The sequence below is a fragment of the Babylonia areolata genome, chromosome 6, assembly GCF_041734735.1.
Source record: "Babylonia areolata isolate BAREFJ2019XMU chromosome 6, ASM4173473v1, whole genome shotgun sequence".
Lineage (NCBI taxonomy): Eukaryota > Metazoa > Mollusca > Gastropoda > Neogastropoda > Buccinidae > Babylonia > Babylonia areolata.
The window spans coordinates 45082034-45189817 of NC_134881.1; the positions used below are offsets into that span (position 1 = coordinate 45082034).

Sequence of the window (107784 nt, forward strand, 5' to 3'; positions counted from 1 at the left end):
AGTTTCCATGATTATTTCACTGACGTGTTTTATTGTGCCAGTCTCTCTCACCAACAGTCAGTGTTCATACAGATCTGTCTCACCAACAGTCAGTGTTCATACAGGTCTGTCTCACCAACAGACAGTGTTCATACAGGTCTCTCTCACCAACAGTCAGTGTTCATACAGGTCTCTCACCAACAGTCAGTGTTCATACAAGTCTGTCTCAGCAACTGTCAATGTTCATACAGGTCTGTCTCACCAATAGTATATGTTCATACAGGTCTCTCTCAACAACAGTAAGTGTTCATACAGGTCTGTCTCACCTATAGTCAGTGTCCATACAGGCCCCTCTCACCAACAGTCAGTGTTCATACAGGTCTGTCTCACCAATATCAGTGTTCATACAAGTCTGTCTCACCAACAGTCAGTGTTCATAAAGGTCTCTCTCACCAACAGTCCGTGTTCATACAGGTTTTCACCAACAGTCAGTGTTCATACAGGTCTCTCACCAACAGTCAGTGTTCATACAGGTCTGTCTCACCAATATCAGTGTTCATACAAGTCTGTCTCACCAACAGTCAGTGTTAATACAGGTCTCTCTCACCAACAGTCCGTGTTCATACAGGTCTCTCACCAACAGTCAGTGTTCATACAGGTCTGTCTCACCAACAGTCAGTGTTCATACAGGTCTCTCACCAACAGTCAGTGTTCATACAAGTCTGTCTCAGCAACTGTCAATGTTCATACAGCTCTGTCTCACCAACAGTCAGTGTTCATACAGGTCTCTCTCACCAACAGTCCGTGTTCATACAGGTCTGTCACCAACAGTCAGTGTTCATACAGGTCTGTCTCACCAACAGTCTGTTCATACAGGTCTGTCTCACTAATATCAGTGTTCATACAAGTCTGTCTCACCAACAGTCAGTGTTCATACAGGTCTCTCTCACCAACAGTCCGTGTTCATACAGGTCTCTCACCAACAGTCAGTGTTCATACAGGTCTGTCTCACCAACAGTCAGTGTTCATACAGGTCTCTCACCAACAGTCAGTGTTCATACAAGTCTGTCTCAGCAACTGGCAATGTTCATACAGGTCTGTCTCACCAATAGTATATGTTCATACAGGTCTGTCTCACCAACAGTCAGTGTTCATACAGGTCTGTCTCACCAATAGTCAGTGTTCATACAGGTCTGTCTCACCAATAGTGTCCATACAGGTCCCTCTCACCAACAGTCAGTGTTCATACAGGTCTGTCTCACCAATAGTCAGTGTCCATACAGGTCTGTCTCACCAACAGTCAGTGTTCATACAGGTCTGTCTCACCAACAGTCTGTTCATACAGGTCTTCACCAACAGTCAGTGTTCATACAAGTCTGTCTCAGCAACTGTCAATGTTCATACAGGTCTGTCTCACCAGTAGTATATGTTCATACAGGTCTGTCTCACCAACAGTCAGTGTTCATACAGGTCTCTCTCACCAACTGTCAGTGTTTATACAAGTCTGTCTCACCAACAGTCAGTGTTCATACAGGTCTGTCTCACCAGTAGTCGGTGTTCATGCCGATCTCTCTCACCAACAATCAGTATTCATGCAGGTTTGTCTCACCAATAGTCAGTATTCATACAGGTCTGTCTCACCAACTATCAGTGTTCATACACGTCTCTCTCACCAGCAATCAGTATTCATACAGGTCTGTCTCACCAATAGTCTGTCTGTCTCACAGTGTTCATGCCGGTTTCTCGCACCAACTGTCAATGTTCATGCAGGTCTTCCTCACCAACTGTCAATGTTCATGCCGGTCTGTCTCACCGACAGTCAGTGTTCATACAGGTCTCTCTCACCAACAATCATTGTTCATACTGGTCTGTCTCACCAACAGACAGTGTTCATACAGTTTCACAAGCTCATCTTCATTCCCTGCCAATCCATCATTCTCATCGGCAAAACGCAAGTTGATGATCGTCCTGCCACCCGTGCTGACTGTTCCTTCATGGTGTTCAAGTGTGTCAGTCATGATCTTTTCCAGGAAGATATTGAAGAGAGTGGGACATATAAACAGCCTTGTGTAACTCCAACAGTTATTTTGAACCAGTCTCCAATGCTGTCATTGAAGTAGACTGCACTGCTGGCCTTTTCAAACAGACGCTGTATCACCTTGATCAGGTTGGCGTTGATGTTGCACTACTTCATAGTTGCCCACAAGGCTTCGCGCCATACCCTGTCAAATGCCTTCTTAAAATCCACGAAGACGTGGTAGAGGCCTTGCTGTTGTAGGTATCTCTCACATATCCTGAGGTTGAAGATTTGTTCTGTTGTGCTGCGCCCTGGTCTGAATCCAGCCTGTTCTTCTGCGATGATCCTATCCGCTTCTGGTTTCAGTCTATTCAGAAAGATCTTCAACACGACCTTGCTCGGGTGACATGTATATGCACGCAGATCAAATACACACGTTAAAGATCCTGTGATCCATGGTAGCGTTCGGTGGGTTTTGTAAACAAGAACATACCCAGCATGCACACCCACGAAAACGGAGTATGTCTGCCTACATGGCGGGGCATAGAAAACGGTCCTACATGCAAAATGTTACATGTCTATCTGAGCGTGTTCGTGTGCATGCCTGAAATCTGATTGAATGACACAGGAAACGAATGATGAGCGCCCAGTGGCAGCCGTCAGTCGGCTCTACCCAGGTAGGCAACCTATTGTGCAAATGACCCCGTGTTTGCAAAGCGCTTAGAGCTTGGTCTCCGACGGAGGATAGGCGCTATATAAGTATCCATATCAATCAAACATAAAGGGGTGGGGATTACTTTGTGAACACGAGAGAGAGAGAGAGTGACCATGTCATAATAACTCCAAGCAATCGAGTAAGTCTCAGTACAGGGCATCTGTTTTTGCATTCTTTCGTTCGCTCTCTTTTGAGTTTTCGCTTTCTACCATTGTCGTGTAAAACTCGACCATAAAATCAACCGTTAATAAATATATGCTAAGAATTTTCCAACATTCAACATTACAGCCACATACTGGAATAAAATTAGTGTGTGAAATAATGGACTCCTGTCAATGACATCACAGTCTTCTGTCTCTTTTGAGGGTCTACGTTCAGTTCAGTTACTCAAGGAGGCGTCACTGCGTTCGGACAAACTCATAAACACTACACTACATCTGCCAGAGCAGGTGCCTAACCAGCAGCGTAACCCAATGTACTTAGTCAGGCCTTGAGGGAAAATAAAAATGAAAAGTAAGATAAACAGATAAGTAATTGAGGGTCTATAAGAAACAGTTAATGACTGCACCCCTCCGAGCCCCCCACCTCCCCCTTCCCCCACTTTCACAAAGTACACACCGCCAATTCCACATTCATATAACACACAAACATCAGAAACCACCGAGTTGTCACAGTTTACTTGGTCAAAAAGCAGATATTGATTTTAACAGTAAATAATTACTTTTCAAGCAGCCTACACAGAAGACTATTACATCAACATCCATTTATATATACATATATGTAGATACTGCAGGCACAAGTACATAACAAACGAGTAGGAAAATATCACATCAGTCAATGCAGTCTGACACTGGTTTATACAGGAAGGTTAGGGAGGAGAGAAGCAGAAGCACAGAGGTAGTGTGCTCACCATGTCCATGTCCACCGAGCACAGGTTAAAACAAAATCTTTTGTGTGCAGTCTCCAGCCATGCACTACAGCGGGGAGACCTGCATCTTGTCAGAAACATTAACTCTGCGTTCTTCAAAAAGATCAACCGTTCAGTTTAGTGGGTTCGTCCTTGTTTCTTCAGCTGTTGAAAAGATAAACTGTTCAGTTTAACGGATTTGTCCTTTTTTCTTCAGCTGCTAAAAATACAAACTTCTCAGATTTATGAGTTCGTCCTGGTTCTTCGGCTGTTAAAAAGATAAACTGTTTAGTTTAATAGATTTGTCCTTTTTTCTTCAGCTGCTAAAAAGATCACTTGTTCAGTTTAACGGATTTCTCTTGTGTGAATTTTTTTTACTGTGGAGAGGAAGGAAACTTCCTTTTCCTTCTTGTGGGAACTATGGGGTTAAACTACTGTCTTTTCTTTGTGAGAGTTATGGGGTTAAAGTTAGTCTTTTCTTCTTGTGGGAGGCATGGGGTTAACGTTACTGTCTTTTCTTTCTTGTGGGAGCTATGGGGTTACATTCATTGTCTTTTCTATCTTGTGGAAGCTCTGGAGTTAACGTTAGTCGTTAGTCTTTTCTTTCATGTGGATGGTATGGGGTTACATTTACTGTCTTTTCGTTCTTGTGGAACCTATGGGGTTAAAATTAGTCTTTCCGTTCTTGTGGAAGCTATGGGATTAAACTAGTCATCTCTTTCTTGTGGAAGCTGTGGGGTTAAAGTTACTGGCTTTTCTTTCTTGTGGATGGTATGGGGTTAAAAGTCTGTCTTTTCTTTCTTGTGGGAACTATGGAGTTAAAGGTTTGTCTTTTCTTTCTTGTGGGAGCTATGTGGTTAAAGATCATCTTTTCTTTCTTGAAGGAACTATGGGGTTAAAGATACTGTCTTTTCTTTCTTGTGGGAGCTATGGGGTTACAGTTAGTCTTTTCTTTCTTGTAGGAGCTATGGTGTTAAAGATACTGCCTTTTCTTTCTTGTGGGAGCTATGTGGTTAAAGTTACTGTCTTTCATTTTCTTATGGGAGCTATGGGGTTAAAGATACCGTCTTTTCTTTTTTGTGGGAGCTATGGGTTTACAGTTACTGTCTTTCCTTTCTTGTGGGAGCTAACGGTTTACAATTACTGTCTTTTCTTTTTTGTGGGTGTTATGGGGTTATAGTTACTGTCTTTCTTGTGGGAGCTATGAGGTTAACATTACTGTCTTTTCTTTCTTGTGGGAGTTGTGGGGTTAACATTACTGTCTTTTCTTTCTTGTGGGAGCTATGATGCCAAAGTTACTGTCTTTTCTTTCCCTATTTTGCCCTTTCATTCAGCATATAATTGTTTAGTCATCACAAAAATAAACATGCAAAAAGACTGTGTTGGGCAATGAACACGTAATTCCTGTGCAGTGATTTTTTTTCCTGTGTAGTAATTTCACAGGCACCAAACCAAGTTCATCCTCACAGCAGATTTCTGAGCTGAGGTCTCACATTTTCTGAGCAATGCCACTTTCATGAGCTTAGGGCTGAGGTCTTAAATTTTCTGAGCATTGCCACTTTAATGAGTTTAGGTGCTGTGCCATGTGAGATGTTTGCCAGAACGCAAATCATTCCCAGAGGTCAAGGTAAGTGTCACTGGTCCTGAAATCTTGTTTGGTTGTGGGGGCACTGCCCTACTGACCTCGTGGCAAACATTCTCCATTTCATGGGGTGTGGCCAGAATTTGGAACCAGATACCACTTAAAAAATAACAACAAAATATGCTTGTGGCGTTCAGATTAAATATGGTTCGTCTCGAATGTGGTATTTCTCTCTCTTTTTTTTTTTTTTTTTTTTTTTTTTTTTTTTGTTTGCTCTTGTTGAAAAGACTTATAACGGGTAACGGAAGTTATAATAGCAACCCTGTAATCCTGCTCTTCTGGAATTAAGATCAATGAAATGGTGATACCAGGAAGTGTATTTATCATTCTGGTCTCCTATTGGGTCTTTTCAGCTTTAGTGAATCTCAATAAAACTCCACTTGTTTTTTGTTGTTGTTGTGGTTTTTTTTAAGAAAAGTAAACTAGACATTCCTACATATAGAAGTTAATCAACAAGAACGTAAGACCATTACAAGGGCAGCTTTAAAAAAAAGGAAAGAATAAAAAGCTTGCCCATGAAAATTATACTTTTATGTTTGTAGTTTTATGCACAGAATATGAATTCAAATGTTGTCATTTAATATCAAAACAGGCTGCATCAGCATACACTGCCCATCAATCTTTGAGTTTATCAAAGTCAGTCAAAGTAGAAGGCTATGACTGTCAATCTTTTTCTTTAGTTTATCAAAGTCAGTCACAGTAGAAGGCTATGACCGTCAATCTTTTTTGAGTTCATCAAAGTCTGTCACAGTAGAAGGCTATGACCGTCAAATACTGCTTCAACAAAAATGAAACAAACTGATCAAAATTAAAGAAATAAGCAATATCAATACAATGTCTAGTGACTGCTTTTTAATTAACTAAACAACAAATAAAAATACCACAAACATCTTTCTAACTAAATGATATATGAACAAAATAATCTAACTAATAAAAACATATAACCAGCTGTGAACTGAAAAGAAAAACTCATAACACATTCATTGTCAAAGTACTTCATAGCGAACAAAGTACTCACATTTTATCCAGTTCTTCTCTGTGAGAGAGAAAAAAAGGGGGTGGAGTGGGGGGGGGGGGGGGGGGGGCATAACAAACATGTACACACACACACACACATATACAGTTTTACTTTGTACTACTTTTTTTACATAATTATAAAAACAACAACATCATACCTGATCACAAATTTTGCCACAAAATCCTGGCACTTCATATATATTAAACAATTATCATGGAACAAATTACAGATCAAACTGTGACTTAAAAAACAAATGAACTTTGAAAAGAAAAAAAAAACAAGTCACTTTTGATTTTGAAGTGGAGGAAAATTATATCTTTCTTTGTATTTTGACTTTGCTCATTTTGGGGAAGGGGGGATGCAGGGAGGGTGGGGCCTTGTGTCTGTGTGTGTGTGTGTGCATGCGCGCGCAATACTTGTGTGAGAGTGTTTGCTTTCAGAAGCATGTGTATTTGCATGAAACAAGTAATGATGTACAGCATGACACCTGTTTATAAGCTTGTAATGAATGTGCAGAAATACAAATATGTGTACATGGTTTCATATATTTGTGCACATGCACAGATACTGTAATATATATATATATATATTATTACACATTACATAACATGCATATCATTATATTTACAAACAGCCTAATAAACCTGTAAATATGAAAATCATCTTTGGTAAAGAGCTTAAGAAAGTAAGCCAGAGAGAAGAGAGAGAAAGAATTGTTGCAGAGTCACACTCTATCATGACTGGATACTTCTTGCGACTAGCGGCAAATGCTGAAGGTTGTATCTGGTTTAGTATATGTTGTAAATGGACCTTAATTGTTCTTGTTCTTGTTGCTTATAGTCCGGCCTACCACACAGGGCCATATCAGGACTGTCAAACCATTCAAATGCTCAACCGCATCAACACAAAACTGTCACATATACAAAAAACAACAACACTGAAACAAACCCACAAAACACAGTTCATGACACAGTATCCTAATCATTTAGTTCCTAAGGGCAAGTAAGACTAGGCCACCCAGAGTACAAAAAAATGTTAAAAAAGGAGAAACCAATACTTCAAAGAAATAAAATACATAATAAAAATACATTAAAAAAAAGGCCAGATCGGCTAATAACACTGCAAAATGGGCAGCTAGTGCCCATCCCAGTGTTAATAATCTCACTACCTAATCGCCAGAGTAAAACAGCACAGAAAGTACATTATAGACTGTGTAAAAGAGAAAAAAGTGTCAAGGCTTGCTTGAAAAAAGAAAGGGGAATGGACTGGGAAGACAGAAAAAGGAGACAACAGTAAGGAAGAAAAAAAGGCAGAAACAAAGAGAGTGATAGAAAAGACGAAATTTCTAGCACAGAATTTTCAGAAGGCGGGGATGCCATTTATATTGAAAGACCCCCACAAGGGAAAAATGGACCTTCATAAACTTAAACAAACAGACTAATAACAAATAATCTCCCCCAAAAATACAAATCTTGTGGATGGACCTTCATAAACTGAAACAAACATTTTTCTTTTAAATAATAGAATTTAAACAAACAAACAAAATAATAATAATAATAATGTCCCCCAAAATACAAATTTGTAAATGGACCTTCATAAATCGAAACAGACAGACTGATAACAAACAATCTCCCCACAATACAAATCTTGTAAAAGGATTTTCATCAACTGAAACAGACCAATAACAAACAAATCTCCCCACAATACAAATCTTGACTCTCAGGCTCCTTCAACCACACCCCTATCCTTCTTCCCAAAAAAAGAGAGAGAGAGAGAGATGGCCAACTGCACAGCACAGACATAAATACATCTCCACCACTTGAACAACAGACATTAATGGTCTCTTTCACACACACACACACACACACTTTTTTTTTTTTTTTTTTTTTTTTTTTTGTGATGCACATACACTTATACATATATCAATGTTCCCTTTCACACACACACACACACACACACACACACATATATAGAGAGAGATGAGATACACAGGAATATTATTTATTATCACCATTATTGTTGCTAGTTACAGACCAGATGACCACACAGGGCCTTATCATGACTGCCCAACTACACAAATGTCCAACTGCGTTTTCCACAAAACTGTCACATTCACAACAACAAAAAAAGAAGAAAAAAAGCCATTAAGACAAACTACAAAACACAGTTCATGATCCTAACATAACATAACATATAATATATTATCCTAACCATTTAGCTCCTTAGGACAAATAAGATTAGGCTGTGCTGATGACTTCTCCCGTTCTGTTTAATTTATCATCCCCAGATTATAAAAAATCGAAAAAGGAAAACACAATACTTCAAAACCAAACAAAAAATACATGAAAAAGGTAATATAGGCAAATAACTCTGAAGAATGGACAGCTAGTGTCAATCCTAGTGTTTACAATTTCACTACATGTATCGAATTGCCAGAGCAAAACAGCATAGACAGTACATTATAGACTGTGAAAAAGAGAAAAAAGGTGTCAAGGCTTGCTCGAAAAAAGACAGTGATATGGACTGTGAAGACTGAAAAAGAAGACAACAGTGAAGGAAGGAAAAGGGAGAAATAAAGAGAGCAACAGAAAAGAGGAAATTTCTAGCACAGAATTTCCAGAAGGCAGGGATGCTATTTATACTGAAAGACCCTAGGCATCCCCATGGGAGGAGATATATATATATATGCACATAGACTCATACTGATATTAGTGTCCTACTTAACAAACAGCTCAAAACATCTCTTTTTTTTTTTTTAAACACCAAAGGCAATTAAAACACTACATGCACTTGTAACTGAACTGGTTCATTCTAACAATATACACGGGGAAGACTTGGAAAGGCAAAAAGCATGATTAGTAAACTCTCAAAAGAATGTTAAAAAAATGAATCAAAGGATGGACCATACTGAGTATAAGGCAACAAATCAAATCAAGGAAACAAAAACATGTTTATGAATATGTACTGACAACAATCAATCAAGAAAATGATGTGAAAATACCACTTAGTTTCACAAAAAGCAAGTAACTGCACTGATATTAACAGGCAAACAACACAATACACATCCCCCAGTATTGTATGATTGAACAACCCTCTAAATTTAACCAAGTACTGTAAAAACAAAAAAACAAACAAAAAAAACAACAACAAAAACCAACACTTAACTCGATGGGTTTGACTGGAAAGACATTAAAGGCTACACCATAACACATCAACACACAATGTACACTGTTCACAATGCACTGATGATACATGATTCACCAGTTCCTGGTAACTGGACATGTGAACAGACTGAGGAAACTGATTCTGGGAAGACCTGCCACTTGGAACAAGGCACACTCACTGCAATGCTAGGACCTGACAATGCACACAACAGTCAGGAAAAAACACTTACAGATTTTCCACAAACATACAAATAATAAAGGATAATTTCAAAAGATCCTTTGGAAATGGAATGAAAGGGCTGTAACTATGACGAAAATCATTTGTAAAATATTGGGGGGGGGTTATGTTTGTTGAGCAAGAGCATTGTTCAATCATTAGTTTGCTGGTTTCTCTTATTCTTTTTTTAAATACCTCTCTTTAGCACACACACAAAAAAAAAGAATATATATATATATGTATGTATCAACTGATATCTTTAAAAATTGTAAATATGTTTCCACAAAAAAGTCATAATATTTCATTAAATACCCACACACAAAAATGTTAGATTACTGTGCATCAAGTCAACTTAATCTCATAAATTCAAAACAGATTTTTCTTCTCTTTTTTTTCTTCTTTTTTTTCTTTCACTGCACAAATATACAATAAAATAATATGATTTCACATAAACAATAATTCATACAAAAATAGAGCATGATAATTAAGTTCCCTTTCATTCAATAACATCCTTATTTGTGGATATTATTACTGAATTTTTCAAACAAAAAAGTAAAATACTTCAGTGACCAATTTATAATCCTTTATGAACTGATTATCTGTAAGAATGGAAAGAGAAACTCAAACTAGGTATTCTTTTTAACAGGAATGTTTATCATGTCTCGGTACAATTATGGTCAATCTTGAACTTGCATAACAAAGTCAATAACCCTTCAGGTTTTAAAACCACCAAGACTAAGCAGCTCACTTTTCCAGTCATGTGTTAAAAAACCAGAATTAACCAAACTTCTACATCACCATAATTCACTAATACAGATTTCCTCCAGGTACTTAGGGCATATACCTGTTGCCATAGTTTAAGATTTAAACCAAAACAAAATTTCTGCATCACCATCATTCACTAGCACAGATTCTTCTCCAGGTACTTAAGACATATACCTGTTTCCATAATTTAAAACTGAAACCCTATGGTGCCTTTGACCAGTGTGCTTATTTCAATACCTGACCATCAGAAGGCTTTTAATCATTGAAGCAAATAATGCTCCTGAGTTTGTGGTTAATGTTTTGAGCAAATCACAGTGTTGACAAGCAAAGAAAAACAATGTATGTTGTTTCCCTCATCCAAAGTTTGAATGACATCATTTTCCCACGAATAACAATAACCCTACAGTGCAAGTGCAAATATTTACCGAGCTTTTGAATCATAAGTGATAGAGCAATAAACTCCAATTTAGAATGAAATGCTGAATACAGGATGCTCATCATTTTTGGTCATATGAAGTAAAACCAATAACATGTGACTCCAGTGCTCTCAAGCATATCAAACATCTAATTACTTCCAAACAAATTACGTAAATGTGCCCAGTAGAGTGTGTGTGTGTGTGTTTGTTTCTTAGAGCTAAGCTGCAAAGTGCTTGCAAGCAAAGTCTTGTCAGAAGTGAAGGAGGCCAGTTTCATATTTAGCCTGCCCCCGAAAACAGAGTATGGCTGCCTACATGGTGGGGTAAAAACGGTCATACACGTAAAAGCCCACTCATGAACATATGAGAGAACATGGGAGTTGCAGCCCAAGAACGAAGAAGAACATTTAGCCTGATGGGCTCTCTCTGCTTTGGCTGGTGTGTCAAACAATAAATGTCAATGATTTTCATACTACCAATTTTCTCCTTCCCAAATATCTCTGGTCTGGTTAAAAATATATATTTAGACATTTCACAGCCTTGCTTCTCTCCTGTTCTCTGAACTGACATTTGCCTGTTGACCCATAATTTACCTACTGACCCACTATTTGCATCCTGAGTAACACTTTGCTTGCACTGGGAAAAAAAAATCAAACCAACAAACACATGGAAAGTCTCTCAGTTGCTGTTTGAACTGCAATATGAGTTGCAAGTCTGTTGGCCACTACATATACCAACTGTGGTCTGAACAATTAGTGCCCTCCATCATCAGAAATAATTAACTCCTTTCCTGCCAAGAAGACAGACAAGGGAAATAAATATTAAAAGGAGGAAAAAGAAATTCCTGCTCAACAGATATATTTCTGATATCACTAACCACTCACCAACTGTAAACTAATGGAAGTGTGGGACAATAGAAGTGTGATACAACAGAAGTGAGGGATCATGGAAATGGGGGACAATGGAAGTAAGGGAAATCAAAGTGACGGACAGTAGAAGTGGGGGACAACAGAAATGAGGGACAATGGAAGTTAGGGGCATTAGAAGTGGGGGACAATAGAAATGAGGAACAATGGAAGTGAGCGGCATTAGAAGTGGGGGACAATAGAAATGAGGGACAATGGAAGTGAGCGGCATTAGAAGTGGGGGACAATAGAAATGAGGAACAATGGAAGTGAGCGGCATTAGAAGTGGGGGACAATAGAAATGAGGAACAATGGAAGTGAGCGGCATTAGAAGTGGGGGACAATAGAAATGAGGGACAATGGAAGTGAGAGGCATTAGAAGTGGGGGACAAAGGAAGTTAGGGGCATTAGAAGTGGGGGACAATAGAAATGAGGGACAATGGAAGTGAGAGGCATTAGAAGTGGGGGACAATGGAAGTTAGGGGCATTAGAAGTGGGGGACAATGGAAGTTAGGGGCATTAGAAGTGGGGGACAATGGAAGTTAGGGGCATTAGAAGTGGGGGACAATAGAAATGAGGAACAATGGAAGTGGGAGACAATGGAAGGGAGGGACAAAAGAATTGGGGGACAATGGAAGGGAGGGACAACAGAATTGAGGACAATGGAAGTGGGGGAGAATAGAAGTGGGGGACAATAGAAGGGAGGGACAATGGAAGGGAGGGAAAATAGTAGTGATGGACAATTGAAGTGGGAGACAATAGAAGTGAGAGCCAACAGAAGTGGAGGACAATGGGATATTGGGAGTGGGGGACACTGGGACTGAGGACAATAGAAGTGAGGGACATCAGATGTGGGGGACAATGGAAGTGAGGGACATCAGAAGTGGGGACAATAAAAGTGAGGGACATTGGAAGAAAATGCACTGCCTAGTGATCTACCCAAGAATTTTCCCTTTCTGGCTGAATCCATAAAGAATATATTATGAGCTAATTCCAGCAAGGGGGATGCTCTTTTTTCCTTTTCTTTTTTTTTCTAAAAAGGAGACAGCTCATATTGTCTGATAGTGGTTGGGGATTTGTTCTCTCAGCTGCAACAGACAACAGATTCCAAGCTTCCATAAATTGCTGATTTAAAACACCTATTTTCTCATCAGTGACACTGGAACAAACAAAATAGCCAGCAATCTAACCGAATCTGTCTTTGTCGTTGACTGACTTTTGTAGCAGGGAACAGAAGACGACCACCACTGAGTATCATTCAGGATAATGTAGATGGTATATTTCAAGCATATGGGAAAACACTATTACGTGTGAAAACATTATGGAACTCAACATTAACCATTCAAAGACTTAGGTGACAAACAGTGGCCACTGCAGCAAGCAAAAAGCGTTATCTGTTGGCTTTCATTCCCCTCACTCAAGAAAGCAGGACAGTTTACAAATGACTTGGAACATACCTGCACGAAGAGAAACTCCAACAAAAGGAAGACAGCAAACATGAAATGTCATTCCAATCATCTCTGCAAGAAAAGCAAATACACAGTACTTTGATATTTTGTACCAAAGGCAGCTCTAGCGTCTACCTCAACAGAAGCCAGCTACACACATTTCTTCCAGGATATATGTACACACAAGGTTTTACTTTTAGCAACATGTGCTCAGCATGGATAAGTCAGACTTCAAGTTTTTGTTTTGATATTTACAGGACATTTTCTGCTTTGAACAAAGTTTGACTGAGTTTCTGTGAGCTACCAACACATCAGTGAAGCCATCTACAGACATATCAATATGGACTCTTACTGTCCACAATTTTACATATATGTTTCTAACTGATCAAAAAGTTTCTGGGTTTTTTTTTGGGGGGGGGGTTTGTTGCTGTTGTTGTTGTTTTAATTTACAAGGTTTTCAATTATTTACATTACTATAAAAATAATATTGTACTTTGTAAGTTTCAGTTTGGGATATTAACATTAGCAAGACTATCCAATTCAGAACAGAAATGTTGACAAGCTACTTGGAGCTCAGCGACTGCCGTAATTTGTTTCATTTTATATTTGCAGACTGACAGAGAACAACAAATCAAGACTGTCATGATTTCAGATTGCTGGGGATCTCCGTATTATCAACACATCCCCACGGGTTTGTTTGTGCTAAAGTTAGCTGAATAATAGATGGTTAGAAAAAAGGTAACTGGCTTCAACATTCCTGACAAACAACAATTGTCACACTCTGTAGTATCTGGCATTGATTAACACTATGCACAACTTAAGCTTCCTAAAAGCAGTGGCAATATGTCAGTGCAAACATACTATGTCTGGCCTCAAAGTGTTAAGTTATAATGAAGGACATGACTAAGGATGACCACCTGTGCGTAAATTTCAGGGCTGCAGTACATACGAAGCCACTAATGCATGAAGAATAGCTTTGGAAACAACATTTTACCACCAATTTTACTGCTAAAGTGGCTTTGGACAATTACTGACCCATTGATGCAAACAACGGCATACAATATAATTAATCACAGAACTTTTAACAATTTCTTACCCATTCATACGGACACAATGACATGTGATATAATTAATCATATAGCTTGTGACAGTTTCTGACCGATTGATGTGGACACACAGTGACATCTAATAAAACAAATCATTTAACGTTTACAATTTCTATTCAAACTTACAGAAATACTGTGACATGTAATACTATTCATCACACAACTTTAGACTATCACTGAGCCCGATGCACAATATCATGTATTGCTAATCACTGATATCCATTTGGTTTTGAACAAAGTCTCACCAAGACAGGATTCAACACCATTCTAGAAGCAAACAGAAAATAAAAGAAAAACGTAAAACATCACAAGACTCTAAGGATGGAGCGAAGGCAAATATTTGATATTCTGTTGTCAAAGAGTCTGGCTACAGGTAACAAACCAATCCTTTCCATCACAAACACATCATCAGTAACATCTTGGGTCAGTGTCAAGCTAAAACTGGATTTCAGATAAGTCTGTCTCAAAGTGACATTTCAAACCCAGATAGTGCAGAATGGAAAGGAATTAATTTTTCTTTAATTAATGTAAACAAAAGCAGAATAACTTCTTCAATTTTTGTTGAGAAGAAACATCATACACATAACATTTCTGAACCATTCAAATGAATCTAAAAGGCATGAGACAGAACCTGCGTGTGAAGTCCCAAGCACTTTTCGGTACATTATATGTTTCCTGGCTAACAGAATTTGCAAAGACCATCTTGCAAGGGACAGTCAGAGGAGGCTGCAGATGAGGAAGATAAAAGAAGAGTTGGGAAGATAATATCCAAGAATGGTCAGGCATGAACCAGAGAGCAGTGGAGGTCAGAGACAGGTGGAGGAGAGTTGTGGTGATGTCTTCACTGGTGCCCAATGACATCAGCAGATGTCAAGGGATAGGTGATGGTGAAGGTATTGCCAGAAGATTGAACAGTCTGTCTCTGCCCCCCCCATCCCCCTCTTCCTCTGTTCTTTCCTATCCACTGCTGATGAATTTCCCTGGTGGTAATCATTGATGACCTTTCTCCTCCCCTTATCCACTGCTGATGAATTTCCCTGGTGGTCATCATTCATGACCTTTCTCCTCCCCTTATCCACTGCTGATGAATTTCCCTGGTGGTCATCATTCATGACCTTTCTCCTCCCCTTATCCACTGCTGATGAATTTCCCTGGTGGAAATCACTGATGACCTTTCTCCTCCCCTTATCCACTGCTGATGAATTTCCCTGGTGGTCATCATTCATGACCTTTCTCCTCCCCTTATCCACTGCTGATGAATTTCCCTGGTGGAAATCACTGATGACCATTCTCCTCCCCTTATCCACTGCTGATGAATTTCCCTGGTGGTAATCATTCATGACCTTTCTCCTCCCCTTATCCACTGCTGATGATTTTCCCTGATGGTAATCATAAATGACCGTTCTCCTCCCTTCCCAATCCACCTTTCTGAAGGTGATGATTCCCCTTTTATCTACTGGTGATTTTTCTCCTTCCCCACCCTGTCTCTTTTCATAATAATTGTAAAGAATGAATATATGTGCTTATGTTTGAAGGGATTGTTTTGAGCAATGAAAACCACAAAGTAGTGGTGTGCTGTATAAGTCATTTTCACACAACCTTTGTGGAAAAAACTAAAGAAAGGTGAACAGTGCAAGATTTGTATATTTGTACCTACATTTAAAGATGAATGGTACAAGATTTGTATACTTGTGCCTGAAATGAAAGATGAATGGTGAAAGATTTGTATATTTGTGCCTGCAATGAAAGATGAATGGTGCAAGATTTGTATATTTGTGCCTGAAATGAAAAATGAATTGTGCAAGATTTGTATATTTATGCCTGCAATGAAAGATGAATGGTGCAAGATTTGTATACTTGTGCATGCAATGAAAGATGAACGGTGCAAGCTTTGTATATTTGTGCCTGCAATGAAAAATGAATGGTGCAAGATTTGTATACTTGTGCATGCAATGAAAGATGAATGGTGCAAGATTTGTATACTTGTGCCGGCAATGATTGCATAGAGTTCTATGCCAGAATATTTGCTAATTAATATGTTTTCTTCACCATACCATTTTTCAAAGAAACATTCGAATTCATCATCACATGAATCAGAAACACACATTAGACCACTGTTAAGACTGAAGTTATCTTCTGACATAAAAAAAACTCCTTTTGATTTTATCCAAAATAAAAAATATGACAGACCAGAAATGTTTCCTATGAAGACAAAATTATATGATTATATCAATGTAGTTCAGTTGAACACAACTCTGGTTTAAGGCAAGATTTAAGTCATATATTTTTCTTCAGCTGAAGTTAAAGAAGGTGATGGTTTATGAAGCTGAGAGAATGCTCTATACTCTTGGAACAATTATTCTGTTAAAGGAAAGAAAACACTGGAAAGAAAATGTTTGCCTTCACAGTTCATGTTGCAATAGAAGAATGATGCAGATTACTATCAAAAGTTCAGAAACAACCAGTCAAACTACCAGAGGTCATTTATGAGTAGGCTATTAAGCCTAAGGATGTCTTTCTTGTCACATACCTTAATGATGTCTTTCTTGTCACATACTTTAATGATGTCTTTCTTGTCACATATCTAGGGGGTGTTTTTCTTATCACATACCTTGGGAGTGTCTTTCTTGTCACATACCTTAATGATGTCTTTCTTGTCATATACCTAGGGAGTGCCTTTCTTATCACATACCTTAATGATGTCTTTCTTGTCATATACCTAGGGGGTGTTTTTCTTATCACATACCTTGGGAGTGTCTTTCTTGTCACATACCTTAATGATGTCTTTGTCACATACCTAGGGGGTGTCTTTCTTGTCACATACCTAGGGAGTGTCTTTCTTGTCACATACCTTAATGATGTCTTTCTTGTCACATACCTAGGGAGTGTCTTTCATGTCACATACCTAGGGAGTGTCTTTCTTGTCACATACCTATGGAGTGTCTTTCTTGTCACATACCTTAATGATGTCTTTCTTGTCACATACCTTGGGAGTGTCTTTCTTGTCACATAGCTTAATGATGTCTTTCTTGTCACACACCTTAAGGATGTCTTTCTTGTCACATACCTTGGGAGTGTCTTTCTTGTCACATACCTTAACGATGTCTTTCTTGTCACATACCTTAATGATGTCTTTCTTGTCACATACCTTGGGAGTGTCTTTCTTGTCACTTACCTTAAGGATGTCTTTCTTGTCACATACCTTAATGTTGTCTTTCTTGTCACGTACCTTGGGAGTGTCTTTCTTGTCACATACCTAGGGAGTGTCTTTCTTGTCACATACATAGGGAGTGTCTTTCTTGTCACATACCTTAATGATGTCTTTCTTGTCACATACCTTGGGAGTGTCTTTCTTGTCACATACCTAGGGAGTGTCTTTCTTGTCACATACCTTAATAATGTCTTTCTTGTAACATACCTAGGGGGTGTCTTTCTTGTCACATACCTAGGGAGTGTTTTTCTTGTCACATACTTTAAGTATGTATTTCTTGTCACATACCTTATGAGTGTCTTTCTTGCCACATACCTTAATGATGTCTTTCTTGTCATATACCTAGGGAGTGTCTTTCTTGACACATACCTAGGGAGTGTCTTTATTGTCACATTCCTTGGGAGTGTCTTTCTTGTCACATACCTTTAGGATGTCTTTCTTATCACATACCTTAAGGATGTCTTTCTTGTCACATACATAGGGGGTGTCTTTCTTGTCACATACCTTAGGGATGTCTTTCTTGTCACATACATAGGGGGTGTCTTTCTTGTCACAAACCTAGGGAGTGTCTTTCTTGTCACATACCTTAAGGATGTCCATCTTGTCACGTACCTAGGGGGTGTCTTTCTTGTCACATACCTTGGGAGTGTCTTTCTTGTCACATACCTTAATGATGTCTTTCTTGTCACATACCTTGAGGATGTTCATCTTGTCACATACCTTGGGAGTGTCTTTCTTGTCACATAGCTTAATGATGTCTTTCTTGTCACACACCTTAAGGATGTCTTTCTTGTCACATACCTTGGGAGTGTCTTTCTTGTCACATACCTTAATGATGTCTTTCTTGTCACATACCTTAATGATGTCTTTCTTGTCACGTACCTTGGGAGTGTCTTTCTTGTCACATACCTAGGGAGTGTCTTTCTTGTCACATACCTTAATGATGTCTTTCTTGTAACATACCTAGGGGGTGTCTTTCTTGTCACATACCTTAATGATGTCTTTCTTGTCACATACCTTGGGAGTGTCTTTCTTGTCACATACCTAGGGAGTGTCTTTCTTGTCACATACCTTAATGATGTCTTTCTTGTAACATACCTAGGGGGTGTCTTTCTTGTCACATACCTAGGGGGTGTCTTTCTTGTCACATACCTTGGGAATGTCTTTCTTGTCACATACCTTGGGAGTGTCTTTCTTGTCACATACCTTAATGATGTCTTTCTTGTCACATACCAAGGGCGTGTCTTTCTTGTCACATACCTTAAGGATGTCTTTCTTGTCACATACCTTAAGGATGTCTTTCTTGTCACATACCTAGGGAGTGTCTTTCATGTCACATACCTTAATGATGTCTTTCTTGTCACATTCCTTGGGAGTGTCTTTCTTGTCACATACCTTGGGAGTGTCTTTCTTGTCACATACCTTAATGATGTCTTTGTCACATACCTTGGGGATGTCTTTCTTGTCATATGCCCTGGGAGTGTCTTTCTTGTGACACCACAGTATCCAAGGATGTCTACAACCATCACAACAAAGCCAGTAGTTATTTTGGTCTTCTGCAGAAATGCATCTGAAGCAACCACTCTTTGTGCTTGTCAACAAAAATCTGTGTGTACAGAGCTGCAGTTTGCACTACTCTCCTCTACTGATCTGAAACCTGGGTTCTGTACCAAAAACCAGTACAACCCCAAGAGCACTTTCATCAGCCAGACAACTTCCCAACACTGAGGCTATGCTACTGACCGGACAATGTCAATGGGCAAGATATCTGGCATGCATGGAGGACAAATAAATGCCAAAAGCCATTTTCTGGGGTGAGATTTACCAGGACAAACACGACAGAAGCTGAAGAAGGCTAGCTGCAGAGGAAAAGTGTGGGCTGAAGAAAACATCAGCTACCCAGAGTCCTGCTACCCACAGATTTCCTTGCCCTCTGTCTGCTGCTCAAGAATCAACCTGCCCAGCCACCAAAGGGGTTGTCACCAAGGACATTCTCCTCAATGATCCTCAGATCTGAGGAACCTGCCATTGTACTGTAAGTTGAGTCAGAATGCAGACATGACAATATGGATATGATTGCTGTTCTTAAAAAACAATGAACATGTCATCAATATTTTTGGAGACGTTTGTTAAAATCAGGGCTTTATAATGTTTAGACACCAATACCATGATTTTTTTTTAAAAGAAAAGACACATATGTATATCCAGACATAAGTAATAAGAAATTTAAATTGCAAGGAATTTTCAAACACCTTCGGGCAAGAGTTTAATTTCAAAAACTTCCAAGGCTTTTAACATGGGTGTCTCAAGAGACAAATCATGACTTTACAAGGAAAATCAATATGTTCAAGGACTATGAATCTTGTCACAAGAAAAGTGAAGTTAGCATCAATCAATATTTGACTTTCAAGAATGATGTAAAATTGTGACATGTAAGATGCAATTTCTATCAAATGTTCTGCAATCAAGTTTCAGAACTGAATCCACTTGTGTGAAATGCATGAAGACAACCAGAGAGCACAATCTGCCTGAGCCTGTGGAACCACAGAAGCAAAACTATTGTTATTTATGATTATAAAGTTTCAGGTCCAAAGCAATCCTTAACCACAAAACAACATTTCAAACTGTACTTGGCAGTGTGCAAGAGAAGAAAAAACTTGTGGTTATGATAGACTGGCAGGTACATGTATAAATTTGGACAGGACATGTACTCTTTCAATAACTGTTCCTTCTTCCTAAACATCATTTGATGTCTAAAAACACACGTATGCAAGCATAAACAAACCACACTATTCTGTGAAACTGTACGAGAACACAATGTTAACATTACCATTCCTAAAATGGGCAAGATTTGCTGACATACTTCCTTTCACATCACTAGATCTTACTCAGTAACTAGCCTCAGACATAGGTCTTACTCAGTAACTAGCCTCAGACATAGGTCTTACTCAGTAACTAGCCTCAGACAAGGATGTAAGATAGACATGGATCTTACTCAGTAACTAGCCTCAGACAAGGATGTAACATAGACAAGGATCGTACTCAGTAACTAGCCTCAGACAAGGATGTAACATAGACATGGATCATACTCAGTAACTAGCCTCAGACATGTATGTAACACAGACATGGATTGTACTCAGTAACTAGCCTCAGACATGTATGTAAGATAGACATGGATTGTACTCAGTAACCAGCCTCAGACAAGGATGTAACATAGACATGGATCTTACTCAGTAACAAGCCTCAGACATGGATGTAACATAGAAAAAGGTTGTGATCACCAAAAATTTCAATACAGAGTTTGCAGATGAATCCCTCACATACGTTATAATGGTAAACTGAACACCAAAACAAAGTTAAGTTATAATGGTAAAATGAACACCAAAACAGTCACCAGTTTCCCAGCTACCATTTAATACAAACATTCAAATACAAAGCGGCATAGAAGAGTGAACTGAATACTGTGCTGACAACAGTCTGACAGCAATCACAAAACAAAACAACAACAGCTGACAACAGTCTGACAGCAATCACAAAGCAAAACAACAACAGCTGACAACCAGCTTTGACAAATGTCCCATGTCAATGGTTCTCACAACAATCACTGATACTTGGAATGATAACAAATGACAATGGTTCTCACAACAATCACTGATCCTTGGAATGATAATAAGTGACAATGGTCCTCACAAAAAATCAGATACTTGGAACGATAACAAATGACAATGGTTCTCACAACAATGACTGAAGATACCTGGAATAACAAATGACAATGGTTCTCACAACAATGACTGAAGACTGAGTGAGCAGCAAATCACAGTGATCTCTCTAGCAACCACTGAAGTTCAGACTTTCAGTCAGCTCCATGGTTCTCTCAACAGTCACTGACACAGGACTGGTCCTTGCCAAATCAAAGCAGACAGGACTGACAACCAGCCACAACATTTCTCACAACAAACAGTACAGGAGAGAGACCTATTGAGTAGTAAAACCTACATGTTTTACTGACTTCACATCAAGCACACGCACAGCACGAAATACAGACATCTTTTTTTATGACAACAATGATCTCAAATGATTCCAAACAACTGCCAACTCATCAAATCATCAGCCAAACTCTAAACTCCACAGTTAAACACTGATACTCACATGTACAACAAAGAGCAGTACCAGTTTCAATGTTTGTAAACTAAGAGACACAGGGAAAACCTGAGCCAATCAGGAATAAAGGAGGCTTTGGTCCTGCTGTCTGCTGCACATGTTTGTATCAGAATTAACAGTGTCACCTGTGTCAGTCTCTTCACAGTGTCAACACACAACTAATGCAGAAAAGTCTTTCCCAACAACTGATCTCTTCATAGTGTCAACAAACAACTAACGTAGAAAATCCCAACAACTGATCAATGTCTGGAACAGCGGTTCTAGTAAGTGTAGTGTGGGCTGCGGCTGGCACCAGGCAGCCACACCATGTTCTCTGTCTCCTTCTTGTACACATCTGGAATCATGCCAATGGAAGAGTGCACCATCTTGACGGTGTTGGAGCCAAACAGGCGGCGCTCATAATCCACCAGCTGCTTCCAGAAACCCACGTTGGGGTGGACCACGGGGCGCTGCCGCTTGCAGTGCTTGTAGGCCTTCTCCAGAGTCATGTGCTGGTACTTCATCAGGTAGGCCATGCAGATGCTGGCCGAGCGACTCACCCCTGCCACACAGTGCACCAACGTCTTGCCTCGTGACCGCGCCACCTGCACCCAGACACAGAAAGGCCTTCAACTAACACTACTGCACCCACACACAGCAAAGCCTTCACCTTACTCATCAAAAAAAAAGAAAAGGTAGTTTCTGTAAGTGATGTAACAAAACTTACTCAAGGATTTTAGAGATGGATGAAAGATCAGACATGAGTCTAAAGTTCTTTAGTTGATTCATGCCCAGATTGTGCTCTTTCAAGAGAGGGGTGACAATGACCAATTTGAGAGAATCATCAACAGTGCCTGACTCTGGAGAGTGGTTTATAATACTGGTAATCAAGGGAAGAAAATTAGCAAGACATATTTTTAAAAGGTTAGTTGGTAATGTATCCAGATCACAGTTTGTATAAATATAATGTCATTAAAGTTCCTTTTAATTTTCAATTTTATCAGAAAAATATGTATAGAAAGCATCAGGAAGATCCTAAGGATCTTAGCTTTTGCCAGTGAGCTAGTTTGAAACAGCATATAGCTGTTCGGACGAGGAGAACTGTCTGATGAAAGCACTAAAATATACATGCTTTGCAGCAGTCTTCATGGTGTTCAGTGTGTTGTGCTCCTTGACACACATCTTAAAAAATTCAAGGTTAATCATTTTGGTGTTTCTTGATATTGCAAGATGTTTTTCTCATTTTGGTCTCTTAAAAGGGATGTTGTAAATGACTGCTATGTGGTCAGCAAGGGCAACATCTATGACCTGAAACTGGGCAGGGGTATGTTCTCCCAAACCACAACCCAATCACTGTGACCATGTGTGTGGGCTGGTTCACTAATCAGTTGTTTTAATCTATGGTCATGGAGCGGAGTGTGCAAATGTAAGATATCTGAATTACTGGTCTGTTCTTAATGAAGGTTAAAACCACCTTTAAAACTGAGTCCCCAGTGTGTCATGAATGATTCGTCTCCCTGTTTACACAATCACATTTCAGTCAGTATAACAATATCAAAAGCACTGTCAACAATTACATCATGAATAGAAGATGCCCTCTGTCTACATGACTGAACATTGACACACATCAGTTTCAGATGTTCTACATGACTGAACATTGACACACATCAGTTTCAGATGTTCTACATGACTGAACATTGACACATATTACACGTAAGTTTCAGATGTTCTACATGACTGAACATTGACACACATTAGTTTCAGATGTTCTACACGACTGAACATTGACACACATTAGTTTCATATGTGATGGGTGGAAAGGTGTCTAAATCGCTTGTACATTCCTCTTGGGGTGGATAAAAATTAGGTTTGAAAAGCTTACTCTCACCTTTTGCATCTTTTGTGACTTGGGTTTTGAAATGTTGGCACTGCCTAGAATGGTGTGTATCACGTTCCTTTTCTGTATTCTCCCCTCCCCCTTCCCCTCCAGACGAGATTGTTTTCTACAGGGAAGGTTGTAGCCAATGTTCAAGTCCTTGAGAAATAACCCAGCTGTTTTCCATAATTGTCTTATTGTCCTGCTTCCGCACATCACTCATGTTATTAATAATTCACGTCTGTCTGGTTGCTTTCCGTCTGTTTTTAAACATGCTGTTGTGCGTCCACTCATAAAAGAGCCTTCCTTAGTTCAGAATAATCTGAAAAATTACAGACCTGTCTCAAATGTGTCCTTCCTTTCCAAAATTTTAGAAAAAGCCATCCTCTCCCAGCTTCTTAAACACCTAAAGCAGAATGATCTTTTCAACAATCATCAATCTGCTTACCAACATGGGCATAGTACCGAAACAGCACTGCTGAAGATTGTAAACGACACTCCCTGTGGTTTTGACAAAGAAAAAATTTCAGTTTTTGCGCTTTTAGATCTTACCACAGCATTTGATACAACTGATCATACACTTCTCATTGAAAGACTCAAACATTCTTTGGCACTCAAGATCTTGTTCTTTCCTGGATTCAGTCCTACTTAACATAAAAAAAACATCACTGGAAAAACTTCAGAGTTCAGAACAATGCTGCTTGACTTATTTTCTGATCCTCCAAATTTGAACACGTTACTCCTCTCTTCCACTCTCTTCACTGGCTACCAGTTTAACACACAAAAAAAATGAATATAAGCTTTCTGCTCTGACATTTTCTGCCCTCTTTTTTTTGGTCCTTGCTACCTCTCTGACCTTGAAGTGCACATTCCAGCTCGTCACCTTCGTTCTGCTTCTGATACCAGGCTTTTAAAACTCCCTACTGACAGTATTGTATAGAAGAAGCAACAGGGTTAAGTCTGCTCTGAAAACACATCTTTTGCAACAGCAGTAACAGTGTTTCTTTTTTGTTTTGGAGGTGGTTTTTTTGTTTTGTTTTTTTTTCCTGATCTTGGTGTGATCTAGTTTTGGGTGCATATTTTGTTGTGGAGAGGCTGTTTGTCGTGTGTGTAGCTGGGTGCTGGTGACTGTCTGTGCGTTAGTGTGTGTGCGTGCCTGTGTGCGTGTGCCACAGTGTGTGTGCACTGATCCAACTCCCGCAGCTGATGTGGAGTGTACCTGCATGACAAGTCACGTGCAGTGTTGATGTTTACCACTGTACACTCTGCTTGATGACCCTACTCCAGCAATGGCAGACGGTGATTAAGATTCGACGCGTAGAGAAAAATGTCCAAATGAACAGTTTGAAAGCACATGAAGCAGATAAAAAACACCACATAAAAGATAGGTCCATTGAAAATAGTCTGTCAGAGACTGACTCCATTAAAAAGTCAGGAATGAAACAACTGACCAAAAATTAATAATAATAATGGATACTTATATAGCACACTATCCAGAAATCTGCTCTAGTTGGTTTACAAAAATGCTTTTGTTAACATAAAACATTACATCTATGTTACAAACACACACTAAAATGTGACTACACACACACACACACACACACACACACACACACACACACACACACACACACTGCATACATACATTTTAACATTCATGTGTATCTAACAGCTACCCTAACACATACGCACACATAGGCAGGCACAAACTAACATAAACACACGCACACCCAATACACATTCAAAAACATGCATGTAGTTATGTACACATACATTTGTATACACAGTCAAGCACAGCCAACACAAAGGAAGTGGACCTGCCACAACTGAACTTATTGCTGAGGGAAAAGGTGAGTTTTGAGACGAGATTTAAAAGACGCGAGGGAATCAGAATGACGGAGGTTATCAGGGAGCTTGTTCCACATCTTTGGCAATTGAAAAGAAAACGATCTGTGTCCATAGGTCTTACTTCTGACATGAGGTATCCTGAGAAGTCAAGTATCAGAGGAAGAACGGAGATGGCGATAAATATGGAGGAGTTCAGAAAGATACTCGGGGCCAGATCCGTTGACTGCAGAAAATGTCAGAGTGGATAGCTTATAGTCTGTTTGATCAGAAACAGGCAACCAGTGGAGAGACTGAAGGAGAGGAGAAACATGGTCAAATTTAGAAGCTCTGCAAATGAGTCTGGCAGCGTTATTCTGAATTCGCTGAAGTCTGTCTAACAGATATTTGGGAAGGCTGGCCAAAAGAGAGTAGCAGTAATCCAATCTTGAGAGAACCAGAGAGCATACAAGTGTCTTGGTTGCATTGGTTGAGAGATAGTGGCGGATAGAGTTGATTCTATGCAGTTCCAAATAGGCAACTTTACAGATATTCGAAATGTACTGTTGGAAGGAAAGAGACTGGTCTAGGATTACACCAAGACTGCGAACAGAAGGAGAAAGTGAAACAGGTGTGCTATTGATCAGAACAGAGTCAGGAAAGGAAGGATGTTGATGAACCTTCTTTGGACAGGTTATCATAAATTCAGTCTTATAATCATTTAGTTGCAGCTTGTTGAGAGTCATCCAGTCCTTTAGGCCAGCAATGCACTCCTGTATTTGAGTCACCAGTGCATCAAATTCAGCTATGGAAGCCGACTGATAAAGTTGTGTGTCATCAGCAAAGCTCTCATGCGACATTGCATGACTGATGACATCCGACACAGGAGCTGCATACAGCACGAAAAGAACAGGACCTAGGACGTTCAAGAGGATAGAGTGGTCGATAGTGTCAAAAGCTGCTGACAAGTCTAAGAGAGCGAGAACAGATATCTTATCCTCATCAAATCCCGAAAGCAAATCATTCACTATTCTAAGAAGGGCTGTTTCGCAACTATGACTATGTCTATCAGCTGACTGGTGGGAATTAAGTAAACCATTTTGTTCCAGATGAGCTAAGAGTTGAGACAATATGATCTTTTCTAGCAGTTTTGATAAAAATGACAGATTAGAGACAGGTCGATAATTTTTCAAACAATTATGATCCAAAGATGGTTTCTTGATGAGTGGACATACAACAGCAGATTTGAAGCTTTCAGGGAAGCAACCAGACAGTAAGAAAGAATTGATGATATGAGTAATATGTAGCAGTAGAACATCAATACATTCAACCAACAAAGAAGAAAGGACAGGGTCAAGCTCACAGGATTTCGGACATGCACTCAGACACACTTTCTTCACAAAATCTTCAGTAACTGGTTGGAAACAATGTAAAACAGGACCAATGTACACGCGTTCTTTAACGGGTGAAGAAGGAGACACAACAGAGTCAAGCTTCTCACGAATGCATGATATTTTGCCGGTGAAGAAGTCAGAAAACTTTTGAGGGAGTTCCTGCGCCGAAAATGTTGTAGGGAGAGGAGTGTTTTTCATTTTACCTAGTAGACTGTTCGTAGATGAAGAGCCTGCCTGTCAGGCAACTGGTCTGCAATCCACACACACACACACACACACACACACACTCCCCCCACCTGGTAAATCCTGTCGGTGCAGTGGTGAAAGTAGAGGTTGATGCTGGTAGAGGGGAGTTTAGGACTACTGTTATGGGAATCTCTCTCTCTCTCTCTCTCTCACACACACACACACACACACACACACACACACACACTGCCCCCACCTGGTGAATCTTGTCAGCGCAGCGGTCAAAGTAGAGGTTGATGCGGGCAGAGGGGAGGTCGTCAACGTGGATCTGCAGGGTTTCCACGTTGGCCATCTTGATGTTGGGGAGGTCCATGGTGGCATTGATCACCAACGTGATCCCCAGGCTGCGCAGCTTCTCCTTCTTCACTGCCGCTGCGCTGCTGAGGTACAGGCTGTCCGTCAGTTCCGCGATCTGGGAGAACATGGTGGCAAAGTTGATGGTGGTGCTGCTACCTCCCATTCATCTGCAACATGATCATTGAAGTGTGATGGTGATCAGCAACATGATCATTAACGTGTGATGGTGATCAGCAGCATGATCACTGATGTGTGATGGTGATCAGCAACATGTTGATCATTGAAGTGTGATGGTGATCAGCAACATGATCATTGATGTGTGATGGTGATCAACATGTTGATCATTGAAGTGTGATGGTGATCAGCAACATGATCATTAACGTGTGATGGTGATCAGCAGCATGATCACTGATGTGTGATGGTGATCAGCAACATGATCATTGAAGTGTGATGGTGATCAGCAACATGATCATTGATGTGTGATGGTGATCAGCAACATGATCACTGATGTGTGATGGTGATCAGCAGTGTGATGGTGATCAGCAACATGATCATTGATGTGTGATGGTGATCAATCAACAACATGATCACTGATGTGTGATGGTGATCAGCAGAATGATCATTGATGTGTGATGGTGATCTGCAACATGATCACTGATGTGTGATGGTGATCAATCAGCAACATGATCATTGATGTATGATGGTGATCAGCAGCATGACCATTGATGTGTGATGGTGATCAGCAACATGATCATTGATGTGTGATGGTGATCAGCAGCATGATCATTGATGTGTGATGGTGATCAGCAGCATGATCATTGATGTGTGATGGTGATCAGCAACATGATCATTGGTGTGTGTTGGTGATCTGCAACACGATGATTGCTGTGTGATGCTGATCAGGGAAGGGTGTGCCAGTTACTCACTTTTTTTTCACGTTGATATTTGTTGATGAGCATTTGACTGAACCAAAAGAAAAATTTTCTGTTTTAATTGCTTGAAGCAGACTAAATATTTTCAATTTTAAATTGAAGTGAACCATTCACGACCCTAGGTAAATCAGGTCAGTGAACCAAACAGGACAATATTTAATTTTTCCCCAGTATTGAGATCATCATTTGGGAACAAAATCAAGAAAGGAAAACACAAGAGAAACAAGAGAGGCAAGGCCTTCAAGACTCACTTGTGATACACTTTTTTTTTTTAAATCTAATCGTTAAAATGTGTTCTGTATTTGTTACTATAAAGCTTCGGGTTTTAAAAAAAAAACGAAAGAAAAAAAAAGCCCTGAAGGCAGATCTGAACCACGCGTGTGGGTGAGAAGAAACTGTCTTACTCAATACACTATCATGGCTCCTTAACTGATGTTCAAAAATTTAACATTTAAACAAGTTTTTAAAGGGCGATGAATCAACTGCGGTATTCGCAGTGAGAGTGCTGTTTAAATCATATTATTCTGGTGTATCTTGGGCATTCCAAAAATCTTTAAGGACAATTAAGAATTCTTTTTAAGTCCATGGTAAAAAAGACGTGGCTATCACCACAATCACATAGCAACATTTAGCCATTTTCTCTGGATCTAGATAGATGTACAATTTTAGTAACACCCGCCGGGAATGTATGTACGACATGGTTGATTCAATTTCTCTTTTATGTTCATTCTAATTTTATAGTTTTAAAGTTGATATGAAAATTGAGTATTTTGTTAAACTAATAACATGTAGAGCCAAGTACAAATGCTTCTAAACGTTGTATGAAGTGAAAAAGGGCTTAATTTTGAGAAAAGTCAAGACTGGAAATTTTTACGGTTCACCAAGGGTATTAACTCTCATGGTTTATTATTTTTAACTGTGAATTCCTACTGATATTGTTGATATTTTTATGGCCGTTTGGGGCATAATCCAGTAAGTGATGAGGCATTCACAAATCTCTCTGAATAAATATTTAACAGTCTCCTTCTCCAACTTTCCATCACATGTTATCATGTATTGTTGATTGAATATAGGATTGAACGGGCAGGTCAACAACCTGAAACAAAATGGCGTCCTTCACGTTCGCAAGGAATATGAGCACATGCTTTGAATATGTATAAATATGTGTACGCAATTGTTTTTTGCCCATGGCCTTCAAGGCTCAGCCAATAGATCTATAAAGTCCACTCATAGTATTGATTTTAATATTTTCCGAAAAGACTACTTGGGCGAATGAACATAGAGAAAGCCCTGTACAGTGAGAGTAACACACACAAGCTTTTTATGATTGAGTATAATTTCAAAATGTAATGTTTAAGATGAGAAAGATCAGTTTAAAGGAAATTAACTCCCACAGCATTAATTACAGATTAATTTCCCTTTTTTACTATCTGCACCACAGACATGCACCAGAAATATAACTTCCATGCTTAGCAAAAGAAGTTCCTGTTTGAACAAAAAATGACTGCTCTTTATGCTGTCAGAATGTCAGATCAAAAAGCCAAGTTTAGAGAATTAAAAAAATAAAAATAAATATAACAGTGAATTCATCTTGCATATAATTTTGCTTTTTTTTTCTTTTTTTGTGCCATCCCAGAGATGCAATATTGTTTTAAACAAGATGACTGGAAAGAACTAAATTTTTCCTATTTTTATGTCAAATTTGGTGTCAACTTACAAAACATTTGCAGAGAAGATGGTAATGTTAAAGTTCAGCCAGGACTTCACCCCCACTTCAGACAGCCTGGACTTCACCCCCACTTCAGACAGCCAGCACTTCACCCCCAATTCAACCAGGACATCACCCCCACTTCAGACAGCCAGGACTTCACCCCCAATTCAACCAGGACATCACCCCCACTTCAGACAGTCTGGACTTCATCTCCACTTCAGACAGCCAGGACTTCACACCACGTTCAGCCAAGACTTCACCCCCACTTCAGACAGCCTGGACTTCACACCAGGTTCAGCCAAGACTTCACCTCCACTTCAGACAGCCAGGACTTCACACCAGGTTCAGCCAAGACTTTACCACCACTTCAGACAGTCTAGACTTCACCCCCACTTCAGACAGCCAGGACTTCACCCCCAGTTCAGCCAGGACTTCACCACCACTTCAGACAGCCAGCTCTTCACCCCCACTTCAGACAGTCTGGACTTCACCCCCACTTCAGACAGCCAGGACTTCACCTCCACATCAGATAGCCAGGACATCACCCCCACTTTAGACAGCCAGTACATCACCCCACTTTTGACAGCCAGGACTTCACCCCCACTTCACACAGCCATGACTTCACCTCCACTTCACACAGCCAGGACTTCACCCCCACTTCACACAGCCAGGACTTCACCTCCACTTCACACAGCCAGGACTTCACCCCCACTTCACACAGCCAGGACTTCACCTCCACTTCACACAGCCAGGACTTCACACCCATATCAGACAACCATGACTTCAACCCCACTTCAGACAGCCATGACTTCAACCCCACTTCAGCCATGACCACTCCCACTTCAGACAGGCAGGGCTTCACCTCACTTTATACAGACATGACTCCCCCCCCCCCCCCCCCCTTCTAAAAGACATGAATTCAACCCCACTTCAGACAGCCACTACTTCACCCCACTTCAGACAGCCACAACCAACCCCACTTCAGCCAGGACTTCTCCCCCTTGAGAGTGGACAGTTCTCCCCCTTTAGAGTGGGCAGTTCTCCCCCCTATAGAATGGACAATTCTTCCCCTTTAGAGTGGACAGTCATCCCTTTAGAGTGGACACTTCTCCCTTAAGATTTGACAGTCCTGCCCCCTTTAGAGTAGACAGTTGTTGCCCCTTTAAAAAGGACAGAATTCCCCCCTTTAGAGTGGACAGTTCTCCCACCTTTGGAGTGGGCAGTTCTCCCATAAGAGTGGACAGTCCCACATTTAGAGTGGACAGTTCTCCTTTTAGAGTGGACAGTCCTCCCCCCTTTGGAGCAGACAGTCCTCCCTTTAGAGTGGGGAGTCCTCCCCTTTTAGAGTGGACAGTTCTCCCTCCTTCTGAGTGGACAGTTCTCCCTTTGCAGTGGACAGTTCTCCCCCCCCACCCCCCCTCTATAGAGTGGACAGTTCTCCCGCTTTTAGAGTGGACAGTTCTACCTTTAAAGTGGACAATTCTCCATTTACAGTGGACACTCTTCCCCCCTTTAGAGTGGTGTGTCCCATTTAGAGTGGGCAGTTCTACCCCCTTTAGACTGGAGAGTTCTCCCTTTAGAGTGAACGGTTCCCCCTCGCCACCCTTTGGAGTGGACAGTCCTCCACCCTTTAGAGTGGACAGTCCCCCCTTTAATGGACAATCCTCCCTTGAGAGTGGACAGTTCTTGCTTTAGAGTGGATAGTTCTCACTTTAGGGTGGACTGTCTCCCCCCTTTAGAGTGGACAGTTCTCCCCCCTTTAGAGTGGACAGTTCCCCCCCCCCCCCCCTTTAGCTTTAGAGTGGACAGTCCCCCATTTAGATTGGACAGGCCTCCCTTCAGAGTGGACAGTCCCCCCTTTAGAGTGGACAGTTCCCCCCTCCCCCTTTAGAGTGGACAGTATTCCCTTTAGAGTGGACAGTTCTGCCCCCTTTAGAGTGGATAGTTCTCCGTTCAGAGTGGACAGTTCTCCCTCTAGAGTGGACAGTTCTCCCTCCTTTAGAGTGGACAGTCCCCCCATTAGATTGGTCAGTTCTCCCCCTTTTAGAGAGGACAGTCCTCCCTTTAGAGTGGACAGTCCTCCCTTCAGAGTGGACAGTCACCCCTTTAGGGTGATCAGTTCTCCCCCTTTTAGAGTGGACAGTTCTCCCCCTTTTAGAGAGGACAGTCCTTCCTTTAGAGTGGGCAGTCCCCTCTTTAGAGTGGACTTTCCTTCACCCTTGAGAGTGGACACTTCTCCCCCTTTAGTGTGGACAGTTCTCCCTCTTTTAGAGTGGACAGTCCCCCCCTTTAGAGTGGACAGTCCTCTCCCAGAGTGGACAGTTTTCCCTTTACAGTGGACAGCTCTCCCGACTTCAGAGTGGAAGCCAGAACAATGGAAAGCATGTCAGGACTGCTAAGTACAACAGGAACAACAAGTCAAGACTGCCAAGTACAACAGGAACAGCATGTCAAGATCACCAGGTACAACAGGAACAACATGTCAAAACTGCCAAGTACAACAGGAACAACATGTCAGGACTGCCAGGTACCACAGGAAGTTCCAAATGAAATCAAACCATGTCAGGACTGCCAAGTACAACAGGAACATGTCAGGACTGCCAAGTACCACAGGAACAACATGTCAGGACTGCAAAGTATGACAGGAAGATACAAATGAAATCAGACCATGTCAGGACTGCCAAGTACAACAGGAACATGTCTGGACTCTGCCAAGTACAACAGGAACAACATGTCAGGATACCAGGTACAACAGGAACAACATGTCAGGATGCCACGTACAAGAGGAAGTTCCAAATGAAATCAGACCACGTCAGGACTGCCAAGTACAACAGGATCAACAAGTCAGGACTACCAGGTACATGAGGAAGTTCTAAATGAAATCAAACCATGTCAGGACTGCTAAGTATAACAGGAAGTTCCAAATGAAATCAGGCCATGTCTGGACTGCCAGGTACAACAGGAAGTTCCAAATGAAATCAAACTATGTCAGGACTGCCAGGTACAACAGGAAGTTCCAAATGAAATCAAACCATGTCAGGACTGCCAAGTACAACAGGAAGTTCCAAATTAAATCAGACCATGCCTGGACTGCCAAATACAACAGGAAATTCCAAATGAAATCAAACCATGCTGCTTAAGTTACAGCCCAGCTGACTGCAGAAGGCCATGAAAGAGCAGATCACATCCAGTCAACTCAGATCAATTATGCGCAGAAGGCCATAAAATAATTGATCACATCCACTCACCTCAGATCAATTAGCTGCAGAAGGCCATGAAAGAATAGATCACATCCTGTTACCTCAAATCAATTAACTGTAGAAAGCCAAGAAAATATTTTTTTCTGACTGAAAATAAATTCTCATCTTTGGAGTAGATGACAGTCTGTTCAAGGGGCATAATGGCCACTCAAAACACTGTGCCTTACATGTTTTTCTGACACCAGTTTCAGATTTTTGGACTGTGGTAGTTTAAAAGGTTTTCAATCTGTATTAAATTTTGTGATTAAAACCCCGTATAAACCCTGAATTGAGTGAAAGAGAAGATAAATTGTGGAAGGAAACTTTAACTGGGAAGAAAACCAAACTGTAATTAGATTGTGGCATTAGCAAAATGCATACTTGCCAGCACACACACACACACACACACACACACACACACACACAGAGTAAATGCACAGCAAATGTACAAATTTATAATGATATGCACACAAAATGAATACAAACAGTTATTCAAAAAAATTTACAACTCCAGACATACTAACAAACAGATACAAAGAAATGTTCAGTATATCACAGAAATATGCAGTGAAAATTTTACATATATGTATATATATACACACACAAACAAGTACATGCTTTCTGGTTTTTAGTATAACACTGAAGATATGTTAAGCACGATATGTAGACACAAATCCTCTAATTTCACAGAAATACACAGTGAACTGGGTACACTTTAAAGCCTATATTTTCTGGTTCCCTGGGTATAACACTATACATATGTAATGCATTTTATTTAGACATTACAAATTCTGAGTAAACAGCCACATACAACCAACAACAACAACAAAATCAATTTTAAATTGTCAGTTTCTCACTGATAAACTGACAATCCTTGACGATTAACATCAGGTGTACACTGCAAAGGTAGCAAAATTATGTACAATCATCTGGTGGCTAGGCATACAACTATTACAAGTATCTTGGATCTTCCACACAATTCCAGATAAGAAAATAAACTGACCACAAAACTGTGAAGGTGTCATTTTTTTTATGACTGTCATCTGTGATTGTCTGCATTCAAGTTAACCAACAATAATTTTATCTGTGACTGCAGTCAAGTTAAACAGTTAATCAACAGATAACTTTATCTGTGACTGCAGACAACAGTCAAGTCAAACAGTTAATCAGATAACTTTATCTGTGACTGTTTGCAGTCAGGTTAAACAGAGTTCATCAACAGATAACTTTATCTGTGACTGTTTGCAGAAAGTAAATCAACAGATAACTTCATCTTTGACTGTCTGCAGTCAGGTTAAACAGATTTAATCGAGAGATAACTTTATCTGTGACTGTTTGCAGACAGGTTAAACATTTAATCAACAGATGCGCTGGAGGAAGAGCACTATAATCAGAGTGTGCTTGCGTGAGTGTGAGAGATGCTGTCTGCATCATGAAAGATCAAATATGTTTCAACAGCATTATATTTTCACACAGCAGCTATATGTATCATGAATGGTCAAATATGTTTCAACAGCATTATATATTCACATAGTAGCTGTCTGCATCATGAAAGATCAAACATGTTTTAACAACATTATATATTCTTAAAACAAATATCATAATTTTACAATAAGAACAAGGAAAGTAGATCGTACAACAAATTAAAGAAAACAGCAACATAGCATTATTACATATCTTGATCACAATTATTTTATCTAACACTACCGCAGAAAGACAATATACAATTCCAATATACATACTAAAAAATAAAAAGGAAAAAGTATAAGTATGTTAACAAAACACTGACATAGTGTAACCATTTATCAGAAGCAAAGTTTGACACAAGATTCAAGGGGTTTGATTCAATTTGTCAGCACCACTAACTTAGGAAATCGTGTCAAACAGAGAATCAAGAACAATCACATAAATATTTGACAGTAAACAAATACCTGTTAACAATTATTAGGAGCAGCAAAACATTGGTAATTTGTGAAGAAAATAAAACAGTGCACTCTGCAATTATGTTTCATCATCATAATGTGATAAATTAAACTTAATCATCGTAACATCAAACCAAAACCAGCCAAACTAAACAACAATAACAAGACCCCACCAAAATGATACACAAACATAAGAAAAATAATCATTTTAAAAAATAAATAAATAACTAAAAATAAAAACATATTACCAGACCAGACCACACCCAAATACTGCTGTGACCATTTCTTTTCACAATCTTCAATAAGCCAGCAGTTGTGTTTTTGATTAAGAAGTCTAAAAACAGAACATGTCGAATATCTTATGGTTTTGGTAAAGAAGCCTAAAACTGATGTTGTTCTATTTTCCTATAGTTTTTAGTAAAGGAGACTAAAACAGATGTCATTCTCTATTCCTATGGATTTTGGTAAAGAAGCCTAAAATAGAACATGACTTTCCTATGGCTTTTGGTAAAGAAGCCTAAAACAGATGTCTTTCTATTTTCCTATAGTTTTTAAGAAGCCTAAAAATTAATAGATATCTTTCTGTTTCCCAATGGTGTTTGGTAAAGAAGTCTAAAACAGAACATGTCAATTTTCCTCTGGTTACTGGTAAAGAAGCCTAAAACAGATGTCTTTCTATATTCCTATGGCTTTTGGTAAAGAAGCCTTGAATGTTGGTTTTTTTTGTTTGTTTGTTTTTTGTTTTGTTTTTTGGCACAGAAGCCTAAAACAGATGTCTTTCTATATTCCTATGGTTTTGGGTAAAGAAGCCTAAAACAGAACATGCCGATTTTCCTATGGTTTTCGGTAAATAAGCCTAAAGCAGATGCCATTCTCTATTCCTATGGTTTTTGGTAAAGAAGCCTAAAACAGAACATGTCAAATTTCCTATGCTTTTTGGTAAAGAAGCCTAAAACAGATGTCTTTCTGTTTCCCTTTGGTTTTTGGTAAAGATGCCTAAAGCAGCAAAAATCTTTCTATTTTCCCCTTCTTTTCAAAATACAGAAAGCGTCTGCACAACTGAAAATATCATTTGCACACATTTGCATACATATGCGTACAGGTTTGTTTGTTGTTGTTTTTCTGTTCAGACAGCAGCCTGAGACAAATTGTGCGACACCGACTTTGGCAATTGCTATGCATAGGGGAAGCTCAACCGAATCTGTTTATTTGTCATGTGTCAACAATATGCACAGGCAGAGGCAGAAATAGATGAGGTTTTCTGAAACAGCTTGTTGATACACTCACACCACTTACTGGCTCTGTGATCTATTTGACTGGAAGCAGGAAAATAATGCTGATCGAGTGGTTGTTTCTGGCAAGCAGGATAATAATACTCAGTGGTTATTTCTGGCATAACATCATTCAGACACAGTGAGGATGGTAATTGTGAATGAAATTAGCACAGCAATCAATGAATCTGGCTATAGATGTTGTGAAAATATGTGGCATTTGCTGTGCTGGACTTTTTTTTCCATGAAAAGTTGAGCCAAGTGTGTCAGACTGATTTTCTGTATGCACTTCTAACAAAAGCTTGCACACACATGTGCATGCATCCATGCATGTGTACTAACACAGACTGACAGAGTGAGAGAGAGACACGCACAAATAGAAAGAGAGACAGAGACAGACAGACACAGGAAAACTACTGGTGACTAACTCCACCTGTTTCAACGTTATTTCAAAGATCTGGCAAACCTGAACACACACACACACACACACACACACACACAAATATCAAAATTGAAATATTTTCTGGGTTTGTTCCATCAATCCAAGGAATTCACCCCCCCTCCTCTAACCCACCCCCTCATAATTCCCCTGCTAGTTCCTTCACCTTCCATTTGTTTGAATATGTATATATATGTTTATATCTATATTTAAATTTCTTCATTTATTCTGTAATGGTGGTGGTCTCCTCCATATTTCATGCATTACAAACCATGAACTTTTAACAAGCTAACCAGAACATTGGACAGCATTGGGCTTGTTTCTCTTTATCTTTTTATTTTTTTAACGAAACAATGGAAACTCAAATAAATCAATAAAAAGATCTACTGAAATGAAAAAGAACCCACTTTGTTGAAGCTTTAAAAAAAAAAAAAAATCTATCACTATAAGTCGTGAAGTACAAGTTCAATTTGCAAATTAAGAATAGAGAATTTCAAGAATACATTACATGAAGAAACATAAGGACAATTACAGTATCATCATCAACACTGACAACACAAGCATTACTAACAATCTACAATAATATTTTGCCACTCATAACAACCAGTCAGTGAAGCAATGGCTTCATGGAACTTGGAAGTGTTTGTGTGACTAAAATTGTACTGGAAGGACAGAACCATGGACTCAGCATTTCTTAGTGTGTGTGTGACTGTAAAAAATGTACTGGAAGGATTTCTCAGGATTTCTTAGTGTACGTGACTGTAAAAAATGTACTGGAAGGATTTCTCAGGATTTCTTAGTGTACGTGACTGTAAAAAATGTACTGGAAGGATTTCTCAGGATTTCTTAGTGTACGTGACTGTAAAAAATGTACTGGAAGGACTGAGCCATGGACTCAGCATTTCTCAGCATTTGTGACTGTAAAAATGTACTGGAAGGATTGAGCCATGGACTCAGCATTTCTTAGGGTGTGTGACTGCAAAAATGTACTGGAAGGATTTCTCAGGATTTCTTAGTGTGTGAGACTGTAAAAATGAACTGGAAGGATAGAGCCATGGACTAAAAAATGTACTAGAAGGATTGGGCCATGGACTCAGCATTCCTTAATGCATGTGACTGTAAAAATGTACTGGAAGGATAGAGGCATGGACTCAGCATTTCCTAGTGTGTGTGACTGTAAAAATGTACTGGAAGGATAGAGCCATGGACTCAGCATTTCTTAGTATTACTGTAAAAATGTGCTAGAAGAATGGAGCCATGGACTCAGAATTTCTTAGTGTGTGTGACTGTAAAAATGTACTAGAAGGATTGAGCCATGGACTCAGCATTTCTTAGTGTGTGTGACTGTAAAAATGTACTAGAAGGATTGAGCCATGGATTCAGCATTTCCTAGTGTGTGTGACTGTAAAAATGTACTGGAAGGATAGAGCTATGGAGTCAGCATTTCTTAGTGTGTGTGAATGTAAAAATATACTAGAGGGACTGAGCCAGGGACTCAACATTTCATAGTGTGTGTGAGACTGTAAAAATGTACTGGAAGTGGAAGGATAGAGCCATGGACTCAGCATTTCCTGTTCTTGTTGCTTATAGTCTTGCAAACAGCACACAGCCATATCAGGACTGTCAAACCACACAAATGCTCAACTGTGTCAACACAAAACTGTCGCATTTTCAAAAAAGCGCTAAGACAAACTCACAAAACACAGTTCATGACACAGTATCCCAACCAATTAGCTTCTTAAGGCAAATAAGACTAGGCCATGCTGAGGACACCCACCATTCCGATTAATTTATCATCCCCAGATCACAAAAAATCGTAAAAAATGAAAAAAAACAATACTTCAAAGCCAAACAAAATATACACGAAAAGGCCATATTGGCAAATAACACTGCAGAAAGGGAAGCTAGTGCCCATCCCAGTGTTTATATCTCAATACCTGATCACCAGAACAAAACAGCACTTATAGTACATCAAAGACTGCAGAAAAGAGAAAAAAAAGTGTCATGGCTTGCTTGAAAAAAGACAGTGAAATGGACTGTGAAGACCGAAAAAGAAGACAATAGTGAAGAAAGAAAAAGGCAGAAACAAATATGAGTGATAGAATAGAGGAAATTTCTAGTGCAGAATTTCCAGAAGGCTGGGATGCTATTTATACTGAAAGACCCCCAGCATCCCCACAAGGGTCAGCATTCTTTGTGTGACTGTAAAAACACATTGGAAGGATAGAGCCATGGACTCAGCAAAAACTATCAACTTTTCACTTCTTGAACTTGAAGGTGCTACAGGACTTGTAAATTTAAGATTCTTAAAACCCAAAACAGTTGTTTTTTTTCTGTATCGGTTCAGTTGAATAAATGTTGAATAAATGATTGTGTCCTATTTTAATGTGTGTGTGTGTGTGTGTGTGTGTGTGTGTGTGTGTGTGTGTGTGAGGTTTGTTTTGTTTTTTACCTGAAGCTTTATAATATCAAATACAAAACAAATGTTAATGATTTTTTTCTTTAATCAAATTTTATCATATATATATATTTCTTAAAGTCTGTTTTAAGTGCATATCACAAGTGAGTCTTGAAGGCCTTGCCTCTCTTGTTATATATATGTTGAATGTGATAAAGTCATTGTGAGTCAAGACCACACAACAGCAATGACACTTACTTTCTCTTGGTAAGATGATAGTCATTGTGATTCCTAAAACCACACAACAGCAATGAGCTGCAGACAGAAGAGCAGCAGAAGGATGTTCCACATGATCACCAGCTCCCTCATCCAGCCCAGACTGATGCGTGTCCTGGCGTAGTCCTCATAGCTGTCCAACTCGGGAACCATGCCACAGATGAAGGGCTTGAGCAGCACGGAGCTCCGCCCCCTCACCTCCTCCTCCCACTCAATCAGCGCCTTCCAGAAGCCCAGGTTGGGGCTGATGACCGAGCGGACCTCGTGCACTTCATCGAAAGCCTCCCGCAAACTGAGACCCTCGTGTCGCACCTTGTAAGCCAGGCAGACAGACGCAGAGCGACTGACCCCCGCCCAGCAGTTGACGACGATGCGGCCGCCAGAGCTGATAATGCAGTGGATGTGGTCTACCAGCTCCGGCAGACACTCCAGGAGATCCTCATCTTCAGCGTCACGCAGTCCTGCATGGCGCACACTGACCCTGTCGGGAAAGCTGACGTCCTCCACTTCCTGGGCCATGTTGAGGATGTGTGTGATTTTCTGGCACTTGAGCATTTTGGAGCTGGTGACACCTTTGCGTCCGCTGATGTACAAACCTTTTCCAATGCAGGGCATCATTTGAAGCACCTCCTTGGGGCTGTGACATGCACAGGGCTCATTTTCATATTTCAGGCGCAATCCAGATTTATGTATGCATCCCATGGAACTTGAAATATGTTTATCTACTGTAGCACTTTGACTGGCTGCACGTTGACAGGTACACTGCATGCATTGTGAAGGAGGTGAACTTTCCGGAGTGACCTCAAAGCCATCCAGCCATTCATCACTTGGACCAGCTTCATCCATGCTGCTGCAGCGCAACAGGGAAATTCAACAACACTGGAAAAAAACAGTCCTTCATTTCAAAGCTGTTCAGGTCTAGAGATTAACCACTAGTTCAACAGGGAAACTTAACAACACTGGAAAAATACCAGTCCATTTCAAAGCTGTTCAGGTCTGGACATTAACCACTAGTGCAACAGGGAAAGTCAACACCACTGGAAAACACAGTCCTTCATTTCAAAGCTGTTCAGGTCTGGAGATTTGCCGCTGTTACAGCTTGGCCAGATATGATTGTACAGAGATTAACCGATGCTACAGCTTGGCCAGATATTGACTGTACAAACTGATGCTCCACATTCTACCATCAATTTACATCAGTCTACAAAAAGAAAAAAACACCTTTGTGCATTTTCTTTTTTTCCCACTTTTTCAACTCACATAGTTTTAGATGACCAGCTGTGTGTGCAGGGATATTCAGTAGGATTTGACTGCCTCTGGTGAGTGATTCAACTGGTCCATGTGGATGTCAAGATGGGCAGCATGGGAGTGGTTTGATGGGCCATGTCACAGCTCACTCATCTGACAAATCACATGGGACAGTTTTCAAAGTTATGTCATCACAAGTTTTGCTCATAGTCACTGCCAGCTCATTTCTCTCTTTATTGTCTGCTTTGTGGAAATTAATTGAGACTTTGGCAGACATGTATAAACTATCTCTCTTCTCTTTATTGTCAGTTCAGTGGAAATTAATCAAGACTCTGGTAGACATGTATATCTCTTCTCTCTTCATTGTCAGTTTAGTGGAAATAAGACTCTGGCAGACATGTATAAACTACCTCTTCTCTCTTCATTGTCAGTTCAGTGGAAATTAATTAAGACTATTTAGACTTTTTTTTTTTTTTTTGGCTGCCCCATTATCTGCACAGTTTCAGTGGCATTGCTCCCATGCCGCTCATTCCAAGTCCCCCCCAAACACAGCCACACCTGGATTCATCTGTCACACTCCCAACGTTGGCAGTCCACTAGGAACTATCGAAGTTAGGTCACCAGGAGGCCACACACCAGAGGAGACCCTGCACTGCCGCTGAGTCACTTCGGTGGTGTTCAGTGGTGCCTATTCTGATTTGGCATACTTAGGACACCACCTACTAAACCCCTACTGATGACAATAATGGCTTAGTCGCAGAGCCAGACTGACTGAGCGACACTCCCAGTGTGGAGACTGCCAACACATCCCTCCAACAACAGCCCCCCATGAATCTGCTGACACTGAAGGCATTGACAGGACTCTCCACAAGCAACTATTAAGACTTTGGCAGACGTGTACAAACCACTTCTTCCCTCTTGATTGTCAATTCAGTCGAAATTAATTGAGTCTTTGGCAGACATGTATAAACCATCTCTCTCTCTTCACTGTCAACTCTGCGAAAATTAACTGACACTTTGGCAGACATAAAGGTATAAATTAGTTTTATCTTTAACAAACTTTTATATTCCTGCACTTTGCTCATGCAACATGTATTGTTAAAAGCACCACAGGGTAGCACTAAATGAATGCATGCTATCATTAGTAGTGGTAGTATGTTGAGTTTTCAATGCCCATTTCGCACATCTATTTTACACACATTAACATCACACACAGTGTAGGCCTTCCACTCTTCCAATGACTTGAATAGCTACATACTGGCCTTCCACTTCCAACTTGCACCACACTTTTGAATATTCAGAACTAACCATGAATTATTCAAGGTATGAGATCAGTGCCAAAAATAAACACTGTCTTCAATCACTGTGGTGCACAATGTCATGCAGTGAATGCACACTGCATACAACAGAGGCAAACCTACAGGAACAAATGGTGAAAGTTTATAAGCATGAACTGCACTTAAAAGCATTTCATGTCTTTCATATATTCATACTAAATAATTGTGATAATTGTATGTACTTTGTTTATGCACCATACACCATACATGAATTTCTCTAACTGGAGATGATAAAGTTTTTCTGTATCTACATGTTGTTTGTCAGAAAGTGAAACTTCTATGTTGTACTAAACTCTCATAAGTGATCATTAATAAAAAAAAATTTAAAAATAATTTAAATTTTTAAAAGAACCTGTTGATGCATGCTCTACCGGGATGAAGTTTGTGCCTCAATGATGCCAATCTTCTTCTTCTTCTTCTTCTGCGTTCGTGGGCTGCAACTCCCACGTTCACTCGTATGCATACGGGCGGGCTTTTACGTGTATAACCGTTTTTACCCCGCCATGTAGGCAGCCATACTCCGTTTTCGGGGGGTGTGCATGCTGGGTATGTTCTTGTTTCCATAACCCACCGAACGATGACATGGATTACAGGATCTTTAACGTGCGTATTTGATCTTCTGCTTGTGTATACACACGAAGGGGGTTCAGGCACTAGCAGGTCTGCACATATGTTGACCTGGGAGATCGTAAAAATCTCCACCCTTCACCCACCAGGCGCCATCACCGTGATTCGAACCCGGGACCCTCAGATTGACAGTCCAATGCTTTAACCACTCGGCTATTGCGCCCGTTGATGCCAATCATTTTCAAAGGTTAAATAACCCATAGCTTTTACAGCCGCTGGGCAGTGAATGCGTATCCACTGTGTCTACCGCTCAGCAGAGGAAGGTGGGGCCCAATCCTCAGTCCCTAACCAGTGCCAGGTTTCCATTCACACCTGGGTGGAGCGAGGAAAATCAGAGTAAAGTACCTTTCCAAAGGACACAACACCATGCCAAAATGGAGCATCGAACCCTGATCACTGGTGAAGTCCATGGCTAACTGATATATTCTGCCACAGTGCCTCCATCATTCTTTGTAACAACAGACAATTAACAATCCTTAGAACTATGGCTAACTGATATATTCTGCCACAGTGCCTCCATCATTCTTTGTAACAACAGACAATTAACAATCCTTAGAACTATGGCTAACTGATATATTCTGCCATAGTGCCACTACCATTCATTGTAACAACAGACAATTAACAATCCTTAGAACTATGGCTAACTGATATATTCTGCCATAGTGCCACTACCATTCATTGTAACAACAGACAATTGACAATCCTTAGAACTATGGCTAACTGATATATTCTGCCATAGTGCCACTACCATTCTTTGTAACAACAGACAATTGACAATCCTTAGAACCATGGCTAACTGATATATTCTGCCATAGTCTGATAGTGCCACTACCATTCTTTGTAACAACAGACAATTGACAATCCTTAGAACCATGGCTAACTGATATATTCTGCCACAGTGCCACTACCATTCGTTGTAACGACAGACAATTGACAATCCTTAGAACTATGGCTAACTGATATATTCTGCCATAGTGCCACTACCATTCATTGTAACAACAGACAATTGACAATCCTTAGAACTATGGCTAACTGATATATTCTGCCATAGTGCCACTACCATTCATTGTAACAACAGACAATTAACAATCCTTAGAACTATGGCTAACTGATATATTCTGCCAAAGTGCCACTACCATTCATTGTAACGACAGACAATTAACAATCCTTAGAACTATGGCTAACTGATATATTCTGCCATAGTGCCACTACCATTCATTGTAACGACAGACAATTAACAATCCTTAGAACTATGGCTAACTGATATATTCTGCCATAGTGCCACTACCATTCATTGTAACGACAGACAATTGACAGTACTTATAACTCTTGGGATTAAAACTGAACAAAAAAATAATAACAACAACACAAAACAAGAGAAAGGACATTATCTCTGGCATAAGGAATTACAACAACAACAAAATTAAAAGAGGAGAATGAATGTACGTATATCTGACAGAAAGTCTGACCACAGTGGGAAAAACCCTGGTCCTCCAGCTAATCAATACGTTGTGAGGGGAAAATATGTGCCATAACACAATGACGGCTGAAGAAACACAGAAGCACACATACTGGCTGGGACCAGTGTGTGGATTATTCCATTATAGAAAACACAAACCAAAGAGGCTGAGACAAGACTGACAGAATGAGACAGTAACTCATCAACTAACTGAGAGAAACAAAATAACTGAGTGAGTGAGTGAGTGAGTAAGTATTAGCAACAACACAGATTAAGACAGTAACACTGAGAGAGAGAGAGAGAGAGAATGTGAATGCAAATGCGAATGTTTATTCAGATTAGGCCATAAGGGCGAATTACATAATCGTAAACAAATAATATTCATAACATGAATGCAAGTACATAACACATGCAAACAAAAGTAGTACAAACATAACACAAAAATACATCTAACTTGTAATAATATACAACAGCCTCAGTGCTTTGTAAACAAATAAAGCCATGTCAGTTAAGACATTTTCATTTTTAGATGCCATAAGTAAACCAAAATCTAAAAAGACATGGATCTTGATAGTACTTACGTTCAATCAGTTTTATCCTCAAATCATGCAGAACAGGGCAACAAAACACAACATGGATTAAAATATTAATAGAACTTTTACGCTTGTATCCGAAATGATGACAGGCAATATCCGCAACACCAAACCTGAGTTTAGATGATGCACTTCCAACATATCGGTTCATATCAATTAATATGTAAGGTTCCACTTTATTACAAGTCTTAAATATCATATAAAACCTATCACTAGTCTGGTGGATATGATCGTGCCAATTTTGCCACCTACAATCGATAATTCTTTGTTTAAAACATTTAAGAAACCCACCAATACTTTCAATGCCCTGATTATCCCACACATATGCAAATCCGTATGTATATATAAACATTTACATACGCTAATCATCCACATCTTTTTTCCATCAGTATCTAAACTTAACAATATTTTATATGCTTTGCAAGGTAATCTATCATTGTCCATCCTGATCAACCTTAACTAATAACTCATACATTTTACATACAAATTCGAATGAATAGGGTATCTTCCAAGTTCACCATAAACAATGTCATTAGGTGCTCGACTATCAACAATCAAAGAGATGTAGTTTTTCAACGTCGCTACCATTTTCAAATGCCCATGTTTCGGCACCATATTGCAATATTGGTTGTGCTTGGAAGTCAAAAAGCTTTGTAAATATATTGAATGAATTACAATTAAATTTGTACATTACATGGAGAATGAGGATGATCAGTGTAGCTCTCTTTGCTCTGTTCATTAAATCTTGACAAGCAAAATTAAAACTTGAAAAGAAAATACCAAGACAATTGTATGCATTTGCTACACTAACTCTTTCGTTTCCGTAAGTCCATGATTCATCTCTTAGACAGACACCCACCCTTATGAAATACAACAATATTACTTTTATCCATGTTTATTTTCATTTCTAGCCGCATTGCTGCAGCATATAAATTATTTAACTTATCTTCCAAACCTATCACTGATGTAGATAATAAAATAATTTTGCCAGCAAAAAGCAATATAAACAACTCTACTGCACCAAAGGATACCCAATGGGGGAGGGAGAGAGAGAGAGAGAGAGAGAGAGAGAGAGAGAGAGTTTTGAGGTGCACTAAGACAGCAAGTGAGAGAAACACACAGAGACAGTGAGAGTGAGTGACAGACAAACAGAGACAGACACAGACAGACGGAAAGATGGAAAGACAGAGACAGAATGCAAGAGAGGGACAAATGAATGGAAAAACATGTCTAATAGTAGAATAGACACTTCCACAGAGGCAGCTTCTCTTGACCTACTAAAAACTGACCAATGTTGGCTGTATCACACAGTCACCAATCCAGGAGCAGCAAAAGAGGTATGGACATTACATTTCCTTTTCCCTTCATCACAATGAGATAATGCTTCCAACATTCAAGTTATGTCACATTACATTTCCTTTTCCCCTTGTAAATTAACATCTATTCATAAGTCCATCACAGTGAGCTAATGTTTCTAACATTCATGTTATGTCCAGTTTATACCCAAAAAATGTCATATCTTTTTTTAAAAAAAATTACTTTTGCAATGTCTAAAAATAATTTCTCTGCAAGAGACATTTAAAAGTTTTGTTAAGCTAATAAATGCAACCTAGAATGCTTTATTTCAATGTATATGTAACTGACATTTGACAAGAAATTCTGTAACATCACTTTCCAAACTAAATTTGGGGAAGAAAAAAAAAAACTTAAAAAGTGAAATGCAACTACTTTTATCAGTTTTAGTCATTTAGCCACTTACAAGTTACATCAATTCAAAAAAATAAAATAATAAATAGTGAATAATTCAACCACTGCTTAAAAAAATCCCTCTTTGGTAACATTTACCACATAAATTGTTGAACCACTGTTTCAGATCCTGCTTTGATGACAGCTACCACATAAAGTGATAAACACTTGAACCACTGCTTAAAATCCCTCTTTGATGACATTTACCACATAAACTGCTGAACCACTGCTTCAGAACCTGCTCTGACAGTTACCACTTAAACTGTTGAACCACTGCTTTTTGATGACAGTTAAAACATAAACTGTTCAACCACTGCTTCAGATCCTGTTCTGACTCAGTCTCAGGACGGCTATCACACTGACCACAAGCTCTGACAACAACCACTGCCATCAGCGGAAAATGTAATCTAATCAATGAGATTCATGATCTATTATTCAGGAGTGTGCACGGTGAGAGCCATGGAACCACTCCCCAGTAAAGACAACATCCCACTTCACACAGAATACTAACCCTCCTCCCCACCACATACCCCACCCAACCATTTCTATCCCTGCAGATGAAAGCAAGCTGGCGAACTGTCAAGTGCTCGGTCAACTGTTGGCAAGGGAGAATCTTCTGACACTCATTCATATTCACGATTCCTGGGGGTGAACATCATCAGCATTTAGACATAGCCTGACAAGGTCTCTGACTTACCATGCTGTATTCAAATCAGCCACTATGGCAAGAAGTAAAAAGGAGTTGTGGTCTTTTTCATTTAAAAAAATGTTTGTTGTCATGTGAATGAGGCAATTTCAAGTTTCCTCCACAAAATTTCCTCTTAGACATTTCATGTCTTTGGTTCCCAAAGGATTTGTTATGTTGCGTTATAGGTTTCTTGCTGCAGATGGCAGAAATGATCTGTCATCAAAGGCACATGTCAGAACCATTACAATGACTGAAATGTCCCAAATATGCAAAACCCCTCTCTGGCCATTTTGGCAGTAATGCGCACAATCTTATTTAAGTGGATCATTGTTTAAAATTGTCTGCTCTTACTACAAACGAGTTACAGTCAAACTTCAAAATAAAAAGAGTGTGTCTGTGTGAATGCACTGATGCAAAAACAGACAAGCACAGAAAGAGTCAAGTATTGGAACATTTCTTTGCAACAACACACTAGGGGTAAAAGTTAACATTATACATGTATAAGAAACTTACACTGAGTGACAATCTATTGAAATCATAAACCTTTAAAAAGACTGGGATCTTCTAAAACCAATATTCATTATATCATTCACAGTACAGTATGTGTAATTAAAATCATTCTAACTCTAAGATCTGATTGTATCCTTTATTCGCATATCATCATCTTTATTTTTACAATCAAGTAATCAAGTTCTCATCTTTTATTATTTTTCTGTTGTCATTGTTCAGTTTTAACAAGACCTTTTCATATTTATCCTGATAATTTTTAATCATTATAATATCTAATTAATATACATTATGAAGGGCACAACAGCCGACTGGTTCAAGCATTGGACTTTCAATATGAGGGTCCCAGGTTTGAACCAAAGTAACGGTGCCTGGTGGGTAAAGGGTGAAGATTTTTCCGATCTCCCAGGTCAACATACGTGCAGACATGCTTGTGCCTGAATCCCCTTTGTTTGAATACACAAGCAGAAGATCAATATACGCATGTTAAAGATCCTGTAGTCTATGTCAGCGTTCGGTGAGTTATGGAAACAAGAACATACCCAGCATGCACATCCCTAAAAACGGACTATGACTGCCTACATAGCAGGGTAAAAACAATCATGCACATAAAAGCCCACTCGTGTATATACAAGTGAACGTTGGGGTTGCAACGAAGAAGAAGATATACATCATATTATATATTATAATATATATATATATATATATATGTGTGTGTGTGTGTGTATGCATGTGTGTGTGTTTTGCTATCTTTCCATGGGACACTTTTTGCATGTACCTTGCTTTCACCAATATTGAAAATTCAAAACAAAGCAAAAATGAAATGACTGGCCTGAAAGAGGAAGATCATCCATAAGTTTTCACATTTCCTGCCTTGCCTCTGGTCTCTTGTGTAGGTTTAGATCTTTTTTAATTGACCCACTGGAAATCTCAAGATACTACTGGAAGCCCCACCCCCCACCCCCCTTTTTTTTCTTTTTTTTTTTTCTTTTTTTTAAACAACCTTTTCAATTGCCTGATTTGCAAACTATCTCCATTTTATGTGCATAAAAAAGGTTTAGCAATGAAAAAAGAATTGATCACATGGAACACACTTAATGATTATAATTTAAAACAATCATTCCATTTTCAAGGAAAACAAAGTCCCATCAACAAGCCTTCACTGATATGAAATAACAATCCATACTTAAGCAACTTTCTTTTAAAAATCACAGAACAAAGCAAGAAGAAAAAAAAAGCAATCCCATTTCTCCCATATACCGTAACAAGCGCTCTTTCACCAAACACAGTAAATTAATGACTAGCTCTTTCATTTTCTTCAGAACACAAACATGTGACTAACAGTTATAACAATTTTTACATTTTAAACATCTATAGTTACACACCCAGAAACACAGACCCTTTCTAGGCATGGAAGCATACTGATACAATCCACTCCCATTTCAAAATTGACAGAAGACTGAGTATTTGTTTGTGAAGGCATTTTGTGTGTGTATGTATGCATGTATATATATATATATATATAATATATATATATATATATATATATATATGTGCCATGACCCTTCTCAGATATACCATAAAAACATTCACCAAATCATATCTTTTTTCACATTTTTTACAGGGTTGTTAACTTGTGGAATAATCTTCCCATTCACATTGTCACTGCAGGAACACTTAACAATTTGGAAAAAAAAAAAAAAAAAAAAAAACAGTTTATTAACACTGGAAGGATTATGGCTTCCAGTTCCAAATAAGTTTCTCCAGTGAAAGCTAGCCATAACATAAGTATATATATATATATATATATATATATATATATATATATATATATATATATCATTGCATTCTCTTATACTGTTATAGACAATAAACAAAATAGCCATAATGATCAGGTAAAAGGCTAATAAGGCCTAAAAGCCTTGACATAGCTGTGACATCAATATGATATATTATAAATGATATGACTAAAACAATTCACACAAATCAACAATGTATAATGCAAAAATAATACTTCTTCAAAAATAATGCTTCTTTTTCTTCTTGGTGATGACTGGCCACTTCTTATTGTTCTTTATATGTGATTCAGTTGATAACCTGCTGAGACAATTTTTTGCATACATTTTGATTTTCTCTTGAAATTTTCCAGTGTCCTCCTTCTTCTCACAAGATCACAAGATAATTTACTGTCCTTAAATGGAGATGCTTGGTGTGGTGGCACACAGTTATTCTATATAGTACGAATATAGACATGCATAAGCCATTCAGCTGATTTGCATATGCTCAGAAGCACACAATCTCAGCTGCATCAAATATCCATCAGTCTCCATTTCACACTTGTTACAAAAAAAAATTACTACAAACATGTAAAACGACCTTCAAATATAAACAGTTAGGTTACAATAATAAATAAGCCCCAAAATCACGGAGAGTTTATAACATAGATTAATAATCAAATAATCAAATACATAAATAATGGCAACAACAATAACAATGTCAATAATAGTAATAATAATGATGATGACCATTCTTTTCAACATTCTGAAGATTTACTTTATTTCGTTATTCGGTTAACTCTACTCACCAAGTCTGATATACTGGTACAGGCATTACCAGTGAAAAAGAAATATAACAACATTGAGTGATACACGAAACAGAGGAGGTATAATGGCAAGTAATGCTCAATGAAACAGGAATTTCTGAATATTATATACATGAACAAGTACTACTAGTGTTTTGTCCCATTTTCCATCTTGTACAGGTCTACACACCAGTTGACAAAATTAAAAATAACTGGTGTTTTTATTGTTTTGGGTCGTCGTTTTTCTCATGTTGGTTTCAAAATGTTGATTAAGCCTCACCGCAGGGCAAGAGACAAATGACAGGAAGGAGATCTTTATTTTGTCTGCTTCTGGTGTCAAAGACTGTCGTGTGTGATAAGGTTTTGGAATACTGCAAATTACTACTCTAATAAAATCGTATGTGATTTAATCAGTCAACTCACCAAGCAACAGTCGCCACAATCGCCAGTTGTCAGCGATACCGTTTGGCCTACCACAAAGCCTCACGCTAAACAGGGTTTACAAAAGTATTCATTTTTGAAAACGGTAAAATGACAGGCAAATCTTCTACTGCAGCTGACACAAAGCATTTTAAACAACCTTACCCTGAATACGATGATGATGAGAAGGGTACCGAAGCGAAACGATCGATCTCTTTTCGTCGACTGCTCGGCAATCATTGGAATCTATTCACTGAAATATTCCCCAACAATTCATCTCTGGCATTCCCACCTCCACTCCTACCACCTTAAAGAAATGCACCTCCCCTAAAACCTGTGTGCACATATAACACGAAAAAAGTGAATTTCTTCTTTTTACTAACATTTATTATTTATTATATGTGCTATGCACATTGCTAATGACTGTCGTATGCACTCGTGATGCTTTCCAGACGATACAAAATCAGCCGGTGAATTTGTGTGATAAGCTACGACTACAAAAACAAAAATAAAAACAAACAAAAACAAACAAACAAAAAGTTGGGGTCACACACACACACACACACACACATATATATATATATATATATATATAGAGAGAGAGAGAGAGAGAGAGAGAGAGAGATGCACGGTGTGCCGTGTGTGTGTTTGCCGATGACACAAAGGTCTGTTATTCAGTGGGCGACACAAGCAGTGAGACAATAGAGGCACTGCAAGATGACCTTAACAATCTACATGAATGGTCAGACAAATGGCTTCTGCGTTTCCATCCAGATAAATGCCATGTCCTGAAACCAGGGACCAAGAACTCTGAAGCAGTGTACTACACAGTGAAATGGACTAGGGATGGGGAAGAGTACAATGTCCAGCTACAAGAGAGTACACTGAGTAGAAAAAGACCGAGGCGTCTATGTCGACAAGGACCTCGTAGTGGTGACGTCGATCTGCTCAGTTCAAGGAACACGTCGGGAAAACAACAAAAAAGGCAAACATCAAGTGGTGGGAATGATTCGACGCACGTTCGATTTCCCGGTAAGCCCCGAGAGCTTTTCATCAGTTCAGCTGAACACTGAAAGCTGCAGTGTGCGACCTGTTCCTGAGTATGGACATTCGGCATGGCAGCCCCATCACTTGCCGGAGACATAATGAAAGACTGGCCTACCTGCAACTACTGCCAAGCCTGGAGCACCGAAGGAAGCGAGGTGACATGATTGATATTTACAAGTATTTACATGGCTTGTATGATGCAAACAGACCTCGCCTCGAGCAAAGCACCAGTCGGGACATCAGGGGTCACTCCCTGAAGCTGGCCAAAGGGCGATGCACGCTCCGGTCAAAGTACGCAGCCGCTACTTCTCCCAGAGAGTTGTGAACATCACGGTCTGGAATAGCCCGCTGCCTGATGGTCACAGCCCCATCAGTTAACAGTTTCAAGAGCAGACTCAACCCGTGACCATTTTTGGCCGGAGAGGGCAGCCCTAAACTGTCTATAGTATATGATCCAGTATATGTCTTTACTGGTATGAAGGCAATCTGCTACCCACGCATGCCACACTGTACCAGTAGTAAGTTATACTGATGGACTGTGTAAACGCCAGCTGGCCCACACACTGATTTTTCAAGTTGAAGTTAATTTCAAGTATACTCAGTAGTATACGGCAGCCGAGAGAGAGACACTGAGAGATCGGAGAGAGAGAGAGAGATCGAGAGAGATCTTCTTCTTCTTCTTCTTCCATAACTTGAGTTATGAATATCCACAACCATCAGGTTGATTTCGCGATACTGTTATGGTCGAGGTCCAATGGTCGAATGGTTAATAAAAAAAATTTTTTAAATTGATGAATAAAATTAGTAATTGAAATTCAGTTCAACTGAAACTCGTACACTGACTCAGTTGACCCTGCCAGTCACTGAGACCCGTTCAGCGGGACCAACATGATGCTGAATCAGCAGGAACCGACCCTAAGCATAAACAAGAATAACTGAACAATACTGATAATAATAATGATGATAATAGTAATAATGATTATAGTGATAACAATGACAGATGAATAAGTAAATAAAAATGCGGAAAAATATATAAAAAGTTTAGATTGTTCTAATGGAAAACTGGAACATGTCCAGGGATCGAGGCCGGGGACAGAGACTGCTTCCTCAGGTAGTGTGTTCCAGTCCTTGATGGTCTGCGGGAAGAACCGGCTGACTGAGTTTCTCCGGTAAGTTCAGTGCCGTGCGGCAGCCCGGTGGATTGTAGTACACTGAGACCGTGCTGCTGAGTGTGTCCTCGTCTTCATGGTGCCGGCTGGGATGAGTCTGATGTTGTTGACTTTATGTAAGCGAGGAAGAGGCAAGGCCCAAACACTGATCTCTGGGGGACACCGGATTTTACCCAAGAGAATTCTGATCGTGCTCCCTTTACTACTGTACGACTGCCTGGCGTCTGTATAGTGAGAAAAAGTTTGCAATCCAGCAGTTGACTTCGTCCGGCTCATCATTGTCATATCGGTGGAGTTTGTGCAGGAGAAGTCAATGATTGACCTTATAAAACGCCTTGGCAAAATCCATGACAAGGATATCTGTTTGTCTGCTCCCATCCGATGCTGTCCACCAATTCAGTCGCTGAGGATGAGCTCCAGGAGTTGCGGAGTCTCGCGGCAAGACGGAGTCGGCTTTTCCAGTGCCAGCGCAAAAAGGACTCGGATGTTATTTCTCTCGAGATAGTCCATCACAGAGCTCACAATGATGCGCTCGAGGAGTCTGCGTGAAATGCAAGTAAGGGAGACAGGCCTATACTTTTGTTGGCAGGATTGTCAGTAATACTTCCCCTTCAGTAAAAATTCTTGACTGAAATCACAGGTGAGACGTGAGCGTCCTTCCAGTCAGACGGAATCTGTCCAGAGACGACAGATGACCTGAAGACGATGGTGAGTAAGGGGGCTATTTCATCTGCAAGTTCCTTCAGTATGCGGGTCCCAATGCCGTCTGGTCCACTGGCCGGGCTTTGTCAGTGCCGGAGGGTCCAGGTTCATCAGCAGGCGTCTGACTCCCTCCTGGCAGTGATACTAATGGCATTCAGCTCTGGGTAGGCTTTTTCATCCAGGTTGCACTTTGGCTGGAACTCTTCGGATGATTAGGCCTCCCCATCTCCGAAAACAGATTTGAATTGGTGAGATAGATACATAGATAACGAAATGATTCTAGGTACATCTCGGCATAAAGACGTTTTATGGAAAGACAACTTTTGTTGCAGACGAGCCGCAGATATCGCGCAGAAAGGCTCGCGTTTTGACCACAGAGGGGTTCCAGATTTGTTACCGTAGTTGGGTGTCCAAAGATTAATCAGCTGTGACTGTGAATATGTCATGAATAATCTTGGCTAAGGAAAAGGTACATTTTCTTCATAGATTTGTATTTGTCACATTTAGTTTTGGCGAATCATCGATCGTTTCAATCAAAATAATCGATCTTTTTACATAGGGTTGAGGATACTACATGATACATCAGCGATTCAGTGTGCATGGTAAATCACGCGGGTTTTGTGTGTTTTTGTTGTTGTTGTTGTTGTGATAACATATATTTTTAAATACAGTTCAAATTTAATTAACCAGGCACTTTCTCCGATATCATGTTTCTGTTTTATGATACGGATTTGCCCGAAGAACCCCAAAATTGGCGATGGATACAGTATCATATCATCATATCAATATCAAGGCGTGCAGGCCTGACAAGGCCTTTTGCCCGCTTGAAGTGGGGAAGAAAAAGAGAGTCCCCGCATATGTCTGGTGCATTTTTCAACATTGAGTGCGCAATGCTTGAAAAATCAAGAAATATGTATCATTGATGAGTCAGTGTTACTGTTGTTGTAATATTATCATTATCTTATTATTTCATACCATTAATGTTGAACAGACTAATGTTTACATATAAATGTTTTAGTTTCTTCATCATTCTTAATGCATTTGTGTTAATAATAATGATGATAATAATAATGTACATTTATATCAGTTACAGTATTAGTATTACTATTAGACCCCAATAAGAGATCAGGGCCAGCACTTTACATAAAAGAACAAGTTGCAAATTACATGAATCATTGATGACCACACTTTCTCAAACCCCCTCCCACCCCCTCCTCCCTCTCTCATTCATCATGCACCCAAATTGAATTGACATATGTGGTGTTGGAGAAGAAGGAAGCTGAGTGTGCTTATATATGTTTTAAAAAGATGAGCATTCAGTGAAGATCAAGTAAAAGGCAGAGATAGAATCAGATGCAGGAATCTTATGTGGAAGGTTGTTCCAGTTAAGAGGAGCAGCAAAAAGGAAAGACCATTCACCATAGGTTCTTATATTGACACAAGGAAGTTAAGATAACAATTAACAGCCATTGAAAGAGCGGAGAGTTCTTGAGGGAGTGTAAGGACTGATAAGGTTAGAAAGACTGGTAGGTTCTATGGAGTGGAAAACAGAATAGCAGAGACATGCAATTTTATATTCAATTCTCAATTCAGTGGTGAGGTAGATTTTGTGGACAGCCTGTGAAAAGAGAATTCCAGTAGTTGATTTGTGACAGCACAAAAGCAGAAATAAAAGTGTTTGTAGTAAACAGATAGGTACTGACAGATAGAGTTATTTCAATGAAGTTCACAATTGACTGTGTATATCAGATTGACAACCTGAGCATGCAAACTGAAGTTTAAGTCAAGCATGACTCCAACTCCAAGGTTCCTTGCTGATTTATAAAACTGAACTGTGGCATCATCAACCTCAATAGCGGTGTGTGTGTGGCCTGTACTTTTCCATACTGAGTTTGAAGAATCAGCAGCTTCCAAACTATGCGCTGTTATCCACATTGCAAGACCTCTTCATTTTGACTAGCATCCATCCACAGCTTAATAGAAATTTGTTTCCCAGTGAGAGGATGACTGTGATTCTGACTTTGAGCCAGATCTGACAGTCTTATACTGGTCTAACCAAGAATGAGATGTATGCTAACAGTAGAGGTCTTCTTTGGCTTAGAAATGCAACCAACACCAATATTTCGATGGAGATGGTGAAATGTTTTCTGTTGTATGTATTGTAGATCTGTTATGTTGCGTTCAAATGCATGCTGCCGATGATTGTGCAACAAAGTCGAAGAACATAGAGGTAACGGCCTTGGTTGTTTATTCTGCCATGCTTGGATACCAATGCATTTTGTCCATTTCCTCAGTGATGTTGTCATCATCCATATCTGTCTGGTCAGTGACATCATAATGACGGTGAGATGTGTGAGAACATTGCCCCATATTCCTAGGTTTGTATTCTCCATCTGTTTGAGATAAATTTTGTTGGGCCTTATGTTTGCCATAGTGTCTGAGTGACAGTATTTTTGCCACTGGTTCATTTTGCCACACTTTTTGCATCTAGTATTAAATGCAGGGCATTGTTTTGGTGCATGTATTGTATCACAGTTACCACACTTTCTTTGTATGTTGTCAAGCTATATAATCTACTGTAGTTGTTTTGCCAAGTGCATTCATTTTCTGCATGTGTGTGGCTCTAGCTTCATGTATACGTGCTATGTCAATTGTTTGTTTGAGTGTCCCTGAGTCATCTTTCTGCAAAGGTTCTTACTGTACTTCTGGATATTTGATACCAGAAATGAATTTCTTGATCAGCCTTTCATTGTGAGAAGTTTCAGAAAACTAACATTTGCACACTTTTATTTTACATTTAGTAACAAAGTCATCAACACTTTCATTGTCTTCTTGACGTTATTGCTGGAATTCAAAGCGATGAATTCTGAAATTGTCCCATGGTTAAGTATCTGCAAATCTGTGCCAGGTATTCTTCAGCTTCTTCCACTGGTCTGGAGTACCCACATATTAGAGATGCGAATGCCTTCATTTCCAGACCAAAGAAATATATAGCTAAACTGTCATTCTGTATGCACTGTGTTTGCAGTGAACCAATGTTTACACATTTACTTAAATTCTGCCAGCGCTGTTGATCTGTCGGGATTTGACCAGTCCATAGAGGGTGCAAGATTCTGCTTCAAAATGATATAATGAAGGATTGAATGCTGCCCTGCCATTTTTCATGATTCAGTGATAACATCAACTGTTAAGATATTATCCATACCCCTTGATCCCACATCTTTTACAATTTTCACAATAAAGCAAAGCATTACAATACTGGTTTGTTTCAGAGTGAGTTGAATTACAGCAAATTACAAAAGGAAAAAAGATGGCCCATGTGTTTCATGTTGAGTTTGGAATCAATGACACACCTCTGACTCGAGCCCTGGAGAATGGAAACTTTGCCAGTGCTGAGAGACTGATTCTGGATTGTATGAATCCTTCCTATTTGGATGAAGGCAAGTACAACTCTTCACCAGCATATTTCAATCTGTTCTGGAGTTTACAAAATCATTGTTTTATTTACAAAATCACCATTTTGCTGTTAATGAATACTACTTAACTAGTATGGAAATTGAAATGATCTGATAAAAAAAAGTACTTTTTACAAATGACACAATGCACCATTCCATGCATGAATAAACTGAGAAGCAGACTTGGAAAGAACAAGAAACAGTTACTTTCTGCAGTCTTTGCAAGGTCTTCAGATTGATTCTGTCAGTGATTGTTTTTTTAATAAGCTATTTATACATTCATGTATTGTAATGCTACATGCCTCTTCTCATTGCTGCCCACCTTTTGCTTTCCAGTCAATTTATTTGGTATCATGTTTCTTAAATGTGTGTGATTTCTTTGTTCAGCTTAATCAGTTAATCGGGAAAGTGTGCAGAACTGTCACACTTTTTTTTACTCAGCCCTTTGATAAACAGCTTTTGTTTCATATTCATAAAACAAAATAAGTTATTCTGATGAACATGCATGTCCCACAAATTCTTGTTAGAACCTTTGGAGATATGCCATAATCATACTTGCCTCTTCCTTACATTCACGCTTAATGCTGAATAATTTGTTTCATTATTTTTTTGTTTGTTTTGTTTTTGTTTCAGGCTGCTATCAGCGCATCCCTCTCAACATTTGTCTCTGTGGTGTTGATCAAGATGCTGAACGAGTCACAGCGCGCAATCTGTATCTTGCACGTTTGCTGATTGAGCGAGGAGCTAATATCAATCATCGTGTGCCTGTGGTATGTACAAATTGGGATCAGGACAGTCTGTTTTGACTCTGATTGTTGGTGGATTTTGTATGATATTTTATAAGTTAAACAATCCACTCTTGTACAGAGTCTGTGGCAATATTTCTTGCTGGCTGTCAGTTTGATGTCAGATTCTGTCAGCGAGCTGAGATCAAGAAGTGATGAAGCTTCCAGTGTCTTGACTCAGAAACGGCTAAAGAATTCTCCTTCCCTTTCAGTTTTAACATACTGAGATTTGTTTTTGACACACGAGATGTCAGCAGAGTTCCATAACATTAGCAGTCTTTGGGAGCTATATGTTTCATGTGTTGAAATAGAGGTCTTTCTCTTCAGTTGGCATCGCAAGGGATAGAAAACCCGGGCCTGTCATTCTGTGAGTGGGATAGTTAACTATTCCCCTTCTGATCATGACTGCTTTCTCAGCACTTACCAGGAAACAATTGTCTCTGGCTTTTTTCTTCTTTTTTTGTAGAAATTGGAAAAAAGCAACTTTTCCAGACATGTTGAACATGCCTTACTTTATTTTCACGAGGATAAGCCAGCGAAATGCAGAATAGAAGGACACAATGCAAGACAGTGCAGCAGATAAATACATGCATACTTGATCAAGTGAGTTCTTCATAAATGAAATTTCAAACAAACAAAACCTTTGTGCATAAAAAGTGCAGAAATTGTCAGCAAGTGGCATGACAGCACGTAACTGACAACCAACTTGTTACAAAGGTAATGGGGTCAGTAAGTGGCATGACAGCACGTAACTGACAACCAACTTGTTACAAAGGTAATGGGGTCAGTAAGTGGCATGACAGCACGTAACTGACAACCAACTTGTTACAAAGGTAATGGGTTCAGTAAGTGGCATGACAGTACATCACTGACAACCAACTTGTTACAAAGGTAATGGGGTCAGTAAGTGGCATGACAGCACGTAACTGACAACCAACTTGTGACAAAGGTAACGGGGTCAGTAAGTGGCATGACAGCACGTAACTGACAACCAACTTGTTACAAAGGTAATGGGTTCAGTAAGTGGCATGACAGGACATAACTGACAACCAACTTGTTACAAAGGTAATGGGGTCAGTAAGTGGCATGCCAGCACGTAACTGACAACCAACTTGTTACAAAGGTAATGGGGTCAGTAAGTGACATGACAGCACGTAACTGACAACCAACTTGTTACAAAGGTAATGGGGTCAGTAAGTGGCATGACAGCACGTAACTGACAACCAACTTGTTACAAAGGTAATGGGTTCAGTAAGTGGCATGACAGTACATAACTGACAACCAACTTGTTACAAAGGTAATGGGGTCAGTAAGTGGCATGACAGCACGTAACTGACAACCAACTTGTTACAAAGGTAATTGGGTCAGTAAGTGGCATGACAGCACATAACTGACAACCAACTTGTTACAAAGGTAACGGGGTCAGTAAGTGGCATGACAGTACATAACTGACAACCAACTTGTTACAAAGGTAATAGGGTCAGTAAATGGCATGACAGTACATAACTGACAACCAACTTGTTACAAAGGTAACGGGGTCAGTAAGTGGCATGACAGCACGTAACTGACAACCAACTTGTTACAAAGGTAATGGGTTCAGTAAGTGGCATGACAGTACATAACTGACAACCAACTTGTTACAAAGGTAATTGGGTCAGTAAGTGGCATGACAGCACGTAACTGACAACCAACTTGTGACAAAGGTAACGGGGTCAGTAAGTGGCATGATAGCACGTAACTGACAACCAACTTGTTACAAAGGTAATGGGTTCAGTAAGTGGCATGACAGTACATAACTGACAACCAACTTGTTACAAAGGTAATGGGGTCAGTAAGTGGCATGACAGCACGTAACTGACAACCAACTTGTTACAAAGGTAATTGGGTCAGTAAGTGGCATGACAGCACGTAACTGACAACCAACTTGTTACAAAGGTAACTGGGTCAGTAAGTGGCATGACAGTACATAACTGACAACCAACTTGTTACAAAGGTAATAGGGTCAGTAAATGGCATGACAGTACATAACTGACAACCAACTTGAATTAAATTGAAAGGATTCTAAGACAGGGGGGGGAGTGATAACAAGGATCAAGGTAAAATAAACATCTGGAATTTTTAGCGTCTGAATGTACCTTGAATAATGTATTTATCTGAATTGAATGAAAGTGAGTGAATCGTTATCTGTAAACATCTTTACTTTGACATTTTTGTCTTTTTCAGACATTCTACGGCTCAGAGTTTTTGAGTCCTGGCAAGTCCTGTTTGGAACTGCTGACAGACTACTACGTTGATCTCACCCGTCGGAATGGCCGCTATTCCCATATTCTCAAGTGTGTAATATGCAACTAAATATCTGACATTTTGTCTGTGAAATCTAGCCTGCTGTCCTTACAAGTTACCATAATCTGGTATTATTTTTCACCCTGCAAGTATTAATTTTAAAATGGATTTTTTAGCAAAAAATTTGCCAAGAAAACTTATTATCAGTGCCACCATTGTTGTTATACTATGATTGATTTTTAATCCAGAAGAGAAGATTGACGTAAATGCTCAAAACAAAAAGGTAATAGCACAGTAGAATGATTTTTTTGAAGCTACAATCTGCAGAATTCATGGGTGCTGAATACAATTCATTCAACAGGTGACTGTCTTATCTGAAGAAAAACACTCCTTCCATGCCAGAATCAGAATGATTACCATTTTCTCACTATTATGTTTATGTGAACCAGCTGAGTTAATTGTGGGGGGGGAAAAACCCATATTCAGAATCCACATCCATTTTCCTTCACAAAAATACTTACTTCCTTTCTGCATCTCTGATAATTTTTGTACTTTTTTTTTTTATTACCTCAAAATTCCCTGGCAAGGGGAGAGCACTTCATTTTTTCTTGTTCAAATTTTCATACAACATTCTCTGAAACTTAACTGGTTGAAGATGTTTATTTGTTAATGTTGCATTGACTTATGCCAAGCACAAACATGGTTATTTACAGTGAAAGCCTTGGCAATTGGGGCTCAGCTGCTGATGTTGTTGTGGGGCTGAACAAAGAATACCTCCAGACTGTGGAAGACATTCTGGAAAATATTCTGGATCTCATCTTCATTGTCTTGAGTAAGTGGTCTTTGTTTTGGTTTTATTCACTCTCTATTTCAAAATTCACAGAAATGTTTACAAAAGGTGAAAGCTATAAAGTTAGAGGCAAAGCATTGTCATGGTAATGATATCAGTATCCTGGGCCTGGGGTGGGGGTGGTGGTGGTGGGAATCTGAACACGTGGAGCAGGGTGCCTGAACTGGAACAGTTTTGTAAAACTGTTGCTGAACGTCTGACTTAATTTTATGCCTGTCACTGGGCACTTGGAGGGGGATGCCTGAACTGGAACAGTTTTGTAAAACTGTTGCTGAACGTCTGACTTAAGTTTATGCCTGTCACTGGGCACTTGGAGGGGGATGCCTGAACTGGAACGGTTTTAGCAAAACTGTTGCTGAACGTCTGACTTAATTTTATGCCTGTCACTGGGCACTTGGAGGGGGATGCCTGAACTGGAACAGTTTTGTAAAACTTGTTGCTGAATGTCTGATTTTAGGTCTGTCACTGGGCACTTGGAGGGGGGTGGCTGAACTGGAATGGTTTAGCAAAACTGTTGCTGAACGTCTGACTTTAGTTTATGCCTGTCACTGGGCACTTGGAGGGGGATGCCTGAACTGGAATGGTTTAGCAAAACTGTTGCTGAACGTCTGACTTTAGTTTATGCCTGTCACTGGGCACTTGGAGGGGGGTGGCTGAACTGGAATGGTTTAGCAAAACTGTTGCTGAACGTCTGACTTTAGTTTATGCCTGTCACTGGGCACTTGGAGGGGGATGGCTGAACTGGAACGGTTTTGCAAAACTGTTGTTGAACGTCTGACTTTAGGTCTGTCACTGGGCACTTGGAGGGCGTGCTTGAATTGGAACAGTTTTGTAAAACTGTTGCTGAATGTTCTAGGGTTTATGCATGTCACTTAAATTTGTGCGATAGTTATTTGAGTGTGTCCGTTAGTACAGAAACAAGTGGCTTTGTTAGAGTGTGACACTGAGAACAAGGTAAAGGGAGGTTTCAGATTCTGTTCAGTGTTAGGGGAATGTCAAAGTGTGTAGATTGATCCATATACAGAACACTACACATTGACCCAATGCTCCAGTCAGGCCCTTTGATTATTTTGAAGGAAAAAGTAAGAAATGATATTTGGAAAGGGGCATGTGCAAATGGGGTGTTTCTATTTCATTCCGTCAGTTCATAGGTGCTGCTTCTGGTAAATCTTCATGTTTTTACAAAACACCAAAAACTTTTCAAATCTTATGCCCCCTGAATCGCTCAATATAGCCTCCGGAAGTGCACTATTCAATCTCTGAATCGCTCAAGAGTTTTCGTTTACCTTTACTTTCGCCTTTAGCATTCCCCTACTGCACTTAGAGTGGAAGTACCTTAGTTACTTCCTTCCACTGCCACCATTTTGAAGTTTGAAGCAAGTGGGTTGGAGCTATGTAAAGTTGATGATTTTTTAATGTTGACAAAAATAGCTGAGAATGATTGATTAGACATGCCTTCAATCATGAGCAACTGTTATTAAGATGTATCTTTGTAGCTGATTGTTTAGAGAATGAAAAAAAAACCCACATGAACACACACACACACAACACACACACACACACACACACACACACACAAACACACACACACCAGATCAATCAGTGAGTCAGTTTTGATGATCTATGATGCACACACAGCTTGAGACTTTTTCCAGAACATGTTGGATTTGAAAAAAAAAAAATCATTCTTAACAGTGAAAGTGTTCCCAATTTACTTGTAATTGTATGTAAAACTATGACGTTTTCAGCTGTCTTTCACAACAAAAGAAATTAAGCCTTTTGTTGTTTTTGTTGGTGTGTGTGAGTTCAGTGAGGAGTTACTTCCTCTCATTCAGGACTGGAGGTAGAGGGTGAATTAGGAAAATGGAGACAAGACAGGATTATGATGTGGTTTTTGGCCACTGAGTTTGGGGTTGGGAAAAGGGAGAGATAGGATTATGGTGTGGTTTGTGGCCATTGAGTTTGGGGTTGGGAAAAGGGAGAGAGGATTATGTGGTTTGTAGCCATTGAGTTTGGGGTTGGGAAAAGGGAGAGATAGGATTATGTGGTTTGTGGCCACTGAGTTTGGGGTTGGGAAAAGGGAGAGATAGGATTATGTGGTTTGTGGCCACTGAGTTTGGGGTTGGGAAAAGGGAGAGATAGGATTATGTGGTTTGTGGCCACTGAGTTTGGGGTTGGGAAAAGGGAGAAACAGGATTATGATGTGGTTTATGTGGTTTGTGGCCACTGAGTTTGGGGTGGTGCTTTTCTTCCCCTCACATGCTACTCACATGCACACAGATACATGGAGAAGTCATGAATGTGCGTACAAGTGCATCCCTGAGGAACTCTGAATTTTACTTACTGTCAGTTTCAAATGTTTTGGTGTGGAAGACATTGGTGGAAGCGTAAGAAGAGGAAAAGTGAAAAGTTATTGCCACAGACTCTTCTTGTAATGTTTCATGCATGCACATGCTTATATGTGCATATATCACATGGTGCTTAAACAATAGCAGTACAATGCTTCTGGTGCCATAACCGATTGCCTTGTTGTGTGTGTTTGCGTGAAAGTGTGTGAGAAAAGATTAATGCAACAATTGTTTGAAAAATAAAAAAGAATGTGATTTCCTTAGGTAATGGAGGAGACCCCAACATAGTGGATGAGAACCGCATGACTGCCCTGCACCATATATGCATGTACAGTGAAGACATCCGTCTGGTGAAACTGCTTTGTGACAACGGTGCCGACTTGAATGCAGAGGACTCACATGGTAACACACCTCTTCTGGCTGTGTGTGACATGGCCACTGCACGCATGTACGACAGCAATGAGGACTTGTCTCCTTGCAGCGAAGACTCTGCCTCCAGTCTGTGTGCACCTTCCTCTGTCAGTTTGCACTTCCTGGACTTCTTGATCCTCCTCAAGGATGTTGATGTGAGTTAGAATCAAGTCTTCCATTGGCACAACTGCTGTACTTTTTGTTGTGCTTGTAGCCATTGTTTATAAAGTGTTGATATGGGTAAGAATAATAAGTGCCTGTGCGTGTGTAAACTTTCCTACATCTGCATGGCAATACTGCTGAGATAACATGGAGCAGAAAATGCCTGAAATATGTCACTTAACTATACATATTTCTCAGATAACATGACAGTACTGCCAGGATGTCTTGGAACAGAAATGCCTCAATTATGTCACGCAACTATACGTATTTCTCAAAGTTGCCAGTTCAGCTGAGATGTCATGGAGCAGAACAGACTTCTGATATATCACTTAACTACACACTTTTCTCATGGATTAAATTGTTTGGTTAACAGTACACATTATAACAATACAGGATGTTTCAGTCATGTTTGTGGTCCACAGATCAACCACCAGAACTACAGTTAACTGTACACATGGCAACAGACAGGTTTGTGGTCCACAGATCAACCACCAGAACTACAGTTAACTGTACACATGGCAACAGACAGGTTTGTGGTCCACAGATCAACCATCAGAACTACAGTTAACTGTACACATGACAACAGACAGGTTTGTGGTCCACAGATCAACCACCAGAACTACAGTTATCTGTACACATGACAACAGACATGTTTGTGGTCCACAGATCAACCACCAGAACTACAGTTAACTGTACACATGATGACAACAGACATGTTTGTGGTCCACAGATCAACCATCAGAACTACAGTTATCTGTACACATGATGACAACAGACATGTTTGTGGTCCACAGATCAACTATCAGAACTATAGTTAACTGCACACATGATGACAACAGACATGTTTGTGGTTTACAGATCAACTATCAGAACTACAGTTATCTGTACACATGACAACAGACAGGTTTGTGGTCCACAGATCAGCCACCAGAACTACAGTTATCTGTACACATGACAACAGACATGTTTTTGGTTTACAGATCAACCACCAGAACTTCAGTTATCTGTACACATGACAACAGACAGGTTTGTGGTCCACAGATCAACCACCAGAACTTCAGTTATCTGTACACATGACAACAGACAGGTTTGTGGTCCACAGATCAGCCACCAGAACTACAGTTATCTGTACACATGACAACAGACATGTTTTTGGTTTACAGATCAACCACCAGAACTTCAGTTATCTGTACACATGACAACAGACAGGTTTGTGGTCCACAGATCAGCCACCAGAACTACAGTTATCTGTACACATGACAACAGACATGTTTTTGGTTTACAGATCAACTATCAGAACTACAGTTAACTGCACACATGACAACAGACAGGTTTGTGGTCCACAGATCAGCCACCAGAACTACAGTTATCTGTACACATGACAACAGACAGGTTTGTGGTCCACAGATCAACCACCAGAACCACAGTTATCTGTACACATGACAACAGACATGTTTTTGGTTTACAGATCAACCACCAGAACTTCAGTTATCTGTACACATGACAACAGACAGGTTTGTGGTCCACAGATCAGCCACCAGAACTTCAGTTATCTGTACACATGACAACAGAGTAGGTTTGTGGTCCACAGATCAACCACCAGAACCAGATGGGCCGCACAGCTCTGTTCCACTGCATGGTGCGGGGCGATGTGGAAGGAACAGCCAAGCTGCTTCGGGCAGGGGTCAACCCTTCTGTCAAAGGCTCAGTTTGGCAAACACGAAAACGAAAAAGGTTGGTGTAAGTATGGTTGATAAGTCAACAAATGAGGATTTTTGTGTGTGTGTGAAAATGAAGAATCAAGAGGGGATAGCATAACCAGAGTTGCCAGTTGCTCTGATTTGATTGGAGCATCTCCGATTTTAAAGCTGTTGCTCCGATGTCAGATTTTTTTTTTTATCAAGAAGCTCCAATTTCTAATTTTCTGCCTCAAAAAAAAAAAAAAAAAAAAAGAAGAAAAATTGCTGCAGTTCGATACGGAGTAGCTTGGCTCACCAGCCGACACCAAAAAGTGGAATGCGGAGTAATGCAAATGGTTGATGAGGATTGGATGATTACAGACTTGCCTTGTACTGCAGTTTGTCCATATTTTCTGTGAGTCAAGCCCCAAGTGAAAAAAAAAAAAAAAAGCGATCATGCTGACAGTGAAATCTAACACATGTCCCCCCCCCCCCCCCCCCACCCCCCCCCCCCACACACACACACATACATGCATGCACACACTCATCCTACCTCAACACACACACACACACTCACAAACACATGCATGCATGTATGCACACATGCATCCCTCCTCCACATGCAAACACACACACACACACACACACACACACACACTGAGTGGTACAAACAACAAACACGAAGAAGCACCGCACATGTTTGTCACTGAGAATAAATTTTTCGTAGCATTTGACGTCAGTGCTTTTTTTTCTGCCCCCCTTGTTGCTGCAGCAGCGTCAGTTGATGATATGGCAGTACAGTCCATGGCTGCAGTTAGCATTCGTTATTTTTTATTTATTTATTTTTTCATGTATTTTTCTATCATTGATTCACCTTTTTTTTCTTTTTTTCTCAAGGCCTGACTAAGCGCGTTGGGTTACGCTGCTGGTCAGGCATTTGCTGGGCAGATGTGGTGTAGCATATATGGATTTGTCCGAACGCAGTGACGCCTCCTTGAGCTACTGAAACTGAAACTATTTAGATAGGGTTTTATAGCTGAAGCACCAAAAACCACTTGCTTTATGTGCTTGTTCAAACGTGCATGCCCCCTCTGTCGCTCATTCAGACATCGGTGCATTTCACTATCGCCGTTGTTTTCCATCACACACACACTTGGCATGCACACATATGAGCTCACTCAGACACACACACTCACACACACACACGCACACATGCACATTTTTTACTGTCACGCACATACACACTGTGACAGACAACACACACACAGATTGACAAACATAGACAAACGCACAGACGTGCACACACAATTTACCATTGCTCACATAAACAGACGCACTCACACATGCATACACACACCTGCTTATGCACCTGTAACTTTTTGCAATAATCACTTTGTAGCACTGGTGAAAACTTTGTAGCAAAAAGTATAAAGCTGGACTTTCATCAGTCGATGTTGTAGTAATACACGGACATGGTTGCAGTTATATTTGGATCTGGGATCTAAAGATTCGTCCCCATTACATATTATGCTTTGTTCAAACGCACATGTGGCCTCTGCCTTTAATTCGGATGTCAGTTTTGCTATCGCCGTTGTCTTCGTCAAGTTGAAGTGAAAACACATACACATTGGATGCACAGACACTCACAGACTCTGTCTCTTTCTCTCTCTCTCTCACTCACTTTCTCTCTCTCTGACACACACACACACACACACTCTCTCAAACACACAGACACACACACTCTCATACATGCACACACACAGAATTGTATTGAAAGCAATACATTAAATTTTGCATGCACATAGGCCTACATACACACTCACATTCTTTCTCCCCACCATCTCATCACACACACACACACACACACACACACACGCATACAGATACTTGAATTGAAAACAATATACAAGCATTCAGTGATTCACACATAAACTCTCTCTCTGTTTATGTATACAACATACAATACAGTAATTTGCCATGCACCTATAGAATACTTTTTAAGATGAATTTTTCTATTTTTGATTTTAGGAGAGCCTTCCAAATGTCTTTTAAACCTATTTTCGATTCAGTTGCAGGCAGAGATTGACATTGCCCCCTGTTTCCCTACAACATTGCCCCCCTGTTTCCCTACAACATTGCCCCCCTGTTTCCCTACAACATTGCCCTGCCCCTGTACCCCATCCTTTAGGCATACTTTGGAGTGCTGTTCTTTTTCAAGGTCTTCACCTTACGGAGGCTTTGCTCTTACTCACACCAGGAACATCTCCTAACGCAGTCCCCAAAATCTCCCCCGCCTGTTTCAGTATTTTTCTGAATTTCAGAAATTCATTTCAGTACACAGGCAAAGACTAAGAAAGAGAGAGAAAGAGAAAGTTATGTCATGAATGAAATAGATAATGTCACTGTCAATGTCATCCTTGTGTTGGTGAGTCTGTGGCGTGTAGGTGTTCCTCTTGTTTGTCTTGGGAGGTTGGCATCTCTGCATAGCCAGAAAAGGACCTTGGCACTACAAGGTAAAAAAAAACCCCAAAAAACAGACAGTGTCACAGCCACAGTATCAGTTTTGTTTCATAGAAAAAAAAACTAGGTCATAGCTGCCCTGTATAATGTGGTCACAAACATCATATCTTGTTTCTAACTGATTGACAGTAAAAAAAACATAACTTAAAAATGTTTTAAAAGTTCTTGCATCAGAGACCTTGTGCCAATCTTGATCAAGTTAGAAACGTTGTGGGTTGCCTGTTTTGTGTCATTTGTCATCGGAGAGAGAGCACATAATAGAAGTACTGTGTATGCTGAGAGTAGGCCCACTGAAGATCACTTCAGTCCATTTCTGCTTTCTCCTCCCTCCTCGCTGACATCATTGTTGAGGCAGTCTAAAATTCTCAGTGTTGAGATTCTTGAGACAAGTGGCGAGGGCAGTGTTCAGAGAAGCAGCGCTGACCGACAGCAGTTTATCTTGTGTAGTGTCATTACACACTGTCCATCATGCACAGGCCAGTGCCGACACAGACTGACGTGACACGCAGAACATGGCTGACCAACAACAGTTGTTCTTGTATAGTGTCGTTACACACTGTCCATCATGCACAGGCCAGTGCCGACACAGACTGACATGACACACAGAACATGGCTGACTGACAACAATTGATCCCATGTAGTGTCGTTACACACTGTCCATCTGGCACAGGCCAGTGCCGACACAGACTGACATGACACGCAGAACATGGCTGACTGACAATTGATCTCATGTAGTGTCGTTACACACTGTCCATCTGGCATAGGCCAGTGCCAACACAGACTGACATGACACGCAGAACATGGCTGACTGACAATTGATCTCATGTAGTGTCGTTACACACTGTCCATCTGGCATAGGCCAGTGCCAACACAGACTGACATGACACGCAGAACATGGCTGACCAGCAACAGTTGATCTTGTGTAGTGTCGTTACACACTGTCCATCATGAACAGGCCAGTGCTGACACAGACTGAAATGACGTGCTGAACATGGCATTGAGTGGGTGAAACAAAGGTTTAATGGGCACTGGGACGAAAGTGGTGGTTGGAAACGCACACAGCCACAAAGCACGATAAAACGTATGGCATAGTAAAGTCCACAACATGATGTAAACGATGAGGTAAAAAGGATGACAAGATAAAACAATAAAACTGGACAAAAACAAGAGCGTGAACGTCAAGCCTGCTAGGCAAAGGGCCACAACATGAAATAGAGTTAAATTTGACAGAGAACTTTGGCTGTTAACATGGAAAAGTGTTGAATTTTGACAGAGTTTGCTGTTAACATGGAAAAGGGTTAGATTTTGACAGTTTGCTATTAACAGGGAAAAGGGTTAAGTTTTGACAGGGAAAAGGGTTAAATTTTGACATTGAAAAGGGTTCAATTTTGATAGTAATGAAAAGGGTTCACTTTTGACAGAGTTTGCTATAAACATGGAATAGAGTTAAATTTTGACAGTTTACTATTAACATTGACAAGGGTTAATTTTTTACAGAGAGTTTGCTATTAACATGGAGAGAGTTCATTTTTGACTGAGAGTTTGCTATGAACATAGAAAGGGGTTAATTTTTTACAGAAAATTTGTTATAAACATGGAATAGAGTTAATTTTTTTACAGAGAGTTTGCTATTAACATGGAAAAGAGTTGATGTTTTACAGAGTTTGCTATTAACATGGAAAAGAGTTGATGTTTTACAGAGTTTGCTATTAACATGGAAAGGGTTAACGTTTAACATAGTTTGTTATTAACATGGAAAAGGGTTGATTTTGGACAAAGAGTTCGCTATTAATAGGGAAAGGGTTAATTTTGGATGCAAGTTTCCAATTACAATTTTACTTGGAGCTAAGTATTACTCTACTGATAAACTTACCCAAGAACTTGTCAGCAAGGAGTTAAATATTTTTCACAGGTTGTTGTTAGTCTGGTAAAGGTGTCAACAAAATGTAATACACTGCATGGAAAAAAAAAAGAGGGAGCAGGGAAAATACTCTAACAAGAAAAGCACCTTGAATGTGTTTCACTCACTCAGTCACTGATTTAGTTTGTTCTTTCAGAAATATGTCCCCATTGCTGGCAGTTTGTGCTTTCAGAGATGTGTACCCACTGCTGGCAGTTTGTACTTTCAGAAATGTGTCCCCACTGCTGGCAGTATGTACTTTCAGAGATGTGTACCCACTGCTGGCAGTTTGTACTTTCAGAAATGTGTCCCCACTGCTGGCAGTATGTACTTTCAGAAATGTGTCCCCACTGCAGGCAGTATGTACTTTGAGAGATGTGTACCCACTGCTGGCAGTTTGTACTTTCAGAAATGTGTCCCCACTGCTGGCAGTTCGTGCTTTCAGAAATGTGTCCCAACTACTTTCAGAGATATGTCCACACTGCTGGCAGTTTGTGATTTCAGAAATGTGTCCCCACTGCTGGCAGTTTGTACTTTGAGAGATATGTCCCCACTGCTGGCAGTTCGTGCTTTCAGAAATGTGTCCCAACTACTTTCAGAGATGTGTCCCCACTGCTGGCAGTATGTGCTTTCAGAAATGTGTCCCAACTACTTTCAGAGATATGTCCACACTGCTGGCAGTTTGTGATTTCAGAAATGTGTCCCCACTGCTGGCAGTATGTGCTTTCAGAAATGTGTCCCCACTGCTGGCAGTTTGTGCTTTCAGAGATGTGTCCCCACTGCTGGCAGTTTGTGCTTTCAGAGATATGTCCCCACTGCTGGCAGTATGTGCTTTCAGAGATGTGTCCCCACTGCTGGCAGTTTGTGCTTTCAGAGATGTGTCCCCACTGCTGGCAGTTTGTGCTTTCAGAGATGTGTCCCCACTGCTGGCAGTTTTTGCTGGCTGGCAGGTGCAGAGGAAGATGATGTGGACAGACCCCCATGAGTGCCTGACAACAGCTATGCAGCCCTTCAGACATCTTGTTGATGCCGGTAGGTGTGTGGTCATACATTCTCATTGAAAGTCCTTTTGCATTCCATGTGTATGAAGTAAAATTGCTAAGCTGTATTTTTGTTATGTTTTAACAGCATTTATATTTCCTGTGTATGAAATAAAATTGTAAAACTTTATTTTATTTAATATTTTAAGACCCTTTGTATTGCCGGTGTATGAAGTTAAATTGTAAAACTTTATTTTTGTTATGTTTTAAGACCATTTGTATTCCCCATGTATGAATGAAAATTGTTAAACTTAATTCTTGTGGAGTTTTAAAACCAATTATGTTTCTTGTGCATGCAGTAAAACTGTAAGAGCTGATTTTTGTGGAGTTTTAAGGCCGTTTGTATTTCTTGGTATGAAGAAAAATGATCAGTTTCTTTTTAGTCCATCATCTTCCAATTTTCTGTTTCATTTATGACTTCAAAATGCAGCAAACTGGTGCAACCCACGTGCTAATAAGCGACTGTCCAGGTTATTTTAGCTAGCCAGAATATGTTTCGCTGTCCATAACCCTTGCTTTGTGAGAGAGATTGCTCAAGAATACATTTGTGGACAGTGTCAAGGGAGTGTTTGTTGTGCAGGTTACTTCAGCCAGCCAGAAATAGAGGAGGACCTACTGCAGTTGATTGACAGCCTGAAGTGTGACATGGGAGTGCTTGTTGTGCAGGTTACTTCAGCCAGCCAGAAATAGAGGAGGAGCTACTGCAGTTGATTGACAGCTTGAAGTGTGACATGGGAGTGCTTGTTGTGCAGGTTACTTCAGCCAGCCAGAAATAGAGGAGGACCTACTGCAGTTGATTGACAGCTTGAAGTGTGACATGGGAGTGCTTGTTGTGCAGGTTACTTCAGCCAGCCAGAAATAGAGGAGGAGCTACTGCAGCTGATTGACAGCCTGAAGTGTGACATGGGAGTGCTTGTTGTGCAGGTTACTTCAGCCAGCCAGAAATAGAGGAGGACCTACTGCAGTTGATTGACAGCCTGAAGTGTGACATGGGAGTGTTTGTTGTGCAGGTTACTTCAGCCAGCCAGAAATAGAGGAGGACCTACTGCAGCTGATTGACAGCCTGAAGTGTGACATGGGAGTGGTTGTTGTGCAGGTTACTTCAGCCAGCCAGAAATAGAGGAGGAGCTACTGCAGCTGATTGACAGCCTGAAGTGTGACATGGGAGTGCTTGTTGTGCAGGTTACTTCAGCCAGCCAGAAATAGAGGAGGAGCTACTGCAGCTGATTGACAGCTTGCTGCCTGAACTGTGGGATGTGGGTCAGCACCGGACCCGCCTGTTGCCGCTGCTGTTTGGGGGAGTGACATGCTCCTTGCAGCAGCTGTGTGCGCGGCGGGTGTTCCGGCAGTGTCTGGTGGACAGCACTCACTGCCTGCAGCGCATCCTGCCGGTCTCCACCTTCCAGCAGCACTTTCAGCCCCAAGAGCTGAGGGAGAGGGAGGTGTATCAGGAGTACATGGAGCTGGTGTTGAACAGCACTGTGCTGTCGGCGCTGGTCTCCCTGCTGGGACTGCCCACCAACGCTCTCTTCTGCCTGCAGGTGGAGCTGCTGTTGCAGCAGCTGGGACTGAAGCTGTCTGAGCTGCATGTGGAGCGACCCGACCCCTCCTGCCCTCTGGTGGGCGATGAGCACCCCGCCTCCTCCTCTGACAGCTCTGTCAGTGAGGATGGGGGTGATTCCGATCTGGAGTACTGGTGATGGCAGGGATGATGCTGGTACCGGGGGGTTCCAGCTGTTGTGTGTGTGAAATCATTTTGAGGGTTGTGCCATGTGTCAGGAATGATCAAATACATTCCATGATTTTTCCTACAGAAATAAGTAATGAGAACCTTAAAGCTGGTTATAATTTTGAAGGAAAAAATCACTTTCTGTGTGGAACAACTTGCACTGCGTATGAACGTGCCAAAGCAGACAGTAGAAAGGTGATGTTCCGTGTGTGTGTCAGTCTTTGCTTGTGGTCACTGAGAGTACTAGAGGTAAGAAAATAAAATAGTTTTTTTTTTTTAGTTGAATCAACTTGTTTACCTTGTGTTACAGCTACCCTGCTACTGTTACTTCCCCACATGGAATAGCAAATGAATGAGGTGCATGTCAAGGTGACACTGGGTAACAGGGTGTTCATGCCATACTGGAATGGCAAGACGGGAAGAGAGTTGGTTTGCTGATGACATTGACGGTCTAGCAGGCAATGAAGAGGAACTGACCAGTCTTGTCGAGAGCCTTGACAAAACATGGCAGGCCTGCGGCATGGAGATTAGTGCTGAAAAAACAGCAATTATGACCAACAGTACCAGTGGAATCAAAAAGGACATCAGAGTGGAGGGCCAAAAACCTGAAACTGTTAACAGTTTTTAAGTACGTTGGTGCAACAGTCTCAGAAGGATTGATACCAGAAGTTCTGGCCTAAATTGCGTGGTCAACAGCAGTGCTGACAAAACAGAAAACCATATAGTATGACAAAAACATCTTCCTGGCATCAAAAATTAATTTTTGGCGTACACTTTTTATATCAATTTTTGTGTACGTCTGTGAATCCTGGACCCTCACTGCTGACATGCCCTTTAGATGTGATCCTACCGTAGGATCCTGAACATTTCATATAAAGACCACATCACAAATGAGGTCAGAAACATAATAACTGCAACCTTCTGGGCACATGACAGCCTGCTTAGTACTGTAAAGAAAAGATGCGGTATGGACATGTGATGAGCACATCAGGCCTGGCGAAAACCATCCTGCAAGGCACAGTGCCAGGAGGAAGACGAAGAGATTGACAGAGGAAGAGATGGGAAGATAACATCTGGGAGTGGACAGGCTTGTGTTTTGCCAAATCGTAGAGAGCAGTCCTTGACCGAGACAGATGGTGGGAGATTGTCAGAGAGTCATCAGTGGTACCTCCACAACCCCACCCAGGATTATGAGACTGATGATGATGATGGTAAACACTGTGAAAAACATGAAGAAAGTAAAAACATACCATTCATCAAAATGGGCACCTGCCCATGTATTAAAAGAAATATTCAGCTTCATTCATGCGAGACCACACACACACAGAACCATGCACACACAAGAGGCCTAAAGTGCAACACACACACACACACACCCATGCCTACAGCTTGATTGTGAATTTGGCTATTTATTTTCAAGAGCCATTGTTATTGTCAGTGTTCCAGAAAATGCTATAACAAATTTGGAACCTTTAGGGAGTCTTGTGTGTCCTATTTAGATGCTCTGAAGACATTGTGGAGTAAATATTGTGTCCAGTACAGCCAGTTGGTAATGGTTTGCAGCCAATTTCTTTCTTTTCAGTTTTCATCTTCAGAGAATGGGGATCCATGTTTCTGTTCCTTCTGTGTATTCATATCTCATCACATTATTGTTCCATAGATCGGGATACATGGATTATTCATGTTGTTTGCACTTATATTGTATAGCCTTAGATAGTTGATTTTCCATTGTGCACAACTTGATTTTCCATTGAAATTGTCTCCAAAGGCAAACTGACCATCCCCCACCCCACCTACTCTGTCCAAATCCAGAATTGACATATCAGCTGGAGCAGTTCTGTCCTGATGTAAAAACATGTATCCAGATGAATCATTCACTGTTTGTTTTCATGTCAGTGGAGTGCATTTTGGTTGTGTTTTTATTTCAATGACAACGAGTTGGAAATTTTCAACAAACAAAATCCACATCACAAGCCAGAATAAATGAACAAAAAAAGACAAACATCCATATTGCAATCCAAAATACCCCCCCAAAATAAATGAACAAAGAAGATAATCAAACAAATAAAAACACTGTAGTTTCAAATCAGTGGAGCCCTTCTTCAAACAGCTTGTCTCCAAGTTTTCTGGCATGTACCACAAATCAGTGAAGTCATTCTTCAAACAGCTTGTCTCACTCCAAGTTTTCTGGCATGTACCACAAATCAGTGAAGTCATTCTTCAAACAGCTTGTCTCACTCCAAGTTTTCTGGCATGTACCACTAATCAGTGAAGCCATTTTTGACAAGTGGGTCTACGTTTTAACCCAGTGTTCAGTTGTGTGTGTGCCTGTGGTAAACTTTAACATTGCCATTTTTTCTGGAAATACTCTGTCTGCCAATACCAAATTTGGCTTAAACATAGTTTGAAAAAAATCTTCACTGTCATACCAATAACAGGTTGTAAGTTGCCGAATTAAGCCATATTTCCAAATCATTAATGGCTTATTTCGTTGATATACATTCCGAAATCCGAAAATTCTAAAAATTGCTTCCCACTTAGTTAGGCCTACTAGAAGGTAGGTTGTGTTCGAAGAATACGACCTCCTTTTTCTTGTTCACAATTGAAAGGAAAGAAATACAAATTCTGGACAGAACACATAGTGATACTAGCTACACCATCAATGTGTTTACTGCATGTGGATATTCTAAAGTGGACACTGAATTAACTGGAATGAACATAAAAGAAAAAAATTAATCGATCCTTTCTTTCACTGTGTTTCAGCCCATTGTAGTTCGTCAGTGCAGATCTAGAGTTCTACCATATGTTGCGGTGGGCTTGAAGTGATGGCAACATCTCACTACCGCTGAAATAAAAGAATAATCGATTTACCGCCGAAATAAAATAATAATCAAGATATAATAAAACACAAAAAAACAGGATTTAAACGGCGTTATTTCGTCTAGTGTGTTTCCCAAATACGGTCTGCAGCTTCGGCAAGCTCTTCTATGTCAGCAATGTTATGTCCAGCGAGGATGCCTCGAATGTCTGCAGGAAGGTTTGATAGGAACAGTGCACTCTTCAGTGTCTGTGGGTCATTGAGTGCATTGGTCTTGCGCACAAGGGCAGTAGGTCGTTTATCACTCCGTCCATTAAGACTGAGTAATTCAGCATCTTTCTGGGCCTGGGATTTTCCAAAGGTCTTGATGAAAGCACTTTTTAAAGTGTCATGTTTGTTCATGGCTGGTGGATTAATGAGAATGGATTGCACTTCATCTGCAGTGTTGATGTCGAGTGTACTGACAACAGTCATATTTTGTTCGGTCTTGAGTGATACCTTTGGTGCCAAACTGGGCTTCAACCCTCATGAACCACACTTCTGGAGATTTGATCCAGAATTCTGGAAGCTTCACAGACACTGCATTAACTTCATTAGCGGTCTGACTGGCAAGAGCCAGCATTTGAGTTACTAAGTTTCTCAGAATTCTCGCTTCAGAAGATTATAGTGCCATTTCTAGAACTTGAAAACCTCATCTGGCCATTGATCTAGAAATACATGGTTAAGGCATGCCTTCTTTGAGCCCCTTTGCTAACTGAAGCCAGCGGAAGTCTTCAGTCAGCCATTGTGCTTCTCATGTCAGTATAGAGCGAAGTGGTGACGTCATATTTGTAGCCGAGTGCTCAGCTGGATTCATGGCAAGCTTTCACTTGCTTGCAGCGTTAGTTATGCTGACATTCCTGTGTGTGTCTCCACTGCAAGTTTGCGCCATGTGTCACTGCACTGTTTTCCTGTAATAACTTCGGTAGATAAATCATTGGCAGATTTCAATCAAGACACAACATTTGGCATGTCATGGGGGCAAGCATAACACGATTTCATCGAAGATACGTGTTTGCAGTTCAGAAACTACCACCAGTTAGCAGATGACTTGTCAACGGACTGACGGCTGGATACGAGAAACAATATGGCATCCAGTTGGCTTCAGCTTTCCTGACGAATGAGCTATCCATGTATTTTTAGAGCAGTGCATCTGGCTCACCAAGCATCAGTGAACTGTCTTCAGAAAGATTAAGGGGAGTGACTTCTATTCCAAATAAGTTATCTTTTCTTTAGAGGTTTGTAAAAATTTGAATTGTACATTCTAACAAAATGATGCCATACACATTTACAAAACTGTAGTAATAATTTCTTAAAAGCTACTTTTATTTTTTTATATTATTCTTTATTATTAGTTTCTTTTTATTCTATATTTCACTCTTCAATAGTATTTGTTTCACTGTACTACATGTATATATCAGTGCAGTGTAGGAATTAAGCTGTGATGTTGCTTTAGCCATGTGTGTAGTTCAGTGCAGTGTAGGAATAAAGTTGTGATGTTACTTTTATTACACACATGTATTGTTCAGTGCTGTGTATGAAAGAAGCTGTGATGTTGCTTTAATTTGCCAGTATGGTTCAGCACAGTGTAGGAATTAATTAAGCTGTGATGTTGCTTTAATGAACCAGTATAGTTCATAACAGTGTATGAATTAATCAAGACTGCGATGTTGATTTAATTAGCCATGTGTATAGTTCAGCAGTGTAGGAATAAAGTTGTGCTGTTCCTTTAATTACGCACATGTATAGTTCAGCACAGTATAGGAAAGAAGCTGTGCTGTTGCTTTAATTAGCCACATGTATAGTTCAGTAGTGTAGGAAATCTGTGATGTTTTAATTAGCTATGTGTATAGTACAGTGGTGTAGAAAAAGCTTTGACGTTGCTTTAATATGCCAGTATAGTTCAGTGCAGTGTAGGAATTAATTAAGCTGTGATGTTGCTTTAGTCACATATATACTTCAGTGCAATGCAAATATGAAGCTGTGATGTTGCTCTAATTAGCCAGTATAGTTCATTGCAGTGTAGGAATTGATCAAGTTGTGATGTTGCTTTAATTAGCTGTTATTAGTTTTGCACAGTATAGGAAAAAAGCTCTGATGTTGCTTTAATTACCCAGTATAGTTCAGCACAGTGTATGATTAAAGCTGTGATGTTGCTTTAAATAGCCATGTGTATAGTTCAGTGCAGTGTAGGGAAGAAGCTGTGATGTTGCTTTAATTAGCCATGTGTAAAGTTCAGTGAAGTGTAGGAATTAAGCTGATATGTTGCTTTAATTAGCCACATGTATAGTTCAGCACAGTATAGGAAAGAAGCTGTGATGTTGCCTTAATTAGCCACATGTATAGTTTAGTACAGTGTAGGAAACATGATGTTGTTTTAATCAGCCATATGTGTAGTTCAGCACAGTGTGGGAATGTAGCTGTGATGTTTCAACTTCTCAAATGTCCCAGTCTTCTTGAGGTTTGTTGCATATTCTTGTTCCCTGTCTATCCAGGCCAAGAAGCTGGCACTGCCATGTTCTCTGTTATTCTGTGTCCCTTGACATCAAGAAATGTGCTATGTTGTTGTTGTTTTGTGTCCCTTGACCGTAAGAGTGTGCAGTGCTATGTTTTGTGTTCTTTGTCGTGTACAACCATCTGTCATATATTGTCACTGTCCTGTCAGGTTCTATTTGGCTTCACTTTCCTGTTCAGAATGGTTGTGGCTTTGTGATTTAAAAAAAAAAAAAAAGTGATCAAGATCAGTGTGTGAATGAAAACTGTATATACATAGAAGAAACAGAATTTAAGATCATATGACTGAAACTAAAGATACTCGACTGACTTCAAAAAGAAGCGTTAGAAAAATATCATATTCAGAATAAAATAATGTTGTAAACTTTGTATTCTGGTATGAGTGGTGTGCAAGCAACATGCTGACAAATGATCAAACAAGTCATGCTGTTTACCAGTCCTTTTTTGAAAAGTTGAAGCTTTAATCTTTCACACAAAAAAGACAAAAAACCAGTGACTCATATATTTGTATGAATCCTGTTGTTGTTTTTTTCAAATGAACAATGGGCAGTCCATGACAATATACACTGCTTTCACTTGCATTTCATGGCAGCATGTGCTGATCTCACACAAACTGCTATCAACAACCCAGCCCCATCCCATTCCATCCCTCCACACAAGTATGAGGCGAACCCTCAGCCCAGCTGTTGCATGCAGATGGTGCAGATGCCTCAGCCCAGCTGTGGCATGCAGATGGTGTAGATGTTTTCGCTGTCTGTGCCGCACAGCAGCAGTCCGCCCTCAATATCCAGGGAGTTGACAGACAGTGACTTGTTGCAGATGAGGGAGTTGATCTCCAGCTTGGGTGAGGTCTCCAGACCCAGCCAGGGGCTCTGCTGCCCCACACCCCCCTCCCCTCCACCTGCACACAAAACCACCACACATGCTGCATACACTGCACACACAGACACCAAAAAACAAAGGCAAGGCCTTCAAGACACTTGTGCTACACACTTTGTCCAGTAATCAGGAGAAAAAAAAAGATGTAAAAAAACTGTTAAGAATGTGTTCTGTATCAAATATAAAAAGCTTGGGTTGAAAAAAAAAAAAAAGTCACTCGGATTGAGCCATGCATGTTCAGTTCAGAAGCAAGTAGAATTCACTCACAGTGCAACAATGCATCTGACATCATCCAACCAAAATTAATATTTAATCTTATGGTGTGTTTTTTAAGTGCAGTGAATTAATTACTGTATCTGAGGTAATAACACCATTTAAATCATGTTCTTTTTTAATTTTTATATCTCAATCATTTAAGAACTTCTTTTAAGTCTGTGATAAAGGAGACACTGCCATCGCCTCAGACACATGAAACATGTTGCTGTTTTCTAGCGATCTGCACAAACCAGTCTAGAACAGGCTCTCCGAAACTGAAATGATTGATTCAATTTTTCTAGTTAAGCCTATCACTTCTGACTGCGGATACACAGCCATGGTTTTAGGGGTGACTGCAAAATCAGGTGTCCAGCAACTCTTTGCATATGTTTACCTCCCTTGCAAATAGCGACTGCCTTGTTAAGTGTTCGAAGCAATTTCTTGGCAAGTTTTGGCTCGATCTTGATGAGTTTGTTTTTTTTAGTTTTATAAAGTGAAAAACTGTTGAGTGTGTCAGCATGGCTGCCAGAATGCACAGTACAGAAGAGGTGGCAAGAATTTTGTTGGATTTTCCACACAACATTGACAACGGCAACTACAAAAACATGATGGAAAATGAAAGTAATGTTGTTGATCAACTGAAGTGATTCTGGTTATCCTGATGATGATTACATGCTACATCAACAGAAAGGGAGTGGGGTTTTGTCAGAAGTGGGTATAGAAAAAACCAATATTTTATCTTGAAACCTTCATTTTGGGAATTTCATCTACTTAGTACTATGAAACTCTCCAGATGAAAGCTTCAAGCCGAAACATTGTTTTCAGTGAGTTTTCGTATTGTAACATTATGTTAAAGTGTTTGTGGGTGTTTGGGTGGGAGGGTGGAGGTGTATGTGAGTGGTTATGTATAGTGTTTATGTTTAAAACGACATGATTACGCAGGAAACAACATAACTGCACTTGGGTGTTGTGTCTAATACATTTGCTAATAATTAATCACTATTTCCACCTGTAAAATAAATGAAGTTGAATTTTCTTCTTTTTTTTCTCTCAAAATAATCTGTGTTATCTGTGTCAACATTGAAGTTATGGTAATTATATTCTCCATTCATTTTCCTTCAAGAAAACATAACTTTTAGACACTTTTGAGTATGACTTCATTTTTGTGAATTTTTTTTTTTTTTAGAGGTTGGTGATTATTTTGATGTAAACATATTGATAGTGTAGTTAGTGTCATTGTATGTGCTGTGTCCAGAATTTGTATTTCTTTTCTTTTGATTGCGAACAAGAAAAATATTGTCATGCCGTCTTCAAACCAAACATACGTTCCAGCAACTGGGAACAGCCAGATTATGTTGGTTTATTTATCCATAGCCTCAGCGAAATAAACCGTTATTGATCCAGATATGACTTACTATGGGAGATTTAAACCAACTATTGGTATGATTGTGAAGATTTTTCTCCCACTATGTTTAATCCAAATTTGGTATGGGCAGACAATATATTTCTAGAGAAAACGAATTTGTTAAAGTTTACCACAGAACCACACACACACAGACAACCGAACACTGGATTTTAATGTAAAGACTCGCTCTGTTTACACAAGAAAATCAACAAAAACAGATGTCAACTACGACTTTTTTCCTGTCCAGCACATTAAGTAAAAAACCCCTCTACCTTTCAAAACAAAAAGGAAAAAATGACTGGTCTTCATTTCAGATTTTGAAATAATGAAACAAAAATAAAATTATGGCCTTTTGCAGATAAACTGTTCTGAACTTGTGAAAAATGAAAAATTCTGGGTAATTACAAGGGTTTGTTTTGGTTTTTGTTGTCTGGTTTTCATGGTTGTTTCAATAGCATTACCCTCATAATACTCAGCCTGAGTAAAATGTCAAATAAAAATTATTATTATTTTAATTTTTATTTTATTTAAGAATCTACTGCATTTGGAGTCTGATGATTACTTTCTACCACAAGCAGCTTCAGGTGTTTGGATCAGAGATCCAGTCTTGCCTCTGGAAGTAAAGAGACAGGCAACACAGAGATCCAGTCTTACCTCTGGAAGTAGAGAGAGAGAGGCAACATAGAGATCCAGTCTTACCTCTGGAAGTAGAGAGACAGGCAACACAGAGATTCAGTCTTACCTCTGGAAGTAGAGAGACAGGCAACATAGAGATCCAGTCTTACCTCTGGAAGTAGAAAGAGAGGCAACATGAGCAGAAGCATCCCAGTGCCACATTGAGCCGTCTTCAGAACAAGTGAACAGGTGTTGGGCATGGTAAGGATGGAAACGAACCTCCCACACTGCAGACATAATTTCAACAAACAACAATTAATTCACATTTTGATCCCCCTTATAACTTAAAAAAGATATCAGCATGTTTGTAATTTTGGGCCTTCAAAATGGGCTTTGTCTTTTGAAATATGCAAGACCATTAACTTGAAAATGAGTCTGTGGCCATTTTGTTAAAGCTTCTCAACATTTTTTCAGTAAAAAAAAAATCAAGAGAGAAGGTGGAGCTATAATGACTTTGCAAACAATCTGATATATTGAAATGCTTCCTCAAACACACATGTGAGACCAATTACTTTCATATGCTTCTGTGAAAATCCTATTTATGCCACATTCCACACACCCTTTCCTCTTCCACAAAGGGGACTCTCCTCCAATACATCTGATCATATGTACATTTACGAACTCACCGCCTGAAATGTTTACACTCTCTTTCTTCATTACACCAGCCTTACCAATCTCTGTTTGACAGTTCTATTTTTAAAGTTAAATTATCACCGTCAAAATAAATCAGTATGTCCCAAATTCTTGGGCACGCCATATATATATAAGAAATTACTGGAGGACTGATGGGTACACCCCCTCCCCCAAAAAAAGAAATCACTGGAGGACTGATGGGTACCCCCCCCTCCCCCAAAAAGAAATCACTGGAGGTCTGATAGGTATCCCCCTCCCCCAAAAAAGAAAGCACTGAAGGACTGATGGGTACCCCCCTCCCCCAAAAAAAGAAATCACTGGAGGACTGATGGGTACCCCCCTCCCCCTAAAAAAAAGAAATCACTGGAGGATTGTTAGGTATCCCCCTCCCCCCCAAAAAGAAAGCACTGGAGGACTGATAGGTACCCCCCTCCCCCAAAAAAGAAAGCACTGAAGGACTGATGGGTACCCCCCTCCCCCCAAAAAAGAAAACACTGGAGGATTGATAGGTATCCCCCTCCCCCAAAAAGAAATCACTAAGGACTGATGCGTAACCCCCTCCCCCAAAAAAGAAAACACTGAAGGACTGATGGGTACCCCCCCTCCCCCTAAAAAAAGAAATCACTGGAGGATTGATAGGTATCCCCCTCCTCCAAAAAGAAATCACTAAGGACTGATGGGTACCCCCCTCCCCCAAAAAAAAGAAAGCACTGAAGGACTGATGGGTACCCCCCTCCCCCTAAAAAAAGAAATCACTGGAGGATTGTTAGGTATCCCCCTCCCCCAAAAAGAAATCACTGGAGGATTGATAGGTACCCCCCTCCCCCAAAAAGAAATCACTGAAGGACTGATAGGTACCCCCCCTTCCCCCCAAAAGAAGAAATTACGAGAAGACTGATGGGTACCCCCCCTTCCCCCCAAAATAAGAAATTATGAGAAGACTGATGGGTACCCCCCCTTCCCCCAAAAAGAAGAAATTACTGGAGGACTGATGGGTACCCCCCCTTCCCCCCAAAAAAAGAAATTACTGGAGGACTGATGGGTACCCCCCCTTCCCCCCAAAAAGAAGAAATTACTGGAGGACTGATGGGTACCCCCCCTTCCCCCAAAAAGAAGAAATTACTGGAGGACTGATGGGCATCAAGGGTGGTCATGGGAAAGCGGTTCTGCCTGAGGTCCCAGACTGTCAGGGTTCCATCCTGGCTGCCTGTGGCCACGATGTGCAGCTGGCCTGGATGTTTGTCCACACACAGCAACGCCCAGTGGTCCTCTGTCCTGAAAACACACAATGGTCCTCTGTCCTGAAACCACAGCTATGCCCAGTCTGTCCTGAAAACTCTCTTTATTGAAGGGCTGATCTCTCTATTTATCTATCTGTATTGCTTATAGTTACAGCCCAGGCACGGGCTCATCTCTCATTCTTTATCTGTGTTGCTTATCATTACAGCCAACGGCTGATCTCTAGTTGTTCACTTATCTGTCTTGATTATAGTTACAGCCCAGCCAAGGGTTGATCTCCAGTTGTTTATTTATCTGTCTTGATTATAGTTACAGCCCAGCCAAGGGCTTATCTCTGTTTATCTGTGTTGCTTTCAGTTACAGCCAAGGACTGATCTCTAGCTGTTCATTTATCAGTGTTAGTATATTCCAGCCGACCACACAGGGCCATATCAAGGCTGAAAAACTGTATGTATCAATCCTGTAGAACCCTGAGGAAAAAACAACCCCAAAACAAACCCGGAAAAAGAAAATTAGGTAAAATTTTAATCATATTCATGCACATAAACCTAGAACATATTCTCTGTAAAAACATGTAAATCAAAATGCATGTTTGCACACACACACACACAGAACACTCAGTGCTCTGAAGTAACAATCATTTAAGAGCTGACCTCTCACACTGAAAACGAAAATTAAATGCAAGTCACACATGACACAGTTGTAGAAACAGTTTGGCACTGGACTTCTGAGCCAGTGTTCACCAGTTATCAGGGTTCAAAGCCCTTTTTCAACATAGTGTTGTGACTTTGAGAAAGGCACTTTACTCTGATTTTCCTCTTTCTGCCCAGATGTGAATGGCTATCAGATGTTGGTTCGGGAAGGTGAAAATGTTTGAAGGATAGGATTGGGCCCAACCTTCCCATGCTAAGCTGTAGACACCGTGAATATGAATTCACTGCCCCTTGGCTGTAAAGGCTATGGGACTACGTATGTTCTGTCATCAGCACTAAAATCAGCAAAGTATGTTCTCCAGTCATCAGCAATAAAAGCAGCAAAGTATGTTCTCCAGTCATCAGCACTAAAATCAGCAAAGTATGTACTCCAGTCATTTGCACTAAAATCAACAAAGTATTTTCTCTAGTCATCAGCACTAAAAGCAGCAAAGTATGTTCTCCAGTCATCTGCAATAAAATCAGCGAAGTATGTTCTCCAGTCATCAGCACTAAAAGCAGCAAAGTATGTACTCCAGTCATTTGCAATAAAATCAGCAAAGTATTTTCTCCAGTCATCAGCACTAAAAGCAGCAAAGTATGTACTCCAGTCATTTGCAATAAAATCAGCAAAGTATGTTCTCCAGTCATTTGCAATAAAATCAGCAAAGTATGTTCTCCAGTCATCAGCACTAAAAGCAGCAAAGTATGTTCTCCAGTCATCAGCACTAAAAGCAGCAAAGTATGTTCTGTCATCAGCACTAAAATCAGCAAAGTATTTTCTCCTGTCATCAGCACTAAAAGCAGCAGAGTATGTTCTCCAGTCATCAGCACTAAAAGCAGCAGAGTATGTTCTCCAGTCATCAGCACTAAAAGCAGCAAAGTATGTTCTGTCATCAGCACTAAAAGCAGTAAAGTATGTTCTGTCATCAGCACTAAAAGCAGTAAAGTATGTTCTGTCATCAGCACTAAAAGCAGCAAAGTATGTTCTGTCATCAGCACTAAAAGCAGCACTGTCATCAGCACTAAAAACAGCAAAGTATGTTCTCCAGTCATCAGCACTAAAAACAGCAAAGTATTTTCTCCTGTCATCAGCACTAAAATCAGCAAAGTATGTTCTCCAGTCATCAGCACTAAAAGCAGCAAAGTATGTTCTCCTGTCATCAGCACTAAAAGCAACAAAGTATGTTCTCTAATCATCAGCACTAAAAGCAGCAAAGTATGTTCTCCAGTCATCAGCACTAAAAGCAGCAAAGTATTTTCTCCAGTCATCAGCATTAAAAGCATCAAAGTATGTTCTTCAGTCATCAGCACTAAAAGCAACAAAGTATGTTCTCTAATCATCAGCACTAAAATCAGCAAAGTATTTTCTGTCATCAGCACTAAAATCAGCAAAGTATTTTCTCCTGTCATCAGCACTAAAATCAGCAAAGTATTTTCTCCTGTCATCAGCACTAAAATCAGCAAAGTATGTTCTCCTGCCATCAGCAATAAAAGCAGCAAAGTATTTTCTCCTGTCATCAGCACTAAAAGCAGCTGCTGACAAGGAGAGACGTAATAAATAAACCTCTACATGTTTTGTCATGCTAATTTGACTGTAACCATCATGATTTATGACACATTTTTCATGCTAATCTGAATGTAACCATCATGATTTATGACACATTTTTCATGCTAATCTGAATGTAACCATCATGATTTATGACACATTTTTCATGCTAATCTGAATGTAACCATCATGATTTATGAAACAAGAAAAACATCCGTACATGAAAGTCAAATTCACAAGACGATTTCGCCAATTTTATGTAATTTTATATTCTGATGCTTAAAGGCCTAAAGGCAGCTAACACAAGACTGCATCAGCAAGACTATTGTAACCAGCAGCTGGCATTTCCCAAAATATTCAGAGAGAACAGTGAAGAGAAAACAGGCAGTCACTAACGCAGAGAAAATCTGTGCTGGATCTTCTGAGTTTTGCCGCAGGTCAAACAGCTTCAACTGGCCAAACGAGTTGACCGTGAGCACTTCAGACTGTTTGAGGAAAGTGAGAGCGTTGATTGTGCAACTGTCTGCTTTTTCTGAAACAAACCAAGACAGATAAACATCATGAACACACTCCTGGAACATTTCCCAGAAACAAATATATCCATACACTTCATTACTGTAAACATAGTGTAAAAAATCCATACAACAACTGTGAAAATTGGATGAACAAAGTACAACTTTACACTGTTGCATTCTACAAAACAGACTAATTTCATGCACAATCTGTTCCACAGATTACCTGGCAAGGACTCTGCAGGAAATATGATTATTTCTTTTGTTGTAGGTGATAGTGAACATACAATTGCTAATACTTTTTTTTCTTCTTTTTTTTTTCTTTTTTTTTTTTTTAGCCGCATTCTACAATGAGACAGAGAAGCAAATATCTGCAACCTACGCATCAGACAGTAAATTCAGAAAGATTTCAAATACTGTTTGCAACCTTGGAACACAATCCTTAATTGTTGCTGCTGATGTTGATAAGGGCACATCAGCATGACAAATCAAGAGAGAACTTAAAGGTTTTAATGATCTGAAAAGCACAGCTGTTACACTTAACAAGTTATTAGCCTGTCAGTTTTCCACACTTAATGATTTATGCATATGAACTGCCACTGCCTTCTTGTTAATTAGTTGTGAACAATCAATATGCTTAACTCTTTTTTGTGGCTTATTTGTATCCTCCTTCAGTACAGTGTTATGGCCACTGCCAGAATAAATACTGTATTTCTCTCTCTGCACACACACACACATGCACACACACTATCTCTCTCATACACACACACACATGCACACACACTCTCTCTCTCTCTCATACACACACACACATGCACAAACACACTCTCTCTCTCTCATATACACACACACACTCTCATACACACACACACACACACATACCACCCCCCACCCCCACACACAATGTAAGCAGAGAGGGGCAGCCATGTTTGTGACATACCCATCACACAAACAGGGGAGGCCTGTCCCGGGGCCAGCAGCGCTAGACACCCCCCCCCACCCCTCATCCCCCTCCCCACTGTAAGCAGAGAGGGGCAGGGTACCCTGTGTGACGTACCCAGAACATGGACAGGGGAGGCCTGTCCTGGGGCCAGCAGAACCATACACCCATACACACCCCCACATCCCTCCCCGCCCCACACACTGTAAGCAGAGAGGGGCAGGGTACCCTGTGTGACGTACCCAGAACATGGACAGGGGAGGCCTGTCCTGGGGCCAGCAGAACCATACACCCACACACACCCCCACATCCCTCCCCGCCCCACACACTGTAAGCAGAGAGGGGCAGGGTACCCTGTGTGACATACCCAGAACACGGACAGGGGAGGCCTGACCAGGGGCCAGCAGAGCCAGACGGCCATCCTCTCCTGACGACAGCAGACAGTCCTGACTGTAGCTGGACACACACGTACAGGGCTTCCTGTGGACACTCCACTCCTGCACCGTCTCCACACGCTGCTGACACATCACACACTGCTGACACACGCTGCTGACACATATCATACACACTGCTGACACACGCTGTTGGCACACAGCATACACACTGCTGACACACATGACATACTGCTGACACATGACACACACTGCTGACACACATGACATGCTGTTGACACATGACACACATTGCTGTCACGCACTGCTGACACATGGCACATACTACTGACACACTTGACACATATACTGCTGACATATATGACACACACTGCTGACACACACATTTCTGACACACATGGCACACACACTGCTGACACACATGACACACACACTGCTGACACACACATGGCAAACACACTGCTGACACACACAACACATATTGCTAACATGCGCACACTGCTGACACACATGGCACACACTGCTGACACATGGCACACACACTGCTGATATACACGACACACACTGCTGACACACATGGCACACACACTGCTGATACACACGACACTGCTGACACACATAGCACACACACTGCTGACACACATGGCACACACACTGCTGACACACATGACACACACTGCTGACACACATAACACACGCTGCTGACACACATAGCACACACACTGCAGACACACACGGCACATACACTACTGCCAAACACTGCTGACACATGGCACACACACACGACACACACTGCTGACACACATGGCACACACTGCTGAAACACATAGCACACATACTGCTGACACACATGGCATGCAACACACACTGCTGACACACATGGCACACACACTGCTGACACACAACACACACGCTGCTGACACACATAGCACACACACATCAGACACACACGGCACATACACTACTGACAAACACTGCTGACACACGGCACACACTGCTGACACACTCTCCAGTGCAACCAATAAATGCAAAAGGGGAGTCTAGGTGACTGGTTCACATGAACAACGCATGTCAACCACTGACCAGTTTCTACTCAGTCACAAGGCAGACAACAGATTTAGACGAAGGGACCATATCGGGGCTACGTAACGTTCTGAATTCAATCTGTTTCAAACTCTGTGTGCTTTCCTGGATTCGTTCGCAAGTCATCAGTGTGTGCAAATTTCGAACAAAAAATATGGATACTTTCATCATCTCACTGGGTGACAACATAAGATGGGAGGAAGTTTGATATTTTGTCCCCAACTAACTCATTATGTTACTGATCAGTCTGGAAGTTTTCAGTTCATAAATTCTAACATTTGTTTTTTGGCGATTTTATTTCTTACCCATAAAAATGGGTCGTTTGTGGGGGAAAGTCAGGGGAGTTAACTGGTAGTACCAAGTGAGTTAAATATAATTGACAAGAGAAAAGAGTTAATGTGAACATTTAATACACAAAAAAACATTTTGATTCAAACAAAATTTCTGGCAGGATTTAGTTTTGAGCATGTGAATAATTAGCCATAGATGTATATGTAGTCGAGCCATGATGTATATGTGTGTGAATGTTATGTCAGTCTGTGAACAAAAATCCAGAAAAGGAACAGTACCTGCACAGCTGACTGGTGTCTGTACAACAGCACAGACCCCCTGGACGAAGCAGTGGCAATATGGTCATCTGTAATGAACTGGGATCAACACAATATGGTCATCTGTAATGAACTGGGATCAACACAATATGGTCATCTGTAATGAACTGAGATCAAAACAATATGGTCACCTGTAATGAACTGGGATCAAAACAATCAGTATGGTCATCTGTAATGAACTGGGATCAAAACAATCAGTATGGTCATCTGTAATGAACTGGGATCAAAACAATATGGTCATCTGTAATGAACTGGGATCAACACAATATGGTCATCTGTAATGAACTGGGATCAAAACAATCAGTATGGTCATCTGTAATGAACTGGGATCAAAACAATATGGTCATCTGTAATGAACTGGGATCAAAACAATACGGTCAACTGTACTGAAATGGGATTAAAACAATATGGTCATCTGTAATGAACTGGGATCAAAACAATCAGTATGGTCATCTATAATGAACTGGGATCAACACAATATGGTCATCTGTAATGAACTGGGATCAAAACAATATGGTCATCTGTAATGAACTGGGATCAACACAATATGGTCATCTGTAATGAACTGGGATCAAAACAATATGATCATTTGTACTGAAATGGGATTAAAACAATATGATCATCATCTGTACTGAAATGGGATTAAAACAATATGGTCATCTGTAATGAACTGAGATCAAAACAATATGATCATCTGTACTGAAATGGGATTAAAACAATATGGTCATCTGTATTGAAATGGGATTAAAACAATATGATCATCTGTAATAAACTGGAGGTCAAAACAGTATGATCATCTGTTATCAACTGGGATAAAACAATACGATCATCTGTAATGCACTTTAAAACGAACGCATCAGTGGCAATATGATCATCTGTATGCATTGGAATCAAAACAAACTGTTACAGTCACAACACTGTTTCTGTGCAGCATATCATTATCAACCTAAAACATGACTTACAAACCGATCTGTGACTGTTATGATCAAGGCACTGATTCAGTGTAGCATATCAACCTAAAACATGACTTACACAGTTATTATCATCACAGCAGTGTTTCTGTGCAGCATATCAACCTAAAACATGACTTACAGATCTGTGACTGTTATGATCACAGCAGTGTTTCAGTGCAGCATATCAACCTAAAACATGACTTACAGATCTGTGACTGTTATGATCACAGCAGTGTTTCTGTGCAGCATATCAACCTAAAACATGACTTACAGATCTGTGACTGTTATGATCACAGCAGTGTTTCTGTGCAGCATATCAACCTAAAACAGGACTTACACACTAATCTGTGACTGTTTTTATGATCACAGCACTGTTTCTGTGCAGCATATCAACCTAAAACATGACTTACAAGTTACACTGTTATCAGGATCACAGTGCTGTTCCTGTGCAGCATATCAACCTAAAACACGATTTACACTGTTATTATGATCTCAGTACTGTGTCTGAGCAGCATATGAAACTTAATCATGACTTACACACAGATCTGACACATCCCCAGGGTGGCGAGTTTCGCAGAGGAGTTGTGGTTCTTGCAGGGTCAGGTCCTCATCCAGGTCTTGGTTGCCTCCCCTTGCCACTGGCTCCTGAAGCCACAGGCACAACTTGTTTTCCTGAAAACAGACACAAACACAGCTTGTTTTCCTGAAAATAGACACACATACACAGCTTGTTTTCCTGAAAACAGACACAGACACAGACATAAGGAGTTTGTAATGTACTCCCAGTTTGGTTAAATACACTTGCCGTGTCAAACTGATGCAAACCAGGCCTATGTGTTTGCTCCTCTTGTGTGTGTATTTGTGTATGTGTGTGAGTGTGTGTACATGTGTATGTGTGCATGTGTGTGTATGTAGAGGGGGAAGGGGCATGCAAGTCTGTATTGTGGGTAGTGTGGGAGCTACAGAATACTGCCATGTGCATATGTATATATATCATTATATGCATGTATATATACGTGTGTATGGGGGGGAGTGGAGGGGATATGGGCATATGTGTATCTTGGTAGCTGTGGTACGTTGGAATGTGTGGGGAGGGGGTGTGGGGGTGGGGGGTAATTTGGGAGATGGTGCGTGAGTGTGTGTGTGTGTGTTTATGTGTCGGGCCTCGTGTGCTTTTGTGTATAGTGTTGGGCCTGTGCACTTTTGGTTATGCTTTTATGTCTGTGTAATTGATTATTTGTTGTATATCTGTTGTGCATGTGTGTGTGTGTGTGTGTGTGTGTGTGTGTGTGTGTGTTTATTCACACTGATTTGCTTATCTATCTATTTATTTATTATTTTTGTTATCACTTTTTTACAAACACTTGTTATTTTTTTCTTTATAAATCTGCCTTCTTTTTATGTTATTCGTTTATTTATTTATTTGTTTGAATTTATTCATTAATTTAATTATGTATCCATTTATTTGTTTATGCTATTTTCCCTCGAGGTCTGACTATGCTGGTCAAGCACCTGCTTAGCAGGCGGGGTGTAGCGTCCATGGATTTGTCCGAACGCAGTGACGCCTCCTTCAGTAACTGAACTGAACACTACACACTTTTCCCGAATCTGGACAAAGCAGAGCACTGAACAATGAGACACACTTTCAAAGACAGAAGAAAATGGAAGAAAAAATACACGCACAAACTATATTCCAGAAGCTGCCTCTGTTTGCTTTGACTACACTAGTCATGACACTGTCAGTTAAAACGAAAATTTAGTTTGATCTCCGGTCTATCCGATGTTTCATGTCATCCACAGCCCAACGGCGCGAACCTTAGCATTAAAGTACCAGTAAACTCAAACCCTGATTTTGTTACCTCGTCATCCCAGCTCCCAGTTGCAAAGGTGTTTGATGACTGGACTGACTGCTTCTTCCTTGGACGCCATCGAATTTTACTTATTTTCTGAGAAACAAATTTCACGTTTATTTGCGGCCGCTCCATGCTTCTGCTTTTTTTAACTTGAGTTTTGTGCCTTCCCTCCCTTGGCCGATTCCCCAAGTTCGACAACTCTAACAACACCAACAAACCACGGACTTCAGTAAGTCATGAACATAAACAGTTAGGGTTTGGGTTATCCCTGAATAATAAATTCCATTTTTCGTTCGTGGTCAAACACACACACACACACACACTTCAAAGACATCACTCCATCCCTGAATGGTCAGCTCGAAGGAGTTCGTGAAACTCCTGGATGTATGTGACACTCCTGTCAGATAAATTATCAACACAAACTGTTGACCCACCAATATTTATTTTGGTGAACTGCACGAAGTCGAATGAATCTGCAGATTACCGGAGACTTTGTTAAAGCACGTGGAACTTCACTCAACACATTCTGTGTTTTGTGTGTTATGATGTGTTTATCATCAACACATTGTTTTGTGTGTTAGGATGTGTTTATCATTCAACACATATTGTGTTTTGTGTGTTGTCACGTGTTTATCATCAACACATATTGTGTTTTGTGTGTTATGATGTGTTTATCATTCAACACATATTGTGTTTTGTGTGTTAGGATGTGTTTATCATCAACACATATTGTATTTTGTGTGTTAGGATGTATTTATCATTCAACACATATTGTGTTTTGTGTGTGAGGATGTATTTATCATTCAACACATACTGTGTTTTGTTTGTTATCATGTGTTTATCATTCAAGACATAATGTGTTTTGTGTTTATCATCAACAAATGTTGTGTTTTGTGTGTAATAGTGTGTTTATCATCACACACATCATGTTTTGTGTGTTATGATGTGTTTATCATCTACACAGATTGTGTTTTGTGTGTTATCATGTGTTTGCAATCCAACACACTTCATGTTTTTTTGTTGTTGTTTTTTTCTGTAATGTGTTTATAATTCAAGATGTTTTGTGTTTTGACAGATCTTCTTCTCCTTCTTCTTCTGTGTTCTTGGGCTGCAATTCCCACGTTGACTTATATGTACACAAGTGGGCTTTTACGTGTATGACCGTTTTTATCCTACCATGTAGGCAGCCATACTCCGTTTTTGGGTGTGCGCATGTTGGGTATGTTTTTGCTTTTGTAACCCACCGAACGCTGACATAGATTACAGGATCTTTAACGAGCGTATTTGATCTTTTGCTTGCATATACACACAGAGGTGGTTCAGGCACTAGCAGGTCTGCACATATGTTGACCTGGGAGATCAGAAAAATCTCCACCCTCGGACTGAAAGTCCAACGCTTTAACCACTCAGCTATTGCGCCCATCGTGTTTTGACATATCAACCTGAGCAAAGACAGCAGCCAGCCACACAGCACCATGCCACACAAAGCAGTGAACTGGGAGGCCACAGAGGCAGACACAGGAACGGAAGGCAGTCTGGATGAGAAGCAGCAGACAGTGGTGGATGTGAGCCAGTTTATAGAACACCACAACTCTGAGACAGCGGTGCTAAGTTTTGCTGTGGAGGAACATCAGAGAAACACTGAAGCCAATCCAGATCGGGAGAACACCCATATCCTGCCTGTCTTGGTCCGACGTGTGAGCTCACAGGTCTGTTGGTGTACCTTGGACAGTGTGTGTATGCAAATGTTAGTACAGGTCTGTTGGTGTACCTTGGACAGTGTGTGTATGCAAATGTTAGTACAGGTCTGTTGGTGTACCTTGGACAGTGTGTGTATGCAAATGTTAGTACAGGTCTGTTGGTGTACCTTGGACAGTGTGTGTATGCAAATGTTAGTACAGGTCTGTTGGTGTACCTTGGACAGTGTGTGTATACAAATGTTAGTACAGGTATGTTGGTGTACCTTGGACAGTGTGTGTATACAAATGTTAGTACAGGTATGTTGGTGTACCTTGGACAGTGTGTGTATACAAAGGTTAGTACAGGTGTGTTGGTGTACCTTGGACATTGTATGTACACAAAGGTTACTACAGGTCTGTTGGTGCACCTTGGTCAGTGGACTGACACAAAGGTTACTTTTCTGTTGTTACACATTTTCCATATTCCTGTCCATCATTTTTTAATGATTCTTTGAATCCATAGATATGATATGAATACTGTTTGACTCCAGTTATATACTATATTTTCAGCAGCAAGGGTTGGATCAGGTTAAAACTTCACACAGACTATCTTCTAGGCGTTCACATACTGTGATAAATGCCTAATACCTTGGTTTGGTAAAACTTCACACATACTGTGATAAATCATTAAATGCATGATACCTTGGTTTGTTAAAACATCACTCCGGATATCTTCTTGGTGTTCACATACTGTGACAAATGCATGATACAAAACTTCACACATACTGTGATAAATGTATGGTACCTTGGTTTGTTAAAACTTCACACATACTGAGACAAATGCATGATACCTTTTACATGTTAAAACTTCACACGTACTGTGATAGATGCATGATGCCTTGGTTTGCTAAAACTTCACACATACTGTGATAAATGCATGGTTTGTATTTGTATTACTCTTTTTTGTCACAACAGATTTCTCTTTGTGAAATTTGTGCTGTTCTCCGCAGGGAGAGCACATCACTACACTGAGAGCGTCACCCATTTTTTCCTAACAAAGTAGATTTATCTACAGAATTTTGCCAGGGACAAGGCTTTTGTTGAAAATACTGGTGACTGTGCCATGATTCGAACCAGTGCGCTCAGATTCTCTTGCTTCCTAGGCAGATCAGTTACTTCTAGGCCATTTCTCTACTCTGTAAAAAACAGATATGTAACACTGTAAGATAATAAAAATGAGATAAAACGATTCACCACCCACATATTATTCACAACCACAGCACAAAAAAATGGCACATCAAACACACACGCACACCACCCACCCCACCCCCACTCCCCCTCCACACACACACGCACACTCCCACCCCCACACTCATACACTACCACCACCACAAATAAGTCTACCTAAAAGCTAAAAACGACACAGAGAATCAACAGAGATAAACAAACAAAAGTAAAATTGAGATGAACTGCAGACTGTACACACAGAATAAAATTCATCTACTTGAGTAAAATAAAATATCACAGACACTTTGCGTAAAAGTAACCAATTCAAAAAAATATTATAAGCATATGAAGTGATAATTAATCACACTTTTCCACTCAACCACGCAACGCGTATACAATCAGTATTTAACATGCACGTCATTACTCATGATCACAGCAGGGAAAGCACTAGAAGTTAAAGTTCGATAATGAATGGGTTGTTAACGACATGAATACAAAGACTGACAACAGTAAAAAAAAAAATTTTTTAAACCCCCCAAAACAATGATCTCAGTACAATAGGACATACCTGTGTGCATGTGTCATATGAAGAGAAAGATATTCATTGTTCATTGTTTTGTTGAAACAGATATGTCTTTAAAGCTTTTTTGATAGTTTGTTTTGATCTGATGTGGCAAATGCAAAGTGGCAGTGAGTTTCACTGCCTTGGTGCAGTGAAAGAAAAAGTGCATTCTCCAGATATGTTTGTACAGGTCTTTGGTATCCATAGAATTAGTTTATCTGTGGGTGAATGAAGTGGCTGAGAAGGCAAGCAGACAGAAAGAAGATCGGAAATATAGTCTGGTGAAGAATCTGAGAAGAAACTATGGCAAAACAGAGATTTTTTTTATGGTGTATGCCTGCTTAAACAGGGAGCCAGTGTAAGGGTCTAAGTAGAGGCGTCACGTGGCCTCATTCCTTTGCTTTGAGGACAAGTCTTGCAGCTGAGTTCTGTACCTTTTGCAACCTGTCCAAGAATCGATTAGGACAGCCAGCAAGAAAAGCATTGCCTTGACAGGACAAAAGCACAAACAACATTTTCCAACATTTTAACAAACTAAGTAGGTAAAGATTTATTGAATGAATATATGCATGAACATATGCTAATGTTTCCATGTTTTGACACTTTTAGCCAAAACAAAGAAGCCAAAGACTGAAGAGTGTGAATATGTGCTGTTGTGCACCAGGTCCTGTGTATCTACACATATGCCAACTGTGTAAACTGACACGCCTCATTAAAAGACACTTGTTAAAGCCTCCACAGTGAACGTGACAGCTTGTAAAAGCAAAAATAATTTTGTTGTTGTTACTAATATTTAAAAAAAGGAAATAATTGTGAACCACATGAACACATTAAAACTGCTGCACAACCCTGTCATTGCAGACTGCATCATACCTTCACCATTGTTTCATTTCTGAAACCATTGCAGACTGCATAATACCTTGACCATTATTTCTTTTCCTGTCATTGCAGACTGCATCATACCTTCACCATTATTTCATTTCCTGTCATTTTGCTCTCCCCTGATCTGATTCCAGGAGTTGCTGCCTGGCCCATTCCAGTCCACCAACCAGCTGCTGTGTGCCTCCTACCTGTCGGCGCTGTGCTGCCTGTGCATTGGGGTCTTTGCTGTGCACTGCGCCTGGGAAGCCAAAGAGAAACGCAACAGCGGAATGTTGTCCAGTGCTGCCAGCTATGCCAACCAGTCCTACTGCTCAATGAAGTGGGCAGTGGTGGTAGGTGTGATTTTCTTGCTGGCAGGGACAGTGTTTGTAGTTTTGGAGTTCTGCACAGACTTGCTGTGACAGGTCTGGGCTGCAGCCTAAAACTTTCAGTAAAAGGCCTAAACTTTGACTGTGTAAGGACCTACTTCAATAGTTGAATGAAAGGCCCAAACTTTGTGCAAGGACCTACCTCAGTGGATGAATGAAAGGCCCAAACTTTGTGTAAGGACTTACCTCAGTGGTTGAATGCCTTTTGGGTCAGCAGATGACTGAAATGTTAACTTTGTAATTCCTGTCTTGCATCTGAAAGGGAATCAGGAAGTGTTTACATCAGAGCCAAACAGAGCAAGATGTTTCAAGGGGTAAGAGGAGTGTGTGAAGAGGGGACTTTGTTTGAAACTGGTTGAACTTGTGAATCAGTATACTTCTGTACCCATTGTGTGTGAAGCTGGTCAAACTTGTGAATCAGTATACTGCTGTACCCATTGTTTGAAACTGGTCAAACTTGTGAATCAGTATACTTCTATGCCCATTGTTTGAAAGTATGGCATCTAATGTTATTTATTGTGTTGCATGATGTAAATCAATGTACGTCTGTACCCGTGTGTTTGCAACAAAGGAAGAAGGTTGAAGATGGAGGATCAAAACCACTCCTACTGAGTAAGAAGATTCCAGCGAAACATCAGTACTGCTGTACAGTGATGAGAGGTGGAGGAATACAAAGACTACCGTAAACAAGGTGCAGACATTGATCAACAGCTGTCTGAGAAGAATTCCTCAGATCCATTGGCCACGAGACCTCCAGACAGAGAACAAGATTTGCCTTACCTGGATCCAGACAGGCCAAGGCACAGGATAGGGGGCTATGGAGGTGTCTTGTTGGGAGCTATGGAGGTGTCTTGTTGGGAGCTATGGAGATGTCTTGGGAGCTATGGAGGTGTCTTGTTGGGGGCTATGGAGGTGTCTTGGGGGCTATGGAGGTGTCTTGTTGGGGGCTATGAGGGTGTCTTGTTGGGAGCTAATTAGGTGTCTTGTTGGGAGCTAATTAGGTGTTTTGTTGGGAGCTATGGAGGTGTCTTGTTGGGGGCTATGGAGGTGTCATGTTGGGGGCTATGGAGGTGTCTTGTTGGGGGCTATGGAGATGTTGGGGGCTATGGAGGTGTCTTGTTGGGGGCTATCTGGGTGTCTTGTTGGGAGCTAATGAGGTGTTTTGTTGGGAGCTAATGAGGTGTTTTGTTGGGAGCTAATGAGGTGTTTTGTTGGGGGCTATGGAGATGTTGGGGGCTATGGAGGTGTTTTGTTGGGGGCTATAGAGGTGTCTTGTTGGGGGCTATGGAGATGTTGGGGGCTATGGAGGTGTTTTGTTGGGGGCTATGGAGGTGTCTTGTTGGGGGCTATGGAGATGTTGGGGGCTATGGAGATGTTGGGGGCTATGTGGGTGTCTTGTTGGGAGCTAATGAGGTGTCTTATTGGGGGCTATGGAGGTGTCTTGTTTGGAGCTAATGAGGTGTCTTATTGGGGGCTGTGGAGGTGTCTTGTTGGGAGCTAATGAGGTGTCTTATTGGAGGTGTATTATTGGGGGCTATGGGGTGTCTTGTTGGGGCCTATTGGGGTGTCTTGTTGGGGGCTATTCGGGTGTCTTTTGGGGGGCTATGAAGTTGTTATGTTCAGAGCGAATGAGGTGTCTTGGGGGCTATGGAGGTGTCTTAGCTAATGAGGTGTCGTGTTGGGGGCTATGAAGGAGTCTTGTTGGGGGCTGTGCAGGTGTCTTGTTGGGAGCTATGAAGGTGTCTTGTTGATGACCCATACCCTACGAGGGATGAAAGGTCTTACCTGGATCCAGACAGACCAAGGCACAGGATAGGGGGCTGTGGAAGTGTCTTGTTGGGGGCTATAGAGGTGTCTTGTTGGGGGCTAATGAGGTGTCTTAGGGGCTATGGGGGTGTTATTGGGGGCTATGGAGGTGTCTTATGGGAGGAGGTGGGGTGCTTTGGAGGTGTCTTGTTGGGGGAGGGGGCTATGGAGGTGTCTTGTGGAGGGGAGGGGTGGGCTATGGAAGTGTCTTGTGGGAGGAGGTGGGGTGCTTTGGAGGTGTCTTGTGGAGGGGAGGGGTGGGCTATGGAAGTGTCTTGTGGGAGGAGGTGGGGTGCTTTGGAGGTGTCTTGTTGGGGGAGGGGGCTACGGAGGTGTCTTGTGGAGGGGAGGGGTGGGCTATGGAGGTGTCTTGTGAGGGGAGGGGGGCTATGGAAGTGTCTTGTTGGGGGAGGGGGCTATAGAGGTGTCTTGTGGAGGGGAGGGGTGGGCTATGGAGGTGTCTTGTGAGGGGAGGGGGGCTATGGAGGTGTCTTGTTGGGGGAGGGGGCTATGGAGGTGTCTTGTGGAGGGGAGGGGTGGGCTATGGAAGTTTCTTGTGGGAGGAGGTGGGGTGCTTTAGAGGTGTCTTGTGGTGGGAGGGGTGGGCTATGGAGGTGTCTTGTGAGGGGAGGGGGGCTATGGAGGTGTCTTGTGGGGGGGGGGGGAATGGGGCTATGGAGGTGTCTTGTGGCGGGAGGGGGGCTATGGAGGTGTCTTGTGGAGGGGAGGGGTGGGCTATGGAGGTGTCTTGTGGGGGGGGGAGTGGGGCTATGGAGGTGTCTTGTGGCGGGAGTGGGGCTATGGAGGTGTCTTGTGGCGGGAGGGGGGCTATGGAGGTGTCTTGTGTGTGTGTGGGGGGGGGGGGGGCTATGGAGGTGTCTTGTGGGGGGGCGGGAGTGGGGCTATGGAGGTGTCTTGTGGCGGGAGGGGGGCTATGGAGGTGTCTTGTGGGGGGGGGGGGGGAGTGGGGCTATGGAGGTGTCTTGTGGGGGGGGGGGAGTGGGGCTATGGAGGTGTCTTGTGGGGGGGGGGGGGAGTGGGGCTATGGAGGTGTCTTGTGGGGTGGAGAGTGGGGCTATGGAGGTGTCTTGTGGCGGGAGGGGGGCTATGGAGGTGTCTTGTGGGGGGGGGGGGGAGTGGGGCTATGGAGGTGTCTTGTGGCGGGAGGGGGGCTATGGAGGTGTCTTGTGGCGGGAGGGGGGCTATGGAGGTGTCTTGTGGCGGGAGTGGGGCTATGGAGGTGTCTTGTGGAGGGGGGGGGGGGAGTGGGGCTATGGAGGTGTCTTGTGTGTGTGGGGGGGAGTGGGGCTATGGAGGTGTCTTGTGGCGGGAGTGGGGCTATGGAGGTGTCTTGTGGGGGGGGGGGAGTGGGGCTATGGAGGTGTCTTGTGGGGGGGGGGGGGGGGATGGGGCTATGGAGGTGTCTTGTGGCGGGAGGGGGGCTATAGAGGTGTCTTGTGGAGGGGAGGGGTGGGCTATGGAGGTGTCTTGTGGGGGGGGAGTGGGGCTATGGAGGTGTCTTGTGGCGGGAGTGGGGCTATGGAGGTGTCTTGTGGCGGGAGGGGGGCTATGGAGGTGTCTTGTCGAGGGGAGGGGTGGGCTATGGAGGTGTCTTGTGGCGGGAGTGGGGCTATGAAGGTGTCTTGTGGGGGGGGGGGGAGTGGGGCTATGGAGGTGTCTTGTGGGGGGGGGGAGTGGGGCTATGGAGGTGTCTTGTGGCGGGAGGGGGGGCTAACCCAGTGACAGTCTTTCCATTGTAATATACATGTGCTTACTATCCACTTGTTCTGGACATGCTGTACTTATTACCTTTGTTGTTCATGTCTTTTGCAGGCACTTTGGAGCTTTCTGTCCTTTCACTTTCTATCCTGTCTAATTCAGTAATTCTTTTGTAACCCTTTCATAATATACCACTCGGTTCACGGTCGGTTACACACACACACACACACATATATATATATATATATATATATATATATATATATATATATATATGGGAATGCCTAATTGATTGTGCAATATTAATTTGCTTTTTAATTTCTAAGTCAAGGTGTTCAGTTATGTTAAACTGCTGCGATGAGATTTATTTGATTTTTAAAAACTTTTGGTAGGTAAAAGGTACCAATCTCAAGGTTCAACTGATAATCTGTTATGCAGAATTTGCTTTAATTTCAAAGTTGAATTAATATGTGCTTCTGAAACCCTATAATACAATATAATACTTATAATTAAATTTTTATTTTTTAAAGTGAAGGGTACACCCTCCACCAGTTGTTAGTGCAATATCTTGAAGTTGATTTCTGTAAAAATCAAACATGCCATAAATCTAACTATCTATCTATGTGTATATATTTCTAACCTTTCTGAGCTTTTAAAAAGGAAAAATGACTATGGTACTATATATAAATGATATAGTGGTACATTGTGGTTTGTGTTTGGTTTTGTACATGAAAAGGATACGTATTACAGTTCAGCTGATAATGTTGTATTTAGAAACTGCTTTTATTTCTAGTTAGAATAAAGATGTGATCCTGAATTTTTTGTTTACCCGCAGACGTTTTTGGTTGACCCTATATATTTGTTTTGCAGACATAAACTTATGTAGCTTTGTTGTTGTTTTTATCTGTTTTGGAAATATGTCTGAAACATTGCCTGCTAATTTGTAATATATACACTGTTTATAGCTGTTGGTATGGTTCAGATTATACAATTTGGTTGTTTTGAACAATGTGTTATGTTTCATGCAGCATCATTTGAAGAGCAATCTCTATATATTTCAGGTATTTGGGACCTGGTGTATGTACTTTTGTGTCAGTGCATGTATCAACTTAGAACCTTGCAGTTTATTAATGTTACCTAATTGACATTGTTATTTGACATATATCTCTGGATTTGTTATATTTTTCCCTGCTTTGGTTTACAATAAATATGACTGGAAATTGGTGCACAAACTTTTTCTCTGGTTAAACATGTCTGTAAAAAGGTTTGTGTTGTTTTGAATATGTTTCTGGTGTTGTTGTTTTTTTCAGGTAAAGTACAGTCTGCACATGCATACATCCGAATGGATCCACCGATCATTTCTCACTCACAACGACCAGTACATTCTCTTAGATTTTCTCAACACTTGATATCTCAGCATTCATTGTCTTCTTAATCTTTCATGCAGGTGATCAAATCTTGGGAGTGGGGCTGCTCTCCCCGAGGAGTGGGCTGCTCTCCCTGGGGAATGGGCTGCTTTCACCGAGGAGTGGGACTGCTCTCCCTGGGGAATGGGCTGCTTTCACTGAGGAGTGGGCTGCTCTCCCTGAGGAGTGGGGCTGCTCTCCCTGAGGAGTGGGGCTGCTCTCCTTCATGGGGAGTGGGCTGCTCTTCCTCCCGGGAAGTGGGGCTGCTTTCCCTGAGGAGTGGTGCTGCTCTCCCTGAGGAGTGGTGCTACTCTCCCTGAGGAGTGAGCTGCTCTCCCTGAGGAGTGGGGCTGCTCTCCACCCTGGGGAGTGGGCCGTTTTCCCTGAGGAGTGGGTTGCTCTCCCTGAGGACTGGGGCTGCTCTCCCTCCCTCCTGGGGAGTAGGGCTGCTCTCCCTGAGTGGGGATTGGGGCTGCTGTCTCTCCTGAGGGGGCTGCGCTCCCTCCAGGGGCCGTATTCAAGACAAAAATCATTTTGCCTGAAGGCAAGTTACCCTTGACAGGCCAGGGACCTGTGACTGCAGTTTAACTTGAAGGTTAAGTTATCTCCATATTCAAGACACACAAAGTGCACTCAGGCAGCTAACCCGAGGTATATAAATAAAAAGCCTGGGGATTCCCTTCTGTGCATGGTCTTCGCACTGCACAATGATGCAATAATTAAAAAAGAAAAAAATATTCAGTGACAAAGCATCGATAGATTCAGCATCTTGTCAAATCTAGGGGCCACTTTTGCATGCTCATTTACTTCACACCACACTACGGTGCAACAAAAGCAAAACAAAAAAAGAAAAAGAAAAGAAAACCAAGTTTCATTGGCAAAACATTTATGACAGTCAGCAACTTGTCAAATTTGGGGACCACTTTCACATTCTGATATGTTGTCCTCCCTGCTTGTCAGCTAATTGAAAAAATAAAATGACGGAGTTCGGATTTAGATATTTCTCTGAAATAACTACTTTGAGGATCTGCAAGGGCACTCACTTCACAGCTACATACGTAATTTATATGGAATATAATGACGTCTGTCAGTCTCAATGTGTCATTTTTGACTGCCAAATGAACAAAGGATAAGATCTAACAATTAAGGGCTGTATTCGAGACATGGTCTCTCTGCAAATCGCCTGTTTCCCCTCAACAAAACCAACACAACAAAAGGATTTGCCATATTTACCACAGGGCTGTATTCAAGAGACCATTGTGCCTGCATGTAATTGTGTGCCTGTGGGTAATCTGCTTGAGGCAAGGAAAACTACCCAAGGGTTAGCAATATCCTGTATTCAGGAACACAAAAACATACCTGTGGTTCTACAAACTGAAGGCAACTTACCCATACTATCTGCCAAGGGTGACAGCCCACGAAGCAGAGGTATATATGGCGAATACTGTTGCAGTGGTTATTTTATGGGAAAACAGGCGTTTTGCAGAGAGACATGCCTTGAATACAGACTCTGATAGCTTGATTTTATCCTTTGTTCACTTTGCAGTCAAAATTGACCTGTTGAGACTGGCAGACGTCATTATATTCCATATGAATTACGTAAGCTTAAGCTTAAGCTTATGTAGCTGTGAACTGAGTGCAGTTGCAGACGATAGATTTGGAATGCCTGAAGTTTGCAGATCATTGAAATTCGTTCCTTCCAAAGAAATATTCGATTTCGAACTCCGTTAATTTAGTTCATTTTTGCAGTTAACTGTAAAGCAGGGAGGACAATGTGTAAGAATGTGAAAGTGGCCCCTAGATTTGACAAGTTGCTGACTCTATTCGATGCCTTGCCACTGAAGCCGTTTTTCTTTTCTTTCTTTCTTTCTTTTTTTTTCTTTCTCCACACTGTGGCGCGGTGCGAAGTAAAAGAGCATGCGCAGAAGGGAATCCCCGGGATTTTTATTTACAGACCACGGGTTAGCTGCTTGAGTGCACTTTGTGTGTCTTGAATACGAAGATAACCTCTGGCCTTCAAAGGCAAACCGTAACCGCGGGTCCCTGCCCTGTCAAGGGTAACTTGTTTTCAGGCAAAATGACTTTTGCCTTGAATATGGCCCAGAAAGCAAATTTCCCTTACTGTTTGCCAAGGGTGACCGCCCACGAAGCAGAGGTAAATATGGCGAATTCTTTTCTTGCGTTTTGCTTTGCAAAGAGACCGTGTCTTGAATAGGGTCTCTGATTGTTTGATTTTATCCTTTGTTCGCTTGGCAGTCAAAAGTGACATATTGAGAGTAGCAGACGTCAACATAGTCCATATGAATTACATATGTAGCTGTGAAGTGCGTGCGCTTGCAGACGATAAATAATAATTATGGAATGCCCGAAATTTGCATATCGTCGAAATTCATTCATTCCAGAGGAATGTTTGAATCCGAACCCCGTTGTTTTATTTTATTTTTGCAATTAGATGAAAAGCATGGAGGACAATGTGTTAGATTGCAAACGTGGCCCCTAGATTTGTCAAGATTCTGACTCTGTTCCATGCTTTGCCACTGAAGCTTTTTTTCTTTTTTCTTCCAGTTGTCACACTGTCGTGCTGTGCGAAGCAAAAGAGCATGCGCGAAAGGGAATCCCCGGGATCAGCTGCCTGAGTGCACTTTCTCGGGAAGAATTCAGAGGAAAAATTACTGCCAGCGTGCACCTCGTGAAGGGGGTGGGGGCTAGGGGGTGTATCAAAACAAGCAGAACGGTCAACACCTGACCGGCAGACTGAGTGGTCAGCGGACTGTAAAACAGACACTGGGAGGCAAGGTAAAAACACACAAAAACAGACACGCGCCAAGTATTGTGCACGGCAATCAACTGGATCTGTCAACCTAAAGAGAAGCAATCTGTCATGGTTGAGCAGGCATCATTTTGACAGAACAACGCCAACGTGATCAACCGTTTCGATAGGATTACAAATGACATGATCACTGGGCCAAAAGGCATTACGTTCGTCCTATAGACTGTTGAATCGCCGCTGTTCACATACAGCAATGCATGAGTGTGCCTGCGTACTCATACACCTATATTGTCTCAAACCACAAAACATATCTCTCTCTGTCTCTCGCTCTGTCTCCCTCTGTCACTGTCTCACGTCGTCTCAGTTTCACTTCTCTCTCTCTCTCTCCCTCTCCTTGTATCTGTCTCTCTGTCTTAGCCTATCTTCTTTCTGTCGTAAAGTCCACACACACACACACACACACACACACACACACACACACACTCATGCAGTGAGACTCTCGTCACACACACACACACACACACACACACACACACATATCGATTACACTGTCAGCCGTGTCAGGACAATCCCAGACAAAGGACACAGCACGCTGCCTTCAATTTCCATCCCACAAAATGGATCAGCACACGGCGCCTCAGTGCCTGCTCCATTTCACGTGCAGTCAACCGGCAGGTCTATATCATATCAGGTCTATATCATAACAGGTCTATATCTTAGTATATTGCCCTACTTCTGGCCTTGTTCTGTGCTAAGAGGAGACCAACCGGCAGGTCTATATCATAACAGGTCTCTTTCTCAGTGTTTGTCCGTACTTCTGGCTTTGTTCTGTGCAAAGTGGAGACCAACCAGCAGGTCTTTATCATAACATGTCTGTATCATAACAGGTCTTTATCTCAGTGTATGTCCGTACTTCTGGCCTTGTTCTGTGCTAAGTGGAGAGCGCCAGTCAGACTTCTGTTAGGAACAGAAAGAAAAGATCCAAGCGTAGTGAGCTGCTGTACGGAACTGGGCCCCACATTACAAACTGGCGGTGTAGGCTACAGTGGGGAAAATTCAAGGTGTGTGTGTGAAACTGGAACTCGTTCATTTCTTACAAAACTTGAAACCCATCAATGGAATTATGGGCACAAAAAGCCCGAGTAGACAAAACAACAAATAAAAACAATCAATGGACAGTACATAACGTTTGTGTGCGTGTGCGTGTGTGTAACATGAAACAAAATCACTGAATCTGAAAGAGTATTGATTTGCTTTTATGACAAAGATCCAAAATGAAAAGCGTTTTTCACAGAATGGCTGACAGGTATGAAACTAACACGAGGGATACTTGATGATCACCTGAATGCACCCACGTGGGCATACCATTCCCGCTTATGGCTGTATCCTCCCTCAGGTTTCACGCACTTTCTCATTATTCACATCACATGTCCATGGCTCCGAGTTGTGAGGGACCGACCGGGATGATCTGGATGTTCCCAAAATGACGCCCTCCAAGGAAGCTTCCAGCTCAGCACTCCGCTGCCTTCCTCTCAGCTGTCGTTGACCAAGGAGAACAGGAAACACATGAGGACAAATGCAGGGAACACAGGAGACAAATGCAGGGAATACAGGGGACAAATCAACGGAATACAGGGGACAAATCAACGGAATACAGGGACATAGACCGACTGCACACTCCTTTCCAGCAGAAAGTCCAGAGCAGTGTGTGCACTGCCCTGTCTTGATACAGCAGTGTGTGCACTGCCCTGTCTTGATACAGCAGTGTGTGCACTGCCCTGTCTTGATGCAGCAGTGTGTGCACTGCCCTGTCTTGATGATACAGCAGTGTGTGCACTGCCCTGTCTTGATACAGCATACAGTGTGAGCACTGCCCTGTCTTGATACAGCAGTGTGTGCACTGCCCTGTCTTGATGCAGCATACAGTGTGTGCACTGCCCTGTCTTGATGCAGCATGCAGTGTGTGCACTGCCCTGTTTTGATACAGCATACAGTGTGTGCACTGTCCTGTCTTGATGCAGCATACAGTGTGTGCACTGTCCTGTCTTGATACAGCATACAGTGTGTGCACTGTCCTGTCTTGATACAGCATACAGTGTGTGCACTGCCCTGTTTTGATACAGCATACAGTGTGTGCACTGTCCTGTCTTGATGCAGCATACAGTGTGTGCACTGTCCTGTCTTGATGCAGCATACAGTGTGTGCACTGCCCTGTCTTGATGCAGCATACAGTGTGTGCACTGTCCTGTCTTGATGCAGCATGCAGTGTGTGCACTGCCCTGTCTTGATGCAGCATACAGTGTGTGCACTGCCCTGTCTTGATGCAGCATACAGTGTGTGCACTGCCCTGTCTTGATGCAGCAGTGTGTGCACTGCCCTGTCTTGATACAGCATGCAGTGTGTGCACTGCCCTGTCTTGATACAGCAGTGTGTGCACTGCCCTGTCTTGATGCAGCATGCAGTGTGTGCACTGCCCTGTCTTGATGCAGCAGTGTATGCACTTCCCTGTCTTGATACAGCATACAGTGTGTGCACTGCCCTGTCTTGATGCAGCAGTGTATGCACTGCCCTGTCTTGATGCAGTATGCAGTGTGTGCACTGCCCTGTCTTGATACAGCATACAGTGTGTGCACTGCCCTGTCTTGATGCAGCATACAGTGTGTGCACTGCCCTGTCTTGATACAGCATACAGTGTGTGCACTGCCCTGTCTTGATACAGCAGTGTGTGCACTGCCCTGTCTTGATACAGCAGTGTGTGCACTGCCCTGTCTTGATGCAGCATACAGTGTGTGCACTGCCCTGTCTTGATGCAGCATACAGTGTGTGCACTGCCCTGTCTTGATGCAGCATACAGTGTGTGCACTGCCCTGTCTTGATACAGCAGTGTGTGCACTGCCCTGTCTTGATACAGCATACAGTGTGTGCACTGCCCTGTCTTGATACAGCAGTGTGTGCACTGCCCTGTCTTGATGCAGCATACAGTGTGTGCACTGCCCTGTCTTGACACAGCAGTGTGTGCACTGCCCTGTCTTGATACAGCAGTGTGTGCACTGCCCTGTCTTGATACAGCATATAGTGTGTGCCCTGCCCTGTCTTGATACAGCATACAGTGTGTGCACTGTCCTGTCTTGATGCAGCATACAGTGTGTGCACTGCCCTGTCTTGATGCAGCAGTGTATGCACTTCCCTGTCTTGATACAGCATACAGTGTGTGCACTGCCCTGTCTTGATGCAGCAGTGTGTGCACTGCCCTGTCTTGATACAGCATACAGTGTGTGCACTGTCCTGTCTTGATGCAGCATACAGTGTGTGCACTGCCCTGTCTTGATACAGCATACAGTGTGTGCACTGTCCTGTCTTGATGCAGCATACAGTGTGTGCACTGCCCTGTCTTGATGATACAGCATACAGTGTGTGCACTGCCCTGTCTTGATACAGCATACAGTGTGTGCACTGCCCTGTCTTGATACAGCTTACAGTGTGTGCACTGCCCTGCCTTGATACAGCAGTGTGTGCACTGCCCTGTCTTGATACAGCATACAGTGTGTGCACTGCCCTGCCTTGA

General features: G+C 41.0%; 4 protein-coding genes across 8 annotated transcripts; 2 read left to right on the forward strand and 2 right to left on the reverse strand.

Moving 5' to 3' along the window:
- Window positions 1-18167: 18167 nt before the first annotated feature.
- On the reverse strand, window positions 18168-50972 carry LOC143283072 (dual specificity protein phosphatase 14-like). Of its 4 annotated transcripts, none has more exons than XM_076589105.1 (4): window positions 50847-50972; window positions 40736-40876; window positions 27187-27454; window positions 18169-22255 (listed from the first exon to the last, which is right to left on the reverse strand). In XM_076589105.1, exons 3-4 carry the CDS (start codon window positions 27448-27450, stop codon window positions 21932-21934), a joined length of 588 nt encoding a protein of 195 aa, XP_076445220.1. In that variant the 5' UTR covers window positions 27451-27454; window positions 40736-40876; window positions 50847-50972; the 3' UTR covers window positions 18169-21931. The 4 variants fall into 4 exon arrangements, with proteins under 4 accessions (XP_076445221.1, XP_076445222.1, XP_076445220.1 ...); XM_076589104.1 differs by lacking the exon at window positions 18169-22255 and adding an exon at window positions 39458-40354 and having other exon boundaries at window positions 27338-27454; XM_076589106.1 differs by lacking the exon at window positions 40736-40876 and having other exon boundaries at window positions 18168-22255; window positions 50847-50904.
- A 2961-nt stretch (window positions 50973-53933) lies between these two features.
- On the forward strand, window positions 53934-76252 carry LOC143283073 (uncharacterized). Its single transcript, XM_076589108.1, has 9 exons — window positions 53934-54068; window positions 56872-57039; window positions 57688-57824; window positions 60063-60172; window positions 60836-60954; window positions 63585-63886; window positions 65485-65627; window positions 70903-71024; window positions 72215-76252. Exons 2-9 carry the CDS (start codon window positions 56910-56912, stop codon window positions 72730-72732), a joined length of 1581 nt encoding a protein of 526 aa, XP_076445223.1. The 5' UTR covers window positions 53934-54068; window positions 56872-56909; the 3' UTR covers window positions 72733-76252.
- Window positions 76253-78556: 2304 nt separating this feature from the next.
- On the reverse strand, window positions 78557-91961 carry LOC143283074 (nucleoporin Nup43-like). The gene is made up of 8 exons (XM_076589109.1): window positions 91807-91961; window positions 90485-90619; window positions 88956-89033; window positions 87279-87426; window positions 85856-85991; window positions 83103-83254; window positions 81457-81573; window positions 78557-79033 (listed from the first exon to the last, which is right to left on the reverse strand). Exons 1-8 carry the CDS (start codon window positions 91930-91932, stop codon window positions 78843-78845), a joined length of 1083 nt encoding a protein of 360 aa, XP_076445224.1. The 5' UTR covers window positions 91933-91961; the 3' UTR covers window positions 78557-78842.
- Window positions 91962-92004: 43 nt separating this feature from the next.
- Window positions 92005-97525, forward strand: LOC143283419 (uncharacterized). 2 transcript variants are annotated; one of them, XM_076589656.1, is made up of 3 exons: window positions 92005-92029; window positions 92876-93509; window positions 96285-97525. In XM_076589656.1, the coding sequence occupies exons 2-3, from the start codon at window positions 93276-93278 to the stop codon at window positions 96549-96551; spliced, it is 501 nt and encodes a 166-aa protein (XP_076445771.1). In that variant the 5' UTR covers window positions 92005-92029; window positions 92876-93275; the 3' UTR covers window positions 96552-97525. The 2 variants fall into 2 exon arrangements, with proteins under 2 accessions (XP_076445771.1, XP_076445770.1); XM_076589655.1 differs by lacking the exon at window positions 92005-92029 and adding an exon at window positions 92053-92184.
- The last annotated feature ends 10259 nt before the right edge of the window (window positions 97526-107784 follow it).

Excerpts from the sequence above, each read along its gene's own strand:
- LOC143283419 (XM_076589656.1), top strand. The coding sequence starts at position 93,276 with ATGCCACACAAAGCAGTGAACTGGGAGGCCACAGAGGCAGACACAGGA. Across the intron at positions 93,510-96,284 it reads TCCGACGTGTGAGCTCACAG|GAGTTGCTGCCTGGCCCATT; the intron begins GTCTGTTGGTGT and ends ATCTGATTCCAG.
- LOC143283073 (XM_076589108.1), top strand. The coding sequence starts at position 56,910 with ATGGCCCATGTGTTTCATGTTGAGTTTGGAATCAATGACACACCTCTG. Across the intron at positions 57,040-57,687 it reads TCCTTCCTATTTGGATGAAG|GCTGCTATCAGCGCATCCCT; the intron begins GCAAGTACAACT and ends TTTTTGTTTCAG. Across the intron at positions 71,025-72,214 it reads CAGACATCTTGTTGATGCCG|GTTACTTCAGCCAGCCAGAA; the intron begins GTAGGTGTGTGG and ends CTTGTTGTGCAG.
- LOC143283074 (XM_076589109.1), bottom strand. The coding sequence starts at position 91,932 with ATGGAGCGGCCGCAAATAAACGTGAAATTTGTTTCTCAGAAAATAAGT. Across the intron at positions 90,620-91,806 it reads CTGGGAGCTGGGATGACGAG|GAAAACAAGTTGTGCCTGTG; the intron begins GTAACAAAATCA and ends GTCTGTTTTCAG. Across the intron at positions 85,992-87,278 it reads CTCCCCTGTCCGTGTTCTGG|AAAAAGCAGACAGTTGCACA; the intron begins GTATGTCACACA and ends GGTTTGTTTCAG.
- LOC143283072 (XM_076589104.1), bottom strand. The coding sequence starts at position 40,321 with ATGGATGAAGCTGGTCCAAGTGATGAATGGCTGGATGGCTTTGAGGTC.